At 39.1% G+C, this 118736-nt stretch overlaps 2 protein-coding genes and 1 long non-coding RNA gene across 5 annotated transcripts; 2 read left to right on the top strand and 1 right to left on the bottom strand.

The window, feature by feature from the left end:
* The first annotated feature begins 5017 nt into the window (after positions 1-5017).
* On the top strand, positions 5018-94674 carry FOCAD (focadhesin). Of its 2 annotated transcripts, none has more exons than XM_085043581.1 (45): positions 5018-5084; positions 8985-9087; positions 9544-9632; positions 12527-12601; positions 14275-14429; positions 18577-18681; positions 24423-24524; positions 26219-26423; positions 28598-28804; positions 29247-29334; positions 30011-30213; positions 35517-35774; positions 44172-44276; positions 44683-44784; positions 45907-46037; positions 47605-47731; positions 52864-52998; positions 53400-53450; positions 55166-55249; positions 56708-56840; positions 57720-57908; positions 58142-58263; positions 65735-65827; positions 67753-67841; positions 70009-70050; positions 71361-71469; positions 71970-72086; positions 72451-72689; positions 74110-74199; positions 76989-77136; positions 79038-79157; positions 80055-80177; positions 81005-81082; positions 81469-81540; positions 81715-81817; positions 82941-83021; positions 84070-84198; positions 85205-85320; positions 86559-86819; positions 87425-87514; positions 88985-89162; positions 90524-90621; positions 91511-91762; positions 92909-92984; positions 94243-94674. In XM_085043581.1, exons 3-45 carry the CDS (start codon positions 9576-9578, stop codon positions 94314-94316), a joined length of 5412 nt encoding a protein of 1803 aa, XP_084899707.1. In that variant the 5' UTR covers positions 5018-5084; positions 8985-9087; positions 9544-9575; the 3' UTR covers positions 94317-94674. The 2 variants fall into 2 exon arrangements, with proteins under 2 accessions (XP_084899707.1, XP_084899706.1); XM_085043580.1 differs by lacking the exon at positions 5018-5084 and adding an exon at positions 5591-5738.
* LOC146424764 (uncharacterized) lies at positions 19551-23975 on the top strand. The gene is made up of 2 exons (XR_014847082.1): positions 19551-23829; positions 23864-23975. It is a non-coding gene; the product is annotated as an uncharacterized LOC146424764 (long non-coding RNA).
* A 5160-nt stretch (positions 94675-99834) lies between the features above and the next one.
* Positions 99835-117815, bottom strand: HACD4 (3-hydroxyacyl-CoA dehydratase 4). 2 transcript variants are annotated; one of them, XM_085042182.1, is made up of 7 exons: positions 117725-117815; positions 113538-113641; positions 112503-112630; positions 106525-106637; positions 104014-104120; positions 103189-103320; positions 99835-102474 (listed from the first exon to the last, which is right to left on the bottom strand). In XM_085042182.1, the coding sequence occupies exons 2-7, from the start codon at positions 113632-113634 to the stop codon at positions 102392-102394; spliced, it is 660 nt and encodes a 219-aa protein (XP_084898308.1). In that variant the 5' UTR covers positions 113635-113641; positions 117725-117815; the 3' UTR covers positions 99835-102391. The 2 variants fall into 2 exon arrangements, with proteins under 2 accessions (XP_084898308.1, XP_084898309.1); XM_085042183.1 differs by lacking the exon at positions 99835-102474 and having other exon boundaries at positions 102931-103320; positions 117725-117814.
* Between the last annotated feature and the right edge of the window lie 921 nt (positions 117816-118736).

Here is a 118736-nt window from a genome sequence, read left to right as displayed (position 1 = left end):
TTTATCTGCTTCAGACTACAAATACATAAAAATATGTGTGTGTGTGTAGAAAATATATACTATATGTATACATACATACATAGAGCAAGAACACTAGTTTCCCAGCACACCATTCATCAATGTCATGCCCTTGCATCTCCACCTCATGGAAATCCTTGAGAGACTAGGGTAAAAAAAGGGCACTGATTCTTATGAAATGCATGCCAGGAGCCTTGCAAGTCTTTGGGAGTTCTAGAAAGCTACGCATTCTCCTCTCAGCCTCATTTTCTCCAGATTAAACAACCCCAGCTCCCTCAAGTGCTCCTTGTATGACCCTCCAGTAGCTTAGTTCCCCTTCTGTGGATACATGCTTCAGCACAATGTCTGTTCTGTAGTGAGTGAGGAGCCCATAACTGAACACAGGATTCAAGGTGCAGCCTCACCAGTACCAAGTACAGGGGATGATCCCTTCTCTCGTCCTGCTAAAGTCACATCCCATCTTGCAAACACACTCTGAGTAAATCTAAACAAATTAATAGTCTTGTTAATCTCAATGACAGCAATTGAAATACTCATCTATTTTTAATTACTCCTGAGTAGTCTTCTTGTAGTTTTGTGTCATTAGCTAATGTTCATTTAAAGAAAGAAAGTGGAGATGAAGCATAAAACAGTCTAAATCACATCCTTAACTGCACTCCTAGAAACCTCCTTAGGTTTTGCTGTGTTGCATTATGTAACTAAAAGTAGAATGCAGTTTGTTGTTTTTGAGTCTAGTGAGATTTAGCTTCTGTTACTTGCCCTTGGCTGTTCACAGTGTATCTTGTTCATTACTGCCCAGCCAAGTAGTAAGATGAACCACCTACAGACAAAGTTAGATCTGGATTGTGCAAAGGAACATCAGTTACATCTGCCTGCAGTTTACTTGAAGTGTTCATCATCTGCTCACTCTAGTGATGTCTGGTCCCATCATCAGACACAAGCATTAAGATTACTGGATTCAAGATACTGAATCTTTTCTCAGTTATATTATTAGTACTAGAAGGATCCATCTGTACCTCTGTGACCATTGTGGCAATAAGGCTTGTATTGTGTACTGTTCCAAAAGTATTTCCACCTTGTGTGGGACATAAACTTATTACAATGTATTCCAGAACAAGGGGGTGTCTCCAATATTGATAAACTTATTACAATGTATTCCAGAAAAAGGAGGTGTCTCCAATACTGCGGCTGCTGTTGCCACTGATTTAATGGAATCAGATCTAGTTGTACAGAGTAGTATGCAACCAGTCTCTGGTGAGGTCCTAATTTCAGTGTTATCACTCCACTATTTGTTTTGATTCATGCACATATAAATTGAAGGGCTTTGCATGATCCATGAGCTTGAGACGATGCAGATGCCAAAGCTTCTTGTACCTCCTCAAAAACTCTCTGCCACTCAATACGATCAATGGGAAACTGAAATGGTCCAAGAGTGATAGCAATTTGTCTTTGCCAGGAATATGCCTGAAACTTTCTACATTACCCTCGAGCAGAGCAAGTGCTGTACTTGCAGTCAAAAAAGTGCTGTCAAAACTTGCTTGCACTAATACAGAGGGAGTTTATATCTATTAACTCCTACAGGATAAAGTTCAGTATGGCATTTCAAGCCTAATCTTGTGAGCTGCAGAGTATTCCCTGGCAAGAGTTATGCAGTTTCCACTCCTATTCATCTCAACAGTCTGTGGGGATACAAATCAGGACTTTTTTCTCATTTCTACTCTCACACTGGATTTGCATTGAAGTCCATGGAAGCTCTGCATGGGTGGAGTGATGGCCCTTCATAGCTGACTACTGTTTGCAGCAAAAGCAGCTGCATTTGAAAGTTGAATGCATTTTAAATGATTCTTCTTAGTCATATCAGCTAAAGACACAGCTAACTAGGCAGGTCCATTTGCTAAAACTGTATTTCCTTATCAGGATTAAGAGATTTTAAATAAATATATTTCAATAGTGGTAGGCTTTGCTGCTATTGATTTCTGCAATATATTCTAAACTGGAACTTTCCTTATTCCTTTGCTTCATGATTAAAGCTAGAATTGCTTTTTGGCTTGGATAAAATTCCATATAAGAAATGAGATATGCAGATTAGGCCATTATCAGTGCTCTTGCTGTATAATTTTCATTTGTATAGTAACCTTCACTGGAAGACCTCACAGCACATTACAAATGCTGCCAAGAGAACCTTCTGGCATTTCTTGGAGAGCATTACCATGCATAACCCCTCATGCGATTAGACTGTCCTCTAATGAAACAGTTTAGAATACTCTAGAAAAAATTGTAACTCAAGACAAGGACTCCTGTCTGGTTTTTTTCCTGGAAGAAAATTCACAGGCCAGAGAACAGGGCAGTTTTCACAGATTTGCTGACCTTTTCAAGAAATCTTGTCACATGAACTGAAGAGTGGTAAGTCTATTTGGCAGCCCAATACAAGCTAGCTGAATTCTGTTTTCATTGTTTTCTGTATAATAGATAGACCACATTATGACCAGCAGTAAATTGTGTTGGAGACACCTCCCAGAAGTGTAACATTTCTTTCAAAAGGGAAAATTTATTTAAAAAATCTGCTAGGGAAAGCAGATTTTTCAGCATAATCTGCAGCTGATATGAACTGCTCTGAATCAAACCCAGTTACGACTTTGGCAATGATGCTACCTTCATAACCCCTAAGTATTTCTTCTACTTTTATGGAAGACCTTGAAAGCTGGGGACACCACTTCAGGCAACTACAGAAAACATATTTCAATTTCACAGCCAAGCTCTATAAGCGTTGCAAGTTGAAAGGCAATCAAAAGCAGTATCTGCAAATTTAAGTATGTCGTTTAAGAGATATCTTCTGCTTTCTTCCTGCTTCTGAGATATCAGCATAAAAAAATACATCATTAAAACAGATTGAGACCATAGGACAGTAAATGGTTTCACAAAGATGAGATTGGTTCCTTTTGTCTCAAGCCAGTTGAGTCTCTGGAGCTACCAAAAGCCCTTTGCGAGAGCGTTCGTGTTACATACACTCAGTGTTCTCGTGCCTCAATGTCCTTAGATGACCTGCACGGAACTCAGGCCTTGAGAACAGTGCTGACAATTACATACCACAGTCCAATTATCCAGAGAATGGATGTGATATCCTGATACTCTGACACTAAGCATGAAACCTCTGGTGAGGTGCTTGTCAAAGCAAGGTGCTTCATAGTATCAACACACTCAGAATGGTCAGCACCAAAATAAATTACTATTTGCTCCTTTAATCTTAGAAGATCTCATTGCAGTTTGCATCAAATTGAAAGCCATTTTGGCTAACACTCATTTGGGCAACAGCAGACTTGGCAATGTGCTCAGAACTCAGGGTCCTGTGTCTAGGGCAAGATAATGGAGCTAACACACAGCTAGAGAAGTTTCCTTGGATAGCAAGCTACTGAGACATACTTCACCCGTCAGGCAAGCTCTGCCACCTGGCAGTTATAAAAGGAAAAGTGCTATACTAGCAGCCAAAAAATGCTGTGGGCCTTGCTTGCACTAATACAAAGGGAGTTTATGAAGTACAGGATAAAGTTCAGTATGGCATTTCAAGCCTAATCTTGTGAGTTGCAGAGTATTCCCTGACGAGAGTTAAGCAATTTCCACTCCTATTCATTTCAACAGTCTATGAGGATACAAACCAGGACTTTTTTCTCATTTCTACCCTCACACTGGATTTGCATTGAAGTCCACAGAAGCTCTGCATGGGTGGAGTGATGGCCCTTCATAGCTGACTAATCATAAAATGTCAATAATAAACCAACCTATCAATAGCGAGATGTCCTTAGATGAAGCAGAAAGCATGGAATGGGAGGAGGAGTCTGAACACTTCCTTTGGATTCATGCCATCGCCTATGGTCACCTAGAGAGGGACTGAAATGCATCTCTGTGAAAGGTCCTACAGGTCCTTTTACCTCATCTTAGGATACTTCAGCAGCAAACAGACATGGGAGCCCATCTTGGCCAGAGTGTACTAAGCCAAAAGCCACGTCACAAATACTTGTATTTGCTGTTTGCAAAGAGCTGCCAAAGAGCGGTCATGGATAAAGCAAGCAGTCCACATGTTCTCTGGGATCAGACTGATCTTCCCTTTGCTTGTACACATCTAGGCAGCTCAGGAGAATGCAGTTTTGATCTCTGAGTCACTTATGGGCTTTTAGTGGCTCTTGGAAGTGGCAGTGCACATTTTTCTACCAATTCAATGCAGCCAGCGCAGTGCTTTTTGAGTGCCATAAACTGCCTACAGCTTTAGTTGGTGAAACTGAAAAGAATACATCCCTGATCTTTTTAAATGAAAAACTTATAAAAATAGTAAACAGCCTTGTCTACGTTGACTTTTTTTTGCCAGCATTCCCCTACTTTCAGCTCAAACCAACTCAGAGCAGATAACCTTGAAAGAGAATAATCTAACAATTTTCAAACAAATTCCTTTTAAAATATTTGTGATTTTTTCCTGAAGATATTTTTACTGAGAGCCATTCTTATGTTATACATGCCTCGTAGAAGTTGCCTGTTGCTTTGATGTTAGGGAACAGAAGTGATGCTTTGTGTTAAACAATCTTAATTGAGAATGCAACCTCTTTTGTCCCAGATGTGTGCTTACCATTGGGTAGCACAGCAGTTACCAAAATACATCAGAACTGGGCTTAAACTCTTCTGCCTTTGAGAGAGCTGCACCCTCGATGTTCTTGGAGGTGTTTTGCAGCCTAAGTGATGCCGTGATTACGCGGTAACATGCAGCAACCAGAGCATCATTTATTCTTCACGTCCAGGGTCTTCCTGGTGTCCCTGGAGCTTACCGATGACCGCCGGCCAAAGCATTCAGGAGGCAGAAGGCACTCGCTCTCCAGTAATTCCGGAGCCGATAAACACTATCTTTCTCTCCCGCGGAACGCACGCACACCGACCGGCCCGCTCCCTGCCGCGGCCGCTCCGGCCCCGCGCCGCGCCTGCGCCCCGCGCCCCGCGCCGCGCCTGCGCGCTGTGCGCGGCCGGTTCCGGGCGCAGCGGGAGGGAGGCGCGCAGCGAGCCCGGCGCAGCCCGGCCCGGCCCAGGTGAGGGGGTGAGGGTGAGGGGCGGGCGGCGGGACCGGGCCGCGGCGGCAGGATAGCAGCGAAGGAAAAGCAGCTGCCCCTACTGCTCTGTGGGACGGGGTGCTCCTTGTTTTATGTTTTTATTTAAAGCTGTTTGCTTTGAGACGTCTGCGTATGTGGCACGCAAACGGTAGGGGTGTTTGCAGATGTTCTCACTCCTGGTTTGGTAGGAACACCGCTTTGAACCGAGAGTCCTTAAAAAGGAGCCAGAGGGCATACATATGGGAAATGTGGTCTCATTGCTCCCTGCGATCATTTCCTGTTACTTCACTTCGCTTACGTTGACGGAGTTACTTTTGGAGAACTGGACCAGATGTGAAGGTGTATAGCCGTGGCAGCCCCTCTCTGGTCACTTAAATTAGCAGTACTTGTCTCTCTCAGCATTAGGATGCATCATTAGATTTGCATGGCAAGGATTTGATAGCAGAGGAGCTACAGGGGTGGCGTCTGTGAAAAGCTGCCAGAAGCTTTCCTCGTGTCTTACGGAGCCAATGCCGGCCGGCTCCAAATGGACCGGCCACTGGCCAGGGCCAGGCTGTCAGTGATGGTGGTGGCACCTCGGGGGTAACAAGTTTAAGAAGGTGAAAAACTCCTACACAAGGCCCAAGGAGAGAAGTGAGTATATGAGAGAAACAGCCTTGCAGACACCAACGTGCAGAAGCAGGAAGCAGGTGCAGAAGAGGAGGTGCTCTGGGTGCTGGAGCAGTGGTTACTCTGCAGCCCACGGTGAAGACTGTGGTACAGTAGCCTGTGTGCCTTGCAGCCCATGGAAGTCCATGCGGAAGCAGTTGTGTCCACATGTGGCCAGTGGAGAGCCCCATGCCACAGCAGTTGGATACCCAAAGGAGGTTGTGACTCAGTGGAGAGGAGCCCATGCTGGAGCAGGCTCCTGAAAGGATCAGTAGCTCCATGGATACAGGAGCCTATGCTGAAATAGGTTTTCTGGCAAGACTTGGGACCCACACTGGGTCAGCCTGTTCCTGAAGAGCTGCACCCTGTAGAAGGGATGCATGCTGGAGCAGTTAATGAAGAGCTGTCGACTGTGGCTGGGATCCCATGCTGGAGCTGGGGAAAAGTGTGATTGCGACCTCATTTCCTGACGCCCTACTCCATTCAGATGGAAGAGGCAGAGAAGTTGGTAGTGAGTGAAGCTGACCCCAGGAGGAAGGGAAGGCGGGGTGGAATATGTTTCTAGATTTTTTCATATTTTTTATTATTCTACTCATTGGTAAAAATTACTTTCCTTTCCTTGAGTCAGTTTCCCCCTGGACAGTAGTTGCTGAGTGATCTTCCTGTCTATGTTGTGAGCCCTTAATCATATTTTTGCCCATTTTCCAATTGAGGGGCAGTGATAGAGTACCTTGGTGGGCATTTTGCAGTTAGTCAAGCTCAAGCCTCCACAAATGCATATCATTGACATTGATTAACTTGAGAAAACAAGCCAAGGTCCCTTTCCAATACCTTGTTTTTTCTTTCTTTATCTTCTGTGTGTCTGTTTGGTGGTTTTTTGGGGGGTGGATGTTTTTTTATGTGTGTGGACAATAGAATGTCCTGAGGTGGAAGTGACCCACAAGCATAGAATTGTGGAGGTTGGAAAAGACTTTGAAGATCATCAAGTCCAGCATTTGACTGAAAACCACTGTGTCAACTAAATAATAGCCCAAAGTGCCACATCCAGTCATTTTTTGAACACTTCCAGAGATGATGATTTCACCACTTCCATGCTTGTGGGTTTTCAGGACTTCAGTGGATTTGGTAGACAGGACGATGATCTATGCAGACCAGGTTTGATGAGAGGATTGGACTAGATGAATGCTGGAATGCTTTGTTCTTAAACTATGTCTGATTCAGTGTTTCTTACTAGTAAGTAATATGCATGGGTATGGATTTACCAATGAAAAATTATGCCTGACCCACCTAATTGCCTTTAATAAATGATAATTGGATTTGCAGTCAAGTGGAGGGATAGATATCATTTACCTCCACTTGAACAAGGCTTTCAACACTGTCTCCCACCCTGTTCCTGTGTCAAAGGTAGGATGTGTTCCTGCTGGCAGGGCTGCCCTCTGCATGCACTAGAGGAACATGCAACCGTGGGTGATGGGAACCTCAGTAATTTCCACAATGACAAATGCCCTGTCTTGGCCCACCCTTTACAGGATGGGCTGGGGGGCAGTTCTGTAGGGATGGCCGTGGGCCCTGGCAGACATTGCCCCAGGATGTGTGACACAGCTCTGGTAGGGTGAGATTTGTCCCCCTCCACTCAGTACTCCTTAGACCTCACATTGATATATCCAGTTTTGGATACCTGCATAGGGAGAGAAACTGACCATAAGGAGTAAATTCAGCAGAGATCATTTAAATAATGGGGCTGGGGCCCTTGCCCTGTGAGAATAGGCTGTGGTTATTAGGACTGGTTCAGCTGGGAGGATGTACCCAGTAGGAGCCCTGGCTCCTACAGGGAGAGGGGAATGAAAAAAAGCACAGCCAGGCACTTCACAGGAGCTCATGGCAAAAAAAGCTGAAGACTAGGGATGGAGATAAAGCTTTTGTCAATCAGGACAGCTCAGTAAAGTGGTGCCTTTCGTGATCTTGGGAGGTTTTCAGAGCTAGACTGGGGCAAAGCCTTGAGCAGCCTGGTCTGACCACATGTCTGAACTTCTTCGAACAGGGGGTTGAACGAAAAGCATCTTCAGGTCTCTGGCAGCCTTGATGATCCATGTATCCTGTAAACTTTACCGGCATTCTATATGCATACACAGTTACCTTTGCTGGGGGTGAATGCTGAAGACTGAGGAACTGTTTAGGTAGTATTTAAATTCATTTAATTGTAGTGATACAGCTTGTAACTGTCCTGTAGATATTTAGTTCAGATTGATAGAAACTGAGGATTTGTGTCTGATGTGAGGGCAACAGATTTCTACTCTGTCTGGAATAGCTGATTTGTGCTTACATTGAAAATGTGTTCTGTGCTTGTAATGATCTTCTACAGTAATTTTTCCTTTTAATGTGGGTAAAAGAAATTGCCTGATGAGAGACAGAATATAATTCCAGTGTGTTTGTATCAAAACTGTCCAGGAAGGAACCTTACCTCATTTTACTGCTTGTTGGGTAGAACTGAGGGGGCCTGGTTTGATATATACAAATAGGTTGATACATCTAAATCCACTGGAATTATTTTATTATTATTTATTATTAATATTATTATATTTATTATTTTATTATTAGCCATGCTCAAGAGATCCAGGTACGTCTGGAATTGTTTGCTGTAGCAACCTTTTTTTAAACAGAAAGATGTCAGCTCTAGTTTAGTTTGTGTTCATTTATTATATGGTCACCTATTGTCTCAAAAAGCAATTACATCTATTCTAAAACAATACAAACCCATACTGGCATCAGTGTTATTTTTTTCTACTGCACTTTCAGACATGTAATGCACCAGTATATGGGAATACCTCGCTGCTTAATTGCCAGGAATTTATATTCTTGTATGATGTATTTGTGTAACTGTTCATTTTGAGTTTTCCAGCTGCAAATGGTATTTTTTGTGACACATGCTGCATTTGCTTGTATCCAGGCTTTAATTCCATCTTTTTTAAAATCAGTGGCAGGATTCTGAATGCATCACACTGATAGCATGTCTTGGAACTGGAGTACCATGCATGTATATATTTCCTCAGTGCTTATTGCAAAGGATTACACTTAGGTTTTCAGGAAGTAATGGCTTTCTTGGTTTTTTTAAGGAAGCCATTCCAAGTGACTAGAGGTGTGTTTACTATAAACTGAAATATTTGAGTATTTGCTGTGGCCATCAGTTTCATTGGTGTGCAACAAACTAACTTCTAATTTTTTTCAATATAGGTTCATGTCTGTATATTGCGAGTACCTGCATATTCCAACTTAAAGAGAAGGTTTTCACTTTAAGTGTTCCAGCCCCTAACAATTACCGTTTGCAGTCTCACAGGTTGGTCTTTAGTTTGTTTTACATGAAATGTTGGTTTTGCATGAAATGATGGAAAGTTTGTGGATAATTTTGCATTTTAAATCATGTTTGAGAGACTGTGAACACTCCTCTTGAGCTGTCCCATTTTCAAGTTAATGAGATATACTTAAAATGCTCTCAAGAATACATGCTCTCAGGGTACACATATGCTGTGCCATATGGAATGATATGTTTGTTGCAGCTTTAAGGAGTGTCTGTAACCCATTCTTTGTGTAGGACCAATGAGTATTCAGAATTTCTTGGGCTCAAGCCCAAAAGATAAGGTGATATGGTAGACATTGGAGGGGGAGGAAAATACTTCAATGCTTGCATCTGTTGTTAAATGCAACATAAATCTTGTGGGTTTGGGGTTTTTTGGCAGAAAATAGCACACTGTCTTTCCTAGTCCTAAGTACGTTTTTTCAATCTCTTTTTCAGAGTGAAATTTAGTGTCATATGACAGAGTCAGAATGTTGGATGACATCAAGAAGCGATTTGAATTTCCTAATGCAGTTGTTCAGTCACAGGTAATTTTTAAAAATCATTAAACAAATCAAGTTGTCTGTGGAAATATTTGTTCCAACAGCTGCTGCCTATCTGTTTTTTTCTTCAAAGTCAGAAAACGAGAGGAACAGGGTATTCTTAAATTGCAGTCAAATCCTAGTTGCCTTCTCTCTGTAATCCAAACATAGGATATAATTCCTCATCACTATAAAGTCTCTTCAGGAAAATCAGAGACTTTCCATGACTGGAAGGTTGGAGTGGGGCCAAGTCATTTTTAGTGACCCTGTGATCTTGAGAGAAGCCAGAAATTACCAGATGCCATGTGCAGGGCCGAAATACTTTGCAATACTTCATAGAACTGATCTGTTTTGTTTATTTGTGATGAGAACTGATGAACTACTGCAGTCTTGTCTGCCATCAAAGGATAACTGTATGCAGCTCAGCTCAGCCCCCTTTATTTTCTGATCCATATATTGGCTCCTTGTCATGTTCACCTGAAACTCTCATTTACAGGTAGTGTTTATCAAAGTATGTTTAATGGACATGAAGGAGTAATAGGAGTAACTGTCTCTGGTTTAAAAATATACCTTCTTTTCTTTGGCTGTTTCTTATTTCAGTAGTAAAAATGTTCCTCTTCAGCTGAAAGTTCATTGCTAACTTCCCTGTTATTTTCCTCATCGTGTTTTGAATTTAGGATTAAATATGTACCCATTTGTTTGGTGAAATAAGTTGATGGGAATGCAGTCTGTGCAACCTGGTGCCTCTCTTGCCTCTTCAAACAGTAATTAGGTTTGAAATAAAGATGCAGAAGTCCACTTGTCATCAACTTGGCATTTAGGAGAGAAAGCCATGTCCCTGAAAACTGGAGTTCATCTAAGGTCTAGCAAAGTGTCTCGCACTGCAGATGAGTTTATATCACTACTAGCATTGATGAGTAGGACTCAGCATCTTTGAAGCAGTTCATTTTTCTTCAGTGCAGAATGCCCCCATGGTACTCTGTTGTATTTTGCTTAAATGTCTTGGCTCATCACTACAGCTGCACATCATTAAGGCCTACTGATGTGCTTTAGTTGATCTTGTCCTGTGCTTTGGCTGTTTTCATAGTTTCCACTTGTATTCCATGACCTCTGGAAAGCATTCTGTAATCTTCAAACTATAATCAGGTCAGGATTCAACTTCATGGGAGATGTCTTCTCTTTCTGGGACCAACCAAGACAGCTGCTTTGCAGAGCGTGTAATCTACACAGGATCAGAAAAGTGAGGAACTTGAGCATAGATTTGTAGGTCATAAAGTTTTACTGTTTAGTGAAGTTCTAGATATGCAGGGGTCTAATCTGCATTTTGACTTTTCTGTTTAGCTAGTTCACTGCAAAAGCTGGGTTTCTATTGGTAAGCGCCTTTTCCTGTGTAATGGAAGTGTCTTAAGGATGTAGGTGTGAATTAACTGCTAAAGGTCCTTATAAACAGGAAAAAAAAAAGATAATGTAGGCTTCCCTTGGTAAGAGCCCTGAAAGAGATCTGATCTGCCTGGGGAGCACACTGTTACTCTTGTGATGGGATAGCTGCAGACAAACAGAGATAAATGTCTGACTTGGTCCCATTTTCTCCTGTTTCCTCAAGAGTAAGATTTCCAAATAATAATCTGTCTTTTTAAGTCAGATGTGTTAGAGTACCTATCTTCACCCATGAAAAGCATAGTCCTTGTAGTCTAATAATGTTTAAAGTGCCTTCTTTCCAAGAAATGTGAGCTCTTATTTCAGTTTGTTATGACAGGTTAGCAACTAGTACCTAAATGAAGTGGAAATAAATCTTGAAAGAAGGAACCTGGAAATATTGAAAATAGTCTGTTCCTGTCTTTTTATAAACTAACAAAAAAGAAATGCAAATTTTTATTATTTTTCCTTGCTGGCCTAGTTTACTTTTTCCAAAAGTAATTATCTGCCCTTCAGAGAAGAGTAAATGCAGCAGCTGTTCTGGGCGCATTGATAGGCTGAAACATTTTTGTGCTGTTCCTATGAAAACGTGTCTTTCTGTCTTTCACAGAAAGGGTTTTCTGTGTAGCAGTGTTAACAATTGCGAAACAAGACAGACTAAGTCATTAGAGATGAGTCAGAAAACAAAAGCCTGGGTTCAAACAACCTCACACCTTTGGCGGTATTTCAGTTCACATTTAGATTTTGAAAGGCAGTTTGAGGAAATCAGATTTTTATTATAATAGAATGAGGAGCTTAATCTTCACCTCAAAAGAATAAACCTAGACTGCTTTGGGGAGCTGACGCTTTTTTTTTTTTTTAAGACCTTGCTATTTAAAACTTGTGAATGATTTCTGCCACAGAATGGCTTAATGAGGATAATGTTAATGTCAAATACCCTGTTTAAAGTAAATAAAACATTTCTGACAGGTGCTGTGATAAGAGGCTATGCAAAGTGTGTAAGGCAAAAGTGTGGAAATGTTTGCAATGGAAAAATTTGGGCAAGTTGCTTAGATTTGCTGTGTTCTGCTTCCTCTCTTGCTTCTGCTTCCCTATATAGTACAGGATTTAGTAATTCCTATTGCTTTTAAGTACATGGGGATCTGTGCAGCAGTGGAGCTGTAGATGTCTATTGAAGTTGTTGTATTAAATATCTGTAATTCCTCAATATCTATGTACCTGTACAAAGAGACTTTTGGATGTATGTGGAGCTTATGGAAGTTTATTTCTTTTGTGCCTCAGCATAACAGTAAAAGTGAGTATATCAACATTATGGAAATTTTTGACCCTAAAGCATATTCCAGCCTCCATACCCACAAGGCTGGTGTTTCAAATCATAATAAAATGATCATACACAACAGCATTGTAAAGACTTCTTAATGGAGAATTTAGAAGTCATACATGTGGTTTTTATTTCTTCTTCTTTTCTTTTTATTTCTTTTTAGGCAGTGGGCCATCTCATTGCTGCAATACTGAAAGAAAAAGTTTCTTCAAAGAAAATCAGACAGGCTTCTGACCAGGTCTGTGGCATTTTTTCACTTCTGTCTCCTCTTTCATCCTTATGTGCTTATTCTATGTGCTTTTTCTAGGTTTTCCCACTCTCCACTGTGTAATTTTAATATAATTGTAGAAGTTAAATAAGGTAGTTATCAATATGTATCTGGACATACAGGTAGAAACAATTAAACTCCAGGATCAGAAGAGCTGTTTTACTTCCATTGTAAGACTCAATGGCAGAATTCTTAATTCTGCAGAATACCCATATCTAACTATATTCAGTTTAAGAGAGTTTCATTTAGTTACATTACTGAGAGTGAAATACCATAGGATGAGACATTGTCTCTTGAGGTGGAAATTTGTTTACATTGCTATAAAAATTTCAAATAGTATGGCATTTCACATACGTGCATTGGTGTTATATTTCATATCAGCTAAGTAGAGGTTGTACTTCTTTGGCAGAGAGCAGGAAGTAAAGGCATACTTTGCATTTTAAATGAGTCAAGCTCACTTAAGTGCATGTCTTGCTAACAGAGAGGGATATGGAATACTGGCAATTGCAAGTGTCACAGCAACATAGGAAAGGCGTTAGTTAGGATTTGCTGCTCTGTTTTATCTCCCCAAAAGCCAACAAATCCAGAAATAGACAGAAAATGATCTGTGGATTTTTTTTTCCACAGTCTGGGGATTTCACCCCAACAAACCCAGAGCTGAAAAGTGCTGAGTTTTGATGTGAGGGAGTATTGGAGGTGTGTAGCTCAACAGAAGTTCTTTCACAGTCCTGATCACTATCATGTTCCCAAATTACATTCTGTTTTGAGTTACAAGCTGATACTTTCCTCTTAATGCTGCTTATATGAAGGTGTTAGACTGAAATATAGCAACACTTTCTAAAATGCTAGGAAGCAGAAGATTGTGCTGGTTAGACGTTGCAGACTTCCTTTATATTCAAGAGCTTTTGCAGTGTTCAGTTGTTTTAAAACCTTCCTTGTTCTCCCTTTGGAGGTCACAAATTCAGCAAACTAATCTGTGAATGCTAATTTACTGTGGAAACAAGCAGCAGTTTTGATGGCTACTGCCAAGTCTTACAAGCAAATAGAACTTCACATGTTCAACTTTAGCCTGACCTTTGGATAGCCCTTTGTATGCCTGCCTTTAGCTGACCATGCTACACGTTGCTTGTTGTGGCAGTTTCTGAGTTGTCTCTAATTGCATCCTGATTTTTTAAATCAGGAAATTGATGATAACCTGCCTGTGGATGCCCCATCCCTGGATGTGTTCAAGGTCAGGTTGAATGGAGACCTGGGCAATAATGCGTAGTATTACTGATAATGTGTAGCATCCCTGGCAATGGCAGGGAGTTGGAACAAGATAGTCTTTAAGGTCACTTCCACACAAACTATTATGTGATTCTGCATAGACACAGTGGAAAAATTCATCTGTGTTACCTTTTTGTCAGAGACAGCAAGTTCTATGCCCTACCACGAGCCTAGAGAGCAGAGGGCAAGAAAGTGGGAGCTGTCCCAGCAAAGATCTTTCTTAGGAATAGAATCTGTACCCCAGCTTCCTCTTGTGCTCTCTAAGGTTTCAGGAAAAGCTGTTGAGCTTGTTTTTATTTAAAAATGTGTTTGAGATGAATGAAGGTAATTCAGTGTAAGCCTTCTCATTACTTGTGTCCCATGATTTCTGCCTTCAGACCCCTGCTCTGAACCTGCTTTGGGAGAAGTGCTGCAGTGAGAATGTTGCCTTGCGAACAGCCTGCTGTGAAGGCTTGGTGGCACTTGTTATGGAGAAACATGCTGAGTTTGACTATGTTCTTCATGGAGCTCTCAACCTAATTCCCTCAGCAAGGTAGTCTTTGGTTGCCTAATTTTGTCAGCTGGTTATCTGTCATTGCTTTTCCCTTGTACAGCGAAATAGAAGAGGTTCGGTGTTGGTATCTTCAGATACACTGTGGCATTAAGGACTGCTACTGCCCTGCTGCTGTTCTGAAAGATGTTGCTTTCGTCTTTGCTATGTGGCATCGTGGGTCTGACATAAGAACTCTTAGAGTATCCTGTGGGTGTAAGACGAAATTGTCAGTAGTTCAGACTAGTGCTCTGAACTTTGAACTGTGGAGCCTCAGAAGTCAATGAACTGCCTGGTTTTGTTGCCCCTGTCATAGGAAGGGGAAAGAAAATGGCAGCAACTTCCATTATGTAGAAGTATGTCATGGTTCAACCCCAGGCAGCAGCCAAGCCTCACACTGCTGCTCACCCTCTCCCTCACTAGTAGGTTTAGGGAGAGAACCAGAACAGTAAAAAGTGGGAGCTCATGGGTTGAAATAAGGAAAGTTTAACGGGGAAAGTAAAAGCTATGCACACAAGCAAATTAAAACAAAGAAGTAATTCACTGCTTCCCATGGGTAGGCAGGTGTTCAGCCATGTCCAGGAAAGCAGGGCCCCATCACACATAATGATGACTTGGGAAGACAAATGCCATCAGTCCAAATACCCCCTCTTCTTTTCTTCCACATTATACCCTGAGCATTATGTCAGGGATATGGAATATCCCTCTGGTCAGTTGGGGTCATCTGTCCTGGTTCTGTCTCCTCCCAGCCTCCCAGTCACACCCAACTTCTCCCCACTGTGGCAGCACAAAAAGCAGAAAAGGCCTTGGCTGTGTGTAAGCCCTGCTCAGCAATAACAAACACATCTCTCTATTATCAACCCTGTGTTCAGAACAAATCCAAAACACAGCTGCATATCAGCCACTGTGAAGGAAAATAACTCTACCCCAGCCAAAACCAGCACAGAGGGAAATAAATTCCTCATCAGTCTGTCAAGTAACTGGTTGCTCAAATAAAGTTACTATAAGAATGCATGTTGGGATTCGGAATGTTGAAATTTGTTTCCTTGTCTGCTGTGGAAGAAATCCCTTTACTTAGCTTGGAAGGTACTTCTTCCTACACAATTCTGCAAATAGAATGCTTACATCTCACCATGGTCTTTTGACCTAGACTGCTTGTTCAACATACTGAGAAAATGCAGTTGTGGGTGGAAGAGGCACTGTGCATAACATTTAGAAATAGGAAGTCGAATGGCGGTTTGGAAGATATTTCCATTCAAATTTACCAACCTTATTAAGTTCCCTTTTGACACCTAAATGGAACCAAGCTGTGTTATTTTCTTGCTAGAGACTGGTAGAGTTGTTTTTAACCAAACCAGCTATTTAGAGTTATATATTTATGATACGTTACGTTGGTGGACTCAGCATAGAGGTTGCGAGAATCATGGTATTTGAGGCACGTTCTTCAGCCTTTCTCTCCTTCACATAATCAGTTTTACACTAAGGTTTTTCATACTGAGTTTGAGCCAAAGGTGAACTTAGGTTTGAGTAAACTAGTGAAATGCTAAAAAAAATTTTCTCACCTTTTTATTTGCTTGTTTACAGCTAGGCTCTTGGTGTGTTGATTCTAATTCTTTGCTGGGTTTAAAATACATGACTACAGTTTCCTAGAAGAGGTTTTATAAATACATTTTTATAATGTGGGTAATTGCTGCAAACGTCTGTCCTCCAAATGACAAAATTTTACTAGTGCATTTTGGGGTTAAGAGAGGCGTTGCCTTGGTAACAAATAAGTAAAAGTGCCTGTGCTAAGACTATGAAGACCTGAATCCTGTAGCATGAGGTGGAGTAAAAGGTTTATTAGCTGTGGCTTGCAGAGTAAGAAATGTGACATTCCTGTTTAGCTGAGGGTTTGTTACAGTATCAACAGTTTATAAGGTAATGAAATATTAATACAGCTTTGTACTTCAGAAAATAAAAAGTGTAAAATGGGATATTTAGGATTGAGTTAACCTTAAAAACAAAATCAGAGTTATATACTGAAGGGACTATGATCTGCCCCATTTCTACATTATTCTTTGATTATTTTTACATTTTTTTTTCATGCGTGAAATCAACACATGACTGATTGTTATACTAAGTGCTGGCAAATTACCCAGTAACCTTTTAAGTATTTTTGGCTTCTTTCCCACCGCCAGCCCCTCCTCTCCCAAGCTGCTGCAATTCAAACCGAATACACTATGGATTGCAAAGTAGAGTTTTTGTTGCCTAACCACAGAACTCTGTGGGTTTAAAATGTCTGTAGCCTCAGGAGCTCATTAGACTGACAATTTTAGGTTGCCTCTTTTCAGTGCTGATACTTTTTTTTTACATTGACTTAGAATTGTAGTCTGCAGTTCATCATCCTGTTCCCTGCTATATTTTCATCTGTGCAGCTTTGCAACTCGCTGTGAACAGTGTCTCTAAAATAAAAATTAGCAGCCAGTGGCAGCTAGCAGAAATGCATCTGAGCACTGAGTACTTTCAATGCTGAATGGAGTTAGGTGTGTATTTTATTGCCAGAGACTACTCATGTTGTATTCTTGCTTCTCTTCCTTCTGTCACAATGAATTTAGCAGGGGCTAAGTGTGCCTGCTGGATTATATTTTGCCAAGTGTATCAATTTATGCCCACTAGAAATGACATTTTGTTTTGGCAGAGGTGAAGACCTCATGTTTTTCTGAGTTGTCTTGTGTGGTTAACACTACCTGCTCATTATATGTCTTACTATACTGTAACTGGCTCTTAAGACCCAGTGTTTGTTTTAATGCCCCAAGAGTTTAAACTTCGTGGAACATCATATTTATGTGTGTGTTTGTGTGTGTATGCATATATAGGAAATATGTTTACATGTGTAAATACATACATGTGTATTTTCACATGTTTTTAAGATTGGTTTCCAGCGTTCTGTGTAGATTACAATGGGAAAACTCCAGCCTTGTGTTCAGTAATGAAGAAGGATAAATAATCAAGTCAATCTACTGAAAAAAAAAGTGAAACAATTTATTATCATAATCATTAAGAAACTGTCAGAAGGATTTCTGTGTATATGAATGTTTTCAGAAAGTTTTTATTACTGAGTATCCATGCCTGTAGGAGGTGGGGGAAATCCTTGCAGTATGACATGCCTTTGTGTTGCATGTGTTCAGGTGAGTGCAAAGCCTAAAGCAGCTCTTCTCTCCCCACTTCCGGCTTGGGAAATAGGATCAGCAATACAGGAGTTTCAGAACAGGAAGGAAGGCTTTCTTACTGAGTGTTTTATGGTTTGTTTTTTTCCCTCCTTGCTGCACTTAACCAATTAAAGCTGGGAAATATGCTTGTAAATTCCCATATAACTGGCTTTTTCTAGCAATGGAGCATCTAAAAGGTTGTTCTCTGTCTCCCCCTCCCATCTAAAAATCTCCTTCCTCCTCTGTGTTTTAGGTTGACTATATTGGGATTTAGAAGACTGCAGCACATCTACCTGTCAGTTTCTTTGCAGCAGAGCTCTTCTTGTATTCTTCTTGTATGTCTTCTTGTATTGTCAGATTTCAGTATTCTGAGAGCCAGGTGTCACAACAGCCAGTCATTTTAAAGATTACAGGCACATCTTATAAGTGATCCATTTTTGAAAGACAGAGAGAAAACACAAGCCTATTCTATCACTTTTGATGTGGGTCAGTGCTTTCCAGCACAGAAGAGAGAATATAGTACTTCTCCTGTATCTGAACTATAAAAGTAAGCATTCAGTGGTGGGGAGATTCACTGTGGGACTCTCTAGATGTTCTGTGGTGTGCCATACCACCTTATGGAAAAGAGTCTGTCTGCAAAGTGGTGACAAGTATGGTAAAGGTTTGAGAGTTAGAAGTGCTGTTTACCTGTATATTCCCATTCTTGTAATACATGGTAGAAGAAATGCATCAAAAGTTTTAACTGATATGTATTAATTATTCTCCTTGATATTTTGCTCATTATGTGAGAAGGAAAACAAAGGCACATGAATGCACACCTTGCCCAGAGCTGCGTGGGCATATATGAAGAGGTCCTAGAGGAGAACTCCATGTCTCAAGTGTCAATTTTGTTCCTTCTCTTATGTAAGAATCAATTAATGTTGCTGCATACCTGACAGTAACTAATTTCTTTTTGTCAATAGGAATGTGCACGGTTTAGTAAAAACTATTTGCAAGTTAATACAAATTCAAGCTATTCAACTGGGAAAAGATGGAGATGAGTCTGTTTGGAGTCTTTATGGAATCAGGTGAGTTTGCATTACTTCTGTTTAGAAACCATAATGACTTTCTGTGTGATTTCCAGGGGAAAAAAAAGGAAATTAAGTTAATACTGGACTTCAGTCTTGCTCTTTTTTGTGTGTTTTGCCCTGTTCACAGTGTTCAGGTAATCAAATGCTGGCACAGATTGCCCACACAGGTTGTGGAATCTTCATCCTTGGAGATAATAGAACCTGACTGCCTGTGATACTGTGTAGCCTTCACTAGCTGACTGCTTGAACATGTGGGTTAGACTGGATATCTGAGTAGGTCCCTTCCAACCTAAACAAATTTTTTTATCTTGGTTGAAAGTTTTGAGGAGTTTTGTAGTACAAGGATAAGATTGCCTCCATAAGTTTGAAAAGGACAATGGCAGTGTGAAGACTGTATAAGAAAACAAGTATTAGGACTTGTCCAAATACTGGATGATTGCTAGTAGTCCTTTTAATAACTATTTTATTTTAAGAATATGAATCACTTCCCCCTCTCTTGTTTTTCCTGCTATATGGTGATTGTAGAAGTCAAGTTCCTGAGTGTCTTTGCTGTTAAGGTAATTGACATGTAAAAATACTTAGATGCATGTAGAGCTACTTATCTAAAGCTTCTTGTCATGCAATAGCAGACTTTTGAAGAGAACATTGTAGTGACTTCATCCAGCTCTTGAAAAATCATGAGTCAGTACTAACATTAAAAGCCTCCACTGTATCTTTTCTGGAGAACATCCCATCTTGGTAGATGTCATGAACACTTTTATAGTTACTTTTTATGCAATTAAGATGTATCATTGTAGAAGTCTGTAGCTATAATGGTTTACAGCTATAAAATGCATTATTTGAAAGACAGGAATCATGTATTTAATTAAGTGAAATGAACTAGTGAAGAAAAGCGAAGCAGGCTTTGGAGTGCTGTGCGTGTGCTTGCGTTCCTGAAATCCTGCATGCATTTGTTTTTCTGGCTATATCAGATCTTTTTACGAAATCCCTACTCATATAGAACAGTTTTAAATGAAAAGGCAGGTAATGATGATGGAACTATTTTGAAACATTTTTTAAAAGCTTCTGGTAGAAGAAGCTAAGTTAAAGCAACTTCATTCAGCTTTGTGTGAAAAAGAAGGTAGTGGGATGCAGGTGGAATGAAGAAATAGCCTCTACCCAGTAGGGTGTGGAAAGGTTATTACATTTTTTTCCTATTCACCAAAAGAGAAATTGCTGGCAACGTACAGTAAAGGTGAAATTTGGTAATTCAGAATGGTATAAAATAAAGTAATAGAGAATTGAAAATAAGAAGAAGATTTTTATTTAGCCAATATGGATTTTGTTTTCCCTTTTGGTTACAGTTAACTTTAATGAAGGGAGATGATTGTTTGACATAGGGTCGGGGCACTGGCATTTTGAAATCTGACTTCGGTTTTTAGTGTACAGAACAACCTATCTATTCGTTGTTATGTAACAATTTTTGTAGTTGTGCTCTAGAAAGTGCCATTAAAACTTGATTTTTTGGTAAGGAATAGAAGAATGTATACAGTAGCTCAACCAGCAGTAATCTCCCATTACAGTGTTCATATATTATGCTGTCAACTGTGCAAAAGTATTCCATATGGAAATCATCAATGAAGAATCAAAAAGCAACAGTATGTTCTCAAGTGGTTTGCTGTTGTCACCACTAGTACAGGGTCATAAATAAATGTGGTTTAGGCCAATGTTAGTTCTGGACAATAGAATTAGTTTTGTAATACAGCTCCTTGTGATGACACAATATCATGATCAGTTCCTGAAAAGAAATGGAAGAAAATTAATGTCCTGCGGCTTTGTGCATTTTATTATATTGTGTTTGTCTAGGATGGAGTTAGCTTTCTCCATAGCAGCCATCTGTAGCCAGAACAGTGTTGATAACACACCAGTGTTTTGGCCACTGCTGAGCAGTGCTACCTCTTCAGCCCATTGCTATCCCTCAAAATGCCAGTAAGGCAGAGAGCAGTCAAGACCGGAAGGGGATATAACCAGGATAGCTTACCCAGTCTAACCAAAGAGATATTTCATACCATATGACATCATGCTCAGGAGTAAAAGCTAAGAGGAAGGAGCCAGGAGCAGATTCATTATTAAGGTGTTTGTCTTCCAAAGCAGCTACTACACTTACTGAAGCCCTACTGCACCAGAAGTGGCTGCCCATAACATATTGATGGAAAGTAAAGGATGCATTTTTTAATTTTCCTTCACTTTCTTGTCTTGCATTAGATTTTCTCTAGTAAACTGCCTTTAACTTGACCCAGGGAGGGCTCCTGTCAGCGTTCTCAGTGCAGGTGTGTTATGATACACATGTACAGAAAATTGGATATAATTTTTTTCTGAAAGCTGTTAGCCTTTTTTTTTTTTTTTTAATATGAACTAGAACTTGATGTTATTCTTAATGATTCAGCATGCCTAGTTTTACTGTTTTAAAGTTCTGGAGAGCTGCCAGTTTTCTGAATTCAAGATTCAGAGCAGGTAGCAAAATGCTTTAAAAATGCATATTTGATGGAGTAAAGTGCTGTTCCAGCTTTCTGAAAGGACCAGGGTCACATCTGCATACACAGAAACATATGTTGACTGCAGACATTGTTTCCTCATACAGAAAAAGCAGTCTGTCACTGAATTTGTCCTTTAAATCAGATTGGAGCTCTCTTCTATTCAGAGATGTAACAAAAATCTGAGAGGACATAAAACTTGAGAATAATTTATTGTTACCCCTCACATAAGATTTATCTTTCTTTCCCTGAACATTTTGATATTATGAGTGGGTAACCACTGTTGCTTGTTGTGTGTTTTGCTTTATCCTGAACCCACTAGCAGCAATTTAGGGTAGTAGCACTGTAATGTCATTTAAAGATACGTGTTTTACAGTGCTGTTCTAGCAGTTCTTAAGATGGCGTTAATAAACTGCATCTACACACCTCATTTTTCTTACTGCTAATAGCATAATCAAGTGAAACTTTTTTTGGTTCACACAGTTTGTTGTTTCATTATTAATCACTGTTCACTGTGAAGCGTAGCTGACTTTTTTCATCATCCAGTTCAGTGCAGTTATACTAGTTTCAGAACACACAAGATCTGTCATAAAAGGTTTGCTTTTTTTCTGGATAGTAAGCCATTTTAATTTTAGACTTGATGTGTCACGTGCTGCCTTTAGGAAGGTTCCACTGGCTTTGGTGGCATAGCAGCATTTAAATGATGACTGAAGACATAGTCCCTTGATTAGGAAAGGTAATTAATGTTTAAAATATGGCAAAGGTATTAAAATAAGAAGCTGCTATAATCCTGTATGTTTTTACAAGGACTATGTACGTTCAAGGTCCTGGCATTGCATATGGACAGTATTTCTAGCTTGCTGCCTGATAAGGGTCCACTCTATGATCTTGCTGGATTCAGGTGCTAAACAAACGACAGGGTTTTTGCCTCTTGCATGCTGTCATCTTTGGAAAGCTTAAATGAAGCAGTAACCTTAGCATTTCTAGTCTTTGTGTGCAGATTTTAAAAGACACTAACTTTAGTAAAATATTTGCAGAATTTAGGAAGGTGGATATATGAAGAACATGTATGTAAGTTGACAAGTTTTTGAGAAATGAATGTGAAAAGTGACTTGCTTCTAGCCCCAAATCTGAGGCCCAGACCATAAATGTATGCATGGTTTGTGTTCTTAGTAGATAGCATCTGTTTTCTGAACATGTTTCGAGTAGTCCATTGCATCATCTAGCTTTCTGAAAGAACTTCTGTCTTCAGGTTATTTATTTGCCTGAAAAGAAACACATGTCTTCAGAAGAAAAATAATTTGATGAGCAGAGGGAGAACCAATCCAAGAAAAAAAAAAACCCCTGTGTTTTTAGCTTTGTTGTAACCACATAGCAAAGAAAACTAGAGTAATTGGGTATGTAAATACCCTGCAGACACATTTTGTATTTTGGTGGGCCTTTCATTCATCTGATGGCTATGTAAGTCTTTGGTTGTCCTCACGACTAGTCATGTGCCCAGGACTCAAAAAGTGGTAATACTGAGAATGTAAAAAAACTGTGATGAGGAGCACCTCTTTTAGTTTAGGGATATGTCTGCTAGATTATGTTTTTTTCATAAATAGAGTCTTGCTAGGCATAGCATAACTAAACGTTTGTGATTATAGCAGGTAAGTATTACCTAGTTAGCTCAGTTAACGGAAGCCTTAATGTACCATCACATTATGCATTTCAAATTTGCCCTGTAGTGGGAAAAATTAGGTATTTATTCTTTTATGGGTTCTTGCAGATCTCATTCACTTCACCTGGAGCTGGCTTGGTTCAGTGCTCCTTTAGATGAAACCCATATTATATTACAGTGGTTTTGGATATGAGTGTGTCTCAGTGAATGTTGTCTTCTCTAATAAAAAGGCTGTTGGAAATCCTGACTTTTTACTCCTCAGAAGTTTTTAAAGTAATAAATGAAATACCATTGTAAATCTCTCTTAAAAGGCATATCTGACTGTGTCACTCATGTAGTGTCTGACACTGAGACAGTGTCTCTTGAAATATACAACTTGAATGGATGGCTCTCAAATCATCTACTGCTGTATTGGTAAAACTTGCAAAAGGTCTTTCTGGTGTGTTGGTCCTGTGAAGTGCAAAGAAGGTTAACCAAACTGAAGGTGCTGGTTTGCAGCAGATTTATGCTGCCTTTCTCTGTTTGCCTTTCCACTTATATGTATAGCATAGAATGGTTTGGGTTGGAAGGGTCCCTAAAGATCATCTATTTGCAGCTCCCCAGTCCCCAGACAGAGACACCTTCCACTAGATCAAGTTGCTCAAAGGCCTGTACAACCTGTCCCTGACCTCCAGGGACAGGGCATCCCAAACTCTGGGCAGTAAGTTACTCTAGTTAAATGACTTTGGTTTTGTTTCTGACAGAACAAATTACGTACTTCAGGCTTCCCTTCTTCCCAGGTTTTGCTCCACCTGCTACTGTACAAGGACAGTCACTGTTTAAGGCAAGCATCACACTTCTAAGGTGGTGTCGATGGTCTTCAGGCACTGACTGTGGAGGTGGGGAAGGTGTTGGTGATAGATTTTTCTGAGAACAAGTGATTACTAGGCCTCAGTGACCTTTACAAATGTCAGAGGACTGGCATTTGTAAATGTAAAATTTGTAAAGACTTCTACTAGTAAAGTAGAAGTCTCCAGGGCTGGTGGTATGGCCAATCTTTTCCCTTTCATGCTTCTTTTACCATGTGACCAGGGGGAAAAACAAAACAAAAAAAAAAAGAAAAAAAAAAAAAAGAAAAATTGTTGGGAGCAGATTTATAGTGTTAAGTGAGATGATGGTCACCTCAGTCTCCAGTACTGAAGACTCCAGACCTGGACTTGGAAGACTGGACTGATAATGCGTGACAAATGGTTCAGATTTTTTAGTGCGTAGTACTTGGAGCTCACTGCTACAGCCAGCGACTCAGTTGACACTTTGGAGCAGTGAAACAGTGAACCTTAGAAATTTAGGTAATTAAAAAAAAAAAAAAAAAAGAGACCAAGCCATTTCAAATAGAGAGATTTTGTTTTAATCTTGTTTTGGAAGTTCTGAGAAAATAGCCTCTTTTGACAGTGGAGCAGTCTAGGAGTTGGTAAGTGGAGAAGGTTAAATTGTCTATTTCTACAGCTGCACTTATTTTGAAGGTAGTTGTTTTGCATACTTCCTTTCTGTGTTATAGATATAAATGTGATTTCTTTGTCTTTCAGGAACAATCCTCATCCACTCATCACTGTCCTTGAAAACAGACCTGATTGCTGGCCAGTTCTACTACAACAGATAACAGTATTTTTCCACCAGTGTTCAGAGAGGTAAGTGAATGAAAAATTTAAAAAAGCCTAGTAAATGTAGATAACTGAATTGTATCACTGTTACTGTTTTGTTGAATGCAGCTGCAACAAGCACTAAGAATTCTGTCTTTTATGAAAGATACTTGTAAAACTTTATTACACCATTTCAAGGTTTAAAATCATAATATAAATAATAACAATTAAATACTAGTATAATCAACCAAAATCAATTTTATAGCTTTTTATTACTACGTAGATAGATTTTTTAATGGATATAGAATAACTGGTGCAAAATTGGTAGGAAAGCTCTGCAGAGAGATCTGGACAAGCTGGATCTGTGGGTTGAGGCCAGTGGTGTGAGGTTCAACAAGGTTCAAACCTAAAGGCTGTGTCTTACACTTTGGTCACAACAATTCTGTGGAGTGCTACAGGCTGAGGGTAAACTGGCTGGAAAATTGCACAGAGAAAAAAGGAAGGTGCTGGTCAACAGCAGCTGAACATGAGCCCACTGTGCCCAGCTGGCTAAGAAGGCCATGGCATCCTGGCATGGATCAGCAATAGTGTGGCCAGCAGGAACAGGACTAGGGAAGCACCCTCATCACTGGTGAGGCTGCGCCTCAAACTCTGTGTCCTGTTCTGGGCCCCTCATGGCAGGAAGGACACTGTGGGGCTGGAGCATGTCCAGAGCAGGGCAATGGAGCTGGTGAAGGGTCTGGAGCACAAGTCTGGTGTGGAGCAGCTGGGGGTGTTTAGCCTGGAGAAAAGGAGACTGAGGGGTGACTTTACCACTCTCTACAACTACCTGAAAAGAGGTTGTAGCCAGGTGGCTGTCATTCTTTTCTCCCAAGTAACAAGTGACAGGATGAGAGTAAATAGGCCCAAGTTGCATCAAGGGAGGATTAGACTGGCTGTTAGGAAATATTTCATCATGATCTTGTCAAGCATTTTGACAGCTTGCTCAGGGAAGTGATGAAGCCACCATCCCCGGAAGTATTCAAAACACCTGTAGACATGGCACTTGGGGACATGGTTTAGCAGTGGGCATGACAGTGCTGGTCAGACTTGAGCCTAAACAATTCTGTGATTCTAAATTTGTTAATGTATTGACCATCAGCTTCTTTGATTGTTTTAATAATGTTGGGGACAGCCTGTATTCCTAACATGGTCAAGCCAAAAGATTTGTTTTGTGATATTTTACTGGGAAGCCATGTTGGTTAAAACAGTTCCTGTTTCATGTAATTGTTTTAAGACCGTTCTACAAAAACTGGTTAAGTAAAGGATGACTCCTTTTTATTGAAATTACGTTTTATGTGTTTTAAAAAGATATTTCTTAATGGTCTTGTCTGAATACTTCTTCATAGTGGCACATTAGTCTATCATGACATTCAGCAAGGAAAGTCACTTTCTTGAATTGGTGAGGAAAAAACGTAAAATTAGGACTGTTATAACCTGCAGGTGCATATTGAGTAATATTCATGCTTAAATATTGAGTCTTTTCAAAATTGCACTTTGAAGTATGGTTGCTGTGTTGGGTCTCATGACTGTACTTTGTTCTAGTAAATCCAAGGGTTTTTGTGAGATTAGAAATGCCCATCTCAACACCTTTCTGTTAATTGGGTATTTTAAATTTTTGCAGGTAATGTCACATTACTTGGGTTTCTTTGTTAAGCTTTCATTAGAAAGTAGTCACGGCAAATTTATTTCTTGAACTGCAGGGCAGAGCGGTCATGTGTTGGCATAATGGCTTCATTTCTAAGATACCTGTATTGTGAACCATCCCAGTTACGGGAATATGCTGAGCTGCGAATGGGTTTACTTAAGATCTTGCTTCAGCCGCATGGGCCAAAGCACAAAGAAGCACCCTCCATGCTGGAATGTGAGATTCTTCAACTTCTGTGTGATTTGATTCCACACCTGCAGGTACAGTTGTTGCCTGACCCTACCTTTTACAAATAGATGTTATCAAACCAATGATAGTGTTATTATTATTGTTGTCTTCCAGATGCACAAATATAGCATTCTCTTCCATGTTCTGTAGATCTGATTTGATGATAGTACATAAATCTAACAAACTGTCTCTTTCTGGTAGAAGATAAAACTTTAATTGTTCAATCTGATACATCTGCTAAGGCGGAAATTGAAACATGTTTACCACAATTACTTGCATCTAGTTGCCTCAGTAAACATACAGTAAACTTAGAAAAACACTAATGAGAAAATTTTGTTAAATGGCAAGGTATTTGTCAAAACCATATAATTTTAACTTAAAATGGATAATACTAAAATGAAACAAACTACATGAAAAGCACAATTTAAGTACTTGTAGATACTCCTTTCTCACTCGTACAGAGGGATTAGTGGATCTGAAGACAAAATTTAGTCCTTCTGGAGTATGCTGAAGGTTTTGAATGTTTTTTTTCAAGTTGCACAGTGGTACATGAGAGGAGGTAGGGATTTCATCTTTCTTTTTACAATGTTTGTTAAACTTAACAGCTCTGCTTTTCCTCATGCTTTACTGTGATACCACTTAAGCTTCTTTGTACCTATCTACCTTTCCCTTCTTCTTTTGATATTAGGACAACATCTTCAGTTTCAGCCAAACATGAGGTGCTTTGGCCTTATTGCCATGGAGAGAGGGTTCGTTAATATGAATAATACAAAGCTAAGTAGGCTTGTTATAAGGATATTTAGTAACATTTTTCTCCTGTGGCATTTTACTAGAAAAGTCTTCTTTGTACTCATAGCTACCTTTCACACTCTTCTGGAAAAACTATAACCAGTGTTTTCATGTTTATTTTGGTTCAGGTCTATTCGTTGTGATGATGGGTACACGTGGACCTTTTCTACTCACGGAGGATTTTCTTATTTTGTCTCGATTTTACCTGAACTTCAGTATAATATTGTGTTTTGAATGTATGACCAAGCTTCAGACTTGATAACATTTAGCCATAAAAATGAAAAAAACTTACAAAACTAGTTATGAACCCTTCTTTCCTTCATACTTGTTGGCACTTCTTTTTTTTAAACTAGAAACCAGTTGCATATTTTTAAACTCATACTAATACTTGAACATTTTTGTCTTGCCTGTGATTCAGCTTTTGCAAAGGAAGCTACTGCCTTCAAGAAGCCTGTTTGAGGGTCTGTTTTATAATCTGTCAATTCCTTCCTCTTCTTTCTCTGAACCACAGGTTGTTCTTATCTTTCCTTTTAGCATGGCTTAATTTAATCCTCTGTGTAATATAAGTGCTGAAATACTTCCATGTCATTTTGTCTGACAGTGTCAACCAAGCTGTCAAAAGTACAGCTCTTCACCTGTAGACTTTCCTGCTGATAAATTCAGTGACATGAGGTTTTTGATTAGAGCAGATTATTTATAGAACCAAAAGGGAATAAAAACCAGGGTATGCTTAATGCTGGCTCCAGACTTTGGATTGGAACAGTGTGTTTATTTGGAAGTAGAATTTTCAAGAACAGAAGCACTGTCATCCAACACATGGGGACTTTGAGGCAACTTGCTTCTTGAAACCTCTTTAGCTGACTTCTAAGTATGGAGATACTGCTTTTGGATATCACACTTGAGCTGTAGGTTTTTGTGGTAGGTAAATTGCGTGGTGTTCTAGAAGCGAGTAACACCACTGCCTTTCTTTCTTGAGACATATGTTAAAATCTTGTTCATGTTACAAAGGAAATACTGTAGAGTCAGATGTTTCTATTATAAGAATATTTACCTGCTTGATAAAATTGCCACACACTTTTTTCTGTTGTTATAGGAACCCCAAGAGCTGAATTAATTGCTGTGTCTTTTGAGTTGAAAGGGATTTTTCCCATCAGCTACCAAGAAATGTTTTAATTCTTTCACATTTCTCATTTTACTTAAAAATATCAAATAGCAGTTCATAAGTTGGCTTTTATTCAGGGAAGTTGGATAAGGGATTCCTGGCATTAGATTATAAATGTGTTTCTTCAAATATTTAGTACAGTTTGTAATAGAAACATAGCATAGCTAATAGAACTAATTCTGAATTGTGTAGATAGGGAAAAGCAACTAAATCATCGTGTTTTGGCTTTGTTTTGTTTTAACTACCTGTCTGCAGCTTAAAGACCTACTGCAAGTTACAGAGGCCTTGTTTTTCCTGCAAGAGCTGTTCCTCAGCCTACTGCGCTATCCTGTGTTTTGGAGAGTTCAGTTATCCCAGCTTAGTCTGCAACTGTTATGCTTCTGTGAAGTGTGTTTAAATGTAACAGGAGAATGCTCATCCTTGGTCTCCATAATAGAGGACAACTTTGAGCTCTTGAAAGAGGTAAGAGCATATGGGAAAAATGTAAAATAGTTTTTACTAAATTTAAAGAATGTGATGTTTAAGACAGTAGAGACACTTAAACGTGACATTTACTGTAGGTGACCAGTGTTGTGTCAAAAGTTTCTCTTTTTTTTTCTTGGTTGAATACCTTCAGAAGGTAAAAACGTAACTGGTTCTGTATGTATCAGTTCATCTCTTCATATGGAAATTTGTTGAAAGTGAATTACAACAGTTTGAACAAAGCAACAAATTAAAATGTTGTAGTTACTTAGTTAAAATACTACTTTCACACTGTTACATTCTTCATTGCTCTGTTACCACATGTGCACTCACTCTGGTTCAGGAAGATACTCTTTCGAAGTTTTGGTAGTTTCCTATTTGTTCTGTTTAATGGCACTGAGAAACAAAGGAGACTTGGAACTTTATTCTTTTTTCCTCGTAGGTATTTCCAGTGGACCAATGTATAATTGGGCTAGCGCTTCTACTGCTGCAAACTCCAGAAAGTCAGCAAAAGTCTGTCTTGAGTCTAGGTAAAGCTCTTGTGGAAGAGGAATCCGCACTCTTAAAACTGTGTCTTAGTTTCTTCATGCTTATGAAATAAACACTGCATTCCCCTGGAGCTGGATTAGGTGGTGAAATGGGGTTTCTTCCTAAGCCGAATTTTTCCTGAATTTAAAAAATAGTGGCAGTAAAAATGAATTTTCCCTCTACCCTGACTTTTTCCGTTGATACTACTGTATTTTAAGCTCCCTGCTGTCATGGAGCTTCTGTTCCATTTTTTGAGCCAACAGGATATTCTCAGCTGATGTTCGTTCATCCTGAATGGTTTGTTATTACAGGTATTGAGAGCAGGCTTGACAATCATGGCGATATTTAGCTGTGCTTTTGACTTAGAAGTTTTGATTAGTGCAGTTATTCCAGCAAAAACAAAGATCTGTGCTACATTCCACTTTTGTAATTTTTGCTGCCATCAGGCACTTTGCTATAAACAACAGAAATGTGTGGGTCTCTAAATGAGCAAGCACAAAAAAATTCATTTGCCCTTTATATACACATATAGTAAATCTGGGGACCTTTGCTTTGCTCAATTGAAGTGTTTCCTAGAAATGTCTGTGGTACAAATTTCCTAGAAATGTGTAATGGTACAAATGTTCTTTGCTTTTTTTCCTACTTGACCTTTGTTTCTTCTCAACTTGTCTTAAATAGCCTACAAGCTCCTTTCATACTCAGAAACCCAGGACATCTCAGCCACAGCCTTTACTTTGGTGATGCCCGTGCTACAGATCATATCTTCTACAACAGTTGGAGACTGCCTATCAGGGGATGTTTCTGGAGCTACCAGACAGCAGCTGGCTGTAAATCTTTTGGGAATATTAAAGAAGGAATGTGTGAAGGATAAACAAGATTTGGTAAAGTGATAAGGTTTCTTTCTTTTTCTGGGGGCAGGTGGGGGAGGCATTTAACAATTTTTCTGCATTAAGCCTATGTGCTTTAGAAAGATTCTGCATGTGTGATCTTGGGTGTGTGCTGCATTCTGTGGGAATACTTGAAAATATGTATAGTCCGTAAAACTAGACTGCTGCTGAAGTGAATGTTTGTTTGTTTGCTGGATATTGTGTCATTTAGCAAATGAGATTTTTTTTCTTTAAGGGACTGTATGGATTGAAGAATTCACCTGCATTATTAAGCAAGTAACAGGACTTAGTTGAAATCTAACAGGACTTAGTAGAAATCAAGGTTATTTATATTTACTCTGCCTCTTTTAGACTTGTTTATTCTCCTCGTCTCTTTTTCCTTACTGCTGTATGTGACAGTTAGCTACCATTCTTTCTCCCTTGGCAGAAGAGAGTTACAGAGCACCTAAGTGTCAGTTAGCAAATTTTGGCTCATTAACCTGAATCTTTTTATATGTTCTGTTGGGGTTTTTTAGTTTAAGTTATTTGCTTATGTCCCACTTCTCTGCCATCTATCCATTCATCCCTGCTGTTCCAAGGACTGGTGGCAGCAAATCTCTTTGATCACGACGTGCCTAGCGCTGTGGTAGCTAAACTCCCTTTCTGCTTTACACTCCTGTTTTGTGTAAGGGAGGGTGTGATGTGACAAGTTGGAGACAGATCCAGTGCCAGTTCTGAGTTCTGCCATGTGTCCTTGTCCTGGAATCCCCCACCTACTTCATCTTCTATTTCTCCACATCTAAAAAGGCAAGCCCATTTGTATTCCTAATAAAAAGTAAATTTTTTTAAGTTCACAAAAGCTTATACATCTTAGTCTGCTCTGAAAGGACAGATAGTGGGATGGCTGTCAGTAGAGCACACTTCCTTCTAGTGGGACTCACTGTGTGCTAGCCTGTATAGGTGCCACTAGAGGTTTATTTCAGTGAAATGTCTTTGAGGCATGTCAGTCCTCTATTGCCTGTGTCACTCATCCATGTGGTTTCTTTTCTGTTGTGTTTTAGAAGCTATTTTGATGTCTTACAGGATACTGTTTTACTGTGCAACAAGATTACAGTGCATTGTGTTATACTGGCTTCCTGTAACAGAACTTGCTTGTACTGATTCAGGGATTCTCTTTGCTTCAGAAAATTATGTGAAAGCTTTTCTGTTAAGGATTTAAACAATTTTTTATGACCAACGTTTTCTGTTAGCCATGTTATACTGAAGACAATGGTCGTGCTTAGAATTCTCTAACAGTCTCTTCACTTGTGTCTCACTGATCCTTGCAGAGTTCAAAGCAAGTAGTATGGCAGATATTTGGTAATTCATGGTTTGCAGTGTGAATGGAGAGACAATCATTTTGCGTGATCATTGTTTATAATAAATATGCCAATAACCTTTGGTTCTCAACTAAAAGATTAAAAAATGTAGATTCTCTTTAATGGCCCCATTATTATAGCCAATTTGTGTTGTAGGAGCAGATCAGTGCTGAGAGAATAGAATCTTGATTGAGTTATCCTTAGGCTTCCTTCACACTGGAACTGGGCACAAATAGAGGTAGGAAAAAGAAAGCAAATACTATGTCCACAGTGAGCAAACTTTGAAGAAACATGGTGAAGTTATGGTATATTTTCACAGAATCACAGAACAGCCCAGGCTGCAAGATAATCTGGTCTAGCCTTTCAATTGAAAGGGAATCTAGATGAGATTATTTGGTATCATGTCCAAACACGTGCTGAAAATGTCCAGTGATGGGAACTACACCATGTCGCTGGAGAGGTTGTTCCAATGAATGATTGTTTTCACTACCAAAAATGTCTTTCTTGTTATTTTGTCCCTGACCCTCTCCCAGGCATCTTGTATCCCATGCCCGTTGTATTCTCCACGTGGCTCTTTGTGAAGAGAGACCTTCTGTCCTCTTAGTAGCTGCCCTTCAAGTACTGGGAGACAATGATATCCCCCTTGAGCTTTTGCTTCTGCAGGGTGAACAGACCTGACTCATGGCACTCCTTTGGATGTTCTTCAGTCCCTGCACATGTGTTTTGGAGCTGTGGGGGCCAGAGCTGGATGCAGTACATCATGTGCAGTCTGACAGGTGCTGATAAAGTGGGATGGTCACGTCTCTCTCTGTTAGCAGTGTCCTCACAGATGCAGCTCAGGATCCCCTTTGCCTTGGTAGCTGCAGCAGTGCACTGCTGGCAGGTTGTCTGTGTGTTGTCTGCCAGGACCCCCAGGCTCCTCTTGGCAATGCTGTTCTGTTCCACAACTCACAGGTTGTAGCCTGGCTGGGCTCTTCAGTTGTGCCAGCCCAGGAGCAGGACTCTGCTCTTGTCTTTGTTGGCCTTTACACAGCTCTTGTGGCCCAATCTTTCAGCCTGTCCAGGTCTGTGAAAGGTGTCTCTCCCTGCTGACATGTCCACCTGCACACCCAGCTTAGTGACACAGCAAACGTGGTGAGGGTGCTTTCAGTGCCATCGTCCAGATCATTCATGGAGATGTTACAACATGGAGCCCAGTGCTGATCCCTGGGGAGCCCCACTTGTGACAGGCTGCCAGCCTCAGTAAAATACACTGATCCAGAGGAAAGGAGGTATTGTGAACCTCTGTCTTGTCAGCATTATCAGTAACTTTTTTCCCTGCCCTGTCTCTGTTTTCCCTGGGCTTCTGCTTAACTGCTTATGTATCTGATCAGCCATTTCTTCTTGGTATTTCTGGCAGATTTCAGTTTCAGCTGAGCCCTGACCTTCATGTGTGCAACTCTGCAAGCCCTAGCAAGAATCTTGTAGTCCCCAGTGGGTATTTGGCCACCTTTTCATTGAGTGTATGCTTCTTTTTTTTTTCTTTTAACAGCACTCAAAAGTTGTATGTTCTTTAATGGCCTCTTTTGGTTTTTTGGGGTTTTTTTTTTGCGTTGATGGTAGTGGGGAATTGTTCCACCTTCAGTGCTATGATTTTGAAGGTTAGGATGGGGCCAGGCCTTCATGTATGCTTTGCCATTGAGAGATTTTATGTATGTATGTGTATACACGTGTGTCTGTGTGTATATATATATATCTGTATATCCATATATCTGTGTGTATATATTTTTGTGTTGACAGACTGAAATTTTCTACCTAACCTGCTTGAATGGAGTGCAGCAATAAAAGAGAATTGTGATCATAGCTTGTTTTCAAGCAGATGAAATAGAGGGAGAAGGGAGTGAGTACAACTACGTAACAAAACCTTTTGGGGATGTTACGTGGAAGGGGAAATATCAATGTAGTATCTCAGGCTCTAGCAATTTTAGCAGTTTTCCTGAGCAGTTAAAAAAATATAAAAACCAAATGACAACAGCAACAATGCCACCACAAACACCAAAAAAAACCTCACAAACAAACACCCCTCCAAAGAAAACTCCAAACAACTAAAAACCTTTTATGGTCTGATCTTGATTTCAAGACCTGTTATCTTCTACAGGCAGGCAACTAAACAATACCTGGATTCTGAAGCTCCTACTAGCTCACTGTATGTTCTTGGATAAAGTTCAAACACCTTTTTCAATAAATGGCAGCATCACAGCTATATCCAGAAGAGATTTTTGGATCCAAGGGATCTTGCCAGCCAGAAGAGATCTTTAGGTTGCTCGATTTTTTTCCATACAGTACTTGTAATGTCTAAGTAGTGGAATAAGGTAATTTTAATGTTATTTTTAAAAGGTAATTTAAAATACAGGGACATTCTACCTTCCATTAGCCAAAATAAACTTACATTGAATCAAACAGTGTGATTACAATGAAATTCTGCAGTTTTAATTAGAACAGCTTTTTCCACTCAAAGTCTCTTTTTCCCTAGTTATTTAAAGCTTAGTGGACCTGACCCTTTTGAAGTCTGAATTCAATTTTTAATGTTCATTTGCAGACCTCTTCTCAAATACTTTCTTTACATGATCTTTATATAAATGTTCTTCACCTGACTACTGCCTGCTAACTACTGTCCTGATAATGGAAAAGTATTTTCTAAGGAAGCAAAGATTAGTGCAAAAGAGATGTCATGTCTTGGATTAAACTTTCCTATTTTAATAAAAAACTTTGAACTTTATTTACAGGATCTTTAAAATATGTGTACTCTCATGTATATAAAAATCCGACTTCAGAGGATCCCTAATTTGTATTTTGTGCAAATATATTTTATTTATTTTCCTGCTGCTAAATGCTATCTTCCACGACTGCAACTCTTACCAAAAAGGTTATGTTTCTGTAAGAAGAAGTCTATGGAGGAGTGGAGGAAGATGTTGGAAAATTCTTTTAATTTTAACACAATAGTATATGATCCCTATATTCCTGGTTAATACTTCATTTTGTACCCTGCAGTTCTTAGTACAAATGCCAGAAGTTACTGTGGGCTTGTGTTAACTTCCTATGTCTGTGACTAATAAGTTGTGTTCCAGCTAATACTGCCTTGTTTGTGTTAGTGATTAATATGTACTAGCTGATATCTTAGTTTTGAGAACAGCAGTTGTGCCAGAGCAAAGAATGATAAAAGTACATGACTCAATGATGTATTTGAGGTACTCTCATGGAGAAAAGTTTCATCAGAAGATCCAAAACCATATCCAAACAAATCCATGGAAATAGTAAACCTATATAGATGTATTCAAAAATTTGATGAATATGTATTCCTTTCAGGAAGACAACCCAGTCTGTTATGTTACTGAGCATGAATGCTTGAATGAGAATTTCCCATGCATCCCATGATGCTAATAAAGTCACGTCAGCTTTCTAACCTAACAAACTGGATAGAGAGTTTGCTTCCCTGATTTCAGTGACACAGCTACACAACATTTTGTTTTGTGAAGCAAAGCAGTTAAACAAAAATATGTTAAGTCAGTTGAACTTAAATTGTGGTGTTAAGTGCTATTAAGAGTTTAGACAGTTTTCTAAAAATAATGTAGATGATAGTTAAAATTCTGTGATTATCCTGTCATTGTCAGAAACCTACGTTTTTAACATACTCCAGAATTACTATGTCCATTTTAATGAGGAAGTGGCCACTGCAGTTACTAGCAAGAACAGGAGTGATGGATGTCAGATAAAATGGGAACTCCTGAGCAGGGAATTACCAACCCATTGAAACATCCATAGTGCAAGAATTCATATAGAAGATTTCAAAGAAATGTATTACAGTTTATTATTTATAGTTATTGAATTGGGACCATAAAAAATGGTTTGGATGTTATGATTGTTCTTTAATGTTGTCTTACTTGTTTGATTGAGACTTTCATTTATTTCACTTCTTCTTAGGTGTCCTGCAAACTCCTTTTCCCCATAACCAGCTCTTACAGTTCATTGTATACAACCTGGAAGATCATGGAGCTCATGAAAGAGAAGTCTGCAGTTACTAAATGGTTATCTTCAGTGAAGTCACTGCTACCTGTTAGCACTCAAGTCCCTGCCCATGTTTTTCTTTTATTGGCTTATCTACTGATCCAAGAAAATGGCGACAGTCTTCGTGACGTACTGCAGGCTACTACAGAAATAGCCAAGGCTGATTGTTCTCAGGTAAAGAGACTTATTTGTAGCGGTTGGGATTTTTTTCATGATTTGGGTTGGATTTTGTAGCCTGAGAGTTGTAATGCTGCAACAGCTTCATGAGCCTAGGTCCAACAATTGGCAAGGCTGTACATGCATTCGCAGTAGGTACAGTATGGACCTATCCAGCAAAAGTGCATAGGTGGTCAGTGTGTTGAGAGTGTGCCCTCTGGTTCCTAATCTCACCAGCTGCTGGCGGCTGGACACTGCAGTTGCTGATGCAGACTGCCCCTCATCCTGCACAGACATGCGCACATGTATACCCTCAGCTCACTGGTATTCACTTCTGGTGTGTCAGTTAGAGCAAAATATGTATTATGTCTGTGTTTTGGAGTATGTTTTGGTTGTTTAGACTTAGGAAGGAGACATACTTATTTGTTGATGCTGTCCAAGAAGTATGAAAATACAACATGAGGAAGCTGAAAAGGGACTACCAGATCATTTCTAACTTCTGGTGACCTTATGAATTATTGTCTGTGTTCTTTTGTGGTTACTGGAAGACTGCCAAGTCCCTTGTGACATCTTTGCTCTTGCTTCTTAGAAGTGTGTGCCTAGTCTTTTTCTCTTCAATACTGAATTCAAGCTGGAATTATACAGGATGCTTAAACTTATATAGGTAATATGGAAAGATAAAGGGGGTTATCTGGAAACTGTAACTTAATGCAGAAGGCATTGTACAGAAACAACCATAACTTATTTGTAAAATAGGGATGAGAGAAGTGTTGATTCAGTTTTAATTTATGCCATAAAGAGAGGCTTTATTCTCTTGGGTTTTTTTTTAATTGCTTTCTTCTCGAAGAGTTTGTGTGTTCTACAGCACAAGAATTACACTTTTGACTGTATTATTTAGGTACATGGTTGAAAGCTGGTAACATAAAAATCTTACTGTCAGGAAAAAAGAATCCTTTCATAAGCAGACAGGTTAGAAGTAGGATGGTTTTGCTGGAAGATAACATGTTTTATCTCCTACACGCCATTTAGACCTCTTACTGAGAGGATGGGTGAGGACTAATCAAAAAACGGGAAAGAATGTGAAACTTAGAGGTAATGAAAACTGTGATCTGACTATGACAGTGTGATTCTAAGCCAGCAGTCAGAAATGAGTCTTCCAGGTATATTTCCTCTTGTAACTGAGACAGGTTTTTGAGGGAAGATGCAAGGCTTAAGGAAACTTACAGATGCTTTGTTGACCACTTTTTTTTTTTTTTTTTTTACAAAGTAGTTATTAAAACTTTCATTTTCTCATACTTAATACTCACTAAGTATGAGGCACCTAACTGTGTTCAAAGGTCAGGAGTAAGAAAAATTAATTGCATTTCTGTGTAAAAGCAAAGCTGAGATGATGTAGAACCACCTGAGTATCTCTTCTTTAACTTAGTTTTTTCTTGAAAATGTTTGTATAAGTCAGCTTTCAAAACTATTATGAGTGGTACACCTCAATTATGAGTAGTTTGACACGTCCACTAAATAGTTTGTAACCAGGGATCCAGGTCCCAGTCCTTGTAAATTAATTAATTATTCTCTAGGAAGGGGATTGGTAAGACATACATCTGCCCTATTGTAGGAATGTTCCTTTGACTTCTGATTCAAACTGCTGCAAGTAAGGCAGTTTTCTTCTCGTGCCTAGCTAGCTGTGTAAAATCACCAAGATAATTTCAGGTCTTAGAGTGAATTTCTGGTTTTGTAGCCTGTCTCTAACTTGTTTTGTTGCATTGGGTCTTTGAGTTGTATGATGAATCAGTGGCATATTACAGGAAGGGGAAAGGAATAATGCTTTGTTTATTAACTATTTGATGTAGTTGTTCAAAATACAGTTTAACAGTCATACAAGAAAAGGAATAACTTGCTGAAAAAATATTACTGAAGTAATATGGTATCTGAGCAGAATGGCCTGAAGTCTGACTGTAGGGAATGACTATTGTGAATTTCACTGGATTAATCTAAAATAGCTCCACTGACTTTAAATGAACAGGTTCAGAGACAAAGCACAAGTCAGCAGAAATATGAAAGCTTTAGACAAGTACAGGGAGAGTGATTTACCCTGAAGCTGTTCATGTGTAGCATCATGTGAGTGGGTTTTTCTACTTTGTTGTTCTTATTTTAAGACCAAGCTTTTGTTCACCAATACAGTAAGTAAGATTGAAGGACACATCCTGTTGAGATAACTATGGTGGTCAGACTACTTTAGAATTGAATTTAGAATTTCAGGCTCATGAAAATGTCTTCCCTGGCACTGGGAAGCGAATGAGAACATGAAGTTCTGACTTCATCATATTTTTTGTTCCTTTAGCAATCAGCAGAAGTCTATGTGAATTAGAAACCATTGTTTAAAATGCAGAACTCAAACCCTGATTTGTTGATACTTTCTTACTGGCTCACATTTTGTCAGCTAATAAGGCATGTAGATGGAGAGCTTTTAGTTTTTTAAGTTACTGTGGGCTTTAAAATACTTTTCTGCAAAATATGTAACATAATCAGATATCCTTTTAGTTGTATCACATAAAGCAATCAGTATAATTAGTAATACAGCAGATGTTCTGCTGAGTAGTATTTGAAAATTTGGTGTGGGAAGAATAGTGTGCTTCACTGGGATGATGTTTCTCTGCTCAGTCCTCAGTTAAGTGCAGCCAAGGACACCATATTCTCCAGTTAGCAATATCTGATGCATTTCCGTCTTTTTAATGACGTATTTTACTCCAAAAGGTTTTAATGCTTTGAAACTTGAACTTACTGTCTGGCTTATTTGAACTTGGTATCACCTGGCATCTGTCTTGTCTCTGACAAGTTATTTTAGTTCTGAGTCTGCTTAATGGCTCCACAGAGATTATTACAGTGTGCCACTGCACTGAAAGATTATCACATCATTTCTTGCAGGTCCAGTGCTCTCTCTGAGGAAGGAAGAATTACTGTACACTTGTCTCATCTTTCTCTCGCAGTAACAGTACAGAGAGCGAAAGCACTGAAGCTCCTGAATGGAGGAAATAACTGATTACTTTAATAAACTCAGTTGGCAATGTGATGGCAACTATCACTAACATATTGTTGGCACAGTTATACTTCAGGAATTGCTCTATTCGGTTCTGTGTTTTATTCAGTTCCACATAAATAAATGGTTCTTTATAAAAGATGGTGAAAGTAAGTGGTTGGGATGTAAGTTTAGAAAGTGAAAAACCCACCACCCATTAAATTTGTTAGACATTTTGAGTCTTCAATTCCTTAGGACACCTTCTCAAGGATGCAGTGCAAGATGGTGTGCAGCACCAGTTATAAGGCTGTTCTGAAAAAGAAGGAAGTCAGAGTACGGGTATGGAAAGACGAAAACAGAAAGTGGCTGTTAAGCTGAAGCTTATTTTTAAACAGTCACATCTGTATTAACTTGAATCTGTTCCTTGGTGTTAGCAGCACTTAAACAGTTAGTTTAAAGCCAGATATTTGTAGCAGGCTTAATGGGTATATTCTGAATTCTTTGAATCTTTGAATAATGTCCAAATCAAAGTAAACTTGGGCTAGAAGACTTCCGCACTTAATGTTGTGGAAGTTAAGCTAAATATCTAGAGGGCAAAATTAAGACATGTCTGCTTTGGAGCCAGACCTGTACTCCAGGCTATATATAGCAGGATGTACAGAAATGCTGAAATGTCATGGTGAAGGTCATAGCATAAGAAGAATTGTGTGGTGGGGGGTCTTTTTGTTGGTTTTGGTTTTGTTTTTCCTTTCAGTGATCTAGCTTGTCAGGAATTCTGGTGCTAGTGAAATTCTGTTACTTTGTCATTCACAGAGGGTCACAGTGGTTGCAGCTGTGGATATTGAACTGAAAAGCCACAGGTGACTGCCATGCAAAATCTGAAGAATTTTGTCAAAACAAAACGCAGAGAGGAAGTGCATCAAAAATGCTACCCTCATTGCTTTCATTTTTGTTCCAACTCTTCACAGAGTCCGCTAACAGTAGCTCCCATTTTCACACTGAATGTTGCTTTTATAAGGAGTCTGTTGTTGCTGAAGTAAACTGATGGAGCACTTAAAAAACATTGCTAGGTTTAAAAATAATTACCATGATTGATCTTGCAGGCATTGTTCTGGTTATGCTGTATTTTTGTTTTGCGTTGTTTGTTTTTCCGTACCCTCTCCATGAAGAGAGGCTGCAGAGTTTTTCTGTACATGTATCTCCTCTTTCCCCACTGAGTAAAAGCCTTTTCATGATGCAAGATTAGTCATTTTATTAGATATGTTTTTAGCTGAGGCATTTGGAGTACTGGTTCTGGATTTTCACTGTGGAAGGAAGTCTAGAAGTATTTTTTAAAGGCTGACGATGAAGAGTAGTACATGGGCTGTTACGCTTTCTGAAGTCAAATTGCAGCAGAGTCTGCAATGGCACATGCTGTTCATGAAAGACTTAATACATGCTTTCTAATTGGATGAATTGTCTTGTGCAGAAATTATTACACTCTGTGAAACCCTTGCTGTGCTGCAAGGGGAAGAAATTAAATCATCTGACTGAGGTCACTGGTGAATATAGGACAAGATCTATTACTGTTATTTGAGGATTATGAGCCTGTAGAGGACATGCATTCTTTTATGGTCCTTCAACAGCTAGAATGAGCTATTTTAGTGGTAAATGACACCTTCTGAGAAATTAATTTGAAGACACATTATTTTCTATATTTGGGGTTTGGGAGCGCATTAAAGCCCACAAATGTAAAATACATTTTTATATGTGTAGAAAACATGTTTAATGATATGTTGAATTGGATTTGACTTGTTCAGGTGGTGCTTGGTGCTTTGCTTTTTGTTTGTTTGTTGGATTATGTAAACTTTAGTGAGTAGCTGAAGGGAAAAAATCATGTCATAGTCAGAGCTTGTGGACAGATTCTTCATAATTGTAACTTGTTGATTAGGATCCTTTTAGAGTACATGGAATTTTTGAAAACTTAGTTTGTGTTTTCTAAAAAGTGCTTCTGATTTTTGAGAGAAATTTATTTTATAGTTTTATGAACAGAAATTTAGCTAATTTATGCACTTATCTGAAAAGCTTGTTCCTTTGTTTGTCTGCGTTGTCCAGTAATTTTTTCTTGCTCATTGAAGCAAAAAATGCCATATTACTGTGTACTTTCAGAAACCTTCTCATTTCACTGTCTTGCCTACTGGACAACTAGGTTGATGGTTGATCTGCCACAATATAACCCAGAAATGGAACCTGCTATCCTCCCTTAGCTTGTGCTTTTGAAGAAGAACAGCTGTCCTGTAGCTTAGAAAAGGGAAATCAAGCCACCAAATGTCGGAGAATGCTTCTCAGGCGTATTTATTAAATAATATCATTTTGTCACACATGCTTAGTTGTATTTTAAAAGGGAGAGTTGTTGAGAAACGTCAGCATCGTTTTCGCAATGAAAATTAGTTTTAAAACCCAAGAAACCCTTCTTCAGGTTGCTAATGACAGACTTGACCTAACTCCTGCATCCTCTGGTACCACGGGGAATGCAGAAGGCAGTGTTAACAGGCAGCATGCCTCCCACTCTGAAGCTGGTTCCTGCCTACTGCAAACTAATGAATTGTTGTTTCAGCTTTGTGGAGCTGTTACACCCTTGATGAAGATGTAGCATAAATTTATTATTGAAATTAATCCCAGTGTTATTTATCCATTATATGGTGGAAATGGAGAGAGGAGCAACTTTGCTGTACGAGAACATTTTGGCATTTTTCCTAATCTTAAAATTGAAATATACAGTTAAAAACAAACATACTGGAAAGGATAATACTTTAAAAAAAGTTTCTGCCTTTACAGCAGCGTGTGCTTAAACGTTTCCTGAGAATTTTGTAAGTCAAATTTAGTATCTGTTTACTAGATGTTAGTGTAAAAGTCATTGTAGAACTTTGATTTAGTATGTTTACTGTAGAATAAACCTTGTAACAAGAAAATTAATGTGGACACAGGACTTGAAATGAGCTTCACACCACAGCTGATGAAGGGTAGGTTTAAGGAGACTGACTTTAAAGGGTTTGGATGCTATTATAACTAAAGATTATGAATATAATTTATTTTGAATATCATTTGGTCTCACTGCTTATGTGTAGTCCAGTGTAGCTACAACTGAGAAAAATTAAGGAAGTAGTCTATTGACTAGAGAACTAGCTTAAGATGAAACAGTCACCCAAGAACCTGTCTCTGGCAAGAGGAAGGGATACTAGGGGAAGAGATGGGAAGTAAGCAACTTAGGTAAGGATGTTGATCACTATAATGACATATGTGGCATCTCTGCTGAAGTCTTATGTAGCCTATTTGCCCAGCACAGCATTTATCAGGGATGGAAATGGTTTAAAGAATTGACAAAATCCTCTTATCCTCTGAGCTGAGAGTCTTCCAAATATTTTGCTGAATAAAAAACTTTTCAGATAATTTTATTAGAAGATATTTCTTCCCTATTCACATGTGTTAAAAGTTACATATCAGTGGTAGAGCATGTGTGACCTCCTTGAGAATTTTGGAACTTCAAATGGTGATGCAGGTTGCTGTGTTAGTGTTAATGATTACCCCTACTCCAAAGGTATCAAATGTCCTCTTGCTTACTCATCACCCTGCTGTTTACCTTGTATCATTCAAAGATTTAGGTAACAGTAAATCAGGTGATTTTTTTTTTTTTCTTAACACTGGAGGTACAACAGGAGTGCAGAAATAAAACTGCTTTCCTCTATCCAGTTTCCTATATTCAATGGCACTTTTTGTCTACCTGTATTATTTGGTTTCTGTGCAATCTCCCGATTACCTAAGGCTTGATTTAAGCAAAACTGGTTCTTGCTTTGCGGATGTTGAGCCTTTGGCACTTAAATCTTTTTTTGGGTTCTCTTTAATCAGGAAATTAATTTCACTTTTCTTCCTGTGTACTAATGTACATAATTTTCTCTCAGTTGGTGCAGTTTTCCCTTTGGCATGGGTAAAGTGGGGAAATAACAATTGCATTGTGCACAGATTAGCTTAAGCAAATCATTACAATTAGGGAGTGGGACAAAAAGGTTGGGTAGCAAATAAAGTCTCATGTTTTGAGTGCAAGTTTCATTTTTTGTGTTTCAGTATTAATGCAGACATCTTATTACTGAATTTTAACTAGGATCAGAATTTACATTAATGAATTCTGCCATGTGTGGGAGAAGTGGTATAATTTATTTCCCCCGTGCCCTTTTCTACGTTAAAGAATATCATCATAGTAAGGAACATTAGTGTGTTTTCAATACTGTTTTGTTGACAAATCATTGCCAGCAAGGTACTGTAAAGAAACTTAGCTCTAGCCCAGCCAAAATCAGGACACAAGAGAAACTGTAAAAATGCCCAACCTTTCTTAAGTCCAAAAGTTTTAAAGAAAGGGGAGGTAGGTTGCCAGTGGGAAGATGCTTTCAGTTTGCCTCAGTTATTGACTGTGCTTGAAATGTTTACGTAAAGCCAGTCCTCTTTCTAGGCAGGTCATAGGGTCATGACTGTTTCTACAGAAGGTAGACAGCAACCTTGAGAAACAGAGAAAGAGGAAGACTAGTCAATTCCACAAAATTGTAGAAAAAATTGGCTTATGAAGGGATTTAATTTATGTAAGAATGTCAAGTACTATTTAGAAAATGGGAAAAAATAATATATTGTAGTTAATTCATTAGGTGGTAAATGCAGATTCCAGAACCTACTTTGTTTGTGGAAGCACAGATTTAGATTGCTGAACTGTAAAGATAGTGATGTCTTGTAGAATAAACAGTATTTTTTTTGGTCTGTTATTTGGAGACAAAACAGAGCCAAGTATGCAAAATCCCAGGGCATTTGAATTATTCATTATTACTCTTTCTGTGGGCTGAGACAGATCTTTTTACAGTGAAAAATGTTATTAATTGTTCATGTAAAAATGAATGTTGAAACAACATTGTATCAGAATTTTCCATTAATATTTTAAAATCAATCTCTCTATAAACCACTCATATATATTTATTTGTATATATATATATATATATATATATATATACATATATATATATAGCATATATGTTTGTGTGTCTGTGTGTGTTTGTGTTTTAAGTAGTCGTAAAATCAAGCTGGGAAAAAAATGAGGCCATCATGAGTAGATTTAATCACACAGTGATAAGAGGGTGCACAAGAAAAAACTGCAGGTGTGAAAATAGGACCTGCAAGTGTGAAAATACTGAAAATCTGATCAAGAAGAGAATTGAGATAAATGAGTCTCAATGTCTTATATGACAGGTTTGTCCTATATACAGGCAGAAAAAAATACAAAAAAAGGTATGAGTTTCTAATATGTTCAGACAAGTTCACTGCTTTTTTAACGTGTCGACAGATTTGTCCAATTCCAAATTATTTCCTGCATTTTTCTATTCTAGGTCCCAAATCTGATCCCAGTTCTGATATTTAAATTGGGAAGACCTTTGGAGCCTGCGCTTTACAGGGATATATTGTATACATTGCCTACACTTGGTGTGCATAAGGTCGGAATGAAAAATTTTTAGCAAAATGAAAACTAAAATGAAAATAAAAGGTTATGTATTTATAAAAAATTATATAGACTAAGCAATGCATAGATGAATTATCTGAGTTTTAAGTTTCTGCATTACTTCGTAACATTTTGGATGTGATATGAAATTTTGTTTTAAGTGAAATGTGCATTACACTTTATTGTCTACTGTGTACGATCATTATATATATCATGAGAGGATGCACTTGGACTTGTTACGTGCTGCAGTTTTTTGGAAAATGACTTCGGGTTTATTTCTGATATTGCAGTTGGATGGTTATTTCCTGATTGTACTTGGTTGTAAAATAAGAATTTGTAGACTAGTCTTTATCTTATGACATATAAAACAACAATGACCCTTGGTTAAAAATTTCTTTCAGGTTTGTGTAGCTCAGATCCTGCGTGCCATACATATGCTGGGGAGCACGCCAAAGCTCAGAGCAATTGCCTTACGGCTGATGACATCACTATGGGAAAGACAGGTTAGAAAATTCTTGTAGTGTCACTGTAATAAGTCCAGTTGAAAAACTTCATTAACTCTAGCCAAGGAAGAAAATAATTTTGGAGCATCGCTTCTACCTAGTATGTCATTATCAGCACTATCAAGTAAAAGGTGTAAATGTTGCCTATACTGATCCTGTTCTAGTGGAATATTTCAATAGTATGTCTTTCATGAAATCTTCTCTTAATTCCATGAGATCTCAGACTAGGATTAGAAAAAAAAATTGTTTGAAGGACAGCTTTCTGCTTTTCATTATGTGCAGTAAGAGCAAGACCTTAGTGTGGTGGTTTAACTCCAGCCAGCAACCAAGTGCCACACAGCCACTCACTCACACTCCCAGCCACCAGTGACATTGGGGACAAAATCAGGTGGGTAAAAGGAAGAAAACTGGTGGTTGAGATAAAGACAGTTTAATAAGTAAAGCAAAAGCTGTGCACACTAGCAAACAAAACAAGGAATTAAGTCACTGCTTTCCATGGACAGACAGCGGTATCAGCCATCTCCAGGAGAGACATCACTTGTCATGGTGGCTTGGAAAGACAAATGTCATCAGTCCAAATGTCTACCCCTTCTTCCTTCTTCCTTCCACTATATATCCTGAGCATGATGCCATGTGGTCTGGAATACCCCCTTCGTCAACTGGGGTCACCTGTCCTTGCTCTGTCTCCTCCCAACCTCCCAAGCACTACCAAATTCCTCACCAGCATGGCAACAGGAAAAGCAGAAGAGGCCTTGGCTGTGTGTAAGCCCTGCTCAGCAATAACAAAAACCTCTCTCTGTTATCTACCCTGTGTTCAGCACAAACCCAAACGAGCCCCATACCAGCTGAAAGAACATTAACTCTACCCCAGACAAAATTAGCACAAGTTATGTGACAATAATTTGCTTCTCATTTTCTTAAAGAAGCAGTAGAGATTTGGTCTGCAAAAGCCCATTAGATCTCAATGTAGCATTAGAGTCCAATAATGAAAAAAAGCAAAATATGATAAGCAATTATAAAAATCACAGTAGTATTTAGAAGTCCTATAGAAGTGCTACCATTTGAAAATCCTGTCACACTTTTGAAGGTACAATGATCATTTTTAAATGAAATCTTTTCTAGGATCGAATTTACCCAGAACTGCAGAAGTTCTTGGCGATGTCTGATATACTCTCTGTGTCTGTTGACAAAGATGCTCAATGGGAAAAGCTGATTGCTAAAGCTGCTTGTATAAGAGATATATGTCGGCTGAGGTAAGTGCAAGTGTTACCCATCTTACCTCTTTGTAAGGGAAAACAGTTGCTTTTAGAAAAGCTGCATCATTGTTTTTGCTTACTCTGTTACATTAATTGTGAGTAATATTTTTCTAGTTGAGACTCTTACTCAGCTGTTGCTGATCTGAGCAGCTAATAAGTTTGGGCTTTTCTATTATGACTAATAGAATACACATACAAATGCTATTAAAATTAAATGGTCTTTATCCTGGAACAAAAGATGCATCCTGTAGTGATCCAGGATAGAAGCTTTAGGCATAACACTTCCAAATTAGAAAAAGGGAGAGATGAAACAATAGAAGAAACAGCTAATAGTTTGTCTGTTATCCATTCAAAGAAAGATTGAATGTTTTTTCTGAAAACCGTATTTTGTCACATGCAAATTTTTGGTCTTTATTCATATATAATACCACAGAACACCATTGTTTAAGTCTAACTGGATGATACATTGAACCTTTCCAGCTCTAACAATCCATGAATATCAGTACTTGATAATAATTTACAGTTCTTGTACAGATTATTTTTAAGTGCGTGTTTACTTCCTGGTTTTATGTGCACAATATAATCTTTTCTATTTGTCACCTATCTTGGGTTCAGTTTTCACTTTCCTTTTTGAAGGTCAGTTACCAGCTGAAAAGATATGTGTGTCTTTTAAGCATCAACTAAAAAACCAAGTTCCTAAAGAAAATACCTTTTCCTTTACCTCTTCAACCTTCTTCAGTTTTGCCAAACAGTATTTTTCAATAAATATTTTGAAAGTTAGAAGCAAGAGAGAAATCTCAGTGCACCTGTAATATTCTTTTTGCCAGGTAAGTGGCATAGTTGGAGTTCAGGTGCATGCACATTTAGAAATTATTTGGAAGAAAGTGTGAGCGAACAGATAACTCACAATTTACCATGCATATAAATAATCTACCAGATACCATTTACCACAATCTCTTACAGAGACAGTATGAGGAACGGTTGAACACCTTGCCCACCACAACCCAATAAAACTGAATGCATAGTAAAAGACTGGAAAGCTAACAAACCGCCCATGCAATCGCTGAGAGAAAGACATATGGCATTGTAACAGGAAAAAAAATCGGAAAAACATTGCTATCTGATGTAAGAGGGACAAAAGGCTTTTGGTGCCAAAATCTCCACCAACACACAGTAGTGACTTCTTGCAGGAGACTGCAGCAAAGAATCATAAAATAGTGTCTTCAGTAGGACATCTGGATTTTCTTTCTCAGTCCCTCCTTGAATTATGTATTCTTTTAGTGTAAACAAGTTGTTTAGACAAAACCTTCTATAACTTAACCACTCTGTGATCTTTTATTTGGAACTTGATGCCTGCTGATTTAATTCCCCATGTCACTCAGCCTTTAGAGCTCTCTGTCGTATCCTCTTTGTATGTTTGGGGGTTTTTTTGTGTAACTCCCAGTGCTAGGCAGTTTTAGTTGTCTCTTAAACAAAGCAAGCACTTAATAAATTTTTGTGTATAAATTATAACTTGTGCATATGTCTGAATATTACTTTCTGTGTTCACCTTTTTTTCCTTTAGACCATACCAGCACGGAGCAGACATGTTGGCTGCAATTTCCCAGGTATTAAATGAATGCACAAAACCTGACCAAGCTTCACCCGCTGCCATAGTATTACAGGGTCTCCGGGCACTTTGTGAGGCTGAGGTAAGATTAAGTTGGCTTGTCCTTGTGTTTTGAGTTTTGCTTCTGGTTCATGAACTTTTTTCCCAGTTGGCTTTTTTTTAAGAGTACGTTGAATTGCTGCAGAATTTCTTTTGCTTCTGACAAATTTAATCCCTCTCTTCCAACATAAGTTAATAGTTCCTAGGAAATTGTACTGTGACCTTCTACCACAGCAGGTCAGCCCTTCAGTGCATGGGCTGAAATTTTAAATCAGCTTTGCAATTTGTTTCAAAGACATCCTTCCATGCTTCTTTCCTTGAAATGTGAAGAGAAAGACTCTTGGTACGTAATTCTGATTGGCTAAAAAGCACTTAAATAATGTAAGTTTTGGATTTTCTTACTGGCCTGCCCTGCTGGGTCACATTCATAGTGTACCAGATAGGGAGAAGTCACTAGGAGCTGGGAGGCTTGTCTTTTACCATAATGCATTCATGACTTACTGATGAAGAGGACAAGTAAGCTTTGAGGCAAGCTGCCCAGAGAGATTGTGCTGTGTCCGTGCCTGGAGGTTTTCACATTCCTTTTGGATACAGCCCTGAGCAACTGGATCTCATTTTAACCCTGCTTTGAGCAGGAGGCTGGACTGGAAATATCCTGAAGTCCCTTTGAACCCGAATAGTACCATGATGCTATGATATCTCTGAATTAGGAGACAAGGCTCTTTGTTTCCACACTGACATCCCAGATGCTGTGATGCAGGCACAGATATGCTGTGAATCTCACTACTGACAAATTGTATGCTATACTGGCCGTCGGAGTAGTGGACAAATTATATTCTGCAGGAACATTTCATTACCCATTCTCTGCCAAACAGCAATTTTAGGTTTATCCACTAACTCATTCTCACTGCAGTGTTTACTGCAGGAAGGCCAGTCATTGCTATTTGAAATCACTTAGCAGTTCAAGAACAATATAGAGAATCATCCATAGACATTAGTATTCCATATGTTTAAAAATCTTCAGCTGCTAAGAAGCTATTTATTCAGGATAGCTTTTTGTTTGCTTTTGGTGTGGAGTTTGGCTCTTCTTAAGGTCATATAGATTCTCTGAATGTTGGTCTTGGTATTGAATCAGTGTTTTGCCAGGCTGGGTTATATTTAGACTTTGTCTTGCAAAGAAGCAGGAGTTAGACATATGAGTGTCACATCCTACTATAATAGCCTCATTGGAGAACAGATATACACTGTACCACTGTTGAGGACTGGAAGGCTAAGACTACTCAGGATGGAATGAAGGAAGGATGCAAGGAAGGAAGGAAGAAAGAAAGAATGGAAGGACAGACTTTGTGGATGGTACCAATTTTTCCTGTCCAAATTCAACTCACCTTATTCATCCAACTATAGTGTAATGTTCTGGAAGAACAAATCTACCACCTAGTTATTCTGAAACTTTAACAGGGAATTCTCTTGTGCTTTGGGAAGCTGGGTAGACATTTGGGTTAAGTAATTTAGTCTGTCCCTTATTTATTATTTAGACTCTAGTTTGCCGTGCAGAAAGGACATAATCATAGACTTTGGTTTTGTTTTCTGTCTCTGCCACTGATTTAAGGGAAAGGGATAAAATCTCTGAGCTTTTATATGTGCAGCTGCTTAGATGTTGGATTTTAATGAGCACCTAATTCTCAGTCACCTTCTGAACCAGAATAAATTATATTTTCATATGTGTAGTGTTGACTCAGTTGATGACGAAACCGTACACGGCGTTTGGCTTTGTCAGGGTTGAGTTCTGAAAGTATTAGAAAGACTCCTTTGTAAAAGTAATGCAGTAATAAAATGTGCTGTAACATTGATTTCTTTTTTTGGTTGACTCTTGTTCAAGAATAATTTTCTATTCCTCTGACTACAGTAATTGTTTGGTATAAAGGTAGTGTCTTTACTCAAAGTGCATCCTACGTGACTAGTGTTAAGAGTACAAGCGTAGCTTTTGCAGGACTTGCAGGAAGGGCTAGCTGCTTCCCTCCTCTCTTTTTTTTTTTTTCGGTTGGTATAACAAAAGGTCCTTAATGAATAATGCATAGTGACTTGCACATCAAAAATGGAAAATACACACAGTTCTTGCCAGATCACATTTTCTGTTTCTCAGCATGTAGTTTGTTTTTTCCCCACTGATTTCAACCGAAGCTGGTGTGCTTCATATGAGGCTATGCTGGCATCTAATTGATTTCATGTATCAAGTACAGTATGCAAGGCAAGAAAAATTCAAGAATAAAATTGCTAAGCATAGTGTTTAAATCTCTTTTCCACTTAAATGTTGTTGTTCTCTATTTTTCTCCTAAGAATTCTTACCCTTTTATGACAGTAGGTCACCTGAACCAAAAATGCTTTGTCTCTCCTCAACATCTGTAAAATTTAGCTTTTAGTTTTTCCCATCTAGCAGTCAGTGTTTTGTGCAGTGGGAAGCTTGCTATTTTAAAATAAAATCTAAAAATAAAAAGAAAATACAAATGTAAACCAAAATATATTGTACGAAAAGCATTGTGTGGTTGTTCATGTCTGCAGATGGCAATGAAATGCTAATTTGAACAAAGCAGAATGAAAAAAAACACACAACAAAGTATGAAAACAGACTTAAGAACTTCTACCAAAGTACAACACTAGCATGTCTAGATCTGTAAACACACATTTTCTGAATAGCCCTGATTCCTTTTTTTCAGGTAGTAATTGGCATACCAGTGTTGTAAAACTCTCTTATCTTGCTAGTTTTCTAGTGTATTTTGCATTTTCAGAGGACAGCTTTGTCGAACCGGACAGTGTCTGTGGACTCACAGGGCTTTTCCTTTTCCGTGGGGAGTCATGACTAGCAGATAAACTCCATCACAAGATATTTGTCACAGTTGTCCTTTCCTCCAGGAAGACATCATGTTAAGGTTATTACTGTTTTTATAACCTTTTTTAATTTACTGTGGGCTTTTATGGCGTGTAAAGTACCAGTTTCCCACTGTTCCCATCCCCCTGTTCCCTGGGTTTACGGTAGGTCATTTGGTAGCAGTTTTCTGTAGGACAGCTGTTATGTTGCAAGTCTAGAAGATACCTTCTGAAAAGGAATTGTAAGTACAGTCTTAAGCTGAATCTGAAACTTCTATTGGAATGCTAGCTAGTTTTTAAGGCCTTTTTTCACCTCTTAGCTGAAGTTGGAGAAGATATGTGTTACTATAGGAAAGAGAGAAGTTAAACATGCTTGGCTAGCTAATGATTTGTTAGTGTTTCTAAGTTACAGTATCAAATCCCATGAATGCACAGCTTTGTTTCTCTATGTATTAATATATATTGTGTTCTCCAGACAACTAACTCATTACAAATTTAACATTTCTTGATAGATTAGGAGGAACTTCCAGTGCTAACGGATATGTCTATCTTTCTGAACACTGGAAGAATTTTTTTCTTATTCTTGCAAACAGTCCATTTTGAAAGAATGGAAAGAGAGGTATCATTTTCACTTGGAATGTTATCAGATGAGGTCTTTCTAGCCATCAGTGGTTGTTACCATAGAAACACACGGGTTTGCTATTCTTGAAATGGATTCAACTCAAAATACATCTTCGGTTTTTCAAACTGCACCCTGAAATGTATTTTGCACTCACTGAAGTGACTGCTTAATTTGGCAATTACCTGCATTCAGTGATACCAAACATTCTGTTTTTTCAGTACAGAATAATACTAAAGCTACCTTTCTCAATACCTTTGCGGAATATCTTCATAAACATACCTTTATTTTATTTCATTACATATATTCATTTGTATTTCTCAGTGTCTTAGTTTTTCCGTTGCTTTGTTGTAATTTTATATGCCTGAAAGACATTTTCATGGCATCTGCTCATACTGCTTAAAGTTTTGATTTGCAGTTTTTTCCTTTAGAAGGCTGAAAATTATACTTTGCTCTGTCATTGCTATTTTTAAATTTTTGTCTAGACTTTGGTTCTAAGCATACATGGTTTGGAGTTTTTCTTTGTGTTGTGGTTCTGGGGGCTGGAGTGGGGTGAATAGAGTTATAGTTTCTCGGGGTTTTTGGTTTTGTTTGTTGGGTCTTTTGATGTTTATTTGGTTTGTAGTTTTTCCTGTTTTGTACTATTTTTGTTGCAGTGGAGCCTGAAATCTGAAAGACAAATGGTAACAACAGATAAATTATAGACAGAATTGTTTTAGGTATGGTGGCAAAATTGTGAAATGTTAAGTTCTTCACATGTAGCAACATTAAGGTTTGATGAAGTACTGCGTGTAAATTACTTAAGTTTTCAGGAAAATAGAGAGTGTGTTACTGAGAGAAATCCTGGGCAACTGAAAACATCTCACCAGGAAAAAGGAGGACACTTTAGTACCAATATTGCCGTCTAGTCAACGTTCCTGAGAAACTCGACTACTACGTTTTTTGACTTCTGTATAATTCTTTGGCTAGAGCTGTACCATTGACTGAGCATCTTACAGATGTTTTCAGTGCCTGGAAATGCAAAACATTGTACAGACTGTTTGTTGAGTTGTCATGCAGATCTTTAAAGGTGGAAAGAGCTAGGTGACACATGTGTTATTTCCAGGACTGGCTATGTCAGACCAATTAAATGTCCTGTTGTGCTCTAGTTATAGTACAGATGTGTTCGGTATTAGGTATTAGTGTTTAGTATTTATTGCAGTTTGACATTTTCCAACAATTTCTGGATAACTGAAGTTTTGTGTTTCATATTTGTTCTGCAAATGTTTTGGCTTTGATTGTTTTTAAAAATTAAAGGCATTTTGTTTTGGAGGGCTCCCAGCAAAAATAAATTCCTCCATTGCTTCCTCTGCTTTCATTTTGTTTAATTTCAAGAGACAGCTTGCTAATTTAACCAAGTTAAGTAGAGCAGTAATGTTATATGAAGATACATGTACTGCTTTGTGTATTGCTAATGGTATGCTATTAATTCCTACTGGTTGTTACTTCCCCTGGTGAAGTGCTGTGCAATATAACTGCATTATGTCAGTTGATATACAAGTGAATTTTCAACATGCTTGCTTTTTTACTGTTTGTGAACCATATATAAATTCCTGTTCTCAAGAAGGAAGAGCAAGGACAAGCACTGGAAAGAAACGTTTAAGTCAATTGGGGATAGCTGTTAGTAATGATGCATCTCACTTTGCTTCCAGGTTGTTTGCATCCGTTCTACATGGAATGCTCTGTCACCTAAGCTGAGTTGTGATACAAGACCCCTCATTTTAAAAGCACTGAATGAATTGTTTTCCCTGGTTCCCTCATTAATAGTGAACACAAACGAATTTGAGGTATGTACTTATGGACTAACATGAGTCTTTCTTTTAATGTATCTTTGTATATAACTATATAACTTTTACATGCGTTTGCTTGGTTTTGGTATCTCTAAATCACAGCCACTGCCTAGTTCTGATTAGTCAAATGCATGTTTCATACAGTTTCACAATTTTCACTTGCATTAAGGAGTCCTGGAAGATAGGTGGGAAATCCCAGTGTGAGGTTATTCCGTGGTTTCCCTCTCACGGAATGTGAGGAGCATGTGAATATGTCTGGAGTTCAAAGCTACACCCCTTCTACTTTGCTAGCTCAGTGTATGTTAATGGTACAGTAAATTGTTTCAGGCAATGGCCTCTATTTCAACTGTTTATTTGGTCAAAGAAAACATAAATGCGTATTTCCTTTGCTTTTGTAGAAATTCAAAGCTCAAGTTATCAGCTTTCTTTGGAACAATACACAGAACAAAGTAAGTGATACAACTAAAATGTTAATTTCTGATGTCAGCAACTGGATATTAAGTTTTATACTGTTCTGTCAAGACAGGGTCAGTAATCTCATTTTCTGATAGGAATTTGTTCTTGTTGCATAACACTGTTTCTGAAGCAGTGTAGTACACATCAAAGGTGGTAACTTTCTGCCATTTTCAAGAATTACAACATAAACTCTGCAGTAGTGTGACCTCACCTCAAGACCTTTTTGCAATTTCGGGCGCTGCAATGTAAGAAAGACATTAAACTGTTAGAGAGCATCCAAAGAAGGGCAACAAAGATGGTGAAGGACCTTGTAGGGAAGCTGTATAAGGGGCACCTGAGGACAGTTGGTCTGTTTAGCCTGGAGGAGACTGAGGACAGACCTCATTGCAGTCTACAACTTCCTCATGAGGGCAAGTGTAATGGGCAGGCACTGATCTCTTCTCTGTGGTGACCAGAGGCAGGACCCGAGGGAATGGCCTGAAGCTGTGTCAGGGGAGGTTTAGGTTGGATATCAGGAAAAGGTTCTTAACCCAGAGGGTGGTTGGGCACTGGAACAGGCTTCCCAGGGCAGTGGTCACCAGCCTGACAGAGTTCAAGAGGCATTTGGACAATGCTCTTGGGCAAACGGTGTGCCTCTTGGAAATGGTGCTTTGCAGGGACAGGATTTGGACCTGATGATCCTTCTAGGTGCCTTCCAACTCAGAATATTCTGTGATTCTGTGAAACTAATTTGACTTCCTCTGGAAGATTTCAGCCTTGACATGGTGAAGCATACTTGACAAAGATGTTGCTATGACAGCTAACTCAGTTCATTTGTGGAGTATTGTAATGCAGTGGGAATGTTGGACTATCATCACCATGGGGCTGGTAGACCTAGTGTATTTTAGTTTAAGTCTAAGACTTCTGTCAACCTATTTCAGTGCATTTTTCAGCCCCATGGTTAATCCCAGATGGCAACTAAGTACCATGCAACCACTTGCTCACTCCCGTCCCTTGTGGTGGGATGGAGAGGAGAAGTGGAAAAAGGTAAACCCCATGGTTTGTGACAAGAACAGTTTAATAAATGAAATAAAGTAACTATGTAATAATAATAATAACAATAATGACCATAATAATAGTAAAGGAAAGGAATATAACAAAAAGAAAAAGAGCACTAAAACTCAATTATAAACAAGTGTTGCACAACACAAATGCACACCACCCACTGAGGAATGCCTACTCCATCTCTGAGCAGTAATGGGTACCCCCTTGCCAACTTCCCTTAGTTTATATAGTGAGCATAAAGGTCTGTGATATGGGCTTTGGTCAGTTCAGGTCACCTGTCTTGGCCATGCTTCCTCTCAGCATCTTATGCACCTGCTTACTGGCACAGGAAGCTGAAAAGTCTTTGTTTTAGGATAAGCACTTGTTAGCAATGGCTAAAACATCAGTGTGTAATCAACATGATTCTCATAGCTTGGATATTTCTACCGAAACTACCCTCAGAATGCTTGTTACCAAACCTAGATAATTGGTCTTGCTACTTTGCGTTGTGTACATAAAAAGTAAGCAATTGCGAATGTGCCTCAGGAAAATACTGTTTCTTTAACCTCTTTTTGAGCATTCAATGGTTACTTGATAAGCTCTTTGTATGTAGAGTTTCGAGTAGTTAGCAATACTATATGCTGTGTTTGTGATTTTCTTTTTCTTCATGTTAATTATTTTCTAGGATGCTCTTGTAGCCATTTCAGCCTATAAATCACTCTCATCATTTGGCTCTGAAGAACATACAATTCTTCATCTTCCTGAACAGGTAGCCATGTTATATGTTTAATAGTAAGCACATCTGACACTACTATCTGACATGGGTTATATCCTCTTGAGAGGGAAACTAGGCCTTGTGCCTTCTCTGCCAGAAAACCAGGAGTGCCTCCTGAAGCTCCTGCTGGTGACATGAGATGATGCCATGTGTGATTAGCATAGTTAAGACTTATGAGCAGGGAAAGGCACAAATGAAACTTAGTGAAACTTATCTGACTAAGCAGTCAGAAGGTAGTTTTTTTACTTTGTTATTAAATCAGCTGAGTTTTTTTGGGCAGCTGATTTGCATTTTATGCTCTTCTGTTAATACTTGCAATTGAGTCTTGACATTCGCAGCTCTTGTGATTGCTGTTTCTTCCATTGCAATCACACTCATTCATAGTGCTTTTGTTCCCAAGACAATCAAGTCAGTTTTTGAAAAGTAAGTGCAGTTTTTGAAATTAAGCTGAAAAGTTTTCCTTTGTTTTTCTTGCAAACTTTTACATCATAACATTTTACCTTTTTGTCAATAAAGGCAGTCAGAAAGGAGTTGAGGTACTTATTAAAAAGCTTTATAAGTATGCAGAGGGCTTTTAAACTCTGAAACTTCTGATTAGTTGACTCAGTAACCTAATAAAATTAAAGAGTACAAGGAGATGAACATAAAGTCATCTATGTGACTTTTTTTTTGCATTGTATGAGATACTCAATAGTCCATTGGTACTTTATGGCATCGTGAATCGTACGGCTTTATAGTAAAGGTTTTATTTACTGCTTTATTAAAAGATAGGCTACGTTTGTGTGTTGTAACTGGCTGTTATGCAAAGGCTGGAATATGCAACTTTAAAGTTAAAAAATGCACTTTATATAAGGCAGTGAGAAGGGTTTGGCATAAACCTTACAAATGAAAAATGTGTTTTACATAGAAGACCACAAGACAGAATAAGGGAAATATATAAACACTACTGCGAGACTAAATCTTTCATTGTAATACATAATTCTGTATTATTGGTGCAGTTACTTTACAGTCATTAGAAAATTAGTAACTGTGTTAATTGATAACAATGTAAATATGTTACAGTATTTCAACTTTCAAAAACTAATATGTAAGAGTAAAGTCTAGCAAAAATGTTCTATTTATATTAAAGTGCCCATATAAAACATTGTTAAACTAAAGAAGATTCAGGGTGAAAGTAAAGTTTTATGACTATTAGTTCAGCTGTGTCAAGATTAATTTTACTATTACAAATACATATTTACACACCCTGTGATTTTTATCCACCAGTGTTGCCATTCAGTCAGGTAGAAGAAAAGCTTTTATTCATTCAGTTCGAAATTATGAATTTGAGTGAAAATAATGAAATGCGTAACTTTTCATATTTAATTAGTATTTTTGACACTTGGAATCCTGAATGGTGATGGGGATTTGGAATTTTTGTGCTGACATTTAATTTTTTTTTAAATCTATAAGGCACGACCAGAAGTTGACTCACTGGAAGAGATAGACATGAATGAAGATGAAGAGGATCAGGAGGCAAATCTGTTTGTTCCAGGTTCTTCATATATCAAGCTGTTATCTCTAACACCTGCTGCAGTTTTAGGAGGTATAATATATCCAGTATTTGAGGTTACTTTGCAGATATGTTATTGCAGTGACTATATAGACATGTGGATGTTTTATAATGCAGTGTCATCAAATTTCTTCCCTATTGTTGTAGCCACAACAATAATACAAAAAAAGAAAAAAAAAGAGAGAGAGAAAAGGAAAAAATAATTATTTATACATATATATATAAAATAAAAAAGTTATTATAAAAAGTCTAGAGCAGGTAGGTGGATAGTGTTTTCATGTCAATATATACTCTTCCAACAAAACTGAAGTGTTGCGGCTTGAAGACAAAGACTTACAGTTTCTATCTATATATCACTGCAGTGAAAGATGTTGACTGCAATCTGTGGGTTTTGTTTGAAGAACGTCAGCATTACAGGTAGAGGGAAAAAATCCCCAGATGTAGGTGCCCTTCCTGAGGTGCTACAAAAGTCAGATTTAGACTGCTACTCCACTATGTATCCTTCTGTCAGCATGCGCTGCTATTACTGTTAATTTTGTCAAAGTCAAAGAATGCAATCAACAGCTCATGGAATAGTTAAGGCAGTATTTCTTTCCAATCCTAAATACACCTATATCACTTTTGAATAAAGTAGCTTTATGCTGGAACTTCCTCACATTTCTTATATTCACCAAGTTCCCATGATTTTCAGTAGTGCTGTTTCCCACTTCATTGAGACTACAAGTGGTGGAAAAAAATCCCCAGATGTAGATGTCAATCGTTCCTATGCTACAACATCAGATTTAGACTGCTGCTCCACTATGGTGGAGCATTCTGGGGTGGCATTCTGGGGTTTCCAGGATTAGCTTTGTCTCTCAGTCGTCAGACTCACATTCACGTTCTTCTCCCTTCACTGCATTGTATGTCATCAAGCATTTGAAGAGTTTGCAACATCACTTGTGAAACAGGAGATGACCAACATGCCCCGTGCTGTGTATCATTCTGCCTTGAGAGGAGGGACCACACGCTCAGACCAGGGGAAGACAGTAGCAGGTGTTCCAAATTTCTTGCTGAAAATGTATGAGAGGAACAAGCAACCAGGCATGACACCAGGCCTTGCAGGTAAGCTATCACTTTCCTGAAGCAGACAAATATGCATGTTTTGACCCAAAGATTTGTATTAATCTGAAGGTGAATTAGCTTAAGAAACCATGTTTTATGCCACTTAAATATGCTTGCATATTTTTTTGAATTGTTTGCTTTATTAATTTAACCTTATTTTGCTTTGGGTTCTCCCCTGACTTGGAGTGAGTGTTGGTACTGACCTTTCTGTTCCCCTTCCCTCACTCTTTCAGCTGGCATGCTGCTGTGTTTTGACCTCCCAATCCACATGGGCAAGGATGGCAAGCCCATTAATCGATTTCTGGCCAGCAGGGGCCGCAATTTCCAGCAAATGTTGGTCGCCCTCATTCACGAGGTAAGTTGATGCTGTCTCTTCTTCATTTTTCAGGAGTATTACATCTCTTTGCCTGCTTTACTATCTCATTTTTTATGCTCATTAGGTGTTGGTATCAGCTAGCGATGGCATGTATAAATGTATCATAATTAACAAGTTGTTGTGAGGGACAACTGGAACCATAGAATCATCAAGTCCAGCCATCAGGCTGGCACCACCACCATGGTCATTCAACCTCACTAACTTGAACTGAATATGTAAATAATTTTTTTTAAGTGTTCGCTGCTGAAATGCCTCTTCTAAAAATCAGAAGGACAAGCAAAAGGTGACCTTTGGCTTTTTCTGCCTTGCAGACTGCTATAAGTATGTACCTGATACCTGTCACGTGTAACCAGTTGTAGGTGAACACCAGGTCTGAACAATGGTGGGGCTCTGTGGGGAAACAGTATCTAGGCGTTGCTAAGACTTGATATTTTATTTTGTGTCTTAAATGTTTCAGCTCCCTGGCCTATGAGGTTTGCACCACTGAAGCCGTGCAGATACCTGTGGTGTGGTCGTAGAAAAATGACATGAAATAAGCCCTCACTTAATCGTTGAGGAAAATAAAGTGCTTGTAATGAAGTCTGTCAGAGAATTTAGAATTATGGTACTTTTATGGTTAATATCAAAGTTCATCTCTGAAAATTACAGACAGTAAAAAAAAAAAAAAAGGTAGTTAAACTGGACCCAGGGGAATAAGTGTTCCTTTCCCAGTTTTATGCTAGTGGGAGCAGTTTTTAATACAAGTGGAAGTGTGTTAAACTCTTTCAGAGTTCATAAAATAATTCTATTGAAACAGTCATTTTGTATTTCTGTATGGGCTACTTACGTGTATCTGAGGGGGTGATCTGGCTCCTGATACTGTTTTGTGACTGTTACCCAACAGGTGTGAGGCCTATCTGCTGTGAAGTTCCTCTGTGATGCTACTAAAATCACTGATATCAAACACTTTCAGTTACGAAATAAGTGTAGCACAGTGTTTGAGTGGGAAGGTTGTGTGTGCAGTGTTTGGAGAGTTTTCTGTTTACAAACTGAAAGTCTGACACTAGAACACAGGCATGTGCCATGGATGATGTTATGGGGACTACATTCTTGTCCTGTGATGCATCTGCATGGCTCTGTCTGGGCTTTGCTCTCAGGTCCAGCTTCAGCATGTTCACACTGTGTTTGTACTGGCTGACTCCCTCAGTCTTTCTGGAGCAAGCAAACCAACCAGTTCCCTGTCTAACAAACCTGTCTGCCACGTAGTTTGCCTGAAGTTTCCAGTCAAATGATGTTAATGCGTGCAATGCTGAAGTTGGCTACTTCTGGCTAGTGCAGTCTTCTGGCTCTGTATCATTTCTCAAACACTTCCATGTACTAACATACACATACAACTTCTGCTTTCCATATAACATCTTAACAATTTTGGTCCTTCAGGACTGAAAAGGCACAAAAACTAGTAATCATGTCTTGTGGCCCCAGACACACCACCTATATGCCAGTGGAAGTTATGCCAGATGTACTAGGACAAAAGCCAGTCTACATCTGTACATTCAGGTATAGAAATCCATCCCTGGCTCTGTATTATGAAGTCAGTGTCAGTGGGATTATGAAGTACTTCAGATGTCAAGTTCTTCTCTCAAACTAGAAAAATAAAAAAAACCCCACCCTTCAACACTGATTTCACGATACCTAACCATGTGTGCAAATTTAGTAGATGTTTTCCCGCTTGACGTCTTTGCTGCTAAAGAATGAAAGCAGAAGCTGGAGATAGTACCCCTAATTATCACAGGAGTGTAAATTAATGAATGTTTTCTATTTGGAAGCTTCAGTGGAGAGCACCAGGGAAAGTCCACAGGGATATTTCATATGTCAGAGGAACAAATTTAGAGTAATGGGTTATGAATGAAGCACAAGTTTCCATAGTCTTCAGAAGGAAAAGTTCTGCACAGTATGTAATTGCTTCATTCAGAGAGACCTGAGTTCAGTGACAGAGGTTCTGAAGAAAATCATGCTTAATTACATTATCATAAAAGGCATGTGTGAAAGTTTTGTATGAGTCAAATTACAGTGGGATGAAAATCAGTTCTGAACTTCTGTGTTGTAAACACTTGCCTGTTGCCCTACTAAAGTATCAAATAAAGTCTCAGTAAAAAAAAAAAAAAAACAAAACTTGCATGTGCTAGCAATGATTATAAAACACAGCAGCATATCCAAAATTGACTTTTCCTGTGCAAACAAGCTACCTTCATAGAAACGCAACCTTAAAATGGTTTGCTGGACAAAACATGGGGGTTTTATTGAATGTGGTGAACTACGTCAAGTTAGTGAATATGTACAATAATTGGAGACAGAAATATTTTACTAAGTATCTCAGTACTTTACCCAAGTCAATTGATTCAAGGGATAATAAAACTAAAAAGAAATCCAAATATGTTTATATTTTAAACCTAAACACAAAATATCTTCAGACAATGCTAACTGCACCCTTTTAGAGAAAATCTACAGGAAACATGAAATTTTGATAAAAAAATCAGTATTTCTGTTTTCAGTTTACACTGCTTTAAGAGTCAAAGCTTTTTCTTGCCTTTTTTTCCCTTTGTACATAGAGACAGTTGGAGTTACGGTGGTTAGAGGGAAGGTGTTTGGGCCTTTGGCTAGATGAGAAGCAAGTCCCTGGGCTCATCTAACTAAATCTCATGCCTTAATGTTTGTTTGGTTCTCAATGTTCTTCTGGGGAGCAGAGTTTAACAGTAAAGACTGGAAGCTTAAGCTATAAAACTGCCAAATTGGTGAAAGAAAATTGGTTTAGTAGGACCTAGGCCCATCTTATCCTTGCAGTGGCTATAGGAATTAACGTGTTTTTCCAAAGTAATCATTTCACGGTTCAGCACAGCACATTGAGCAGGTGTTTTAGGGGGGTTGAATTACCAGAATGACACTTTTTTGCTGCTGCTTTGACACCTTTTTATTTTGGAAGACGGAAAATGTCATAGTGGTTAACCCTTACAGTGACTTCTTTTTAAGTAAGCAAAGAAGTATTCTGTTAAAAAGAAGTCTTAGAGTTGCCTTTGAAGCATTGAGGTCTACATAAAGTTTTTAATAAAGTCTGAGGTTGATGTAAACATCAAGAAAATTCAATTAATTTGGGATGGCAGGCATCTATTTATTTACCTGGAAAAATCTTCAGCAGTTGACATTTTCTTGGTTAGGACTAAGCAGTCGCTACCATACTGGGACAATACCATTTTTATATCTTCAGTGGTTTGGTCTATGCTCACATCTGTAAAATATGAACCAGGTTACGTATGTATCTGTATCTGTGTATGCATAGTTGCCATTATTGCACTTAGATTTTGGCAACTGGGGCAATGTGAGGGGCTTGAAAAGACTTGTTTCATTTTTATGAGATTCTTTATGTGTAAAACTGTGATGTGTGTTATTCTGCTGCCAAAGAAAGAATTATATGAGGGTTGTATGCAGAGGAAAGATTTTTTCTTGTATATTTAAAAGTCTTTAAAACATACCAGTAACATATACCTGGGTTTAGCTGCCATTCAGATCTAACAGTAACCACATGTCATGGGTTTGAGATAGGACATTGCCAGGAGGACGCACGAAAAGAGGGCAACCAGGCTCCAAGCTTAAAGTTGCAAAAAAGGTGATTTAATTACCTAACAGAATTGGAGGATAAATGCAAGGCAAAAATAAACTTTTCATACATTATTTTGTTCACTCCCCCCCCTCCCTCTTACGAGCCCATAGTATTCACCCCCTTTCCTCTTTTATAACCAACAAGCTGGGTAGGGGGCAGGGTGTGGGTCATTCTTTCAGTCCACAGAGCAGGTTCTTAAATCTATTCATCGCTACAATTCTTCTACTACAAATACTCTTTATCTCTACTTATCTCTCTCTCTCTCTCCAGACAGTTCTTCTGCTCTCACCCCCCACCCTCTTAAGAGGCCGTCTCTGCACTCACGCCCCTTCCCTCTTTCCAAACCAGCAACACAGACAGGGGGCAGGGTGAGAAGGGTTCTCTGGTCAGTCCATCAGGGAGAGGGGTTCTCTACTGAGCCAGGGCTCTTTCCCACGAGAGACAGTCCTCTGGGGACTTTTTTGGCATGGGTCCAATCTCATGAGCAACATCCCACCCGAATTCTGCTGCTTTGTGAGTCTTTTTGTCCATAAGGTGTTGTGCAGATTCTCCCGAGCTGAGGCCAGGCTGCTTCCATCCCAGGAGCAAGGCCCATCTCTCCCAGTCAAGGCCTTTTGCAGTTTTAACTCTTAGATGAGACTCCCACTGGTTCACAGTCTTTTCCAGGCATCCACCTGCTCCTCTGGAGTGGGCTGTAGGTGGATTTCTGCACTCCTGTGAACTCCATGGGCTGCAGAGGACGTCCTGCCCCCCATGGCCTTCACCATGGCTAGCAGAGAGTTTCCAGCTCTGGCACTGGGAGCACCTCCTCCCCCACCTTTTCACTGACCTTTGTGTCTCCATGCTTTTCTCCCTCACATATTTTCACCTCCACCTCCTCCTCCTCCAACTACAAAGAAGTGAAAGAAGTGCATGTCTGCCTTGTTTTGATTTTTTTCTTAAATATGTTTTCACAGAGGCATAACCAGCACCTCTAATTGGCCCAGACTTGGCCAGCAGCATGTCCATCACCTTCAGAGCCATCAGAGATTGGCTCTGCTGGACTTGATGTAAAAACTTTCAGAACTTGCACTCAGGACACACAGGAGCCATCTTTGTGCCACACCCCACCCCTCAGACACCTCCCCAGGCCTACTACAACAGCTTGTGAGGCGTCCAAGTTTCTCCTAGATGTTAAAAATACTTCACTGATGTTTTGGGCTAATCAAAACCACCACACAGCAGCAAAAAGATAATTTACTATTCAACCTTAATGGGCCAGACTAAATTTATCACCTAGGTGCTGTTCTAGCCGAGGAATTGGATGCATCTGTGATACCTGTCAATGGGATCAGATTAAGATGCAGAAGGATTTTTTTAATGTTATTTGAACAGGTATTTCATGGGAAGAAGAAAATATGTTCAATAGACTGTGATATGTTTCAAATGCTGCATTGCTCTTTAATGGTCACTGGTGAGTTGAAAGAGGAACACCATCATTCCCCCAAAATGGGGACGTGCTGTTTGATTGGTTGTTAAACAGAGCTTGTTAACCTCTCTCTGAGGGGACGTGTAAGTTACTGTAGTCACAATGGTGAGAAGTTAGTATAGACTATGGGCTTTCTTTTTTCCTACGGCTGCCTGGATCACACTGCACAAGAAGTCCCCAAATAATTACCTGTGACTGTTTCAGGTTTTACAAGTAATACTTCATAGAAATTCATAGGAATAATTTCTCACCAGATTCACTTAATCTGTTGTGAAAATGTCTGGGGATGAATAGTCATGTGTGTTCACATCATGTACCATTTGTTGTGATGATTCTGTTCATATATGTTTTGGGTTAAAGTTATTAGGCTTTCAGCTACCTATCCATCTTTTCGTTTTTTAGTGGAGGTGAAGGGAGCAGTTCACCCTGCATGCAGAAAACACAGAGGCAGACCAGTGTTTGCAGACTAGTGTGGTAGACGGTGGCTTTGACACTCTGAACCAGTGCCATTTGTAGGGTTTTTTAAATGGAGAATGGTCTTCCCTTTGCATGTTTGTCAATATCCAAGCACTTTCTATGTGTTGGAAATAGCACAAGTTACTTTGTCATATTCATGCATCATATATACAAGTACAACTGCAAAGTTGAGTAGTGGGGCTGTGTTGTGCAGTATTAAATACTTCTCTACAAGTAATAATCATGTTAAGCACTCTCTATACTCATGGAAGAAGCATTCCCTGCATATTTTTAAGTGTGTTCTATTAGATGTGCTGTGATGATGTGCATCTTTGAAAAGTAAAGTGAAAAGCTCCTTCTGGGCTTTTCTTTCCTGGTTTGGTTTTGGTGTAATCAAGATACTCAAGAGCTTATTCAAACCTTTTATGTGAAGTGCCTTAAGATGATAATTGGATTTTCTGGAACAGAAATCGTTGTAGTGTATTCTTGTGTGCCTAGATACTTTAATGGACATAGTTCAGAATATGAATTTGTTTGTGCTGGTTTCTACTACTGAATTTACTGAGTGTATTTCCTTCAGTGATGAAACAGTATTCAGAAATTAAGTTTCTGACAGATTTTTGTTTTTCTTTTCCTCAGTCTACTGTGCTTTGGAGAAAGACAATTTTTTTTTCTCAAGAAGGAAGGTTAGGAGGTCTATTTGGAAGTATATGCATGCAAGTACGTTAAAAAGAGCCTCTAGGCAAAATCTAAAATTTAACAAGCTTGCCTTTCTATTTCATTGATACAGATATGTATTGCTAGCCCTATTTATAAAATCACTGAAGTGGCACTTTATATGGCCCATATGTGAGCAGGGCATTTAAATACATGCCTAAACATTTCACTGACATGAAAGTATTGTCCTGAACACATAGAGCAGTAGTATCTCCTGTGGTTTGGCAGCGTTACCTGTCTTGCATTTTGACCAACATGATTAATGATTTTGTGTCTTTGCAGGCAGTCATGACCTTCTTAAGCATCAGTCAACAGGCTCGGGTTACTAGCTCCAAGTTCATGCAATCTCTTATAGCCTCAGGTATCAGGCTGCAGCTCTTCCTTAAAAACTGCTAGGCTGCTTGGTTTGGTCAAGTGATGTACCTAAGAAATCCCCAGATGAGTGTGGCCATTTTTCACAAGCAGTCGTCCTTGGTTCAAAGTTCCCTTGAGCCTCATTCCCTGCACCTCCCCACCTGGCAATATTTTCTTACACATGAAGTGTGCACTCCAAAAACAGTCTGAACTTCTCTTACCACCTTTGCCAGTGGTTGCTAGTATTAATTAACCAACACTTAGTGTAGTTGTTGTTACCGTTAATGTCCAGTGATAGACAACAAGTAAAGGCTACTGGTTTCCTACACTGAAATAGCAGATTGCTGTGCTTATATGACAATTTTCAGCACCGTGTCCAATAATTTGTTGTAGATGAATTTTAGTGTTCTTCGTTTTGTGATGTTCAGTTCCCTCTTGTCTTCCTTGTATTCCACATACATGCAAAGTGTTTACTGCCATGAAGAAAGTTAACTAACGAAAAGCACCTCAGCGGTTTTGTTGTCATAAAACACATCTGCAAATTTTAGGTGTTCCTGGTAGACCATATTGTCTAGACGCTTTAATGTAGCAAGACTCCTGAAGCAGCCAGTTTTGACTGGCCTGGGTAATGAAGTTGGAAGTAACTTGGTGTGGGTAAAATCAGAAAGGAGAAAGTACATTATCATTTTAGTTTCCTGCAGCCATGTGTAATGGCCTGTGGAAGTGAATGAATGTTGTCTGCAAATCAGACTGGAGAACATAGATTCTGCTTATATTAGACTTAATGTAACTGCTTCTGACCTTTCTGATGTGTTCCACAGGTAAACATTCAGCCTTCTGAATGGCACCACTCCATACTGCTGCCACAGTCCTGGTTAGGATTTATGAGTCGAACCTACAATGCAGTCCTGCAGGTAATTTCAAGGTTTATAATGTTGTGGACATAAATGCTTATTCAAGTGGTATGAGATTTAATTTTGCCAACAAGAGCACTCGTACAAGTTACAAAACTTTCTTTAAAAAGTATTGCTTGAGGTGCTTAATTATAACATTTATGAAAAGGAAATAAAAATGAGTCTTCAGTTAATGACAGCACAATCCGAGGTATTTGGTAAAATTACAGCTTGTGTTTACAGTTCAGATTCATGTGGGTTTGTTCATGTGTCAACTTGAAGAATGTGTCAATTTTTAGAATTTTTAGAAGACGAAATTTTAGCTAGAGCTTTAATCTGCTGCTTGGGTAGAGAGTTTGAATGAGTAGTACCACAAAGGAGACAGAAGCTAACAGGGGATAATTCATTAAAAAGAATTTCCCTTAATTGGCACATAATCCTGCCACACTGTAGGAGACTCCTCTTTCAGTTTTTTTAGCCCTATCTAATGATTAGGAAATATCTTAAATTTTTTCTTTCATTAGGTTAGCTGACCTGATATCTAGACCAATGTAGTATCATTTGGTTTTTCAACACGCAAATTATCTAAAAAAGGTTTAGCAAATAGCTGCCTTCCAGAATGCTCTCTTTGTGCTACTAGAAGGGCTTATTTGTTTGTATTTCTAGGCGACATCAGCTGTTTTCAGCAGGACCAGCTCAGGTTGCTGAATGAATTCTAGAAGCTTTGACTGTTCCTTTTTTGCTGTGCAGCAAAACATATGCCTGTTCCACATTTTTAAAACAATTTTTATCTTGACTGTCAACAAAATGCGAGCTCCTAGACCAAGGCCATTACAAATCAAGCAGCAGTTATTCAAATTGCCGGTTTAGGTCTTGGGGGACATTGTTGCTTATATTGATTACTTTCCTATTTTGCTTCCCTTCCAAGGCAAGATTTCACAAGAAGCTTAGCATTTACCAGACTTTTTCTGAAGGATCTGTAGGGTTTCTTGCCATTTACAGGACAACAGGGCCTATGTTTGTTGCTTCTTACTTACTCCTTATGCTTTTGTAGTACATTTCATCTGAGGTTACTGAAAGAGACTACAGTATAAGATGAGTAGTCTGGATTATTCATAATGCAGTATTTCTGGACTGCTATACTGCCTTCTTTTTTAGTTAGTGTGTTGTATATACTCCTTTAATCTCTGTGGAGAAACATTTTTTGAGTGATACCTGGATTTTCAAGTTTCACTGTGTTGTATTTTCAGCATAAGCTACCAGCATTCAATATAGAAAAACAAAGTGTATGTGTCTGTATTTTTCATTTTAGGCTTAGTAATCTGCTAAGGAGCAGTAACTGACAACCTAAACAAGTTAAGCTTTGGTTCTCTCTGTTGGAGACTGAACATTAAAGCAAAGCTGCTTTCGATATGTTTAGGTAACATATGTATGTTATAACATATGTCATAACATGTTAGAGGGCAGAATCCATATCTCCTCTTTAAATGTGCAGAAATAACGGTGTGGAAAACCACAGGGAGGTCAGAGTTATGTAAAGAAAAATGATGAAGAATTCTTCTTTAAGCAGAGCATCAAGAAAGTGATGTTTTGCTGTTAGAATCCATGTTCTAAATGCAGGCTTCTAAAGCTCACTCCCTGCTTGTTGTAGCCCTTCCCAAGGGAACTTGGCTCTGCATGTACTAGATAGATGCCTCAGTATTTGTGGTCATTTATGCCATCTGCAGTTTGCTTTTCTCACTCAGAAAAAATTATGAATTCTTCTCCTTAATATATTGTATATTGCTGTGGGATCCCATACGCAAAGCAGTCAAGGTCAGTTATGAACTAGCCCTCGTAAGGCTGAGGGCTACATGTGTCACCTGAGTATTGTCTGAAGAAATCTTAGAATGTAAGTAAATCTTGTGATGTAAGATCCACTTCTGACTTATTCTGCAATTCTGCAGGGGAGGCAGGCAGAGCTGGAGATGCAGTTAAAACATGGAAAAGAGGATCCTGAAGAGGTGCAGTACAAACAGTTTACAGCCTGGCTGTGGTAAGGATGTGCCTGTGTGCTCTTGATCACTTGTAATGGCAGGTGGGGATACAGAGGAGAGCAAGGTTTCACAACCTTTAATTTTTCAAGTTTAAAGGCTGCATGAGCACTAATTAAAAACAAAACAAAACAACAAGCAACCACCAGGTACAGTGTATGAGCACTAAAAAAAAAAACCAACAAAGCAACAAGCAACTACCAGGTCCAGTGACCAGGGTGGGAGAAGGGAGTGGAAAGAAAAACTACTGGGTAGCTGTAAGGATTCCCATATGCATAGGTTTACAGGTACCTTCCCCTCAACAGAGCCTGAAAACTTTGTAGGGTGAGCAGCTGGAAAGAGTGGAAGAATTTGGGGGTATTACAACATGTTAAAGGAGGAGAGTTATGCAAAGATAAAAATTTCCTTCTTGAGACTTTTAAGAGCTGTCTCACTGAAAATGCCTTGAAAGACCTGTGAGTCACAATCTGATGTATGTCATGGTGGATTGACACACCTCAGTTCGTACAGTAAGCTGGCATTACTGAGTGTGAGGATGTTTAAAAGCAAGCACATGATGCACACCCTGATCCATATCCTCCACTCATTCTGTTTCTGTCAGGTGAGAAGTGTCTCAGTCTGTCAGGAGTTAGTCATGTTATGTGCATGACCAGGAGAAGGTGGGAAGTAGGAGGCTTCACAAGAAAAGAAAAACTACCTATCCATGGACAGTATAAATATGTTTCTGTGCTTGTTCATAAGTGTATTGGAAGCAAAATATGTACAAAGCCACAACACCCTTTGTGTGTTTCAATCAAAAATCTGTGTTACAAAGTCCCACTCAAGAGGAATAAAAAATTTGTGTATGTTTTATTCCAGCTAATTCTGGAATGGAAGCTTTCATTGTAAGATCCAGAATGATACAGTGTGGTAGAAAAGATCCCTTTCTTGACAGGGTATAAAAAGCAATATATATATATATATATATATATATATATATATATATATATATATATATATATATGTATAGCAATACTGCTTTTTTAGATTTTTCCTGAAAGAATTTCTGCTCTATATTTCCTAAATGGTGTTAATGTAAGCCATGTCAAAAATGAACAAAATTCCCTTTATCAGGAAAGAAATCAAAGCAGTAAGTGAACTGGAGCCCAACAGTAGCTTTAGTATCTTTTCCAGTTCCCACTTATTTGCTTGGTTCCTCCAGGGCTCTAACTTCAATACCCATTAGGCATTTTTGTTGCTCAATGGATTTAACCTAATTGTGGTTAACATGGTATAATCTTTTGTGTTAATCGTTTATGGGGTAAGTAGTGGGCAATTTTGCGTTCATTGGTATTTACCAAGTTGTAAATTCTTCTAGTGTGGTGGGTTTGAATTTGTGTGCAAAAGCAGCGTGGTTAAGTAGGAAAATCTGGGTAAGTTTCTTTGAAGGCCTGAATGTAGCTCAGTCTTGTAACATACAGCCCTGCTTTAGCAGACATGCATTTTCAGTCTAAAGTTGTCTTTTTCTATGTAGAATGGCATGCATGGCCATGATAGAATTGTATGTTTTAAAATAGAGGATCTCTTTCCTCATCCATATCTGTCAATGTAGGAGACTGTGTCTGTCTTGATATGAATGCAAAAATAAACAATGGCAAACAAGTAGCCTGCTATAAAACAACTATTATAATGTGCAAGAAATTGTAACTACTCATATGGCTTTCATATAAATCGATTCAAGTTACTATACCACCTAATGGCATAACTGCCTGTAGTGGTTTCCAGAAATATAGTAAGAGTTGAATAAATTGTAATGCTTGTCCGTTATAACGCATTCAGATTTTATTATGCTAGGACATAGCACAGTGATCTAGAAACTTAAATGTTTGATGTGCTCAAAAGCAGATTTATGGCTATTGCATGAACCAGCATTTTACAAAAAGTGATATTAAATCGAATAAGAGTCCTTTATAAAACACTGGGAGTGCACATGAGCATGGAGAAACTTTGGGTGGTACATAGATATTTTTACAGATTAAATGTTTGTAATTATTTTGCACTAAGTTTTCTGATAGATAGCTGATACAGTTGTTAACCTAGAATGGACATATGTAAGACCTAAGAGTAATTTAGCTGAGTTCATGCTGTACTATAATAAATGTGGTGTAAATTCTTTCTGTTCTGTTGCAGGGTAAGAGATATGTTGACCGATGTCATCAAAGGTGCTTCCAAGTAAGAATTGCTAAATTATTACAGATGATGTTTTTTCCCGTATTTTCAGTAAAGAGTGGGACACTGCTCTTTTTACTCCTGGGTTTTGTTAAGATGATGGTTTTTACCTTCATTAAATTTAAAGCATCCAGGTTTCGTGAGTGTGTAGATTTAAAAGTTTCTCTCTGAGGTACATCATGAAAGGTAGCCTTTTAGAAGCTGATGATCAAATCAGCAAAGATTCCGTGTATAGATAGGAAATTATTTAAGGCAAGAGATACCAAGAGACTTCAAAGAACTTAACTAAGCACCTTGCTGTAATTATTTGCAGATACCTCTTACCTGAAAAGAGATTGTTTCACTGTTCCAAATGATGACATTCCACTAAGACCAATGTATCTTGTTTTAAAAAGCCAAATAAAAATCCATAAAACATTTTTGCTGTGCTAATGACGTCTTTGGATCTGGAATAAATACCCGGATTGGCAGTATAGGTATATTTTTAAAGCAGCAGTCAAGGAAGTTTTTACAAATGAAAAACTGATGCAAAGAATTCACTGGTCTGTAAGTGGTCTAATACCATTGTATTGTTCAGTTGCTTTTGTAAAACAAGTTAAGAGAGTTCCATCAGGATTATACTGCACTATGTTTTTCTGGGAGTGACTAAAATATCAACATACTTCTTTATATAGAACTGAACACAGCGATATTCTCCCTCTTTTTTGTCAGTGGCAGATTTTCTTTCTTGATTTCCTTAAAGGTTTGCACTGTCATGGAAGTCAGTACTCTGAAACCTATCATTGTCCGTGATGTTAGTGTTTTTGTAGCATAGGGATATAATTCAGAACTTTTTTTAAGATGATATTTCGATAATGGCTGCTCTGCTAAGTCTTCTGATGCTGTTGCAATGAAGTGGCACCTGCCTCTCTAGCATTCTCTAGTTAAAGATGGTTTTTTGTCCTCTGTGGAGATGGTACTAGCTAAGACCAATTGCTGCATTTCTGTGAGTGCTACTTGCTCTGCGGGGTAGCAGTCCTCATTATAGTGGGAGGAAGCTTCTCTTTTTATACAGGTTTTTCTGTGCTGGCCTTTTGTATAAAAGGCAGACAAGGAAAGAAAGACTGAAACACTTTTCTCCCCCATTCTTTCTCTAATTAGTGAAGATGAAATGTGACAGATTTCTGCTGAGCTAAAAGAGAGCCCAGTGAAGTTGCTAGGTGGAAAGGCCTTCTCTCCTGATCACCTGTAGCATAACTTCTCTGCTTTGAGATGTATGTTTTGTTGCCAGCATCTCTGTTATGTTTTTTAACTGTTTGCTGCCTTCTTTTCAGAGACAGCCCAGTGGTGAAAGGAAACTCTATTTTAGCTTTGACTGGCCTTGCAGTTGCTGTAGCCAAATATGAAAGCAGCCTTTCCTCAGACACTGAAGGGGTGCCTGAGGTGAGTCAATCCGGGAGAGATTCCCATCTCTTAGTGGAATACAGAGAAGTAATTTGACTAGGTGTTTGGGGGGCTGGTAAGTGTATGTGAAGTACTTTACATTTTCAATTTCAAATTTCACTGTTCTCAGTGAATGCCATCTGTCAGATGCTGTGATCTATACAGAAGCAGGTAGGGTGTGTATGTGCCTTGTCACAAGCATAGTGACTAACTCATTTATTTGATGGTTTTGACAGGTGAGATAGAGGTCACTCTACTGACACTGAAACCCAGCCACACTTTTTTCATAACTTCTAGCTTCACTGCATATTTCTTGATCAAAAGTAGTGTCTTGAGAGTCAGCATTGACAAGTAAATGATGCTACTTACAGTACACAGGAATGACAAAATAATCTCATTCATGATGGATCACAGCTAGAACATCAGCAGCTGAGCTTCTGTTTAGGTAGAACTTGATCTATGAAAGAATGATGATGATTGTTTGGGTTTGAGTTTTGCAGGCTGAACCTGATTTTATGCCTATGAAACACTGGATTTCCATGGTCACAGAAACCCTCTTGAGTATTGTGAACAGCCGCTACCAGCCTAAAGGTCAGGTCTTCCCATGGTTCTATCAGGTATGTATTGTGGTATTAAAGGCAAGGCATTATATCTGTATTTTATAGCTGGAATTCTAATCATGAAGTTTCCTGGTTCTGTTTGAGCTATAGTAGTTGGAATACAGGAAAACTGAAATTTTCTTGCTTCTATTATTTTTCTTTCCTTGTCATTTCTGTTTATATTTGTGTTTGCTTTAAGTTTTTTGTCTTTATTACCAAAATGGTAAAACCCACATATAAGGAACATCAGATTGTAATACATATGTGCTGCTGTTTACATGTAATAAATAGGTATTTATTTGAAATTCCTCAAGTGCTGAGTGTTACTGCTTGGAAAGGAGTAAAAGAAAAATAAAAATAATTTTCTTCTGTGTTTTTCTAGAAATCCTATTCAGGTGAAAATACTGCTAGTATTATAGCTCGATCTTGTGCAGCCACAGCTTTGTCTCTCCTGGTGCCAGTTTTCATTGTATCATGCAAGGAGAAGATTGAGGAGGTCCTGAATATGCTAACTGACAGGTTACCTGGGAAGCCAAATGCTGATGAGTCTCAAGCTGTTCAAATCCACATGGGTCTTGGTTTGGGGATGTTCATCTCACGTTTGTATGAAGAAAAAGTCAGGTAAGAGCTACCGTATTTAATGTAGTTGTGCAAATAACTTTTTTTTTCCTGGGTGTGGCTTTAAACTCTGAGTAATTAAAGTATTTACAAGATATAAACAAATTATTCTTGAGGGGCTTTGTAATGTTTATTCTTACTATCAGTCTCCCCTCGTATCTTAGCCCCTCCAGAGCTATCCTGGGTATGTTGTCATTTTTTCAGGATAGGTGAGTAATTTTCATGATATCCTAAGGTACACATGCAAAGCAGTCAGCTAGAAGAGCCACACATACGCTTTTACTTACTCTAGAAACTTACTCTAGAAAGCATAATTGTAAAATAATTCACAGTTCTCATTGGTTCCTTTCTGAGTGATACTCTGAACACTGAATAGTGTTCACTTACATTGTGTGAGTGACACATGTGAGGATGGAGCTACAACGGAAGTAGTGTAATGGACTGTCTTTAAAGCATGCTGTTCACAGCTATGTTGGCAGCAAAGAGGTGTTCTGAAGTTGGTAGAAAATGCCTCCTTTTCAGAAAGGTTGACCCCAGATACAAATTTCTGGTGATTCCAGAGAAATTAAGAAGTAGGTTTGGCTTTATACTCCTTCAGTTTCTCGACTGCTAGGGATTTTGTCTTCCTATATACCCATAATAAATGTTGAATTAGTGCGTAAGCACAGGTACCAAACAGATTTGATTGGAAGTTAATTTGCTTAGTGAAGCTAAGGTTTCCAAGGCACCTGCTTTTGTTAAAACACTGAAGCATTGCTGAGTTCTAATCTTCATGCTTTGGTGTCTTGATGCCTTGCTCAGCCACATAATTTGGGAATGGACTACCTCTGGATGTTTAGTTAGTGGGACAACTGAGCTACACACAATAAAGGGCTGTTAAAGAGAATGAAGTTACTTCAGCCCAGTGTTTTGAAGTATGTGAATGTGTATTTTGCAGATTTGTGTTTGTTTTATTTGTGTGGTGAGGGGTGTGAAGTGAATACATTTATCTAAGCATTCTTGGCAGCCTAGTTTTAGTCTTTCACTGCCTGGCATAATTTGAAAGCTTAATCTTACACATTCTTCAAAGCATTGTCTTGCAGTAAATCAAAACTTGTAGGGAGGTGGCTATAGCTAATACCATATAATAGAGTTACTTTCCATTAAGGATGTCCCATTCATTATGAAAATTGTGTACATGTTTTATTAGAGGGGAGTTCCTATGACATCTTTTGAGTGAGATTTAAATGCTTCTGTTTTTATCAGTAAGTTAGGCAATAAGGTAGAGAGATATTTACAGAGCAATTAGTGTAAAATGTCATGAATTTCCTGCTCATAAATAGTTACAAGTCTAGCTGAGGTCATGTTTTACCAGGTGCCTCCTCCCACTGTCAGGTACTGGATTTTTTTTTTTATTTGTTTCTCTTTTCTTTTGTTTTTGTAGCGATATACCTGGTCAACAGATGAACTTAATTCTCATGAAGTCCCTGGATGTGTTGGAGAACTGCTGCTTTGACACCAGTCTGGAGTACAAGTGAGTTTCTTTTATTACTGATGATACTTTTTAATTCACACTTTCTTCCTTAATTCTCTACAGAAAGGTACAAGAATAGGATAAGGAGACAACCTGTTCTGAGTATTTCAATAGAATCACCAATTTGTGCAGGCTGGAAAGTCCCTCTGGATGGCCACATCCTCCATAAAACAGAGTCAGTCATGGACTTGGTCTACATTGCTCCAGTCTTTACAGTCAGGGTTTGAAACCCCTAAGACTGGAGACAATAAAACACATGTCAGTGGCCATCAGACAGCTAACATATAACATGGCAGCATGTTTTTCCCACAGGAGTCATTTCTCTTTCAAATCAGGGAAGGAACCACAATATCTTGAGTGGCTCAGTGTGAGTGCATAAGGTTTACTTTGATTTTGAGCATTACTCTGCCCAGCTCTTCACTGTTGAAAGGAAATGACAATAATTCCCACTTGCCTTTGCCCTCCTTTTTTGCAGTGCACTTCCTGAAAAGCTGTAAGGAGTCACAGCTGTGCACTCTTGGGCTGTGAACCTTTTAGCTTAGTGCGGATTTCTATTGCCTGTTGAGTGGCACAGGATGAGACACACAGTATACAGGGGCTGTACCAGCTGCACACCTTTGTTGAGCCTGTTGCTGCTGGTTTGTGCAGCCTGTTAGCTGGAGATCAAAGCCTCACAGAAGAGCCAAGCCAGACTTCTCTAGTTCCAAGAGGTTGCCAGAAGTATATGAAACAATGGCAAGCAAGAGAGGGAAAATTGAAGAGGAGGTAGTTTTTGTGTTTGCTGTGGTTTTTAAAGGCTAAGAGGAAGTTGGTGTCTAGGATGAGTTCTCTCTGTGAGCAAAGTAGTAATGTAAAGCTGTAAATGTTGCACAGTTCTCCAAATTTTGCATTTCTACCCTTGTAAACTGCTATTCAAAGGAAGGTCCTTTCCAGCCTTTTCATCCAGTGTGACTTAGGCATGATCAGCTGTGAGACGTGAGCATTACACTGATCTTTTCATCAGTGTTTCACTCCTGATAAACTGGTGATTTTCTTTTCACTAAAGATAGGCTGCCAGTGTTTTGAGTTTAGGTCTGCTGAGCAGTGCAGGTGTGGGAGTTGATGCTGTCTAGCCTCGGGCTGCCCCTGGTGGAAGGCAGAGCTCCCTACAACCTGATGCTCTGGCAGTAAAATGCTAAAAAATGTGCTGGGAAGTCTGAGGTACCATGTGGATGACATATGCCTAAATACTCATTTTATGTAGTTCAGAAGTAAGGCAGCCAAGTGAAAGCAATTGTTAGTTACAAAAAGGGGAGCAGAGAAGGTGAAATTTTATTCTTGCTTTAGTCCCCAGTTACGTTTTAAGTCTCAAGTAAATAACGTAACAAGTAACATAAAATATGATAGCTCTAACAAGAAATTCCATTTCCTTTCTATGTGATTTTGTCAACAAGCAGTAGTGTAAACTTGAATTTAGAAGGCTTGTATATAAGCTATGTCTGTATTTTGTTGACTGTTCATGAATTCAGATACACCAGTTACTTAAAAAGGTTTATTTGATCTTTGCTGGAAAAAAATACCACTCCTAAGACACCTTTCCAAGTCTTCTAGCCACGCTCAATCATCCTTAATCCCCATTTACTGTAAAACATTAGCTTATAAATATGACTGAAGTTATTCTCAGATGTTTCTTTTTTACCTAGCTGAGTAAAAGCAGCAACTTTTCACTTTTTAAGTTTTTAAGTTGGATAGGAGAAGCTTAGAAGAATGCCTAAGATTCTAGCCATGTTCATTTGACTGCTCACTGCTTGCTACAAGCAGTGTCAGGGAGATGTGCAAGTGGGGAAAAAATCATCTCCAGATAAGAGTTATTTCTTTGAGCTATTGTGGATGTGTGCCAGTGAGAGATCACATTCAGAGCAAGAAGTGCCTGCTATGCTTTAGTATCTCATGATGGAAGCCAGAACTGTTTGGGAGTTTTCTGACAAAACTGATGACTTGGAACATGTTATGGGAGCACACATGCAGAATTTAGTAAGAGATCTCTGGTCCAGAATGGAACTTCTGATAAAATCTGAAAAAGCAGTGGAGACTGTGGAGGTGTTTGCACCAGCTGCCCTATTAAATTATGTCCTTTGAAACTATGTTCTTGTTGCAATTTTAAGTATCCTCAGCATCAAACAATTAGCTGTGCTGGATATGTCTGCCCTGATGAAGCTGCTCCACTATTGTATATGCAAATTTTAGTACAAACTGGTTAGAATGCACACATGACCATTCCTGTTACGCAATGCAGATGAATACCTTAATCTCTACAGCCATCTTAACCGCTATCTGGCTTAATCACTAATTTAATTACTTTTGCAAATGGAACAATTCTGGGAGGAATCAGACAGCACCAGATCCTAATACACTCAGTGAACCTGCAATTAGTATGTTTAACTGGAATATCCAAGTTTATGTTATCACGACAAGTCATGTGTAAAAGCTTGGATCCATACTTCTTTCATGCTAGTTAATGGTGCTTGTTGTTGAGTCTGTTGGTTCTTCAGAGGCAGAAGGAATAATGTGGCTGTTTGTGTAGGACTTATTATTTAAATACACATTTTCTTCTTATGCTGTTTTTTCATCTGGTGTTTCCTGAAAAGGATGTATGAAATAAAAACCGTTTGTAAAATTGACGGTGGTAATAAATTATCTGCAGGGCAAGGCCAACAGGTCTTCTTGCCCACAAACCCATGTTGGGGTTTAAAGAGAGTTCACAGGAGCCAAAGCATACTTAATTCTTTCTCTTTTGTTTTCTCTTAAAGCACTGGATGTATTTTAGGAGTAGGACTTGTTCTTTCGTTTATGAGTCACAGTAGCCAAACAGAATCGCGAGTGCATGTTTCCACTTCATTGCGAAAACTCTGCAAATACCTGGACAGCAGTGAGGACCAAAGCAGAGGGGTCCAGGAGGTATGACCTATTTTATCACAAATTTTAAACCTTCATTTTACTTTGTTGCCTCCATTTAATAACTATAGTCTTTTTACTGAAGCTTTTTATCTGTGGTACTGGAATGCTTGATTCCTGCTTTAGCTTTTGCAGTATATAGGCTTGCATCTGCTGTGAAAAAAAGTAATAGTAACAATAAGAATAATAGAATAATGTGTAATTGTGCACAGACATTAAGAAATTGCCTGAAAAGATTGCATATGTAATCCTTTAAAAGGGCTTCTTTTGGTTTTTAACCCCAAATTAAATTGTTGAAAGTTGGATCTTGAGTAACTATGTATATGGGTCTCTTATATAAAATTGCTTACTGCTTACCTGATCTACTAGAAAGCAGACAATAAGTTACTCTCAGAGAAAACTTAAATGCTAATACTTCTCCTTCAATATGCCTTCTGTATACTTACTTGAAAGTTCCTGTCACTATCTAATGTGAATTTTGTACTTACGCATGCTGCTATGGCCCCATTTACTGTTCTCTTTATGTTTTGAACACTTAAACTGAGCTCTGCTAAGTTTGAGCATGGATTTCAGGAGTTGTTTTTCCAGGATATGTCATGTAAGTTTTGACATGGTCCATGCACTTAGCCTGTAACTTTTCTGAGGTAAAACTTGAAAACGAAAACTGATGAAATTGGATTAGTTTGCAACAGAAAACAAATATCAGAACAAGCAGATGTTTGCACCAAAAAAGCATCCCCATATATAAATGATGTATGTAAGGCTGCAGCAATTGAGCAGTTGAGTTGCATAATCCTCTGTTTTTCCTAAGGGAGTTAATAGAGATGGATAGTGTTATTGTCTTCCCCCTGTTGGTAGTGTTCTGAAAGCTCTTTATTAAACATCTTCTTCAATGGAGTTTAATTTTTTTGTCAGTACATAGGTGTTGGAGATTAACCTTTTGCAGTTTATGGTTCATGTATTAAAATTACTCACACCTATGAAATAATTTATCTGTCCCCAGAGACCTTCAAGTGCATTATTGAAATTAAGCTGAGTTCAGTGCAGCAGCTTCTGAGACAAAAGTCAGCAACTGTTTTAACATCATGAGATAGTTCGGGATGAGAAGCAAAACCTACCCTTTTCAATTAAAATCTCTGTAAGGAATTGTACAGATGAGTAAAATTTGGCCATCACTCTAGGATGAATGCTACTACACAGGATGCACAAGAGGCTGTTTCAGAGCTGTAAATGACTTGGATATAACTCTGTACTTGAGAAATAATTTTGGCCTGCATCAGCAAGCGATACAGTCCGCACATTACTTGCTACAGGTCAAATAATTGTCAGTCCTGAACTGTAGGTAGGTGCTCTCTGCTTCCCATATAGTAATGTGTTGTTCTGCTGCTCACCTTTGGTACAGAGGAGGTTAAACTGCTGGCACGCTTGCCTTGTTGTTGGTAATTCAGACTTCACTTCCTTACACTCCATGACTAAAGCTGGAGAACAGAAAAGCAATTTTGCTAGTGAATCCTGCAGGGACAGGAGACTAGTGTGGACTGTGTGTGAGAGAGTTCTATGTGCTCATTTTCTGGCTTGGTGGACCTACTTGTAATCCTGATGGGAACACAGCATGCTGAGTATGCTTACATAAATAATGATCAGATGCTTGTGTTGAGAGAACAGCTACATTTGTGTGGAAGGTCAGGCGTTTGACCTCTGTAAAATCAGAACTACTTCCAGGCTTTTGTTGTGTTTGTTTAACATTAGCATCAATGCAGAATCTTTCAGAGAGGGAATAATCATCTGAAAGTATAAATTGAAAATGTTATGTCTCTTTTATCATGCTGGCACATTATTCAATGTGACTATTGCTACAGTGAGCTTGATTAGACACCAGTTATTGGAATTAATTTTTTTTCCAGGTACTGGCCTATTCTGTGGCCTGTTCCTGTGTCTCTGCTTTCAGTGTTGGAATCATAGAAGCAGCTGAGGCTGAGAAGGCCATGAGCAAGCTACGGACCTTAGCAGAAAATAATCAGCAGGTAATAATTCCTTATTTGGGCCTTGCTCCAGTTCTCCTTTTCTTTTATCTGCTTAATATTGGATACTGCTTTGCCCAGACAGTAATTCAACAAAATTATATTGATGTACTTTCATCATTAGCTAATAATGAATGTATTGTGCATACCATGCAATTACTAAGACTACCACTTGCTTTAATGATGTGTATAGCAATTACCAGACAGTGAAATAAAAGCAGGTTGCATATATTTGATTGCATTTAGAAGAGAAATTGTTACTTTTGAGTTCTGCTGTGTTTAGTCCCTGCATCCTGCCAGTTCTTGTCTCTTTTATAGCATGCTTCTGTAAATTCTTTCTCTTGGTGGGAAAATACACCAACTGTGCTCTTCTGAATTTTTGCTTTCTGTTAGCCTCCAGACAATGCATCACAACCATAGCCACAGCTTCCTCCAAGTGTATGTTTCATCCCTAGTGTCCGAGGGTGCCCCTCAAATTGCCAAAAAAAATCTCATTATTTTATTGCAGGTTCTTTTCTGTTTAATGTTTGCCAGGAAATGAAGGAGACAGGGGGAGGCAACCATTTTGAATAAAAACCTGCTATTACACTAATCAACTGTTCAGAATGTATATCTGGCAAATAGAGCTAACTACCTGTGCTAAAACTTTTTATCTTCATATCAGAAAATCTGCTCTGAAACAAGGGCTCTATGTGCCAAAGATTTAATCTCAGAAAATCCCATGTCACTTGACATGAGAAAACACTTGAAAAATAAGAAAGCATCAGGTTTCTAGAAAAAGACATTACATCTAATCATTGGTACATTATAAATATGTAAGGAATGTTTCAATAAGAAGTGTGGAAAATAATGTCGACTCCTTTGTAAGATCATTTTTTAATAATTTTTTTTGTCTTACAGACCTACAGTTTTGCTTTAGCTTTAGGTGCAATAGTGCATGGATTGTCAGCTTGTGGTCATGGGAAAGCTGAAGACCTGAGTAACAGACTAATGCCAACCTGGATAAAAATTGTGCTTGCAGAGGTAAAGGAGCTTGAATTCATATCCTGTGTTTTGTACTTGTTTTCTTGGTTTGGGTTTTTTTGCATGGGTGGGGGTAGAGGAGGTCAGAAAGGGGTGGTGTGAGGTTTGAAATTAAAAGTAGGGACATAATTTTTCTCACTTCTGGAGGAGTGATGCTAGGAAAAGTTATGACTACCTGAACATGCTGTTTGATTGATACTTGAAAGCAAGACTACGTCTTTGGGCTGCTAGATAAAGGGAAAAAATCCCTGTTTCTCCTCTACTTGAATAGTTTATGAGAAATGTTTATCTCAGTGAAGTCTTAATTTAGAACAGTGTCCAAGGATAAAGTCTTGGTTACTAAATGAAAATGTCTTGTGAAATGAGGTGCTGCTGGTCAAAACTAGAATAAAAGAATGGTGATTATAGTGCCTTGGTTGGTATAATAATTTCAATTTCTCTAGCAAAGTTAGGTGTTTCAAATCAAACTCTAAACTTACACACATTAAGATTGCAGCTGAAGGTAATTACCAGTAAAGGAACTGGTTTTGAGTTGAATGGCACTGGTATATTTTGTGGAATACAGACTGTGCTAGGGAAAAAGTGATTTGTCAATCCATGATGATTTCAGATTTGGGGGAGTCAGGAGGAAGTTCCATATAAAGCTTTCATTCACCAAGAGAGGAGCAAATATTAGCTACTATGCTGGAATCTGACCTGAAAAGGCTGTTGGGATTGGAGGTGCACTAGTGATAGTAGTCATGGTTTTTAAGCTGGAAGAAACAAGCATTTTGTCCTACAGTAGTGTTGTCATTACATTGACTCACTGGTCCTGAATTATGCTCCAGGGTTCTCCAACAATGGAGCGTCTGGCTGCTGTCAGTGGGCTGGTTGCACTGGTGGGCTCTGAAGGAGGCATGATACAGGTGAGAACATGCAAGCAAATGGTACCTTAATCTCATGGAGAAACTGGGCTAGAAGGCAAGATAGGATGCATCCTCCCCATTCCTACAGCAATGGTTGTAAACTAGGGCATTGCATTTTTGCAATAATTCAGGTTGGGTGTGAACTAAGCAATATTGAATTGCAATGCATAAAATGGGGTCTGTTCCATTTTGCCATCATAATGGCTCATGTGCAATGCCACTGGGGAAAGTTTTACAGCCATGTAAGCTTTCTCCTTTTCTCTCTCCCACTCCCCAGAGGAAGGTATGGATGCAAATGTAATCTGTCTTTTCTGAATTTGTTCTCTGTTTTGTTACTTCTTTTTTCCCTTGTATAAAATTCCCCTTTTTTTCTTTTTCTCTGGCAGCTGAAATCTGAAAGCATTCAATCCTCACAGTTTCAAAGTAAGCTGAATGAAGTGATCAGAACCCTAACGCAGGTAAGAAGGCAGCCTCTGTTTCTTGCTTTGAGTAATGCACTAGCCTACCTTGACACCTTGCACAAAAAAGCCAAATCTGTTTGAAAGAAACTCCCTGTCTGTATCCAGCTTGAAGGAGGCAGTGTAGGGAAATTTGTCTAACTAGAGGTTTATTGAGGTTTATTGTCTCAACAGATAATTAGTTTCTCAGAGCAGATTGGCCTTCAGACAAATGCAGCAAGACTTCTGGGACGTCTTCATATGTCTTGTTTGTCTTCTACCCAGAACAGGGCATCTGGTAAGATGATTTATTACTGCTGGTTAAAGAACACGTAGGAATAGCACGTCACTGAAAAGACAGCAAGGGACACATTCAATAAAACAAGTTAGACATTGCAGACCTATTAAATGACACGACAGCCTTTGAATTGAAGATCTCATGGTCCTGTGTGCCTAAAGGCTGGAACATCAAGCAGGAATCAGTGTGCTGAATAGGATCTCCCACATCTGCTTTTAGTTGCAGTATCAAAGCAAGGTTCTAAATTATTTTGATCAAACTTGTATATTGTTGCTTTATTTCTTTTTAGGATAAACTGTAAAGAGGTTTTACACTTCATATGGCACATGTGTTTGAAATCTACTCTGTGCCTCTTAGAACTGATTAATCTGCTCTTTGTTTGAACACTTCCCAGTGAATAAAAAATCAATACATAAAAACTAGTCCATAACAAGAACAAGCTGACTTTTTAGAAGTATTTTTCTAGAAGATATCTTCTCTGTTAGCTGAAATAAAAAATCTAGCATTCCATGCCCTCTCAGACAGCTGATAAACCACTAAGTTCAGCTGTTGTTTTAATATCCATTGATAAAATAAAGGCAGTGTTACATCATTAATGAAATATCAGTAATAGGCACAGACTAATGAAGCCGAAGCTGTTTACTTTGGTGTGAACTAAATTGGGAACCAAAAATAGAAAATGTAGATGAACTTCATCATGGAGAAAAAGATTCTCAAAGTTTCTGCTTTTATGTGTGCCTGCATGCATGCATGCCTGAGGTTACATAGATACGGAATGTCTCTGTTGTATTAAACTTCCTAAAATTTTGAAGCTTTCCCTTTCAAAGCCCGACTTACCGTGTCCAATATATTTTTAAGGAAGTTCTTATCCCTGGCTTTTCAGTTGATCAGTGAATTTATTTTTTCAGATCTGGCACCTCTCACCACCAGAAATGTTTAGTTTGCCTTAAAGGTGAAAAGGGCAATACAGCTATCAGTCTTGTGGTCTAAATACTCTGAGTCACCTACGGACCTAGTTTGCTCAAACACAGCTCAGTTCAGCCTTTAAATTTACATGGGAGCCAAAGGTTATACTTTCTGCTGATGATGTTTAAGAATATAAGCAGTCTTTTTATCTTCACAGTTCCTCCAGATTTTAACTACTTACCTGTAAACAGCTTTATCAGGGCAGCCATTGACTTTGCCATTGAAAGTGGAAAGAAAGGTAAGAAAGGATAAAATTACAGTATTCTTCTGGGGAATTTGTTATGGCTATAAAAGGTGGCCCTAAAAACTTGTTTTGATTTGCTTAGAGAACTTTACTAAATAAGAATTTGGACTTCACTAATGTAAGGTATTTTGAAAGAAAAGTATTTATTACACTCAAAAAGACAAGGTAGAATTGTATAGTTAGGACTTCAGCTTTCTCCACCTAATTTTTGACTGTTAAAACCCTTTCCCTCTCTGTGAGATTTTGTTTCTTCCCTATGACAGTAAAAGTCAAATCACTTCAAGTGTTTGCTTGTACACTCAGTAATACTCCATCATCAGACCAACTTTATGCTGCCCCTTGCTAGGGGCAGTGATGCTAGGTTAAGATTCTGTGTAACAGAGTGGTGTTCTAACAGATTGCTGCTGATGAATGCAAAGAAGCCTGAAGAAAGTATGGTCTTACATACAGAAGCCTGATAAAAGATGTCTTGGAGTAAAGTCTTAAAGGAGATAGCAAGGGGGCATTATTCCTGTGTGAGCTAAGTGAGCTCACTGCTGTCCTATGAAGCAAGATTTGCTTTAAATGGAGGTAAAAATGCCCGTGTTTTGGCTGCAGGATGACTGAGTTAACTTGTATTGACATAACACAGTATATAGCAAAGGTTATCACTTGTCTGACTGTTCTTTTGGCTTGCACCTACAAGATGAGGAAGGAAAACAGTGTCAGAAACCTTTGCTGTTCTCACAGTAAGAAAGGCAAAAATACTACCTTATTAGATGAGAAATATCTATAATTGACTTATAAATTGACTCAAGACCAAAGGATCAGAAAGTTTCTGTTTCTTAGTAACAAAAGGCCTTTTTAGGTAGGAGGCCTAAACTGCTGATTATTAATAAGATAATGAATCCTCAGATACAAAAGGAAGTAACGGTGATTTTATAACACTTTTCAGTTCTTTACTACAGCTCGAACTACAGTGCAGTGTTCACATTTTTTGCTGAGCTGTTCAGCCAAATATGTGTGTATAAAATTCAGACTCAGACTGAATCTTCTGTTCTAGGTCCTGAATCTGTCCCAGCTGAGCTGGTGAAAGTAGCACTGGCACCCATTGCATCAGTTGGAGAAAGCCATCAGTATCCACCTGTAAACTGGGCATCCATTCTTTCTCCTTTGATGAGGCTAGACTTTGGTAAGATTAATAGTTTTCTATTAAGACATTTGTGTTTGTCACAAGAGTTCTTTACTAAAGCAGCTTTCACAAACTTTGGAGCCCTCTTTGGGACTTTAAGTTAGTGCAGTGTTAAAGTATTATTATGCTTTCAAGACTGACTTTTTAGTGTTTGCAAGTATATATTTACAACCATGTGGACACTGTTTTAACTGAAGAAAAAAGTACAGAAGATCAGAGCTGAGAAGTTCCCTAAAACATTGGTGAAAGTGGCCTGAATATTTCATTTGAACTATTTACATAAGAGCCATTATGAAACTCAACTCATTGTATCCTGTTTTTCAGTACCTGCTAAATGCTTCGTCCAATACCGATGTCAGAGGCTGCATGCAGCTTTTTCACGTATTTGAACTGTTTGGTAGTTCATCTAGTTATCACAAGTTTGAAATATGCTTTCTACTAAATCACACTGGGTAATAATTTTAAAAATAATTGAAAAAATTTCCTGTACTGAGGTCTGCAGTCCTTACGAAGAGCTGAAACTCTTCATAAAGAGTTTCAGCTGGGGTTTTTTTTTAATTCCTATTTTTCACTTAGATGTCTTACTTTTGTAAATTAGGGAATTTGCAGAGGAAACAGTGTGTTTGTTTTGTGGCTGGTTTTAGATTTTAGACACCATCATAGTCCAGGAATATTGATTCATTTTTCCTTCTGTGTATTAAATCTTATCTTTATTTGTCAAGCAGGGTTTCTTTTAATTTTTACTTTTCTTAGCATTCCCACATTTTTGTTCCTGAGTGAATTGAAATAACTCCAACAAATGTTGAGATTTTTTGCTGTAAGTGCATGAATAGGAAGAGGAGTCTTCTAACATGTATGTGTTAAAAGCTTTAAGTAGCATTTTTAGAAAAATAAGTTGTAATGCTGTGCTCTAGTAGAACAATAGCCCTCCTTCACTTTATGAGTTGAAACAAATTTAAAGGGAAAGTAATTTCTTTGTAACTTAATTTGTTTTCTTCTGGTTTAGGTGATGAGGTAAAACATCTCTGCCTTGAACTGGCTGTGACACAAGCCCAGTCATCTCAAAATGCAGCAATGCTTTTGGGGATGTGGGTGGCACCTCCTCTTATCTACAGTCTAAGTGTATGTATGTCAGAAAGCTTATGGGAGCTCAGCACCTCTTTCATATAAAATTCCTGAGTGGCAATGTTTAGGCTATCTCACCAGAAAAGGATTACTAGCTTCAGAATTCTTCACAAATACCATTTAGCAAGTATTTATAGTGAGAGAAAGGTTATTCTGGGGCCTTGAAATTCAAGGCAGACTTAAGACCTGCTACGCTGATTTTACTTTGCTGCTTGAGATCCTTTTCCTGCCTCGTGTTTCATGATATATCTCTGATAACCTGGAGACACAAGGGATAGAATGTGGGGAGAAAAAGTATCTTTTATTATACCAGCTGATAGTCTTAAAAAAAAGGACCACCCTAATCTGTCCAAAAGCTTGCCTGCTTTTTCTAGCAATGTCTCTGGATCTAGGAAAAAAAGTTACATCTTGAAAACCTTGCCTTAATTTTGTAGATAGCCAACAGACTATGGTATGATCAAATTCGGGCTTATCCTTCATTGCTGCTCTGTTCTTCTGGAGTAACAGTGTAGATTCAATGGCACAGTATGTAAAACTCCCTGAATCCCACAGTACACTTGCCTGCACATTTCTGTCATTTTGTACAAGTTCAGGAGCAGACTCATGACAATTCTCAAAAAATTAATTGTTTGGTTTTATGATCTCTTCAAGGGGTGCTTTTGTTTTTAATTTATTAGTCTTAGATATGCAAATATTTGCTGGCAATTTTAAGATATATAATTGGTAAGGTATCAAAAAAAAGTTTTTTATTTCTGACTACCACTTTCCCAACTTCAGTGGGAATTTGAAGTCACAAAATGAGGTGACCCACAGAGTATGTAACCTCTGCATTTCATACAGGTGATTACTCATTCTTTTTCACTAGCTAACAATATTAATGGTGCTATGGCTAGCATACTTCTGTCCTTTACTGTCTAGACAGTCTGTATGCTTTATGTAGGAATGCAGCAGGCACCATGTAATAAAATTGCTCTGTCCATACAAAGATGTGATGTTTAGGATTCATTGAAAGTAAGTTCTCAGTTTTTAATGAAAACAGAATATTGATACGTTTGAACTCTTTTTAATTCAAACAATTCATCAAAAAAGTGAAGAAAATAATTGAGAAATATGTACGACTTTAAACGCTTTTATAAGTGCTGTTTGAGCCACTTTTTTTATCATTTTATCCAACAATAGTTCTAGCTCAGTGAAGACCTAGAATTTGAAACTGAGCAAAAAGTTTTCCTTTGCAGATGAAAACTCAGAAATACCTTTTCATGTCCCTGTCCCTGTGGATGCAACATGTTGCAGAAGACAAACTGCAGTCGTTTACAGAAGTGCTTCTGTTACAACAATTTGAAGTGAAGAACCGCACAAAATGCCCAGAAATTTGCCAGTGTGTTCTGCAGGGGCTCATCCAGGCAATGAAAGTTCCCAACCCTGCCCAGTTCTGCTGGAGCTTTTTGTGTCGGGCTGTGGAGCAAATATATGAACTTCTTCCAAATGAGGTTCAGGTAAGGAGTAAGTATGAGGTGTATGAACACTGAAGCTAGATGTTTTTAATGATTACAAGTCCCAGCTTTTTCACTGACACATCAGATTTGAAACATTAATACAGTTTTTAATTATAACAGTTAAAATAGCAGCCTAATTTCAGTTTAAGTTACTTTTGGTTATTTTAGAATATGACATTTTGAAACCAATCTAATGTACACTCCTCCTTCATAAATTATTTGGTAATGGAGAAATACAGTATTTGTACTGAAATAAGTATTTTTGAAAGAGAAGAAGAGAACAATGAGAAGGCTTTTTTTCCCCACATAGGATTCAGCTTCTCACAGTGATTTGAAGAAACTGTTTAGCTACAGAAAATACCTCCATGGAAATGCACTTTTCCATTAAAAATAAAACAAACTCTTTGAAAGTATTCAAATACCATTATCCTTGTAGACTGAAGTATTTTGAATTCCCCAGCAAATACAGTATTTCTAAAATATATTAAGTGAGGCTAGAGGATAGATGAATTATTCCTCATTATCATTAACAAAATTCCTAAACTCACCAATTTAATGATGAGGAAAATAGACATTTAGACATGCATTTACTTTTCTGTTTGCAGAGAGGTGAACTGGAGATGTATATTGATGTAGCAAGATGCATTTCAGAAATGGCCGATTCAGAAATTGATCGCATTGTCCAGATCTCTAAGGTACTTGTGTTCTAATTCTGGTCTTTTATTACCAAATCATGTGAAACAAGCAACTCTGTCAGTTTTATTGTCACCAGAGTGTTTTAGCTCATTGGGAGCATTTAATTGCTTTATCTAAGAGTGTTCTGGATCTAATCTGCAGGCAAGCAGAGAGAAGCAGAAGTCATAAGAATCCATATCCCAAACTTTTTCAAAGCAACTGAAATAATCATCATTTCACCTGGGAGCTTTGGACTGAAAAGTCTTAAGTAACTTGGTTTGGTGGGGCTCTTCTCCCAGGCAGTCACTGACAGGACAAGAGGACACAACCTTAAGCTATGCCAGGAGAGGTTCAGGTTGGACATTAGGAGGGATTTCTTCACAGAAAGAGTGATTGGGTATTGGAATGGGCTGCTCAAGGACGTTGTGGAGTCACTGTCCCTGGAGGTGTTCAAGGAACGACTGGATGTGGCACTTAGTGCCATGGTCTAGCTGACGTAGTAGTGCTTCATCATAGGTTGGACTTGATAATCTCATAGGTCTTTTCCAACCTAATTGATTCTGTGTTTCTGTGAATTTTGTTAGCAGAACTGGAATGGTGTGAACCAGAATGATGTTACATCTTCTGAATCCCAGACCAATGATGCAAACAGCAGACCATAGTCCTCTTTGGTTACTATAACTACCTGCTTGAAATTGGACTGTAAATGCATCCTGTTGACTAGCTGTTCTTGATGTGGTGGATCTGTGCTTCTGCTAAAAATGTGAAATAATTGACTGAAAAAACCTTCCATTCTTTAATTTATGTGCTATATTTACATTCACACTCAGAATGTTTCCTGGTGGACAAGATGACTGAGGATGATAATAGAATAAAAAAGCTTTCATCTTGTAGGTCACCAGTGGAATCAATTAGCAATGGAATTCTTAGCAGCTGAAATGCTAAGGAAATGACCTGTGTGGAAGAACTTGATGTTTTCAGATCAAGCTTTTAAAAACAAACGTCCATGACGTAAAGCCCCCTGTTCTGTTTGCTGTCAGATTCGTTAGACAATCAGGCATTCAAATAGGTTGTGGAAGCTGAGCTGTAAAAAATATTTCCTTATATTTTTTAGTTCTTATTACACACTGGAAAATATCGTTTGAGAAAACCTCTTTTTGACACTACAGTGTATCTCTCTTGCAAGAAGACTTGAATCTCCAGAACTGTCAAGCTGGCTCATGCGAATTCAAAGGGGAATGTAAAATTTAAAGCAGTATGAAGACAAACTGTACTGAGTTACACTTTGCTGGACTATTTCAAACAGTGTAAAGGCCAAGTAATGTGTACAGTCTTCTGTTTAATTGGTTTAAATTATATGTCTTGAGGAAGACTGAGCCTACTAGTTATTCAAAGAGTTTCTCACTTTTTTTATAAAGAAGAATGCAGCATTTACTGTTCTCAGAAGAAACATACGTTTCAATTTAACATGTTTTTAATTGCATTTGCAGAATAATATAGAGAAGGCCACATTCATGAAGGTCTATTTAGTTTCTCACGGCAGACTGTCTCTGATGAACTTGAATGCCGTGATTGATACCGTGGCAGGATATCACCAGAAAGAAAATATTTTATGGATGCTCTTGCATAGTTTCTATCATGCTCGTATTGTGAGACATGAAAACACAGGTAAGATTAGGCTTAAAGAAAAATCAACAATGCAATCAACAGATATTTTTATGAATCTACACTGACTCTTTTAACATGATTTAACCCAAATTTTTCCATATTAGAGATAACTGTCTTCAGAATTCTTGTATTATTCAAATACTTGTATCAAACATTACTTTTTTCTCCAGTTATTTATTTTTCTGTGGTCCAGCTATAAGTCATTTATCTCGTCAAGGTGCTTTACAGACCAGAATTTTTACTAGATTTGTGTCTCCCACTCTTTTTAGGGTAGTGTTAAAAATGTACATAGTACATCAGAGACCTCTAATAGTGCAATTCTGCTAACCTTCTGACCTAAAATCTGACTTACCCATATGTGACACAGTAGGTGGGGGGTATATTCCCATGAGACTGGTTGAACTAGGGAGATAACTTGCTTTCCTGAACTCCTTGCACTGAGTTAACACAGGAAATAAATGTCCCTTTTTTATTCTTCATAACTATGCCAGATAGTGATCTGGTGGATTAATGATTTGGGCTGGCTCAGCTATGGGTCTGACAGAGCATAGGGGCTGATGCAAGAGATGTAGGAGAATCACACAGGAAGATAAGGAAGAAACAAGAACAGAAAGAGGCAAGAATGAGGTCTCATTTTCATGGCAGAAGGGTCTTTGTCTGCCTGTGTTCACTGAAAAACTTCAAAGCATTATATTGCCAGATGCCTTAGCTGCCTGCTGTGTTTGAAGAACTTCAAAGAGTAGTGAGCTTTAATTGAGTGAGGGTTCTTTGGGTAAAAGAGGAGGCAGCATGAAAGAGGGCACTTGTAAAGATTACATGGAAATAGTAATGTATGAAGTGACATGGCCTCGGTGGTGAACATGGTTATTAGTTTGTAGGAGGTAGAACAGATTATGGACAGCAGAATCTGAATTGATGAAATGTCTTCCATCCTTGAGATGAATTGAGGGCTGATTTTATTTGCATGCCTTGACCATATTTTACTGACCCTCTCAACACTGTAGGACCATTTTCACAATACTGCACAATTGAGGGAGGCTTTAGGATTCTGTAGCAGTCATATGTGCACACAGTTAGTGGATACTGCAGGCTGCCATTATGTGAAATAATTCTCACTCAGCTTTTTTTTTCTGTGTGTTCAGTGTGTTGTCTGTGTTGTAAGCAAAGTTTATGTACTGTTTAAGGGCCTATATGTTTTCTATCAGTGGCAGAATGAATCAAATGTGATAGTGGTGTTGGTGATCTTTGTTCTTCTGCAGTTGGTGCTTTCTTGCTATAGTGATTTTTCTGTGCTTGCTTCTTAATGAAAAGCAGTGCATTCTAGTGTTTTACATGAGTCAATGTTCTTATTCTTTTTCTAGGAGTTCTGAAAAGAGTCGACTGGCTGCTAGACCTGATGGGCTATATCAGAAATGTAGCATACAAGTCAACACCCTTACAAAATGTTGATCTGAAAGAGGTACATGCTGTGAAAATAACTTGCAGCAAGAAAAGAAGGAGGGCCTGATAGATTTCACATTTTTCCTCAGTAATAAGTATTATTCTCCATGTTTTTGTATTTTAGAAGATTGTGATCTTACCTCCACAGAGAAAATCTTTACAATTTTTGTGAATCAATGTGTATTTAAAACTCTTACTTTAAAATAACCTCTACATTTAAGTTACGATAGAACCTGGAGGCAACTAAAGGGGATAATTTCTTCAAATTTGCTGTATTTAGAACAGTTGAAAGAAAATTTTGAATTCAGTAGTAGAACTGTCTAGGCACGTCAGAATTGTGTAGCTGCTGTTTCTGAGAGGGCTTGTAATATTTTTAGAGAAATAATGTTTTTCAGCAGTTTAGGTCTTCCGTTTGAGAACATAAAATAAGCTGCTGTTTAGATCAGAAAGGCATTTGTTACATTGCTGCAATATTTCTCAACCATTTATAGCACCACAAGGGTGACCTTCTCTGATTTCCCGCAACAATCAGGTTGCAGTGAAAAGGTTATTTCTCCATTTTTAATCAATTGTGGATCAGCTTTAAGCTAAAAGATTATTTTAGAAGAGTGTGGTTTTATTTTTTTGTTTCTGTAGGCATTTTAATTTGAATTTAGAAAGAGGTTTATGCTGCTTCAAAGCACAGAAGGATATTAAGTACTTTTTAGCTCTTTCATTTTGAGTTTTAGCTGAATTTTCAGATGATTGTTTTTAAGAGAAAGTCACTACATTTTGGTCTTGGATTTTTTGTTTGTTTCTTTTTTGGATGAGTTTTTGTGTTGGTTTTTGGTGGGGTTTTTAAATTGGGGTTTTTTCCTCTTTTGTATTATTAATTTAATAAAGTGCATTTTGGCCGTTTTTCTGTTTAGTGCATAGATTGCCTCCTGTGGCTGTTTGCAGCTTTTGTGGTGGCCTGGGCAGACCATGGTGCACCATTACTGCTTGGCCTCAGTGCTGACTGGTCACTGTGGAAACACCACATGGTATTACCAGAATTATCTGAGGAACACATTGGCAAGCACCCCACTGACAAGTTTGCTGTGCAAGAGACTCTCACTCTCCTTCCAAGCAGCCTTTCCCTTTTGCTGGCTAAAGAGCCGTGGAAAGAACAAACACAGAAGGTAAAATTGCATGTAGTGGTAAGAACTTTACAGGAGTTAGAAAGCACCCCAAATTTAGTAGTCAGTTTGGGTCCTAGGTAGAGCGGTTATTTCCTCTGTATTTTATTGCATCTCAATTGTGATTTCACTTTATTTTTAAGCAGATACGAATGTAGTTTCTCAAGTAAAATCGGTGAGCTGCAAAAAAAAAAAAAAAAAAAAATTCCAAAGCTGGGAGTCAGACTCTTAAGAAAGTACAGCTGGGAGAAGAGAGTTGGGAGCTGCTGGTTGCAAGTCAGCGTTTTAAATGCTGAAAGAAAGATCTTCTGCAGTTGGACACACTACAATGTAAATTCAGAGCAATCAAAGATCTGTACAGTTTGTAGTGTGTGTCATTTATTTTGAAGTATGAGTTGAAAATAAATGTGGAAATTTGTGCCTTATTTGGCAAACCTACTGTAGATTACAGGTAGTTGCTATATGTGGAAGTTTTGTTATTAATCTAGAGATGAATAGTTACCTGTTTTGTGCAAACCTGGATTGTTAAGAACTGGTTTCTCTGAGTGTGCTCCTGTGCTCAGAGTTACCACTGAAGTCAGAATTCAGAATGTGGGAGGAATGCAGGGGTGAGCTGTTAGTATGCAAGTGCGTAATTAGGTTTTAAGGAAAAATGTGAGACCTTGCCCTGAAAATCATCCTTATGAGTCTGAAATACCATATTGTCATCCAGGCACCCAGCACTGCCAGAAAAAATAACAAAAAATGAGAGAGGTCAAAAGAGGAACAAAGGCAATAAGAGTTCTGAAGCACTTGCAGTAAAACATTTGGACAAGAGACTGATAAGAAAGAATTATATTAATAGGTTAAAGGCATGAACAGGCAAGATGGAGGCAAGCTATTTAGTGTGCCGCCTTCTTACAAAGAATTATTGCTGAGATAATGAGAAGGAACAAAGGGAGTTTCAGATCCAGCTGTGGGAAGAATTGCTCTGACAGGAAGATGTACTCTAGGATGCTTTGTTTACTTTGGGCAGAAGCTTCATTGGCTGCTGCCTCTGATTAGATAACTGAATTTAGCAGAAATCAAATGCTGTCTGTCAAAGTGAAAAGAATTTGTCATGTTCTCATACAGGGGCTCTTTTAATTCAGATTTTTCGTCATATTTCAGTTTATTGACTGGCTGATCAATATGATGGAATGTCCTAAGGAAGCATTATCAAAATCTTCCATGGACCTGCTGAAAGGTAATATATTTTTAATTGGGTCCTTATTTTTCCATAACTGTCAGTACAGATCAAAATGCAGTTGTTAAAAGGAGTGAGATTTTATCTCTGAGGAAACTTTCACAGATAAGTTGACATTCTTGTCTGTAACATCTTATATTGGCTGTCTCATCTGCTGCCACTTATGATGTAGCACTTAGGGTCCAGAGGACATAGGGCTACATCTAGTCCTACAAGCTTATTTCATTGATAGATCTGTCTGTGTGGAAGGGATAGGAAGTGGACTGTGACAGCCTAATATAATGGTCTGAGAAAAAAGGAAAGATAAATGAGGTCTGCTGAAAAGATACATGAAAGATGGAAAGTAGATGATGGTTCAATTATGGTAAGAGTTGTAGCTGTAGCATGCATCCAATTGCTCACTTACATATGTAGGACTGTGAATACAATCTGTGCAAGTCATTTTAAGAGGACACCACAAATATTCTCAAGTGAAATAAGTTCACTTTAGCTTCCTTCCATTAATGCAGTGCACTTCATTTGGACCACCTGATTTGTTGCACCTAAACAAGGCTTCTTGAAATCCAATTATAAGTTATTTGCATTATTAGGGTAACTAGCCTTGTTTTGAGGCTTGCACTCTTTAGTCATTTTCTGATAAATTCCCCTGTACTGACTGCTAATCTCCCCTAGAAGCAATGCTAAGGGCTGTTGGAGAACCTCCTCTGTATATCAGAGAGTTCTGATATTCACAGTACATTCAGTATGCCCTGATTGAGATAAGCTACTGCTCCTCTTGGGCTTCCCATTGTTTGGTTTTTTTCCTTTTACATACTAGAACATGAAACTTCCTTCTGAATAACTAGACTGTGACTAGTTTGATTACTGGATTTTATCTAACCGCGTTATCCTTTCAGATTGAATTAAGGAATCAGTGAATTTCACAGAGGACTTAAGACTTTGTGCTTCTGTTGTTCCCAGTGCCTCTTATATCCTGGCTTGCATCATTGCTCATTGAATTCTAACTTTCTGCAATATTGGGTGATCTGTGTGCCTAAGTGATAGACTAATTATAAGATGATGTGATATTATTTCAGTAGGAGACATGCCACAAAACAGAGGAAGGGCCTAGTACATCACCACAAGTGAAAGAGTTATGAAAAGTCAGTAAAAGGAGAACTAAACCTATATCTGTGTTAGTAAAATTACTAGGAAGAATACTCTCGCATCCTTTCCTTTGAACTGCACAAATTAATGTAATTTGTCCCTGTCTTCACAGTTACACTTCTGGCCTTGAGATCTCTTGCAGAGTTCAAGAAGAAAGCAGTGTGGACTAAAGCTTATGGGTGGTAGCTGCACACCATACCTTATCCAATGAAGAAAACTGTCTATACTTGAAAACATAATATTACTACTCAGGCATCAAGAAATTGTATATCAAAGAGGTTGCCTATCACAATGCTTTTAGTTGAGTTTGGGGTTTTTTTACCCCTTTGCTTCATCACAAGGATTCCTGAGATGAAAAACAATATTTTGTCTTTGACTGACTGTTATTGTTTTGCAAATGTGCTGAATCTAAATGAGAAATATACATTCAGTTTCAATTGAGTTTTTTCAGTGACATCTGGGAACCTCAGAAGCTGGAGTGGGATATTCCTTTAATTCGTGGAAGCTTTGAAGGAATGGCTGAAAATAAAATAAACTTGTAAAATTTGTTTGGATATAGCCTATTTACTAAAGTATGTTTTAGTGTAACAGACTTTAAATGAACATTATTTTTTAACTGATAATCCTTCCTTTAGCAATAATACAATGTTCTTGTGCAGTAGTGACAGCACATTATCACTGTATAGTGTGAGCAGGGTTTCTGAAAGGGGTGGTATGCCTGTCAATTTTGCAATGCCTTTATAAAGGTCACTGAAATGAGTTGATGATCTTGATGGCTGTTTTATTTGCAGCTCCAGGACAGCTGCAATTTCCTTTCCACTCATAACTGTTCTTGTTTCCTTTACCCTTCTTTGCACATACAGAGAGTTTTTCTCTGCCTCTAGGGAAGAGGGACAATACAGGAATTCTTTTCCACATGTACCATCTTAAATAGATTAACCCTGCTATTTTCCTTATTTAATACTTTTCTTTTTCTGAAGAAATAGAGAATTTTTCCACTTTGCATTCTTGCTAAGAGAGATCTCAAAAGAGGTTTTGTATTTAGCAATCCTCCTTGCTGAAGTAGACAAAAATTAACTGAATATAATTGTTTGGGCAGTGTTCCCTACTGTCTTTCAGAACAGTACTGGTAAGAGCATTGTTGATTTTTGATAAAGGGAAGGAAGGCAATGATGTTGCCATACATCTAGAAAACACACCCCACTGAAGGAATTATCTTATTTCCAGGACTGATAACATTTTCTCTGTAAAAGAAATTCCCTGACTTCTTGGTCACTTGGTCTGTTCATCCTGGAGGAGACTGAGGGCAGACTTCATCACAGTCTATATCTTCCCGTGAGGGGAAGAGATGGGACAGACACTGATCTCTGTGGTGACCAGTGACAGGACCTGAGGGAATGGCCTGAAGTAGTGTCAGGGGAGGTTTTGGTGGATATTGGGAAAAGGTTCTTCCCCCAGAGGGTGGCTGGGCACTGGAACAGGCTCCTCAGGGCAGTGGTCACAGCACCAGCCTGACAGAGTTCAGGAAGCGTTTGGGCAGTGTTCTCTGGTCTGACTCTTGGGGATGGTGCTGTGCAGGTCTGGGAATTGGACTTTAATGATCCTTGTGAGTCCCTTCCAACTCAGACTATTCTGTGATTTTCATCCAATAAGGGTACTGTGTGAAGGCTGTGAGCTTCTCATAGGGATTGGGCATTTCTTCACTGGTTAGGTGTGTGGAGGATTAATGCAGTACTTGTTTGCCTTTCCAAAATAGTGGATAATTAGTGGTAATTTTCTGTTGCATATGCAGCTGTATAGTAAGAAAAGTGTCTGAAGGTGAATGTGTAGAAAGGCTCACTGAAAGCCCTTGTCACCGAGTCTGTATCTCAGTTCATGACATTTCCATTTGTGTACCCTTCTAAGTAACCTCTAACAAAGCTAAATATGTCACATTTTAATGGTGCCATCTCTAATGTACTGTTTCAGACGATCTTACACCTTTACTCCTCTCAGTTTGCATGTGTATTAGTATTTTAATTTAGATGAAATTTTGTCTCTTTTTAATTTTTTTAAAGGGAATCACTGGTTGATGCCTACTTGTGGTGTTTTAGTTTGCAAGGTGGAGCAGTGTGTAACCATCTGAATTAACTGGGGTCCTACTGATGTATAGTAAAAAATGTTAGTGAAGAGATGGCATAGCATGGCCTGAGGGTGGCAATGCTAACATAGCTGCAGAGAGCACTGACAGTTTAGGAGCATACCCAAAATGCTTGTACACCAACACACATGATACAAGAAATAAACAGGATGAGCTGGAAGCATTCGTCAGCTCCCAGAGCTATGATGTCATTTGGATTAATGAGATTTGGTATAATGAGTCCCATAACTGTTGTGCTGGGATGCAGGGCTATGGGCTGTTCAGGAGGAGTAGGCAGGGCAAAGGAGTTGCATTGGAAGACACAGGTTTCACTGTACATTCCTTGTGGTTAGGGATAATGTGGTTGAATGCCTCTGAGTGAGAATTAGGGAGATGAAAAACAAAATAGCATTGTAGGTGTCTACTGCTGTTCACTCAGCCACGATGCCAGGACTAATTATTCAATCTATAGGCAATGAGGAGAAATCTCTAGATCAGTAGTTATTGTCCTTATGGAAAATTTCAACTTCCCAGACATCAGCTGGAAATGCCAGACAACTGTGACAAGGAAGTCTGAAGAATTCCAGAAGTATGTTGAAGATAATTTCTTGTCACAAGTATTCATTGTGCCAGCTAGGAAAGATGCTCCTGCTCCCAACTTGTTGTTTGTGAATAGAGAAGGAGAAGATGGGATTTTAGGTGGCTCTTTTGGTCACAGTGATCATGAAAACGATGAGTTTAAATTTTTTGGTGTAAATGAGAAAAAAGTCAGCGGAGTTGCTATCGTAGATTTCAGGATAGCAAACCGTAAACTGCTCAGGGAACTAATTAGCAGTGTCTTCTGGGAATCTGATTTTCAGGGCTTAGAAATCTAGGAGTGCTGGTCAGTCTTTAAGAATGACCTTTTGGAAACACAGGAGCAAGCAATCACACTTTGTCAAAAGTCAAGCAGGAAGGGCAGAAGAGCAGCTTGGCTGAATGGGGAACTCCTCTTGGAACTCACGAAGAAAAGAAACTGTATGACTCTAAGCAAGGTCAAGCTTCACAGGAAAATTACAGAGCTGTGGTTCCCACATATAGGGAAAAAGCACAAAAGTCCAAAGCTCAGAGTTGAAACTGGCCAGTGTTGGGTCATATAATGAAAAAAAAAAAAAAAAGAGTATGTTTAGAGCAAGAGGAGATCTAAGGAAAATATTCAACCAACACTTAATGAAGATAGTCACCTGGAAAAAGGACAAAGAAAAGGCAGAGGCATTTAATGCTTTTTGTTGCCTTAGTCTTTAATAACACTGATAGACACTGGTCTGGCTTGTCCTCTCACTTACAGGACATACAGCACCAGTGAATTTCCATGTCTGGACACTGAAACTGTAAATGAGTGGTTGTATCTGTTTAATCCTTTGTAAATCCATGGGGCCTGATGAGATTGTTCCCAGAGCACTGAAGGAGCTATCACTTGGTAGTCAGCAGGGGGGATCCCTGGTGCCTGGAAACTGGCCATTATTCCACTTGACCAGGGCATGAGGGAAGGCATAGGAAACTACAGGCCTGTTAGTCTCACCTCATTAGCAGGGAAAGTTTATGGAGATCATACTGGGTACTATTGAAAGGCATTTAAAGAACAATACAACCATCAAGCACAGTCAACATGAGTTCACAAAGGGAAAGCCCTGTGTAACTCGTCCTGATACCCTTCTATGATATGGTCACCCACCTAGTGGGGCTTTTGATACTGTCCCTCACAACATCCGTCTGAACAAGCAGTTCAATGGTGAGATAAGTGTGTTTATGGTGCACTGGATAAAGAACTCTCTGAAAGACAGAGCTCAAAGGGTTGTAGTGCATGGGGCTGACAAACAGTCACCAGCAGTGCTCCTCAGCACTCAAATCTAGGGCCAGTTCAGTTCAACGTATTTATCCATGATCAGGAGGCAGAAGTTGAGTGCACCATTCGTACATTTACTGATAATACTAAACTTGAAAGTTGCTGTAACTCTTGAGGGACAAGATGCCTTGCAGAAAGATCTGGATAGATTGGAGCATTTGCTATGATTAATGGCATGGAATTTAACAAGTTAAAATTATGGATTCTGCATCTGGGACAGAATAATACCTCATACAAGTCTAAATGGGGAGAGTGGTTAGAGAGCAGCTCTACAGGAAGAGATCCGGGGATGCTGGATGATACAAAGATTTAAGTTCACAGAATCACAGAATTGTTAGAGTGGGAAGGGACCTCTGGAGGGCAAACTCCTCACTGGGTCCTCCACCACTTGCACTAAGAAGTCATCTTCCAGTATTGGCAGGAACTTCCTGCACTATGTCATCTGAGCCATGTTGTGCCTCTAGCAAATATTGGGGTTGTTGGATTCCTGGAGGAGAACCAGGGCCTGTGATGTCAAGGCTACTTCCAGCTGCCCACAGAAGGCCTCGTCAGCTTCCTCATCCTGAGTAGGTGGCCTGCAGTAAACACAACAGTGTCACCCATTTTAGCCAGTCCCTTAATTCTTGCTCATAAGCTCTCATTGTCTGTCCCTTCATACAGTACAGTTGTTCTCTCACAAAGACCAACTCCACCACCTCACCTCGCTGACCTGTCCTTTCTAAAAAGTACACAGCTGTCCATGACAGCATTCCAGTGGTGAGCTATCCCACCTGTCTGTGTAATGGCAGTGAGATCATGGCTCTGTGAGTGCACAGATTTCCAGTCCTTGTTTATTCCCCATGCTGTGTGCATTTGTGTACAGACACTTGAGGGATGCAGTCAAGCATCCAGGATCCCTAGAATGGGTTTAAGAGGATTCCCATAGCCATACCCACCCTTGGTGGGGTTGGCCCTAGGACTCTCATCTTGAGGCAGCCAAGGTTGCCCTGGTTGGCATGGCCCACTTGCCAGGAGAAAGCAATGGCATCAGCATTGCCACTTTGGACCCCCCCTGCCAAGTCCTTCAGTTTAAAGCCCATCTCACCAAACTGGCCAATCTGCTGCCAAAGCTTCTCTTGCCATTTTTAGACAGGCGAATCTCACCTCTTCTGAAGAAACTACAGTCATTGAAGTACAACTTACTGTCATAAAAGCCACTGTCTCAAACATCTTTTTGCCTGCCCAATCCTGAGCTTTTCCAGGAACTTAGGTGAAGCACTGGAGCTGAAGTTACAGTAGCCTGTTGTGGTCACACGTGGAAGGCTGATTGCCTCAATCTCCCAATTGCCTGTCCCAAGTTACCCATGTACCAGAAGGAGGTGGGGAAATCTGTCATGAACTTCATGCCTTTTTTGTGCAGTTTAGCTTTGGAGGTCCTCTCCATAGTGAATTTTAAAGAATCCTTTTCCTATTCCAGCCTTTTAGCCAGCTGTAAGGCTCAAAATATAACTTTTTTTTAACATGAAACAATAAACATGGCTTAATCTATGATGAGTTTAACCTCAGCTGGCTTCCAGATGTCTATTCAGCCCCACCTCCTCAACAGGACATTCATTCTCCCTCCTCCTCCTCAACAGGACAAGGAGAAAATAGGATGAAAAAGTTCATGGGTCAAGATAAAGTCAGAGTGATCATTTACCAATCACTGTCACAAAAACAGATTCAACTTGTGGAAGAAAAATTTATTGCCAATTAAAAATAGAGTAGGATGGTAAGAAAAAAGGCAAAACTAAAATCACTTTCCCCCCACCCCTCACTTCTTCCTAGGCTCACTTCATTCCTTCATTCCTGCGTCCTCTACCTCCTCCCTCCCCAAAAGTACAAGGTGGGTAGGGCATGGGGGTTGTACTTAGTTAATAAACCTTAATCTCTGCTGCTTGTTTCTGTTCATACTGTTGCCCTGCTCCAGCATGGGATGCAGTCCTTCACGGTTTCTTCTCACAAGCTGCAGCTCTTCAAGCACTGCTCTAGCATAGGTCCTTTCCATGGGGTACAGTCCATTAGGAAAAGGCTTCTCCACTGTGGGTCCCTCATGGGCCACAGTTCCTGATTTGCTTGTGTGGGCTTTCCATGGGCTGCAGCTTCCCCCAGGACACAGCCACCTGCTCCAGCCTGGGCTCCTCCACAGGCTGCACTGTGGATATCTTGTCTGGTATGTTTCTCCATGGGTTGCAGAGGGACAACCTGGTTGACCATGGTCTTCTCTCTGGCCTGCAGGGGAATATGCTGCAGTACCTGGAGTGCCTGCAGTGCCTTACTCTCCTTCCTCATTGACCTTGGTGTCTACAGAGCTGTTTCCCTTAAATTTTCCTTACTCTTCTTTCTCGTAGCAGCTGCATAACATTTTGTACCTTTTTTTAAGTTTTCAGAGAGATGCCATGCCATCATCTTTGCTGTTTGGCTCAGCAGTGTCATGCAGTGGCTCAAAGCTGGAACTGGCTGGAATCAGCTGTCTCTGGCACAGAGGAAGCCCCTGGCTTTTTGTGGAGGCCATTCCTGCAGCTTCTCCACTGCCAGAGCCTTGACATATAAACCCAATACAGTATCATTTGTCATGTTTTCTCCTATAGGGTTAACTCCAGGCAGCTGGGTGACAAACATGTTAGATTGAATTTCTATGGGAAAAATGTTCATGTTTCAACTTCAGCTTATATAGTGGTTTGATGTGGAATTACTGTGGTTGTCTTCCTCAAAAGTGTCATCTTACTCAGCTGCTCTTTATGTTTCCTCACATTGTTCACACTTGAATCAGTTTAGGTTGGACAGAAGTCCAAAGTGCCTGTTTCTGCTGTTTCTCTACTAAATTCCAAATTTCTTTTTGCAGTGCTTTGAAAAAAAAAAATAAAATCCAGGCTTGACACTGTACTATTATATGTGTGATCTTGTTGCTTATGGTCTGCAAGCACTTGGTGGTTACAATAGTCTGCAGACATTGTCTGCCACATCTATTAAATAAATAAAAATTATAGTAGGTGACCTTTCATAACAAATTAATTTAGATTCACTGTTTCCTTGTATAACCTCTTAGGCTGCATGGTTTAAAAAATCATACAGGCAAAAGCCTCTTCATATTGTTAATGTGTTTAGTTTCCCTTGAAATATTATCTTCTCTCCTACTCCTATCTTGCCTCCCTTCCCACCATTTTCAGTCAACTAAAAAAAAAAACAGCCTCACTTTTCTTCCCCAGGTGCTTGAATTGAAATGTAGCTGATAAGAAATACGGATGAAATATCAGAAAAGCTCTTGCCAGCCTCTAAGGAATTATTTGGCTGTTTTTGCCTGTACAATCCACTGGGTTGCTGTGCACATTCCTCATTCCTGGCCTGTGAAGAAGACCCTATGTTCTAGATGCATTCTCACAGATTATCCGACAGAAGTATGAGGAGCAATACAATTGATTAAAATGCCTAGAAATTCTGTACATGGCTTTTGATAGTCATTCAGTTCCCTTTGAAGAACAATATGTATTTGACCTGACTACATCACATTTCTTTTGCACACATTTGTCTGCTGTACAGCATGGAAGAAAATCAATGTGGGGGAAGAGACAGACATGCCAAGCACATGTTTATTTCTGACCCTTAAATATCCCCTTGAATATACAGTACATGAGTACTTTGACACTTGCCTTTCTGATTTAACTGCATTTTCTGGAATCTTCTTTTGATAAGGATGGGTCCGAAATGTGAGGGATCCTCAGTGAAAGCCTGGGGCTAATCAGCATGTCAGTCTCATAGGTTGCAAAGGTTCTGACTTCTCCTTGAGAGATTCCAGTTCCAGCCAATTTAGCATTTATATGTGAGGCACATACATGTTGGCCTTGTATAAAGTAATCCTACAGATTAAATGATATTGTCATTACAGAATATCTGTAGCTAATGAGGTAAGAATTAACACTGAAATAAGGGCTGTTGGTGTGACTGTGAGTTGAGGCATTCTTCAATTTTCTCAGAATTTTATAATATATGTTAGAAAAAATATATTCATTTTAACATTTCTGGTCATTTGAAGACAAAACTTTCAAAAGTTTTCAAAGGTTGCTCCATTTTTGAGGTGCATTCAAGAGACCTGCCTATTCTGAAAATTCTACACAGCCAGATAATGTACATGTGAAGGGCAGTTTGGCATTGAGAAATCTTTGTCCAGTTTGTTTTTAACCTATGACGTGCAGCAATCCACTAGGAATGTATTTTGTCCTTCCAAACAAAATACCAACTTTAGCTTCTTTTATTTTTGATGTTGCCTGTCGCTAGGTGTGCCTTTCTCTCGGAGAAGAGGTTCTGGATGATAAAGCACATTCCTGAACAAAACACAAAATGTTGTAAGAACAAGGGAGTAGAGTTCAAACTGTCTTCAGTTACTTCAGAACAAACAGTAAGAGCCTTTATCTGACAACCTTGCACAATTCCTTCCATGGGAATAGAACACTACATCATAAACATGAGATCCTTCAAATTCACGTTAAAGCCAATGACAGAACAAAGACTGTCATGATGCAGCTTCATTCAGAAAAAAATTTTTCCGAAGTTTTTTGATGAGAAGGAGAAGAGTTCTATGTACATGCAGGTTTTGAAGTGGCCTAGTTTTTTCATCCCTTTGAAAAATCAAGTTGTAAAAGTGTTAATTTAGAATAACTTCTGATCCCAGCTAGGAGGAAATAAGTAAGGAAGAGCTGCACAGAACCAGACTATAATCAAATGGGAATTTACTTTTTTAAAAAAAAGCAAACAAAGAAGCAAGTTTCACTGTGCAGCTGTAAAGCTAGGATCACTGAAACAATATTATTTGTTTATGCTTTTATGTACCATACACATGGTGTATCTTGCAAATTCAACTATTTGTATTTGAAAAATACTGGAAATCAAAACAGACAGTGATGCATTTCCCTGCAGTGGTCTGCAGGAGATGTGGCAGAGTTAGAGTTTGTGAAAGGCCCAGTACTGATCTGATTTTTTCTTGCCATAGGCATCCCAGTTGTGTTGAGATCCAGCTTTCTGGAAGATGAGACACTTACCCATAAAGAGCACTAGTAGGTACATTTTCAGAACATAGGGGAAGTAGATTGAGAAGGTGAATGGAAATGGTAGCTTGATGGAGTATGTGCCAAAGGATTCAAAATAAGGCAGAGATACACAAATTGCAAATCCTGTAAAAACATGGTAAATCTTTAGTCAAAAGGAAGTAGAAGATCATCAAAAAGCTTAATGTACATGTCAGTTACCTTTTATATACCTATACATATTTGTACACATTCATATACATACGCACATTTTCTCGAGTTCAGTTGTGTAGGATTGGGGTGCAAATTGCTCTTAATACTAGAGTTAATAAACACAGCCTGTTCATTAACAAGTTCTGTCAGTAACAAGTACTTTCAGTGTGTTCTCAGTGGGCAGATTTCTTCGTGTAAGTATGAGAGCCTGCTAAGCATTACCAGAGCCAGTAAGGTCAGCCTGAGTGGGGGAGAAGCTTAGGAACTTGCTGTCTAATATGGTCAGTCTGGAAGGGAGGAATACATATGTCTATTATGAGTGTATTTTTCTGCTTTACTCAGAAGAAAATAACATTTTCCTATATTTTTAAAAACTGAAACAAACCCAAGCAAACAAAAAGCCCCCAAAACCTACCAGACACACAAACCTCAAACCCCAGAGAGTCCCTATTAAAGAAAAAATAACAGAAAAGAGAAATGTAGGTGACATACAGGTTAATATGAACGTACATAAACATTTTTGACAACTCTGGCAACACATGAGGAACTATGTTTAACACAAATGGCAATTGAAGTGATCACATTTATTAAGGAAGCAAGTGGTTGGTACCCTTTCCACGTCCTTACCTTTAGCCAGAACTGAAAGGGGATAAAGCGGGATGCACAGTGAGAAGTTGAGCCATGTCAGTGGTAGATAGTATATTCCCATTCTTGCCAACATATTGTAAGTGTATCTGCAATAAGAGGAAAGCAGAAGAGCTCAGAGGAAATTACGATGTCTTTAAAAGAAAAGATACATTATTGAAAAATTCGAAGGAATTGCAGAAGAGCTTGGAGCTGTCTGAGTAAATTGCAGAGTGAGCAACAGTTTTTGTTAAGGCTCCAATGCCTGAAAGTAAATGGTTCATTTTTTCAGAAAGGTTGTCTGTGGTGCTACCCTAGAGCAAGCAGACAGCAATAAAGCCCTCCAGACAGAAAGCTCTATCAGAAACCAGCATGATTTCATACTGGTCCATCAGAAAATGGATTTCAAACAGGGATGCTGCAACTGAGAGGGGCAGACACAATATGACTTTCACTTGGGACTGTGAAAATGCTGATTTATGACTGCTGAGCTAGCTGAATCACTGCTGGAGAAGGTTAAACAAGAAGGCAATTGCAGGTACTTAACCTTCTGTAGTACATCTGCCGCTCTTCTGGACCTCAGAAGGGGTAGTAGGTCTGAAAAAAGCGGTTGCCCTCCAGCGAATTGCAGCGTTTTATTCTTACTGTGGCTGTTACTGTTGCTCATTGAGAGACCAGAACGTCTAGGACAAAGGTGACCTAACCCTGTTTTGCTCTTGAAGTGGTACAGCAGCTCTCCAAATACCAAAGAAGCAGGTCCGATCACATTTTCGGTCAGCTCAAAGACTTTTTGCACTGTAGCCTTGCTAGAGATATGTAAATCTATTATCCAAGACTTAATGACAGATGAAATTAATGTTAAACAAACTTCCTATATTACCTTCTCATTGGTTAATTTCATCAATTTTACATCATACCTGGACTGTAGAAGAGTTTGATAGGCTGAAAATGTATCACTGTCTCTCAAGGTTGCTCTCTGCAACCTCAGGATTGTCTCAATTTTTTATTATTGTTGCTTTTAAGGCTGAATTTCAACCCAATATAAAAAGGAAACAGCTAGTCCCTCTGTATACAACTCCACGGGCTGTTTATGGTATAAGCAGGAAAGATCAGGTATAGAAAACCTCACAGAATTTGCTCTCAGTATATAGCTAATGGTGCATAATAAAAAGTCTTTCAGGGAAATTTATGTCCCTTAAAGTTTATGTGGAAAACCTTGTAATACTTCAAGAGCAGCTGGCTAAGAGATGGGATAGATCTCTATGCACTTTAAGACATGAACAGTTCTTTGAGATATTAGGATGTGGCACAGTAAAATTAATCAGGTAAGAATTCTAAATTTGTATGAGTTGAACTATGGTTTATTTGAATTGGTCATTTGCTGCTATAGACCACAGTAGTTTTCCTGTTAAACAGCTGCTGTTACTGTGGTGGTGCTGAACTCTGTTCTTTAGCAAGGGTAGAAAATAATGATGCAACAATAGGACCATTATGCACTGACAGGACTTTCTTTACAGCCAATATTGTTTATACTTTTGGTATTTCTCCACCTGCACAGAACCCTCTCATTTCAGATTAGGTTGTATTTTAGCTTTACAGACTTCAAAAAGAAATGGGATGGAACTATAATCAAAATAATTAATGCAAGTAGTAGCCTATTAACACATGTAGTTCAAAATACTCTGAAGCTGACCTAAAATCTTTATCATTTCTATCTGACACTTTCATTTTTCAGATCTCTTTTACAACATACATTTCCTTGTCTGTCTAAATCCATAATCTTCAGTTAGTCCCCTAAGCAATATAATTCAATTAGCAGAAAGCCATTTTAGCAGAAAAAACAAGATTTTGCAGCAATACATAGGTTGTTGTGAGAGCTGTGTCTTCTTATTATGCTTCTTAATTCCTATGTCTTACCTGCTCTATGTTTACAAACAGAGGTGCATAGAGGCTTACATTACATATGAGAAATTTTTGTTGTTCTTGTGGTGTGATATATGCTCTACTACACCAAAACTCTCAGTCTCTGCAGCAGGAGCTCTTGGCGTTTTGGAAAGCATAGTGCAATTAACCCAGAATTGCAAGAAGTTCTGTTGGTGCTGCCCTACTGTGCTGTCAATCTTGGATCAAAGTGGATAAAAAAATAAATTAATAAAGCAACAGGATGGTAATGGCAACCACGATGGTTTCAGGAATTGCTGTTCTCCAGAGACAGTTGTGAGTTCCTTCTAAATTTTTGTTAAAAACATCAAAGCCTTTGAACTAACAATATTAAAGCAGTCTGCTAATGCATTATTCTATCTTACATCTGTAAGTCACTCTGCCTCTCAACCACGCGGATTTTTGTAAAAATCATTAAGCAACTTACAAGGTTCAAGCTTTTTTTTTTTTTTAATGGATAATATTCTTTGCCAATTTTGAAACTATTAAATTAGCCTGCTGCACAGTAGGGGTGGAGTTCTGCTGGCAAGAATAACCCATTTTCCCCTCATGGTTTTGATGCTGCCTCCTTACCTGACCACATCTAATAAATTCCAAAGGAAAAATAAAATACACACGACATATTTCCCTTGAACTTCTTCCTGACTGTTGATCACGACAAATAAAACAATTATCCTCTCAGTGATCTGAAAAGAAAAGAAGATTTTTAGTTCGGGTGGCAAAATTTTGGATTCTGCAGCTGTTATTTCTGTGGCATTTCGGCGAAATAGGACACAACAGATGGAGCCAGTTTCTTTACACAAAATCAGCAGTGAATGTTTTGCTTTGTGGCCTGCTTTTGTTCAAGGTCCTTCAGCAGAGTGAAGTGGACACTGCTGGCTGCAGCATCAGAGACCTGTTATGGTAAGTGTGGAGGTTTGTTTGCCTACTGTGATGACTTGGGTTTGTAGCCAAGGAAACCTGTGGATGAGCCTGTGGAGGTCGTGGAAGCAAGAACTACTCCCACTGCACCTGGGTGCCTGGAGGGCTGGCAGGGATAAGCTTCCCTGCTTGTAGGCTGTGTGGGAGGCAGTGGGATACACACAGCCTTTCTTGGGGGGATCGTATGCCAGAAAGTACTAATCTCACACTCACAGCTCTGTTTTTCTTATCTTGGAGATCTGTGTCCCAAGGAATCTCTTTTATGTAAGATGTGCAGAAAGAAGGAGGAAAACTATAATTGCTTATCTTTCTTTCCATCTTATTCTTTGTTAGGGGAAGTGGGTTTAAGCTTGTCACACGCGTGAATGATTGCCCTAGTATTTATGTCCTAACATTTTTCTAGTGGTTGAACTTTATCCAACCCACAAATGAAAAGATAAAAGTGGATTAAACAGGCTTAAAATAAATACTTTGGTAATATTAAAGATCAAGAAATTGAAAACAAGTGTGTCTTTTTGCAGCTTTCCTGACAAGTTTTCTAACAGTATCCATGCCCTGCCCTGTAAAGTAAATGTACTGCCAAGAGTTGTTTGTCAAGCTGTCCCAGAACTGTACCAATTCACTCTGATTTACACTCTAAAAGTGCTGAAGTAGAAAACATGCCCCTAAGCAATTGCTATGAATCAATATAGCTTCACTGGGTTGGGTTTTTTACCCACTGCCATGTCTTCCAAAAGGTACCTTAGTTTTAATGATTTCACAGGTTGAGATGTCAAGTCAGTTAAAAGTTACAAAATCAGAGTGGATAACCAAGGCTGTTTTTATCAGCACTGCTATTCTTCATTGGTTTTGCCTTACTCCTACCTTAAACAAAGTAAGAATTTTGGCTCTCAGCAAGTTTGTGTGGTAATGCTGCTACATAATATTTACAGGTTCCTGCATGGACCATTCTCACCACAAACTCTTTTTTCACAAACCGCACCTGTCAGATAAAGCAGCCTTCACTTCACTATTCAGCAAAATTACGTGAGAGCAATTTGTCATACAGAAAGAGAGCATGTCTGTCCCTCAGGGATCTGGTTCCTCATCTTGGAAAGCACTGAGGGGCCACAACAGCTAAAAACGGTTTTGTTGCTTCTCACCCTCCTCTGACCGTCATCTTGTGCTGCTGATCCCATAGGTCCCTAACTGAGGAATTAATTTCCAAAAAGGTCAGATGTTGGCAGACTTCTGTATCAATGGGTCAGGAAACAGAAAGTGAGAGCTAATATGAGATGGGTTAGGAAACAGAAAGTGAGAGCTAATATGTCCTGTGTTTGCACACTGATGTTGAGGAACATGGCAAAAACATGGAGGAACTGGAAGTATTGATGAAGATCTGAAACCAGATAGAACAGAGATACAAGAAACATGGCAGTGCAACCATCACAAGAAGGAAATCAAAACAAAGGTAAAAGCTGTGTGAACAGTGGGTGGGATTGTGTGCTGGAGAGAACAGAAAAATAGAATCTGAGTTAAAATTGTTAGATGAAGTGTGGTAAAGAATTGGTGGTGTGAGCATTTTATTACTGACCCTAAAATCAGACAGAGATGTGGAGGGAGAGTTCTGCAATATTGTTAATACAAGAGCTATTTCAGGGAATTGGCACAGGTAATTGTCCTAGATGGCAGAGGCTTTATCATAATAATGAAAAGATGGACATGTTTTTAGATGTCAGAGCTAGAAGATTTTCCAAATGGTCACTCACTCTTCAAGAAGTGGCTGGGTGGAAATGTGCTGGAAAAAAACATGGGTTAAATGATCAGGATCTGATCCCATTTTAGTGGGAGACAGGACAAACAGTAGGAAGGTAGTAACCATCTCCGGTTTCAAACAGATGTATGCTGGCCAGTGAGACAGAGTGACCATGGAGACCCACAATTCAGCCTATAATCTGGAATAGAAGCTGTGGATTTTCTTCTCTCCCCAGGATACAAGCAGAAACATGAGGCAGTGAGAACCACCTAGCTGGGGCTCAGCAGAGTTCCTCCATTAGAGATTCACACTGGGGAAGGGGAGCAATGGAGGCACTCAGCTTTACTAGTTACACATAATGGAACTCAGTAACCAGACTGTAAGAAGTGTTAAACACCTGCTGCAGTAGGAAACTGGACATGGCACAAACTGGTCCCCTTGAAGTATTTTGTACCTGTTAGACTGCAGTCTCATCTGGCAAATGGGCTGCACAAAGCAGCCAGCAGACACTGAAACTGGAAACATGTGGCCCTGCTCTAGAGCACATCTGTGGGACCAGACACAGACCTGGCTGCTCAGGACAATTGTGATGTCCCCATAAATACAGACAGTGGCATCCTACCTCTTTCTCTGCATAAATCAGGAGGTTGCCTGCCTGCTTGCCTTTATTCTCTTTCCTTTCATAGCACTCCTAGCTTTAGGTAACCCACACAAATCAAAGGTAAATGCAGGGGTTAGTCAATGGCTAGGGACCTTTTCTGCAAGTGAAGAGGCAGGGTGCTACTTGGAGAAAAGTAGTATATGTTGATATTGTGCCTCTGTATATGCATATTTGTATGCATATACACATGGAGTCATGTACATACATAAATACACACATGTGTATACACACATATACCCACATAGATAAAATGCATGTGCTGCTGCTCTGCCATGGATTATTTCCTCTACGGATCATCTGTCCTTGCATGAGTGAAAATATTATATTCTCTGTTGCTACTCCCTTGCTTTAAAATTAAAAAAGGCACAAAACTACAAGTCTTATGTTTTCACATTCATAAAAAGGAAGTATGTGCTTACATATCACAAAGCATAAATATAATGTTTTCAGTTTTCATTCCTTCTTTGAGATCAAAATGTAATTGCCTTCCTTTTCTGACACTGATCTCTCACAGGATACAGCAAGTTCTGTCGAGTGACAAATTTCTGCAAGGCAGATGGAGTTTTTTTAGTCAAGTAAGTGAAACAGAGCAAATTTGGCTAGAGGAAACAGCACATTCACTTCCATTTTTATTACCCATGACTGTGCAGTATCATACTCAGTACCTGAAACTGTTACATAGCTCTTCAATTTGCTGAACATTTAAAAAAACCCCAAAAGTGAGAAAATTGTCACTAAGTATTTAAAGTTAAAAATTAAAGTTTTAACACAAAGCCATAGTACATTGCTTTTCATTTGGTAAATCAAATCCTGTTTGGTTTTGATGAACTCCTGTTTGGTTGACAAAACACCTGACTTTTCTTACACCTTTTCTCTCTCTTTGCAGTGGTACCAGTCCTGTCAGCCTTTACTCCCTAGCCAGGCTAACACATTTCATGATCTTCTGTTTTGGTGACAACGATATGTCGCATGTTCTCTTGCCCTCCTGCAATTATTCAAGGTGTAAATGCCTTGAGAGACATCCTTTGCACCAGCTTTGTGACCATGCCCTGCCTCACTTTTCCCCAGCACATCTATCTCACAGGACTCATCTTTCTTTCATGGTGTGACTTGGCCTTGGCCTACCTTACTCAAATGCCTGAAATACTTTTGTCTCTCAATGAGTTTTTCCAGAAAACTCCTCTGAGATTGTTTTCCACTATCTGTAATGTGTATCTTTAACGTGGATCTCAAATTGTTTTTCTTAAAAGCTGCTAAACCACGACAAATGCAATACTAGGCACAAATCATTCAGTCAAGGATTCATTTAAATCTTGTATGCTCTATTATGCCTACAGAACAACTAGCCACTACTGGTCCCTTTCACAGCTTGTTTTATTCAATGTTAATTTACACCTCCACCCATGTGCTTCCCTTACATTGCCTGAGCCAGCTGTTCTATCCTCCTAGTGATCATCAAGGTGAACTTCACTGCAGATGTGCACACATATGCCTATAATGAGGCATGTATACAGGGATATGTTTTAAGCTCAGAGTCAGAATACATGGCGGGAGCACAGAACCAAGCAGCCTCTATATCAAATTCTTGCACCTTTATCAGTGTGCTGACTCTGTGCAGCTGTCCAGTAGGCTGCAGCAAGGTAAGCACCTCTTAACTAACTGTCCCTCCCTAGCTCATTGTGGAAAAGATTACTTTTTTTAAATTCCTAAGAGGCAGTGAGGAAAATGTGACAAGGCATGTGGGAGTAATAGTGTTGGTACACAGCTGCTTCACCTGCACCCTCTCAGCATAAGTAGGTAACCCACGTAACAGCAGAGTCTCCACCAAAGAATGTATACATCTTGCTTGGACAGCATGAGACTGCTGCTAACATCAAGGGAAGAGACTTGTGAGAGTGTAGCAGGGGAAAGAACCAAGTAAGGATCCAAGGCCATATTTGGTGTGAGGTGAACACTGAGAGTCACAGTGCCGTTTGGTTCTCTGTGTGGCCCTGGAGAGCACTGCACAAACTGTACTACCCAAGAAAGGTCACCGTTTTCTTGCTCACAATATCCATTTTATACTAATGTAATTTGTGGCAACAGAGAACAGTGTTTGTGCAAGCTTCCCTGATCTCTGCCTTCTGTAGGTCTGACTAGGAAAGGAACAGACTATGTCAGGGCTGGGGAATGTGTAAACTCTGCCAGGACAAGCCCTGCTTTAATGACTAAGAGCAGGCTGTTCTTCTCTCCAAGACATGATGTGAGATTTGTTACAGGTCATATTACAGAAGAGGGTTTTTTCTCCCCTAGATTAGTGTAAAAGCATGTGGATTTAGGGAGGGAAAAGCAGTTATTTACATTTTGATGAATTTGCTTCCATACTTAGTAAGCAGTGTAAAGAACAGAGATCTGTATTAGTCAATTAGTTAATTAGTTATTTGGACGACTAGTTACTGGAGATTTGAAAAGAGGAACATCTTTACTCATTAATGTGTCATTTGACAAAAATGGGCTATCCAGAAAACTAAAAACATAACTAACTACTCTTCATCTTCTACCTTCTGACTGCTGTACAAGTTTCACCATTATTCAAATGCTAAAGATTGGAAAGGTTTGAAGGTAAATTCAAGTTATAATTTTGCTTTTTCCAATGCATTAAGAAAAAATACCAAAAACTCAGATAAACACCCAAAAGGAAAAAAAAGTGTGGCAAGGAAAACGTCAGAGTATCATCTTACTTTCTACCATTGCATGTGATCTTTTGTCTCGTTTTCTGCCTACAGCTGAACATATGTAAACCAGCAAGGAAAAAGACCAGCCTGGTTAAACAGAGAACTTACGTTGGAACCCAGAAAAAAAGAGAGTATATCACCTCTGGAAGGAGGGGAAGGGAACTTTGGGGGGACTACAGGGATGCTGGGAGGTTATGTAGGGAGAAAATTAGAAGGGCCAAACTCCCCTGGAATTTAATTTGGCCAGTGTAATTGGTCACTGACCCACTTCTGTGGGTGGCCATCCATCTGGACATTTTCTGGGTCCCTGCTGGGGCACTCACTCACATGACAGTTCTTTCCCAACCAGTCCAGTTCTGAGGAAGCAATTCCTGCAGTTAGCAAACTATCAGCAGACCAGGCTCCCTGAGGAAGGGTGCAGGTGCAGCATTCAGGGTAGTTGAGCCTGGGCTTGTCCCCAGGGGCAGCCATGGCTGACGTGTGTCAGTCATGGAAGGAGAGTCTTTAGGAACGAACTTACCTGCAAAAACCTGGGGAGGAGACGGCTTTTGTCAATGCCGATGAGGATGTGTAGGATCTCCAGCACAGATAACAACTGGCAAAGGCGCATTACAAGTCCTATGGAGTAAAACGTGTCAGCCAGCGAATCTGCAGACAAAGTGAAGAGGAAGAGTAGAGGATGGTTATACCGTAAAAGGCTGGAGCAACTACTGGGTTTGCTTTTACCCTATCATCACTGGAGATGACAAGAAATAAAGTTCACACAGTACCAAACCTCTGGGTAGCAGAAGCAAAACTTCAGAGAGTGGAGAAGGTAATCCACTCTGTGTGTGTGGCTCTGACACAGAGGCAGGAAGATGAGAAAAGAATTAAATTTCCTATACTTATTGCACGGGCAAACACTGTGCAGGATGTGTTGGTTTAGAGATACCACTTTTGGGTGTTTCTAAATAGGAGAAAATGTTGAGGAAATGTATGAGGAATTTCTAAACACTAGAAGATGTTGAGTTCTGGCCTGTATCTGTATCCATGGCACTGCCCAAAACAAGCAGTCCAGAAAGTGGGTATTTGATATGCCTACAACTGTCCACCATTATAAATAATTTTAAATTTCCAGTCACTAGTTTTCTATTTTTGTGACTTAATCCCAGGCAACAGAAGGAGAAATATATTGTAATGTTTTTGGAGATAGAAAGTCATGTGCAATAACCACAAAGATATTCCATCCTGGTGGCTTCAATGAGATTAGTATTTGCCATAATAACTGGACCTTGTCACATTTAGCTATATGTCTAATTCAAATGTTACTAGCATGCTGCTCAATATTAAAGTTCATTAGCAAAACAAGAGCATCATTCCCAGCGTAAAAAGGGTAGAACACAGGCAGAAGTAATTTGTTCAGCCTTTTTAATGGAGTATCTTTCTAACTGAATTACAGTCCCTGGTATTGGACATACACATGTTCAGAATCTTAACTTTATCTCTAATGTGATATTTCTGTGTGTCTGTCACTGCCTCTGAAAAATGTCTAAGGAAAATAGAGAAGGAACCTTACCTTTCCCAAATGTCATGAACCTGATCATCATATTTGTAAATATCCATGAATGTCCACAGAATTGCATTAAGTCATACACAAACAGGTACATGTTCATGGTAAAGCTGTGGAAAGTGAAAATAAGAAACTATATGACTTACAACAGCATTGTAAGCAATTGCACCCTCTTTGGATATGTTAGTAAATCAAAGAAAAAGAGCTGAAATTGAGATCAGCCCTGCCAAGAAGGGCTTGGAGTGCTGGTGTAGGAGACGCTGGATGTGACCCAGCAATGTGCACCAGCAGCCCAGAAAGCCAAACATGTCCTGGGCTGCATCCAGAGCAGTGTGGGCAGCAGGGCCAGGGAGGGGATTCTGCCCCTCTGCTCTGCTCTGCTCTGCTCTGCTCTGCTCTGCTCTGCTCTGCTCTGCTGAGATCCCACCTGGAACACTGCATCCAGCTGTGGGGACCCAGCACAGGAGGGACAGGGACCTGTTGGAACAAGTCCACAGAAAGGCCAGGTTGATAAGAGGGATGGAGCACCTCTCCTGTGAGGAAAGCATGAGAGAATTGGGATTGTTCAGCCTCAAGAGGAGAAGGTTTCAGGATGACCTCATTGTGGCCCTCCAGTACATGAAGGCAACTTAACAAAATGGATGGAGACTATTTACAAGAGCATGTAGTGACAGAAGGGGGAGTGGCTTTAGACTGAAAGAGACCAGGGTTAGATTAGATATTAAGGAGACATTCTTCACTGTGAGGGTGGTGAGACACTGGCACAGGGTGGCCAGAGAAATTGTGGATGCCCCAGGCCTATTACTGTGCAAGTCCACAAGAAGGATGTGGCTCTGAGCAACCTGGTCTAGTGGAAGGTGTCCCTGCCCATGGCAGGGGTCTTGGAACTAGACGAATTCTTAATGTCCCTTCCAACTCAAACTACTCTTTGATTCTATGAAATATAAACAGATCAGTGAAAACTATGTCTCTCAGAGGTCTTAGTATAGAACTCTGTCTAATGGATCAAAGGCTCCCTTTGTTGTTATACTTAGAATATGCACAGAAAAAAATTATGAGTTTCCACCAATGATTAGTGTGATCTGTGGCCATAAAGCGAAATTTGTGCCTCCAGAGGAAAAGGTATCTAAACAAACACACTCCACTGACTGCTGGATTCAAGTTGCATTTAATAAAAGGAATCTTCTTCTGTTGGAGCTGACTAACTTTTGTAGCTATTCTAACCTAATTTTTGTGGACAATGTGACTTTTGTAAAACTGCATAAGCTCTGGATATATTTAATTTCCCATAAATGTATTTTCTTCTGGCCTGTTCTGAAAGGAAAGGCTTGCCTGTACTCCAGCAGTAAGACTACCTTTCTGGGAAATTACCTCATTAATTCTGTACTAGAATTTATCTCCTGCGCTGTACCTATTAATTTTCTGCCCCAGTAAGTACTATTCTCTTTAAGTTGCACCTTGATCCTGTGTGTTCGTGTGGTGTGTCCCTGCCACCGAACTTCATTTCATTTACATCCGTACATTAACAAATGGAGTAAATGTCTGTGTTCAAAAATACCTAAATGTGATAAATTCCTGTACTTCATTCCTAGCATTGGACAATAACCAACAACACAGAGTTATTTAAATTGATCTAGATAATGTGATCTTCTAAATTTTTATTGTAAGTAAACCCCAGGGAGGTCATAAAAAGTGCTTGTCTTCCTTTCTTCTAGTTATGTAGGGTGACTGCTATTCACATCATCATATCTATAAACACAAAAGGATTTGTGGGAATAAAATATCTCCCAAGAGACATCATTGTCCTCTGATGCTGTGAAAGTAAGACATAAGGACCCAAAAAAACCAATCTATTCCAAATACACTCCTTTTGGGAAATGTAGGATACAACTGAATTAAACTCAAGTCAAGTGAAATCTCTTATTACAAAACCCAAATTCCATCTGTTTATTGCTCAATGACACTTGGTTCCATCTTGTGGTAAGAAAATTTGAGAAACAGTTGATTATAAGAAGACAAAAAATTAAGAACATTATTGTGTTTTGAGAAGCAGATGGATGGATAGGAATTACTGTATGGAAGTTACAGGAACAGACATAAAAATCCTGAGGCTTTCCAGTCAGCAGCTCCACCACCCTCTTTGGTCTGATACTGCTGTGTGGGCTTTGCACTGGGTGCAAGCTGAGCATATGGTTTCTCTCTTCTTAAGTTTAGTTTGCTACATCTGTCTGTCATCCTCAGAGCCTGTCTTTCAGTGATTTGGGTTTATTTTCCAAACTTCTCCTGCATTGGTTGGCTAGAAAACTGTTGTTTTTGCAGTTCTTAAGGTACTTAATCTTGACTAAACAGGGAGTAACATTTGTAAACGCAGCCTCACATTAGTGTTTTGGCAATGTGGCAGCTGTTGCACGTTAGAACACATCATCTTTAAAGTGTACCAGTGATTGCTGAAATGTGTACAGACTGTTGACATTTATGGAGGGCCCCATACTCCCCCCAGGCAGTGCAGGGATGTGGTGGTGGGCAGTGGGCTGCTGTTACATGGCAGACAGGCGCTGGCCCCAGAGCTGTGCGCGGCACAGCTCCCCTCCTTCGCTGATGCTCCCTCCTCTGGGCCTGATCTGAGAATGCATCATACTTTTTTCAACCTGCTTTGTTAATCCCTGCACAAAAGGTACCTAAGACCGAACAAAAGCCTTTCACAGAAGTGAAGAAATCTGAAGAGACTGAAAAGTGATTTCAGGGTGATAAAAGGAAGCTGAAACGTAACTTTTCACTAAGGTCTTTTTCACCCAAAGGCTGACCTCTTTACCTAGAGAAACAGAAGAAGGCTGAAGATAACCTATTCCCTGTCCTAACAGCATGGTGTCACAACACAAAATTAATCTGCTTCTATGTGAAAGGTCACTGGCAGAAGCGATGGTTTTATTTAGATTCCCTGCTCCCATCGGTTCACAGCATGACTCCATCTTTAGCCCACAGAACCTGCTTCTGCAGCAGTGTTGCAGAAAAACATGGACTATCCATCAGGGAGTGGTTCAGTCCCTGAGCCAACCCCAGACTTGCCAGCGAGTCTTCCAAATCTCACTTTGCCACCCTGGTCCCTGACCTGCTGCCACATCTTTTTCTTTTTAGAGTGATTTGCTTTAAGACTTCAAGGTGCTTTCATTTGAAGGCACTGGAGGGTCACGGCACATTTCAGTACTCTGTCTGCATTGATGACAGGAGGAAGAAACAAACATGGGTCTTGAAGGAGATAGACCCAGAAGGCTGCACTTACTGTGTGCTGTTTTAGTTGTCTGTTTCACCTTATTTACTGTAGCTGAGTTTATGCCAAATATATTGAAATGCTAAGGATGCACTTACCAAATGTAATATCAACCTTGCTAAGTAGAAAACTTATCTGCTTTCTCTGTGGGCTCAAAACCCAGAAAACTAGGTGAAATGTCAGAACTAGCACACAGTGCATAGATTTTATCATTTCAGTTGCAAAGCCTGATGTATTTCCTCAGGCAGAAATTTCACAGAAGTGTAACTGCTGCATTTATTATTGTCATGTCACGCAGGTCTTTGGTGTGTCTCTGGTAACTATCAGCCGAGGCAAGCCTGCAGGTAGTGCCCGCAGTGTCTGAAGGGTGCTGAGGCCCATGCTCCCCCGTGAGCTGAGGTGACAGCACAGCAGAGGTACCCAGCTCAGGCCAGCCCTTGCCCCATCTCTGTCCCCTGCAGGGTGCCAGGACGACGGCCACACTCAGGCTGCTCTCAGGGCGTGTCCCAGGCGGAGGGTCCCACCCAGGCCCGCAGAGCCTGAGCACTTCCCTGCCCCTCGGGGCTCCGCAGCCTTGCCGTGTGCCCGTGCTGGCTGACCACACATGAGGAACCAGCCCTCGTGCTGAAACCAGAGACCAGTGTTCCCTTTTTTTTTTTTTTTTTAATCAGGAAAGATCTGCTAGAAAATTCCCTCTGCTGACATGGTTTCCTTCTAAGTCACACTAAGTCATGTTGGTCTGAACTTCTGTGTCTTCCCCTTCCCACCCCTGTGACAAGCTGCAAAGCCCTGCAGTTCAGGAAGAAGAGAGCTGCTGAGTACAGCTGATGTACTCTTCTACACAGGCACATCCCACCCACTGTTTTTTTCCCCTTTCATTTTTGCATTTGAGCAGTCTATGTCACCTGCACTCAAGAGGTATTACCTGTTGCAGGGGTCGGATTGCTGCTGGTGCTCCTGAACTTTCTCCTTTTTTCCTCTCTGCAGCTGCAACAGCTGTTTGTTAGGAGATGACCCCTCCTCTTTCCTCTTCCCCCACCCCACGACGTCACCGTATGTAGCGCTAAGCAGGAACAACACTGCACTTCCCGAGAAAGAAGTTTCTAAACCCAAATATCTCCTCTGCATTTGCCCTGATCCTCAGTCAGCCCTGCCCAGCCCAGCCTAGCCCAATCTGACCTACCCTACCCTAAACTAACATAATCTAAATTGATTTCTTGCTGTTGGACCAAAAAGCTAGTCTGTAAATCCTAACTTTGTTGCTCAACCCTGAGCAATGTTTTGAGAGATTACTGGAGAGAAGAAATGCAAAATTATAGTGCTTCTCTTATGCTTAAATCATCAGCACTACAACAAAGCTACCAACCCTACCAAATGATAAGGAAGGATAGGAGCACAACATAAAAGGAGAACTTTAAATTACTACAGATAGAGGAAAGAATTTTCCACTTCTTATCTAGAAATGTGTTGTTTTTCATGCCCCTGGGAAATATGGACACTACTGGCAGAGTGGAAATATGTATTCACCTAGTATACTTCTGCCCCATGTGTCTGGGATATTTCAGTATAAATCAGATGAAGAATACCCTAACTAGTTCATAAACTCCCTTCTGCCAATAAATAGGTTTTGTCATATGCATTCGTGTTGAAATCACACCCCATCCTACAGTGAGATTTGAAATTTGATGCTATACGTGAACAACGCACTGAGGTCATAATAAATGTAGGATATTATGTGTAGGTACAAAATGCTGGAGGATAAAATGTACCTTACTGGGTGTCGTAAATGTTGCAAGTGGTACTGAGCTCCTGACAGGACATCTCTACTCCCTGCAGTGTCCTGGAGAGGTGCAAAATGCCTCCCTGGCTAGTGGATGACTTCCTGACAGGCACAGTGTGACAACATGGTTTCCATGGCTATGTCTCCCACCTGAGAC

Source organism: Lichenostomus cassidix, chromosome Z (assembly GCF_008360975.1).
Source record: "Lichenostomus cassidix isolate B80296 chromosome Z, HeHo_3.0, whole genome shotgun sequence".
In the NCBI taxonomy this organism is placed as follows: domain Eukaryota; kingdom Metazoa; phylum Chordata; class Aves; order Passeriformes; family Meliphagidae; genus Lichenostomus; species Lichenostomus cassidix.
The sequence above is the reverse complement of the archived record's forward strand: the minus strand, read 5'-3'. Positions and strand labels throughout refer to the sequence as shown.

Bases quoted from the DNA above. Each gene is read 5' to 3' on its own strand.
- FOCAD (XM_085043581.1), top strand. From the start codon at position 9,576: ATGTTGGATGACATCAAGAAGCGATTTGAATTTCCTAATGCAGTTGTT. The intron at 30,214-35,516 runs GTAAAGTGATAA...ACTTCTTCTTAG, and splicing joins TGAAGGATAAACAAGATTTG to GTGTCCTGCAAACTCCTTTT. The intron at 72,087-72,450 runs GTATGTATTGTG...GTGTTTTTCTAG, and splicing joins TCTTCCCATGGTTCTATCAG to AAATCCTATTCAGGTGAAAA.
- HACD4 (XM_085042183.1), bottom strand. From the start codon at position 113,634: ATGAACATGTACCTGTTTGTGTATGACTTAATGCAATTCTGTGGACAT. The intron at 112,631-113,537 runs GTAAGGTTCCTT...CTTTGTCTGCAG, and splicing joins GTTCATGACATTTGGGAAAG to ATTCGCTGGCTGACACGTTT. The intron at 103,321-104,013 runs GTAAGGACGTGG...ATGTTTTTACAG, and splicing joins CCTTTCAGTTCTGGCTAAAG to GATTTGCAATTTGTGTATCT.